This window comes from Cetorhinus maximus, chromosome 15 (genome assembly GCF_964194155.1).
Source record: "Cetorhinus maximus chromosome 15, sCetMax3.hap1.1, whole genome shotgun sequence".
Classification (NCBI taxonomy): Eukaryota; Metazoa; Chordata; class Chondrichthyes; order Lamniformes; family Cetorhinidae; genus Cetorhinus; species Cetorhinus maximus.
The window spans coordinates 27701289-27845467 of NC_135893.1; the positions used below are offsets into that span (position 1 = coordinate 27701289).

At 44.1% G+C, this 144179-nt stretch overlaps 2 protein-coding genes across 7 annotated transcripts; both read right to left on the bottom strand.

Annotated features, from left to right (window-relative positions):
* Positions 1-1825: 1825 nt before the first annotated feature.
* Positions 1826-11952, bottom strand: svbp (small vasohibin binding protein). Of its 5 annotated transcripts, none has more exons than XM_078558190.1 (3): positions 11850-11952; positions 5830-5946; positions 1826-4557 (listed from the first exon to the last, which is right to left on the bottom strand). In XM_078558190.1, exons 2-3 carry the CDS (start codon positions 5941-5943, stop codon positions 4459-4461), a joined length of 213 nt encoding a protein of 70 aa, XP_078414316.1. In that variant the 5' UTR covers positions 5944-5946; positions 11850-11952; the 3' UTR covers positions 1826-4458. The 5 variants fall into 5 exon arrangements, with proteins under 5 accessions (XP_078414316.1, XP_078414312.1, XP_078414315.1 ...); XM_078558186.1 differs by having other exon boundaries at positions 11816-11926; XM_078558189.1 differs by lacking the exon at positions 11850-11952 and adding an exon at positions 11734-11753.
* A 24024-nt stretch (positions 11953-35976) lies between these two features.
* On the bottom strand, positions 35977-81229 carry wnt4 (wingless-type MMTV integration site family, member 4). Of its 2 annotated transcripts, XM_078558192.1 has the most exons (6): positions 81148-81229; positions 63011-63107; positions 59903-60138; positions 44746-44877; positions 41362-41504; positions 35977-37519 (listed from the first exon to the last, which is right to left on the bottom strand). In XM_078558192.1, exons 2-6 carry the CDS (start codon positions 63085-63087, stop codon positions 37052-37054), a joined length of 1056 nt encoding a protein of 351 aa, XP_078414318.1. In that variant the 5' UTR covers positions 63088-63107; positions 81148-81229; the 3' UTR covers positions 35977-37051. The 2 variants fall into 2 exon arrangements, with proteins under 2 accessions (XP_078414318.1, XP_078414317.1); XM_078558191.1 differs by lacking the exon at positions 81148-81229 and having other exon boundaries at positions 63011-63614.
* Between the last annotated feature and the right edge of the window lie 62950 nt (positions 81230-144179).

Sequence of the window (144179 nt, forward strand, 5' to 3'; positions counted from 1 at the left end):
TAAGGGACACAATTGGTCCCCTTGAAGATCAGAGTGGTCATCTATGTGTGGAGCCTCACGAAATGGGGGAGATCTTAACCAGTTTTTTTGCATCAGTATTTACTCAGGAAACTGGCATAGGGTATAAGGAAGGAAGGGAAACAAGCAGTAGTGTCATGGAACATATAGTGATTAAAGAGGTGGAGGTGCTTGCTGCCTTACAGCGAATAAAGGTAGATAAATCCCCTGGGCCTGACATGATATTCTCTCGGACCTTGAGGGAGACTAGTGTAGAAATTGCAGGGGCCCTGGCAGAAATATTTAAAATGTCCTTAGCTACGGGTGAGGTGCCGGAGGATTGGAGGGTAGCTCATGTTGTTCCGTTGTTTAAAAAAGGCTCCAAAAATAAACCAGGTAATTACAGGCCAGTGAGCCTGACGTCAGTAGTAGGTAAATTATTGGAAGGTGTTCTGAGAGATCGGATATACAATTATTTGGACAGCCAAGGGCTGATTAAGGATAGTCAGCATGGCTTTGTGCGTGGTAGGTTGTGTTTAATGAACCTTGTAGAGTTTTTCGAGGAGGTTACCAAGAAAGTAGATGAAGGAAAGGCTGTGGATGTTGTCTACATGGACTTTAGTAAGGCCTTTGACAAGGTCCCACATGGGAGATTAGTTCAGAAGGTTCAGACACTCGGTATCCATGGAGAAGTTGTAAACTGGATTCAAACTTGGCTGTGTGGGAGAAGACAGAGTGGTAGTGGATGATTGCTTCTCAGACTGGAGGTCTGTGACTAGTGGTGTGCCTCAGGGATCTGTGCTGGGACCATTGTTGTTTGTTGTCTATATCAATGATTCGGATGATAATGCGATAAATTGGATCAGCAAGTTTGCTGATGACACTAAGATTGGAGGCGTTGTGGACAGTGAGGAAGGTTTTCAAAGCTTGCAGAGGGATCTGGACCAACTGGAAAAATGGGCCAGAAAATGGCAGATGGAATTTAATGCAGAAAAGTGTGAGGTGTTGCATTTTGGAAGGACAAACCAAGGTAGGACATACACAGTAAATGGTAGGGCAGAGGAGTGTGGAGGAACAAAGGGATCTGGGAGTTCAGATACATAATTCCCTGAAAGTGGCGTCACAGGTAGACAGGGTTGTAAAGAAAGCTTTTGACATACTGGCCTTCATAAATCAAAGTATTGAGTATAGGAGTTGGGATGTTATGGTGAGGTTGTGTAAGACACTGGTGAGGCCAACTTTGGAGTATTGTGTGCAGTTCTGGTCGCCTAACTACAGGAAGGATATCAGTAAGATTGAAAGAGTGCAGAGTAGATTTACTAGGATGTTGCTGGGTCTTAAGGAGTTGAGTTACAGGGAAAGATTAAACAGGTTAGGACTTTATTCCTTGGAGCGTAGAAGGATGAGGGGAGATTTGATAGAAGTTTACAAAATTATGAGGGGTATAGACAGAGTAAATGCGAGTAGGCTCTTTCCACTTTGATTAGGAGAGATAAACACGAGGGGACATGGCTTTAGGGTGAAAGGGGAAAGGTTTAGGGGGAAAATTAGGGGGAACTTCTTCACTCAGAGTGGTGAGAGTGTGGAACGAGTTGCCATCTGACGTGGTAAATGCGGGCTCACTCTTCAGTTTTAAGAATAAATTGGATAGATACATGGATGGGAGAGGTCTGGAGGGTTATGGACTGGGTGCAGGTCAATGGGATTAGCGGAATAATATTTCAGCACAGACTAGAAGGGCCGAATGGCCTGTTTTCTGTGCTGTAGTGTTCCATGGTTCTATTGGTTACACTGATTTCACACAAATTGGGTCAAAAAAGCAGAAAACTCTGGCCCAAAATATTTTCACAATATTTTATTTATACATTGACACTGGGCAGTACTTTGAGCTAAATATCATACCTAAGACTTTCATTTCCAGCTAAAATTCCATCTTTATGATCATTTACAGCGGCAGTCATTTTGCCTCCCTCAGTTTGCCACCAGTATTCCCCATGGAAACTGAAACAACACAATGTACAAATTACTGTATATAATGACAATAAATAATCAAGCATATAAATACAAGAACATAAATACACATTTTCTCTAAAGAGACACAATGGGAAAATCTTGTCATTTGAAGAATGAAGACCCTACAAAAAAGGCAATCTTGCTTTCATCATTCCTGTGCTCCATTTTACACTCCAAATCTGAGTAGTGCTCTCGGAGGCTTCCGATCTTTACAACTTATGTTTCTCCTGATCCATCCAGCAAAACAGGGCTTATCCCAAGCCCTCAATATTACAGATGGCCCTCCTGACTACATTGCTCCAACCCTCTGTTCAGAGTAACAGCGGAGGGTGGAATGAGGACATTTTTTGCCCTTTTCAATTGGAGGTTAAGCTAGAGTGAGTGGTACAACATCATCGCTGGAGACGTGCAAGGTACCAACATTTCAGGCCAGATAAAACTCCTCGGTTCAAGAGATTCACAGAAATGAAACAACCCAATAGTGATGCTTAGGAAAGTAGGAAGGTTGATCCAATGATTCTTTAAAACTTATTGACCCAAGGTGCCAATGAGCCAAAAGGTGCATTTATACTGCAACCCTATTGGCACTGTAAAGCTGGAGAGTGGAGTCTCACTCTGCTTGGCTCTGGAGTTTCCTAGCATTGGGTGCGAAGTGAGGCTTCTTAACTCTTCTGGCTGAAATCAAAGCAAAACAAGTCTATAGTGGTTTGAAAGAAAGGTCCGCTTGCTGAAAACAAGACTCGAGACAAGGTCAGAGAAAGCATTTTTTCCCCCCAACAAGACAGTGCATATTTGGAACAGATTCCTGGAGAATGGAGTAGATTCAAGTGCCAACTAAAAGAAAGCACGGGATAGATGGCTGTCGAGGAAGAGGGTGTTTGTGGGTTAGCACTGCTTGATATTTTTCAGGAGAGGGAGAAGGGATTTAGCGTTACTTATTGGAGGGGGATCAGCAAGAAACAGTGCTGGTGGTTTAGGGTGGGGTCCATGGTGCATAGATATACTAACAAATGGATACTGGGTGCTTCAAATGGCCTTCTCTCGCTCTAGACTTTTCTAAAGAAAAACACTTTTAAATAGGAATTGCTTGCGAGGGTTATTCTTCTCAGCTCATTTGATAAAAAATGGGAAATGATTGGCATCATTCACAGATCAAAAGCAGCTGGGACAGTATGAGGCTCTGTTTAAAATCTAGACTTGGGAGAGGACAGCAGTCCCTCAGTGCTTCACTCACTGACTAGTCTCCATTTAGCTTGAATAGTAAGCAATGGAAGGTTATTTCAGCATGCAGGGGGCATTACAGCTGAAGCCCAGTTGGTCTTTACCCAACATTGGCACATGCATACAGGAGCAGTGGGAGATGCTAGACAACAATCAGGGGCAGCAGCCTTGCTGTTTGCTATCCAGCTTCACATTAACCTGAAACATTTTAACTTGAGGGAAACAAAATAACTCAATGGCCCAGATCTTCCACAAAGCAGCAATTATCACCGGATTGCTGCTCTAATCGAACTTTTCAACACCCCGATGGTGTTCCACATTTCTGGCCAAGTCTTCTGTGTCCGGTTTCTTCAGAAATGCAGAATGTACAGTCCCATGAAAAACTCCATAGCAGCACTGTAGTGTCGGGGGGAAGGGGGGCGGTGGGAAGACAAACCATGCTTCCTTTTCATGGCACTAGCTGACATAAGGTAAGTTTAAATGTCCAATGTGAAAGTTAGTGAGTGGATGAATGAGTGAATGGATAGGGTGGCAGGTGGGTGAGGGGGCGGGTATGTGAGGTGGGTCAGGTCAGGGATGGGGTAGTCAGGCCGGAGGGTGGTGGACTGGGAGGCGGGGGTCAATGCGCATGATTAAGGGGGTCAGTTTTGCAGTTACCCAGCAGTCAGACTAGGGCTGGGATTCTCCAGCCTTGGTGTGGTGGAACCCGCTGTGGGGAATGCGGCGGATCAGCCGAAAGTCCATTGACTTTTGGCAGTGCTGGACGATCCTGGCAGCGAAGGGCCGGAAAATCCTACCCGAGGTTTTTTCTGCCTGACATTTCCTGGGTAACTATTCAGGCAAGTATTGCAGGACTGTTCAAAGTTTCCGACCCCAGCTTAGAGTCGGAGACTTTTGTGTAGGGTCCCGGGGAATCGCCCATCGGAAGTTAAAACTTCCTGGGCAATTCCCACAGGGGTCAGCTCGTTGGGGCTTCAGGGTCCCAACGTGCATCTTGGGTCGTACGTCTGGTCTCCGACGATCCAGAGACCAGAAGATCTGGGCCAATGTGGTCCTATCCTCCTGATAAAAAGTTGTGATCTGAGACAAGTTATTTATTTATTTGCCTAACTTTTGAGGACGACATATGAACAAAGAACAGGATTTTTTTTTTAAATGCATTGCTCTTCATAAGCATTTAGTGTTTATAAAAAAAGCTGCCTGTTCTGAGCTGAGTGTGTCAGGTAGTCAGTGCTGTCCACATTCATTCTGCGACTGCATTTGTTTGCAGAAAGCCTCAAACTGTTGTTGCTCCAGCTCTGTCATCACTTTGTTCAAAGCGTAGATCTGTTGAGGAGGTGGAAACAGCACAAAGTTTAACGCTGTACCAATGAAAACAATGTAAGAATAGGCAGATAAGAGTAAATTCAGAAATCCTGCATTCCAAGTGACTATCTTAGAGATAATGATGTTATAGCACCAATTCTCTGCCCTGCACACTTGTCACGTAAGGACGACTGACGGGAGCAAAGAATTGCTGAAGAAACAAATACTGTGTTGATTTATTTATGCAGAGATTTACAAACTGGGGTTCTTAGACACTAGGGAGAACTGAGTGGAGACTTTCTAAACTCATTTCACATCAAGACCCTTACAACCAGTCCATAGGAGTGGCTTTCATCTTAATAGCCTGAGCACTGATATATTTTAAGATCTCCCTATTAATTTAAACCTGTAGAGCTCCAATTACATTGGTAAAGCTAAAAACAAACATATCAAAAGGTAAGAAAATGCCATTTTCCAAAAATATAATTATAAATATATTATACTTCTCATTCTTAGTATTTCATTTTACATTGATACCAACACTTTATAATGTGAAGCAGTTTCCAAAGCATCACAAAATGAAATTGTAGCTATGATGTGACTCAGGAGTGCAGTGGGTCTGAGACACTCCCCCATGGAGAGGGTGTCTCACTCCATTTGGCTTTACATTGCATATGGATTCACTGTGATGTCAATTCGGGTTTAAAAGGTGTTTTATGAACCGCCTGGAAATTTTGCAATCAGACGGTCAATCTTTTTAATATTCTACACTGGTAGACCCAACAACATTTACCACTTGAGAGAAGAGCTCTCTTATGACTGAGAAAGAATGATTCCCAGTCAAACAGTATAAATTAGGGACTAAAAGCAGAAAATGCTGGAAATACTCAGCAGGTCTGACAACATTTGTGCAGAGAGAAACAGCGTTAACATTTCAACTTGATGGCCTTTACTTAGAACAGTTCTGATGTAAGGTCATCAACCTGAAACATTAACTCTGCTTTTTTTTTCCACCATTGCTGCCTTATCTGATGGGTAGTTCAAGCAGTTTCTATTAATTTAGATTTCAACAGCTGCATTATTTTGCTTTAGTGTAATTCAGATATTCTGTAGCTATTAGTTCAGGATAGCTACTGCCAATGACTGTAATTCAATCTTGTATTCAGATGACAATACCTAAACTGATTAATCTCTACTCTTCTAGTTTTGGATATCACCAGTTCCTCTTCAGTTGTGCTATGGCTTTGTATTTCACAGAGTGCTTAATTGGCCTATTAGCCTTGTATCATATACCTCAGCTCGCTGCCTCTGCTTGAGTTCTTGTAAAGCAGATTTCTGTTTGGCTTTGTCCCCTCGATAGGGCGGTTCCTTTGGCTTTGGCTTCTCCTTACGGCAGGATGGTTCCATCTCCTGCAAAAACAACAAATCGAAGGGAAAGGTAAAAACAAAAAACTGCGGATGCTGGAAATCCAAAACAAAAACAGAAATACCTGGAAAAACTCAGCAGGTCTGGCAGCATCTGCGGAGAAGAACAAAGTTTACGTTTCGAGTCCTCATGACTCTTCAACAGAACTAAGTAAAAATAGGAGAGGGGTGAAATATAAGCTGGTTTAAGGTGGGGGTGGTGGGTGAAGAGAAGTGGGGGGGGCAGTGGTTGTAGGGACAAGCAAGCAGTGATAGGAGCAGATAATCAAAAGATGTCACAGACAAAAGAACAAAGAGGTGTTGAAGATGGTGATATTATCTAAAGAATGTGCTAATTAAGAATGGGTGGCAGGACACGCAAGGTACAGCTCTACTGGGGGTGGGGTGAAATAAGGCTAAAAGGGCATAAAAGGTACAGATTTAAAAATAATGGAAATAGGTGGGAAAAGAAAAATCTATATAAATTATTGGAAAAAACAAAAGGGAGGGGGAAGAAACGGAAAGAGGGTGGGGATGGAGGAGGGAGTTCAAGATCTAAAGTTGTTGAACTCAATATTCAGTCCGGAAGGCTGTAAAGTGGCTAGTCGGAAGACGAGGTGCTGTTCCTGCAGTTTGCGTTGAGCTTCACTGGAACAATGCAGCAAGCCAAGGACAGACATGTGGACAAGAGAGCAGGGTGGAGTGTTAAAATGGCAAGCGACAGGGAGGTCTGGGTGATGCTTGCGGACAGACAGAAGGTGTTCTGCAAAGCGGTCACCCAGTCTGGGTTTGGTCTCTCCAATGTAGAGGAAACCGCATTGGGAGCAACGAATGCAGTAGACTAAGTTGGGGGAAATGCAAGTGAAATGCTGCTTCACTTGAAAGGAGTGTTTGGGCCCTTGGATGGTGAGGAGAGAGGAAGTGAAGGGGCAGGTGTTGCATATTTTGCGTTTGCATGGGGAGGTGCCGTAGGTGGGGGTTGAGGAGTAGGGGGTGATGGAGGAGTGGACCAGGGTGTCACGGAGGGAACGATCCCTATGGAATGCCACCGGGGGGGGTGAAGGGAAGATGTGTTTGGTGGTGGCATCATGCTGGAGTTGGCAGAAATGGCGGAGGATGATCCTTTGAATGTGGAGGCTGGTGGGGTGATAAGTGAGGACAAGGGGGGCCCTATCACGTTTCTGGGAGGGAGAAGGCGTGAGGGCGGATGCGCGGCAGATGGGCCGGACACGGTTGAGGTCCCTGTCAACTACCGTGGGTGGAAAACCTCGGTTAAGGAAGAAGAAGGACATGTCAGAGGAACTGTTTTTGAAGGTAGCATCATCAGAACAGATGCGACAGAGGCGAAGGAACTGAGAGAATGGGATGGAGTCCTTACAGGAAACGTTTGTGAGGAGCTGTAGTCGAGGTAGCTGTGGGAGTCAGTGGGCTTGTAATGGATATTGGTGGACAGTCTATCACCAGAAATTGACACAGAGAGATCAAGGAAGGGAAGAGAAGTGTCAGAGATGGACCATGTGAAAATGATGGAGGGGTGGAGATTGGAAGCAAAATTAATCAATTTTTCCAGGTCCCGACAAGAGCATGAAGCAGCACCGAAGTAATCATCAATGTACCAGAGAAAGAGTTGTGGGAGGGGGCCGGAGTAGGACTGGAACAAGGAATGTTCCACATACCCCATAAAGAGACAGGCATAGCTGGGGCCCATGCGGGTACCCATAGCCACACCTTTTATTTGGAGGAAGTGAGAGGAGTTAAAGGAGAAATTGTTCAGTGTGAGAACAAGTTCAGCCAGACGGAGGAGAGTAGTGGTGGATGGGATTGTTCGGGCCTCTGTTCGAGGAAGAAGCTGAGAGCCCTCAGACCATCCCGGTGGGGGATGGAGGTGTAGAGGGATTGGACGCCCATGGTGAAAAGGAGGCGGTTGTTGCCAGGGAACTGGAAATTGTTGCTGTGACGTAAGGTGTCAGAGGAATCACGGATGTAGGTGGGAAGGGACTGGACAAGGGGAGAGAGAAATGAGTTCCGTGGGGCAGGAACAGGCTGACACGATCGGTTTGCCGGGACAGTCCTGTTTGTGGATTTTGGGTAGGAGGTAGAAGCGGGATGTCCGAGGTTGGGCGACTATCAAGTTGGAAGCTGTGGAAGGAAGATCTCCAGAGGAGATGAGGTCAGTGACAGTCCTGGAAACAATGGCTTGATGTTCAGTGGTGGGGTCAGGTCCAGGGAGAGGTAGGAGGAAGTGTCTGCGAGTTGACGCTCAGCCTCCGCGAGGTAGAGGTCAGTGTGCCAGACAACAACAGCACCACCCTTGTCAGCGGGTTTGATGACAATGTTAGGGTTGGACCTGAGAGAACGGAGTGCAGTAAGTTCAGAGACAGACAGGTTAGAATGGGTGAGAGGAGCAGCGAAATTGAGACGACTAATGTCACGCCGACAGTTCTCAATGAAAAGATCAAGAGAAGGTAAGAATCCAGAGGGATGGGTCCAGGTGGAGGGAGAATATTGGATGTGGGTAAAAGGATCTGTTGAAAGGGGAGAGGACTCCTGCCCAAAGAAGTGAGCACGGAGACGAAGGCGGCGGAAGAAGAGTTCAGCATCATGCTGAGCCCGAAATTCATTGAGATGAGGGCGTAAGGGTATGAAACTAAGTCCTTTGCTGAGTACTGAACGTTCAGCGTCGGAGAGGGGAAGGTCAGGGGGTATAGTGAATACACGGCCGGGGCTGGGATTGGAAGATGGGGTGGGGACGGAGGGACAAGCAGGGGTGGAGGGGCCTGGATGTGTGTTGGTGTCGATGAGTTGTTGGAGCTTGTGTTCCTTAGCACTTGAAAGAGAAAAAGTTTCTTGTTGAGGCGTCGGATGAGTCGAAGAATAAAATGAAACTGGGGGCACGCGCAGCTTTGAAAAAGGGTGCGGCGGTGCTGCTGGAGGGAGAGGTCGAGTGTGTTCGTATGGCACTGAGCGTGGATCTCAGAATGCGACGGGAACAGAAGTCCGAGAAACGTTTTATGTCCCGGAGATACCTGTAATCCTGGGTGGGTTCGAAACATGAGGGATGGAATTTCAATTGAAATCCACGTGGGGTAAGCCAGAGACGGAGACAGTCACTGAGAAAGTCACTGTCACTGACCTCATCTCCTCTGGAGATCTTCCTTCCACAGCTTCCAACCTGATAGTCGCCCAACCTCGGACGGCCTGCTTCTACCTCCTACCCAAAATCCATAAACAGGACTGTCCCGGCAGACCGATCGTGTCAACCTGTTCCTGCCCCACGGAACTCATTTCTCGCTATCTTGACTCCCTTCTCTCTCTCCCCTTGTCCAGTCCCTTCCCACCTACATCCGTGATTCCTCTGACACCTTACGTCACATCAACAATTTCCAGTTCCCTGGTCCTAACCGCCTCCTCTTCACCATGGACGTCCAATCCCTCTACACCTCCATCCCCCATCGGGATGGTCTGAGGGCTCTCAGCTTCTTCCTCGAACAGAGGCCCGAACAATCTTCATCCACCACTACTCTCCTCCATCTGGCTGAACTTGTTCTCACACTGAACAATTTCTCCTTTAACTCCTCTCACTTCCTCCAAATAAAAGGTGTGGCTATGGGTACCCGCATGGGCCTCAGCTATGCCTGTCTCTTTATGGGGTATGTGGAACATTCCTTGTTCCAATCCTACTCTGACCCCCTCCCACAACTCTTTCTCCGGTACATCGATGATTATTTCAGTGCCGCTTCATGCTCTCGTCGGGACCTGGAAAAATTGATTAATTTTGCTTCCAATCTCCACCCCTCCATCATTTTCACATGGTCCATCTCTGACACTTCTCTTCCCTTCATTGACCTCTCTGTCTCAATTTCTGGTGATAGACTGTCCACCAATATTCATTACAAGCCCACCGACTCCCACAGCTACCTCGACTACAGCTCCTCACACCCCGCTTCCTGTAAGGACTCCATCCCATTCTCTCAGTTCCTTCGCCTCCGTCGCATCTGTTCTGATGATGCTACCTTCAAAAACAGTTCCTCTGACATGTCCTCCTTCTTCCTTAACCGAGGTTTTCCACCCACGGTAGTTGACAGGGCCCTCAACCGTGTCCGGCCCATATCCCGCGCATCCGCCCTCACGCCTTCTCCTCCCTCCCAGAAACATGATAGGGTGCCCCTTGTCCTCACTTACCACCCCACTAGCCTCCGCACTCAAAGGATCATCCTCTGCCATTTCTGCCAACTCCAGCATGATGCCACCACCAAACACATCTTCCCTTCACCCCCCCTGGCGGCATTCCGTAGGGATCGTTCCCTCCGCGACACCTTGGTCCACTCCTCCATCACCCCCTACTCCTCAACCCCCACCTACGGCACCTCCCCATGCAAACGCAAAATATGCAACACCTGCCCCTTCACTTCCTCTCTTCTCACCGTCCAAGGGCCCAAACACTCCTTTCAAGTGAAGCAGCATTTCACTTGCATTTCCCCCAACTTAGTCTACTGCATTCGTTGCTCCCAATGTGGTTTCCTCTACATTGGAGAGACCAAACCCAGACTGGGTGACCGCTTTGCAGAACACCTTCGGTCTGTCCGCAAGCATCACCCAGACCTCCCTGTCGCTTGCCATTTTAACACTCCACCCTGCTCTCTTGTCCACATGTCTGTCCTTGGCTTGCTGCATTGTTCCAGTGAAGCTCAACACAAACTGGAGGAACAGCACCTCGTCTTCCGACTAGCCACTTTACAGCCTTCCGGACTGAATATTGAGTTCAACAACTTTAGATCTTGAACTCCCTCCTCCATCCCCACCCTCTTTCCGTTTCTTCCCCCTCCCTTTTGTTTTTTCCAATAATTTATGTAGATTTTTCTTTTCCCACCTATTTCCATTATTTTTAAATGTATTCCACCCATCGTTTATTTCACCCCACCCCCACTAGAGCTACCTTGCTTGTCCTGCTCTCCACTCTTAATTAGCACATTCTTTTAGATAATATCACCACCTTTAACACCTCTTTGTTCTTTTGTCTGTGACATCTTTTGGTTATCTCCTCCTATCACTGCTTGCTTGTCCCAAACCACACCCCCCCCCCAAACCAGCTTATATTTCACCACTTTCCTATTTCTACTTCGTTCTGTTGAAGGGTCATGAGGATTCGAAACGTCAACTTTGCTCTTCTCCGCCGATGCTGCCAGACCTGCTGAGTTTTTCCAGGTATTTCTGTTTTTGAAGGGAAAGGTAAGACAGGTCTGAATGCAAATTTGAAATGGATTGGCAAAACCACACTCTATCTAAAGCAGAGGTACCACTGTACTTAGATTGTTTACTTATATTTAGATCCCAACGCACAGTAAAGACTGGGCATGAGATCCAAGTGGAAAACAATCCATTTACAAAATGCCAAATTGTTCTCCTCTCTTGACAGTGGTGGCTTCTCACAGGGGTACAATTCCACGGGTGACTGTCGCCCCATGTGAACATAGCTTTTAAGGAGCTACTTGGATGTGTGTGGCTAAGCAGAGGGTGTTGACAAGCTATTTGCCTGTTAACACTGCAGCCAGGCCTGCTTCAAAGACCCCACATTGGCAAATTCTAATGGGGAGCGATGAGGGGTGGGGAACCCTGGCTGATATTCCTCTCAGCCACCGAGGTCAATTGTGAGGCCACCCCTGGCTGAGAAACAGCTTAAACTGGTCGGGAATGATGGAGGCTGGGCCCCTTCCTCTCTCACCCAGACTAGGAGGTCACTTAGACATTCAATGGCCGGGTGGGGGGGGGGGGGGGGGGAGGTGAACATTTAACATTAACATGAGCTGCCGCTACAGTGAAAAAGCTGCGACCGAATTCAAAGAGCGGCTCCCGGGGGCGAAATCAAAACGCTCGCCTTCCTCACTCGAAGCGGGGAGGCCACGGCTCACCGGAGGCCGAAGTGAAAGCGCGGCGGTTAATCCAGCGGAACCCTTTGTGGCCGCTCCCTCCAGTCGGCGGCGGCGGCGGCCGGAGCTGGTTCCTGCACGGACACCGGGGGAGAGGGGGAGGGGCCAGGGTCCGTCCCTCAAAGCGCTCCGGGCGGGGCTGGTTTCCATGGAGACGGAGCCGCAGCATCAGGAGCGAGCGGGAGGAGGAGGAGGAGGAGGAGGGGCAGAGGGGGAGGGTCAGGGGTCAGGATAATGGGGCAAGTGATGGATGGGGCGGCTTCAGCAAAGCGCAGAGAGGGAAGGCCCAATCTTGTCAGAATTCACCAGAGGAGCGACAGACAGTTCGAAAAGCAGCTTCGTTTCGAATAAAATGTTAAACCGTGCGGAAAAATGTGAGAGAAAAAAATTATATTAAAAACGGTGCGAGTATAGGGACCAGGGAACCACAGGTTCAAAGCAAGGAATAATTGCATTTCTGTAGCGCCTTTCACAACCACCGGATGTCTCAAAGCCGCTTCACAAGCCCAATGAAGAACTTCTTTCTTTGACTTGCAGCCCAATTTGTTGCACAGCAAGATCCCACCAACAGCAACCTGGCAATGATCAGCTTGTCTGTTTTTTTTTGTGTGTGGTGTTGACTGAGGGATCGATGTTGGCCTCAGGGCACCAGGGAACATCGCCTGCTTTCCTTCGAAATTGTGCCAAGGGATCTTTTACGTCTGCCGGAGACGGGGCCTGGGGTTGACTTGGCATCCAAGAAGATGGCGCCTCTGGCAGTGCAAGCACTCCTTCGGTACTGCATTTCAGTGTCAGCCTTGATTTTTGTGCTCCCAAGTCTCTAACTCAGAGGCGAAAGTGCTACCAACTGAGCCACTGTTGACACACAAGGTGAATTTGTGTCTGAGGAGAAAATACTTTTTGTCCAGTGGTGGAGATGGTGGCATTTTGATAATGTCAGTGGGCTGATAATCTAAATCTGCAGGTTAATCCTCGGGGGGTATGGGTTCAAATCCCACTAATGTCCTTCAGGGAAGGTAATCTGCTACCCTTACTCAATCTGGCCTGCATGTGACCCTAGACCCCAGTAAGGTGGTTAACTTTGAAATGGCCTAGAAAGCCCCTCAGCTCAAAGGCAATTAGGGATGGGCAACAAATGCTGGCCTTGCCAGTGATGCTCACTTCCCATGAAAGAATTTTAAAAATCCCTCCCCTTGAAACTGCTAATTTATGTCAGGATACCATTCCATCCAGACTTTCCCCATCTTTTGCTTAGGGATATTGACATAATTTAACTTCCTTATGACCACTCAGACTGAGATCAGCTAAATTGTCACCTGGTAGGGTTTGCACACGAGACTCTCCTCTATCCAGCTCAGTTTTACATGTGATATTGGATTTATCAACTAAACCATTAAGGAAGCTGGGAAATTATTTTTAAATCATATTTAGGAACTAGAGCAACTTTTATTATGTTAAGATTTGTTTGGTTGGCTGTTTGAAAGTAAATATTTTACTGCAACAAATTAATAAGTTATAAGTTGCACTTGCTAGCGTTGCTGTACTTCACTGTAAAACTGTGATCCTTACAAAGCTATATGCATGCAGCATAGTTGCTACCTGCAGCATACTATGTAAGATCTGATGAAAGGTTGACCTGAAACATTAACTCTGTTTCCCACTCCATAAACACTGCCTGAGCTGCTGAGCGTTTGCCGCAATTTCTGTTCCTATTTCCAATTTCCAGCATCCACAATATTTTGGTTTTATTATAAACATACACGTTGGGAAAGATTGAGACAAAGCCTGAATTATCCATCCGCTTTAATTAATGTCTTGCGGGTGATATTTCTCCTGTTGGTACAATCTTATACTCATGAAGGCTTTTTAGTTAAATCTATTGATGGTGGAATTTCAACTTGCTATTTTTTTCAGCTGATGCATTTTGTTGCAGCAATGCTGCTTTACTACCAGCATGTGGCAGTATTGTACCATGTACCAATGGTGGAACAGTTTGACCCAGTTATGGGCCCCACTCTTGCACAGATTTAAAAGAAAATGAAAGTTTGCTTTGTTACCTCTGCCTTAATGCATATGGGGTACAAAATAAATTGGGGGTGAAAATCCTTGAGGCATAATCCTGGTTTTACATTGGGCAGCCAGTGCCCGCCAGTGCAGGCACTGCTGGGGTTTGTGGGGACAGTGACAGATCACAGCTAATTTGCATAGGGCAGGTGGGCACAAGTGCCACTTTGGGTGGCCATGTGCACCTGATTTGAAGAAAATCTGGTACCTGCCAATCAACTCTGGCTACCCCAGAAGGAAAAATCAGTAAAACTTGGGAAATGGCTGGTACTGGTCTTGTATACCTTAAAATGGCACTCCAGTTTGAACCAGTACCAGTGGCAATGGAACCTTCGAGAGGGGCTCAGGCCTGGAACCTGAAGATAGACCTGGTGTTTTTTCAAAAGAAGTGTGTAGATGGCCCCCTGACATAGGATTGAGGCCCCAAAAAGATAAAACAGAAAAATTTGGAAATGACTGGTACTGGTCTGAACTGGTCTTGTATACCTTAAAATGGAACTCCATTTCGAACCACCTGAGGGGTCCATTGCCACCCATCTGATGCTTAACACCCTAAAAATCCCTTGACATATCATTCTCCATGTCCCAACTGTGCAAGACTAATGGGAGCAGCAGCTGTAATGAGTCCCCTCCCCTGGGTCTTACTTTTGCCTTTTATGGAACGGAAGGAGTGCCTGCTGAGGCCCACTGCAGACTCTTGACAATTGATGCATTATCAGTGTAGCCAAGTCTCTGCTCTTTTCCAGGGGTTTGTGCCGGTCTCCGGTTGGAGTAATGGTGAGAAGCCGTGGGAAAGCCTGCAGACCTTTTGGAACAACGTTTTGCAAACCTTTGGAATAAAAAAATCTTTTTTTGGAATGGACATTTAACATTTTTGTTTTAGATCTGAAAGTCGATTGATTAAAAAAATGCTGAAGTACAAAAGGGGATGGCCGTGCATGTGAGTTGGACCCCTCTCTGCTTTGAACTGAGCAAAATGTAGAACAGTTAGGATAACTTCTTGCTACACCAGGACATAACCTATTAATAATAGTTCTCAAAAATCCATCTGGAAAGATGGCCTTTATGATTTCACCTTTGTAAAACATCTTGGAATGTTTCTGTATCTTAAAGGTGCTAGGTAAATGCTAGTTGTTGTTGTTTTAGAGGTCGCAAGAACTCCGGATGTCTTTACCATCTCCCTAGACACAGCTTCAAGCCTGGATTTCGACCTGACAGTAAGTAATTCCTTCTGCTCGAAGCTGGCACAGTATCTGCTTGTACACACGAGAAGGTGCTACCTGCTATTGCTGCACAATCCACTCCCCGTCATGGCAAACATGAGCTTCACAGCTGTGGGGTATGTGCGAGTCTGAATGAGTAAGGCATGGAATTGCACCTGAATCTGGAGAGGCTCCAAACCCTGTGAGCTCCACTGCCTCCCTCAAGTCCTCATCTGATAGGGCCATCAGAATAAAGAGAACACTGGGGCCCCAGTAACTCACTGCTTGCTTCAAGAACTTCATATACCAGGTTACTCTCAAACCCCACGAACATCCCTCTTCTCCATTCACTTAAGGCTTACCGTAACCTATGTGCAGTGCTATTCAAATACACACAATTGTTTAAAAACCCTCAAGTGAAAATGCACGATAGCTTTGTAAGCATCAGAAAAGACAGACAATTTGGATAGAGACCCCTTATCAGAGCTGAAAGATGAGAATGAATAAGTCCATTTAAGTTTATTTCAGACTTACAACATTTTTCCGTCTCATTTCCTCTAAGACCAAATGCTTTGCGATCTTTACAACACCATGTTCCCAACTAAAGTTGCACAACTCGGCAAAACCTTTTTTAAAGAAAAAATACGTTTTTTGTTGTTTTATTTTCAACACATCAGCTGGACCTGCTCTTTGTGAATTTACGAGTTTTGTAAGTAAGGAAATCATGCAACAAATCTCACAAATAACTACATTTACCACATGCTGTCTAAACACTGCAATGAAAGTGCCAGTTTCACTCGTAATCATAAGTCTTGGAAGTATCCTCAATAGCTAGCAGTAAAATACAATTGAATCAAGGAGCTCTCTCACAGTTTACAATGCCATCAAAACCCTTTAGTTTGGTTCCTAGCCAATATCTTTTTGCCAGAATTCATAATCTTCATATTATTATCCCACGGCTTAAACTTTCTGTTAATTCATTCATACCTTGTTATTTCACTATTTTGGAAATTAAAGAAATATCGATATTGAGACAATAAATCACAAGCTTAGCAGGTTGTAATTTGGCGCTGGTGAGATGTGGGACTACTCTAGTTGATAAAATATGAAAAAGCTCCCAATTAAATATAGTTTCCCCAATGGCCTAGTGGGCGAATGCACTGTGTCGTTTGGTACCAGGCTACACAGACCAGGAATAGTTTCTAGCTGTGCCGTGTTTGTTGATCTCAGCCAGGGCATTACAGATGTTCTCAGTTCCTGTTGGCTAGGGAGGGGAAATCTCAGTCAGAGTTCCTGCCCTTGATTGCAGTCAAATAGGGCCAGCCCGAAAGAGAGCACATGTGGATGATGCCCTTCCATAGATATTTCTTCTCGAATTAAGCATAAGATTTGAGTGAAGTACTGGAGGTCTGCTCACATTGCTGTAACAGTGTGTGACAACAACAGCAACTTGTATTTAGTGCTTTAAACATATAAAGATGGCTAAGGCATGTCACAAAGGACCAGGAATCAGCGGATCCAGGTATATTTAAGGGAGGACAACTGAGAGAACATGTAATACAAACATATGAACGTACAAACATATGAAATAGGAGCAGAAATAGGCCATTCAGCCCCTCGAGCCTGCTCCGCCATTTGTCAAGATCATGGCTGATCTGTTTGTGTTTCGAATTCCACATTCCCATCTACCCCCGATATCCTTTGATTCCCTTGGCTGATAAGAATCTATCCATCTCCGTCTCAAAAATATTCAATGACTCTCCCTCCACCGCCTTCTGAGGCAGAGAGTTCCAAAGTCAGACAACTCTCTGAGAGAAAGTATTTCTCCTAATCTCTGTCCTAAAAAGGCAACTCCCAATTTTAAACAGTGCCCCCTAGTTCAGGACTCACCCACAAGAGGAAACATCCTTTCTGCATCCACCTTGTCAATACCGTTCAGGATCATACATTCTTCAACCAAGTCACCCCTCGCCCTTCTAAACTCCAGTGGAAAAAAGCCCAGTCTGTCTAATCTTTCCTCATAAGACAACCCATTCATTCCAGATATCAATCTAGTAAACCTCCTCTGAACCGTCTCCAACACATTTACATCCTTCCTTAAATAAGGAGATTAAAACTGTGGACAGTATTTGAGATGTGGTCTCACCAATGCTCTGTATAATTGAAGCATAACATCCTTACTTTTATGTTCAATTCCTCTCGTAATAAGGAATAGCATTCCATTAGCCTCCTTAATTACTTGCTGTACCTGCACACTATCTTTTTATGACTCATGCTCTAGAATACCTAGATCCCTCTGCAGCTCTGAATTCTGCAGCCGTTCTCCATTTAATTAATACCCTGCTTTTTTATTCTTCCTGTTAAAGTGAATAACTTCACATTTTCCCATTGTACTACTTCTACCATTTTTTTGTCCACTTACTCAACATATCTATATCAGTTTGCAATCGCCTTATGTCCTCTTCCCAACATACTTTCTTACCTATCTTTATATTATCTGAAAATTTAGCTACCATGCCTTCACTCCCCTCATCTAAGTTATTTATATAAATTGTAAAATGTTGAGACCCCAGCACAGACCCCTGTTGGATTCCACTCGTCACATCCTGCCAATCAGAAAAAGGCCCATTTATGCATTATCTCTGTTTTCTGCCAGCCAGCCAATCTTCTATACATGCTAAAATGTTACCCCCTATGCCATTAGCTTTTATTTTCTGCAATAGCCTTATATATCTTCTGGAAATCCAATTACAGCACATCTACAGGCTCCCCTTTATCCACAGCATATGTTACTTCTTCAAAGAACTCCAATAAGTTGGTTAAACATGATTTCCCTTTCACAAAACCATGCTGACTGTTCCCGATTACCTTGAGTTTCTCTAAGTGCCCAGCCATAACCTCCTTAATGATTGATTCTAACATCTTCCCATGACAGATGTCAGGCTAACTGACCTATAGTTTCCTGTTTTCTGCCTCCCTCCTTTCTTGAATAGAGGGGTTATATTTGCTACTTTGCGGTCTGATGGAACCTTTCCAAAGCCTAGGGAGTTTTGGAAAATTAACACCAACACATTAACATACTAGCCACCTCTTTTAACATCCTAGGATGAAGTCAGTCAGGACCTGGAGACTTGTCAGCCTGCAGCTCCATCACTGTGCTCAGTACCGTTTCCCTAGCGATTGTAATTTCACCAAGTTCCCCTCTCCCTTCCACCTCCTGATTTACAGCTATCACTAGAATGTCTTTTGTATTAAGAAGGTATAGCTTTGATGCATTCCCTGGGTAGCTATTGCAATCACTGATGCAAGTGCAGTAGTACAGCATTTATTGAGCCCATCGAATGCAAGATAGATCCTTGATAAATGATGGTTTACTCCCACCCCCAAATTGCTCCTTCTGAAGGCACCAGGCCAGCTACAGTACAACTTCTCAAAACCAAGTGACCATTTCTCTTCTATGAATCAAAACAGAAGGCTGATCCTCTCCTGACCAAGTGTCCACAGACATGCATTGTCGATTAGGGGATGACCAGATCACAATCAGGATTGGAATATTGCCTGTCTTTTTTCATCACCTCCCCTCGTCCCTCATCCCTGGGTTGCTTACCCCAATTGTAACACCTCGATTTTCCCCCTCCATGAGACTGAAATCGGGTAACTGAGCACACACTGCAAATAGTACTCGAGGCAATCCTTGTATAGCTTATTTCTACATTTAGCAGTGCTTTAGCCGGTAGACCAAGTAAATTTGATTTACAGTTTGTAAGATACAGCGCAGCTCTGGCATCACCTTGTCAGTTTTGTGTCTAGTTGACTGGCGATTGTAGCAGAATACCTAACCCCCATGCAGATCCTGACATGCTGTATTATTCGTATCACTTGTCAACAAGTACTTGTAGTAAATAGCTGCTGAAAGCTGTTAATTCTACAAATTGTAAAATTGCTGAAATTCTTCCACCCACCTGGAAACCCAGGGTGTTCAGTACACACTGTCACAACAATGTCAAATAATACTAACATTTTCATACTTAATAGCCCTGAAGAATGCAAGCAACAGCAAGCACAGGGAATTAAAAAAAATACTTTTTTTCTGTTTCCATGATATCGGCACTCTTGCCAGATTGCCAGCTGGTCTTGAGGGAATCACAGCTTAAGCTCAGTCTTACAGGTCGTTCAAATTTCCTGGTGTAACTTCCATCTCAAACTTTAGTTTTCTTTAGTCTCTGAGGGCTATAGGCTGAGTGGTGATAACTATGCGGGTTGTAGGCTGTGCGGATGATAACTATCCGGGTTATAGACTGTGTGGTGATAACTCTGAGGGCCATAAGCTGTGCGGATGATAACTCAGGGCCATAGGCTGTGCGGATGATAACCCTGAGGGTTCTGGACTGTGTGGATGATAACTCTGAGGGCCATAGGCTGTGCAGATGATAACTCTGAGGGCCATAGGGTGTGCGGATGATAACTCTGAGGGCCATAGGCTGTGCGGATGATAACTCTGAGGGCCGTAGGCTGTGTGGTGATAAATCTGAGGGTTATGGGCTGTGTGGATGATAACATTGAGGGTTATAGGCTGTGCGAATGATAACTCTGAGGGCTATAGGCTGTGCGAATGATAACTCTGAGGGCTATAGGCTGTGCGAATGATAACATTGAGGGCTATAGGCTGTGCGAATGATAACATTGAGGGCTATAGGCTGTGCGAATGATAACTCTGAGGGCTATAGGCTGTGCAAATGATAACTCTGAGGGCTATAGGCTGTGCGAATGATAACTCTGAGGGCTATAGGTTGTGCAAATGATAACTGAGGGCTATAGGCTGTGTGAATGATAACTCAGGGCTATAGGCTGTGCGAATGATAACTCTGAGGGCCATAGGCTGTGCGAATGATAACTCTGAGGGCCATAGGCTGTGCGAATGATAACTCTGAGGGTTATGGGCTGTGTGGATGATAACTTTGAGGGCTATAGGCTGTCCGGATGATAAATTGACTTGCACCCTCATGAGGCCAAGTTCCAGATTTTGCTTTTGATCAAACCTGCTCACCTCTCGGTTAGGGTGAATTTTGGCAGCGGTTATCATGGAACTTCAGGATTAGAGGTGAGGTATGCCATCCAGCTTGGTTTCCCTCTTCTCCCGAAGTTGCTGACTGGTTCTGGCTTGGCATTCCACGGGCATTGGCAGCTATCTGGCACCTTTTTGAAAGTTTATTCATAGGACTTCGCTGGCTGAGCCAGAATTTATTGCCCATCCCTAATTGCCCTTGAGAAGGTGGTGATGAGCTGCCTTCTTCAACTGCTGCAGTCCATGTGGTGCAGGTATACCCCCACTGCTGTTAAGAAGGGAGTCACAGGATTTTGACCCAGCGACAGTGAAGGAACGACAGTGAAGGAATGGTGATATATTTCCAAGTCAGGATGGTGAGTGACTTGGAGGGGAACTTTCAGGTGCTGGTGTTCCCATCTATCTGCTGCCTTTGTTCTTCTAGATGGTAGTGGTCGTGGGTTTGGAAGGTGCTGTTGAAGGAGCCTTGGGGAATTCCTGAAGTGCATCTTGTAGATGGTAGACACTGCTGCTGCTGTGCGTGGCTTAGTGGTTGCCTACTTGACTAGTAATTTAGAGGCCTGGACTAATGTGACCCAGAGACAAATCCCACCACTGCTCCCCCAGGTATGTGGTTGGATTCTGGGCGACAAGGTCTACCCTCTAAGGAGGTTGCTACTGACATGCCTGTGAAATCCACAAACTGAGATTGATTAAATCAATCTGTAATAAAAAAAACTAGTATCAGTAATGGTGACCATGAAACTAACAGATTGTCATAAAAACTCAAACAAAAATACCTGGAAAAACTCAGCAGTTCTGGCAGCATCGGCGGAGAGGAGCACAGTTGACGTTTCGAGTCCTCATGACCCTTCAACAGAACTAAGTAAAAATAGAAAAGGGGTGAAATATAAGCTGGTTTAAGGGGTGGGGGGGGTGGGTGGGTGGTTGGGACAAGAAAGCTAGGTAGAGGGCCACTGATAGGTGGAGATAACCAAAAGATGTCACAGACAGAAGGACAAAGAGGTGTTGAAGGTGGTGATATTACCCAAAGGAATATGCTAATTAAGGGTTGAAAGCAGGACAAGCAAGGTACAGATAGCCCTAGTGGGGGTGGGGTGGGGTGAAGGAATCTAAAAAGGCTATGTCCTTTTGTCTGTGACATCTTTTGGTTATTTCCACCTATCAGTGGCCCTCTACCTAGCTTTCTTGTCCCAACCACCCACCCACCCCCCCACCCCTTAAACCAGCTTATATTTCACCCCTTTTCTATTTTTACTTAGTTCTGTTAAAGGGTCATGAGGACTCGAAACGTCAACTGTGCTCCTCTCCGCCGATGCTGCCAGAACTGCTGAGTTTTTCCAGGAATTTTTGTTTTTGTTTTTGTTTTGGATTTCCAGCATCCGCAGTTCTTTGCTTTTATGTCATAAAAACTCATCTGGTTCACTGATGCCCTTTATGGGAGGAAGTCTGTCATCCTTAGCTGGTCTGGCCTTTATGTGACTCCATACCCACAGCAACATGATTGACCCCTTCCTAGCTGCCCTCTGAAATGACCTAGCAATTCATTCAATTGTATGAGGATGGGCAAGAAATGCTGGCCTCGCCAGCAACACCCAGATCCCATGAATGAAAAAAGTCAGCATTTATGGAACTGCCTTCACCAACAAGTTAGCATTTTCAGCAGAGACAGTGCAAAATAGTAGACATGTTATTCAGTTCAGTGTTCTCATTAACAAATGTGTTATGGAACTATTATACAAAGAACCTGATCATAGCTACATTTTTCTTTACACAAATATTATCTTCACATACTAACAAATCACTATATCTCACAAATATTGCTTCATATCCTCTGAATAGGCCACCGAGCACTATCTGACTGTCCATCTGCTGCTCTGAAAGTGACTATCTTCCTATTTAAAGCCCTGTCATAACAAGGTCCTGATGGATTGTCCTGGTGACAGTCTCTGGGGTTTGGTGACAAGGTAACAAGAGATTCCTACTGTCAAACAGCCCCTATGTTGTCAGCAGGACCTGTGTTCTGCAGTGTGGCTGGCAGCCCTCCACATCTGTGTTTCCAGGCTCAGTACTTGAACTATCTTGTCTTGCTTGGCAAAGAAATTTCTATTTTTGGCTTACCATGTTATTGAATACATTTGAAATAATAGCCAAAGCAGCAGAAATATCTGACGAAAGGGTTAAAATCACTGATTTGTACCTTTATTATAAAGCTCTCCATTATATATCTCTTTTATGAGGCTATTAGATTTTGGCTTGCAACATTTACAGCTTTTATATTTTATATACAGAGTGCTAAATGGTAGTCAGTCATACACACTCAATGAAATTTGAAAAAATGTTTAGCTCAAGAGGCCCAGTTATAGGAACTCAATAGCTCTCATTTCCTTGTTATTACTTTTATTCTTGTATCCAAACAGCAAAAATAGTTATTTTGGAACATGTGTATATACATGCAAGACTTGCATTTATATAGTGTCTTATTACTTTTCTCAGAAATATCTCGGAGGACTTAACAAACAGGTAACTCTGCCAACTTTGGTTGTACGCATTTCTGAAGGTTTCATCACATCCCTCATTTGTGACATTGATCCTTAGGGCGCATGAATGCATCACAACACTCTGTTGCACTCTCCTGCGAATGGTCGCTGGACAATTCAATCCTCATGGCGACCTGACCCTCCCATGTAAATTGCAAAACAAACACTCTTCATTACCTGATTGGATTATTTTCGACTCTCAGCAAAACAGCCGTTTTTCCCATCTCCATTTTTATAACTAATGAGTTAAAGTCTTCAAAGAAAATGAAAAAAAAACCCACAATATTTTTTAATTCTCCTCTGATATTTCTTTTGGGTCATTTGTAGCACTGCCCTTGAGATTAACCTTTTATCTGGAAAATCCTATACGCAATGTGTTTCTTTGAAAGCTTTTGAAAGCCATGTAGGCAAACATGGCTGCCATTTGGTCCACAGCAACATTCCACAAACAGCAATGGTAGGAATGCATTTTTTTGGTGGCATTGGTTGAGAGAGAAATGTAGGCTATTCGACTGTGGAGGGCAACACAGCTGAGCCAGATTCTAATCTCACCTGAGGTCCATACATTAGTTCTTTGCATTAGGGCTAACGGGGCACTTATCAGAAGGTGTCCCTAGCCCACGAGTGAGGCCAATTGTAGAACTGCTATTTCCACTTCAGATTTGAAACCTGCACTAATGATGTGTCCAATCTGTGACTTTCTGTGTGGCTCAGCTACTACCTGCATGATCTTGTTGGAACATCAAGGTAGTCTTTGTGCAGGTTTCAAAGCTGAAGTGATATGGCTTTGGATCAAGAGTATTATCATTACATATTGAACCTTACGGTGCATTAATACAACCTTTTCTATTTGAGGGTGGGAAGGCAGTGTTAAAATCCCTTGGGTTATGTACATTATTGGTACACTCACTTTGAATGAGGAACTACAGAATCTAATTGTAATCCTAGTTCCTGTGGTGTAATTCTTGGTTTACAAGGTGCTCAAGAGGTCCTCTGGACTTTCTGGACACTTGTAAATGTATCCAGAGTTAATAGTGAAAGAATTGAAAACTCGGATCTTTCTGCCTACATTCTCAGTGCATTTAATATTTAATAGCTGGAAATGGAGCGTGTGCTATGTGTAAGCCACAAGCCACAAGCCTTTAGATGCGACAGTCCAAGTCACCAGCAGGCAGTAAAAACAAAGTACTGGTGGCTGCAGATGGATACTATAGTTACTGAACCAGAATATGACTGTACTCCTAACATTCTCAATATCACTCAACAGGCATTTGTGACATTTGGTCAGAAATTTAAAAACTACAATGAATTCTTGTTATATCAGAGTTGTTGCTTCAGTGTAATTTTGTGACTCACCTGCTCCTGCCCTCTTGATCTCTCCTGCTTATCTCCCGCTCCACCAGACTATTATGCACTCCGGTTAAAACTGGCCCATGTATGCCTGCTATCGATTGTGTATTAGTTCCGGTCTGCTGCCATCCTCTTTAGGCCCCCTCTCTCCAATTTCCGGTTATTCCAAGACCTTCAGTCCGAATAGTTAGCATTGTATTCCTATTTTTACTCTGGGATTGTCTGTTTGAATCTGGTGGGCCAAGGAGCATATGAAACATTTCAACTCATTGCTTCTTCAGAACTAAAAGAGAGGCGATTGTAATCTTTTTCCATTTTTCTTATCCTGTTTACTCAAGGCCCTGCCTCTAGATATGGTGTGTGCAGTTTTGGACAGCCTAATAGAGAAGATATTAAAGTTACAGATACCGTTAAGTGCTGATTCACCAGGATAACTGATGCCAGATGGAAAATTAGTTATGTGGAAAGAATTGAGATAGTGGGATTATTTCCATTGGAACAGAAAAGACTAAGGGAGATTTAATTGAGGTTTTTAAACTTTGAAGCGTTTTAATAGATTGCTTAAAGAAAAACTATGGGCAGAATCATTCCAGATTTGCACAAAGTGTGGTAGCGGGCGGGAAAAAGGACGTTTTACCCGCCTGCTGCAATGGCATGCTTTCGCGCTGTATCATCCCATTTCCAGCGTGTCCTGCCTCATTAATAATGCATTCCTGGAAAACACTCTGGATAGCAGGCAGGGCGGCATCTGATTCGCCTGCCCTGCAGTCATCTCCGGCCTCAGTAATGCAGGCGTCATATTTAAAGGGTGCCCCTGCACAGAACTAGCTCTCTCTAAAGGATTGGAAGCTCATGCAAAGTCATGGCTGCCAAAGGGAGGAAACATGATGCCCCCAAATTTAGCGACACCTCCCTAGGGCACCTACTGGTCGCAGTGGAGGCCCACTGTGAAGTCCTCTACCCTCGCTCAGGGCGAAGACCAAGCAAGCTGACAAATCCAACATGGGAGGCGATGGCAGCGGTGGTCAGCGCCAATGCCCTGCAAAAGAGAACAGCCACCCAGTGCCAAAAGAGGATGAATGATCTCCTCCGTTCCGCCAGGTTAAGCCACTCTTCTCATCACTCTCAACTCACACACTGTCCTGTGGATTGTGTCCTCATCCTGTCCATGGCATGACTCACCATCCACACATGCCAGGCATCCTTCTCACCTGGCCTGGCAGACGTCCTGCTTACACTCCCTCCATCTGTCTTCATGCAGGACAAGCTGGTACACAACAGAATGTCGCAGACTGGTGGAGGAATGCCTGACATCAAGGCCCTCACGGACTTTGAAAATAGAGTTATCCAGCTGTCTGGTGATGATCTGGACAGTTCCTGTGCTGATGGTGAGGTCGGAGCTCAACCAAGTGAGGATCCAGCAGTGCAACATCCATCAGACAACCATGCTGTGTGTGAGTACCCCTGTTCTGCAGTCTCCTGCCATCCGCTAATTATCTCTCCTTGCTTTTGCAGGCATATCTGGGAAGCAGCCAAGGAGGTCCATGAGCCAGGTCCTCAACTCAAGCCCCAAAGGCACCTCGGAAGAAGAATCTGATGACACCCTAATTGAAGAACCATCACAGCGCTCACCCACACCTTCCACCAGCACAGAAACACACACCTTGGTGGGACCTAGTTCTAGAGCAGCTTCAGGTCACAATCTGGTGAGCACATCGCATTGTCTGATCCACAGCAGGTGATGGCAGGGACTTCACAGGCTTCCGGCACTCGGAGGATTGCTAGAGGCCAAAAATCTGCTGAATCCGAGTCTGATGAGGAGCCCCTAGACTCAGTCACACCTCAGTTGCGGGAGCTGCAAAAGCAAGCTCGGAAACATCAGGAAGGGATGTTTGCTGCACTCCTCAGATTGCAAGACACGATACAGGAATCCGTCCTACTTCAGTCTGAGGTGATAATGCTGGCATGCTAACGCACCGAAGTCAACACTGTAGGATGGCAGCCGCCATGGAGACCTTGGTCCAAGACATCGGTCCTGCACTGCTGCGCGGTCTGAACTCCATCGCTGACATCATAGTTGGCCTCCAACAGTGTTAATGGATCAGCTCGATCTCACTCCAACTTCCTCTTCCCCTCAAAGAGTCAGCCAGGGGCCCTCAGGCACCCATAGGGAGGAGAAGATCAGCAGGTGCACACCCTGGGGCAATCCACCCAGGTGACTCCGGGAGTGTCCGGCCCAAATGAATCCCCTCTTTCTGTGACCCCAGCAGCTCCAGCTCCAGCTCCACAGGCTAAGAAGGGTGCCGCTGCCACATAGCAGGACCCCGAAAGCAGGGGCCCTCCAGGTCTCAGCCCTGCAGAGGATGCCTACCAGCGTCGTCAAAGATAGGGCGTAGCAGTCAGCAGGCTGCCTCCACCTCCACTGTGGATGTCAGGGGAGCACCAAGATGTAGCAGCAGGGTTAGGAAGGTTAAGAAGATGTAGTTGCAAAGCCTGGGCACAGGTGTTAATCACTTGCATTTAATGTTCACTATTGTGAATAAACTCCCAAGAATGTCTCCTTGCCTGTGGCTCCTTGTCATGATGAGCAGTGTTTGTGTCACTCAGATGTGAAACCTTGGTTCCTGCACAAGATAAAGGCAGGTGTCTCAGTCCAGGGCCTCTTCCCTGTGCAGTGTGTAACCTTCAGACCAAAGTGATGGTCCAGCTTCGTTGGATACTGGATACGTTGGTGATGCCTGCACCTCGATGTTGTTTGTCATTGCTGCCAGAATTCTTTCTGTATGATCTCAGCACTTTTAAGGTGGGGCTGCCCCCTCCCATCTCTTCGGCACCTGGGGCTGGTGTTGCTGTGCTCCTGAGGGGGTCAGGTGCTGAAGGCTGACAAAGGATCAGGTGCATTTCACGGCTGCGTCTCCATGATATGACCCTGATCACAGAGCGTAAACGAGCTCAGGAGCCAGACATTCCAAAGGCTATTTTCAGATCTATGGAGTGTCCTCACTGCATGTTGTCAGCATCCCCCTGCAATCTAATGACTATTAGGGCCTTTGCTGTATCTCCATGACATGAGCCTGAGCACGGAGTGTATGTGCGCTGCCATCAGCCGTACAGGAGTCAAACATTCACGGATGGAAGGTGAGGATGTCAGGACTGTCTTCATAGCATCTCGTCATCATCTTCTACAAACTTTGTGGCTATGAGGGCCTCCCAAGCACGCCTGCCTTGTCTAGCCAGTGCGATGGCCTCATCGCCAGCATCCTCGCCTTCGAGGATAATCATCGTTATCCCCTTCGATGCCCTCCTCATCGGAGGATACATGCAGCTCCTTCATCTCCCCCACAGCCAGCTCCTCACCTCGTTGCACTGCCAGGTTGTGAAGCATGCAGCAAGTGACGATGACATGTGACACCCTCTGGACTGTATTGCAATGCTCCACCAGACCTGTCGAGGCACCGGAACCTCATCTTCAAAATGCCTATCGTTTGCTCCATCAAAGTCCGGGTCACGGCATGAGCCTCGTTGCTGCAGTGTGAGGCCGCTGCACGGGCGTCACCAGTCACGTCCTCTGCAGGTAGCCCTTGTTCCTGAAAAGCCAACCCTTCAACCTCTGTGGGCCTTGGAAGACGTCAGGGATCTGAGACCTGCTAAGGATGTAGGAGTTGTGGACAGCCCCTGGGAATTGTGCGCAGGCCTGTAGGATGCATTTGTGGTGGTCGTGGACCAGCTGAACATTCAGCGAGTGTGGTTAATGTAGTTGACCACTTTTTGCCACGGAGATCTAAGCACCATGTGATTGCACCCTGCACCTGTGGGAAACCTGAGATCTGCGCAATTCCCAGCGCTCTTGCTTCCTGGCTTTCCTGATCCTGGGCGAAATGCACAAAGCTATGTGCCTTCGTGAAGATGGCATCTGTGACCTCCCGGATATGCTTGTGCATGGACGCTTGCGAGATCCCACACAGGTCATCTGTGGAGCCCTGGAAGGAACCACAGACATAAAAATTGAGCACCGCAGTCACTTTCACGGCAGCTGGCAGTGGATGCTCTCCATGTCCCTGTGGCGCCAAATCCTTCAGCAGGTGGCATATGACCAGCCAGTTCCCTAGACATGCACAGTCTTCGGCGACACTGGTTCTCGGTCATCTGTGGGAGTGACAGGCATCGTCTATAGACTCTGGGTCTAGCAAGATGCCTGTGAGCGGCGGCTCTCTGAGGATCTTCAGCTGCGTGCGCAGCAGGCCCTGCCGCCCCTTCATCTTGAGGGAGGTGCTCCTCCCTTCGCTGAGCCAGCTGCCTCGACCACTCTTCTTCTTTTCTGGTCTCTGTAAGCCATGGGGTATACTGCTAAATCATCAGGCTCCATGATCCTGATGTTCTCCTCTTATAGAGAGACGCGTGGGTTAGCATCAGCATGCTAAGAGCCTCTCTTGATTAAGTCTGAAGGCCCCTTCACGCATGCAGCAGTGCTGGCCACCACTTGGATGGCCAGCGTGTAGTGCAATCATTGGTTGTCTGAAAGCCCACCCACCTCCACCACACTCCACTTGACCAATTGGAGGCAGCTTCGGCTATTGGACTGCATGCTGTGCTCTCAGCTCAGGCACAGGCATCTTGTGCAAGGCTGCGCTGTTAGCTTGAACCATGGGGGATACTGGTCCAAACCTTAATAAAGACATTGCAAGGGGCTGTGAGCGTCTCCACCAGTGACTGCGCCATGGCCACTTTTCACAAGGGGACTGTACAACTTGCCCTGTCAGCCAATTGCTCTGCTGCTCCCTAAAATGCACATTAGTTTGCAGTCTGCGCCTGAGGGTGAAAAGTCCTGGAGCATTTGGTGGCACATTCATGCTTTTGCTTGAGGGGCAGGAAAGCTTCAGAGACTGGACTCCAAGCACGTAAATGGAGCTGCAGCTGAATGGTCTAAGCTGCGGAAGAATGCTGACTTTTGAAAAGCTTTTCCAAGTGTGTGGCTGCTTCCCTCACCTCCGCTCCCCCACCAGCCCCTCCCTACCCACCCCAGCATGTGCTTGAGTATTTCCTTCAGTCTGCCGGTGCTGCCTTGCCCATACTCACAACCCTCTTGGCCTGACCCACATTGGAGCCCTTGCCCCGGCACTGCACTGAAAGCCAGCTGGGAAAAAGTGACTTGCCTGTGCCCCCAGCGGATGCCCAGCACCTCTTCCTTGATGTCCTGGGGTGACGCTCACAAATTCTGCGCAAGGTTGTGTGCAGTCACCTCTGAGTTCCCCTCGAAGTTCAGGTCGCCAGGTGCATGCCTTTTAAAGGCAGTCATCAAGCACGCAGTTCTGAAATCACGCTGATGTGGGTGGGAAATTTGATGTGGGGTGATGAACCAAGTGTGCAAGTCTTATAATTAAATGCAAATGTATTAAAATGTTCCCGATGTGCGGCATCAGGAAACGTGGCCCGTCATTGACGGATGGAATGGATGATTGCAAAGTGGTTTCACGATGGTGTAAAACCGAGTTTTCGCCTTCTTGCCATATTGTTCCCCCCTCCTCCGCCCGCCATGACACCCAACACCAACGGGGCTGGAAAATTCCTACCTATGCTCAGATCTTCAGATCTCTGTTCTATTGGAGACCGGACCACTACCCAAGAGCCCCACCAGGACACTGTGGAAGTCCTGATGCGCTGACCTCCATGTGAATTGCCTAGGAAGTTTCAACTTCCGATGGGCAGTTCTCTTGCTCCCCCAGATCCTCCGTGAATGTCTCTGACGCTGATATAGATTCGGAGTCTTTGGACAGTTCTGCGGTACTTACCCGAATAGTTAGTCAGGAAATATTATACAGATTAAAACCTAATCTAACATCTGGGTAACTACACAACTGACCCCCCCAATCACTCATACTTACCCCCAACTATCCCCTGACCCAACTACCCCAACCTGCTGAACCCCCAACTACCCCCTACCACCCCACAGCTATCCCCCTGACCTAGCTTGACCTGACTAACCCCACCACCTGACTACCCCACTGACTCCTGACTACCTCCCAACCAGACCCAGGTACCCCTCCCGACAACTGTAACCCCCCCAAGCACCCAACTACCCCCTGACCTTTTGACTACCTCGCGACTTCCCTTGGCCACCCTACACACCCTCACTGACCCCTGATCTGACCTGACTACCCTTCCCATACGTACCTGACTAGCCCCCAATCTGACTAGCCCTCCCGACCCGACCCAACTATCCCCCTGACCCAGCTACCCACTCATCCACTTACTCACCTACCACCTTACTCATCTGCTACTTTGCCCACCTACCTCTTCACCCACCTAGCACCTCATCCTCCCTACCACCCTACCCATTCACTTATTCATCCATTCTTTCATTCACCCATTCACACCGAACCTTTAAACTTATCATATGGCAGCTAGTGCCATCAAAAGTGTCCTATTTTCCCCCAGACTCTACAGAGCTGTGACGCAGTGTCCCGATGGAGGCCTCGCTCTGCATTTCTGATAAAGCTGGGCTTGGAAGACCTAGTAAGAAACATGGAGCAGTGACGAGGCGGGCATAGTTCAAGCAGATGATGATTGCTACTGTTCGGAAGATCTAGGCCTATTTCCTCTAGTTGGGGGTGGGGTCATAATCGGGGAGGGAGTCATTACTTTAAAAAACTGAGGCAGAGCTGAGGAAAAATTGCTTTAGTTAGAAGATTTTTGGGAGCAGGCAGAAACCTTTGCTGAAACATGGCCTCCTTCAACATCCATACACGTATTATCCATCAGGGGTCTCTGTATGATCAGAAGCAGTAATCCTGTCTCCTAGCACAGGTAGTGTTCAGGCCATTTCTAGCACTCTTCCCACTTCAGCAAATTACAACTGTTCCCCTGCATTATCTTGACCTGAATCCCGATTCTTGATGATCCTGAAGCACAGTTACTTGTGCTGTGACTATCAGTGGAGAAGGAGGAAGAGAGTACACAGAGTGCATAGCTGTGACAGGCAGTTATTAGATATGCTTTCTGATTTTTAGCCACTTTTGCAAAGTCAAAAATAAAAGTTACTACGAATTATTTCAAAGATAAACCCCAGAAATGCAGAATTCCAAATAATATTATTTAGTATTGCTGAAAAAAGAGACATGTCTAAGCGTTATAAGATTGTTCTCATCGGCAACCTTGTAAATAGGGCCCGAGACATTTGCTCGCTATGCAAGCTTAATGCTGAAATAGGGGCATCAAAAGCATCCTGCAGGATAATGGCTACCCTGATCAGATCATTTCATGCTGTATAACATCTCACCAAGCAAACTCAGCAACGGGCCTAAGGCTGTCACTTTAGGCCCTGAAAAATGCCGAGTCTTCCTCAGGTTACCCTGGAAGGGCAAGGTATCTCATAAATTTGAACAACAGGTGAAGCTAGCTGTTTCACGCTGCTACTATGCAGTAGCAACCCGAGTGGTGTTCACCCCTAACAAGATGCTGCTGTCAAGCTAAAAAAATATTCTGCCTATCACACAAGTGAGTAATGTGGTATATGAATTTTGGTGCCAGTGTGATGCTTGGTATGTAGGTCGTACATCCCAAAGACTAGCGGATTGTATCAAACAGCATGTCCCAGCCCCTGTTTGCAATAGGCAGGGTACATACTGTACCCAGCTAGCCCATGCTTGCAAAACTCAAAACACAGTGTCCAACATTAGATGTGATTCCGCAATTGGACAACCTTTGCTAAATAACCCTCACTGTGCTAAGAATTACACTGACAACCAATTTAAGATTGTTAGATGGGCTTGTAATGTGGCGCATTTGCATGTACTGGAAGCTACATATATTAATACACAGGGTCCTGTTCTTTGCAGACAGAAAGAACATGTATATACATTGTGCCCGTTTCAGCTAAACAAAATAACTGGCAGCCATTCGATGACTCATTCCTCAGGGCAATGCCTTGACCAGTCAGTCAGTCACCATCAGTGGTACATTCTCCATGGCAATGCCGCTTGCCAACCAATCAGCACTCTCTTCATATACAGTATAAATTGTTGTTTTCCCCTTATATTGGTTTTCTTGCGAGTGTCCTGATGAGTGCAAGACGAAAAGCTTAGACATGTCACTTTTTCAGCATTACTCAAGTTCTGAAATGCCAAACAACTATTAATATTATTTAAGAGTGTATTAACAGCCAATAGCACATCCAGGTGCATTTGGCTTCATGACTTGAACCCTAAGATGTGTTGCTAAGTTGAAAGATGCCCATATGTATACGTTACTCTTGTTGGGGTGGAATATTTCTTCTCTGATGATCAAATTGTGTTTTGCTTAACTTAATGTCTACTATGCACAAAAACCCATCACCACCTTTATCAAAGCTGAGAAGTTTATACAGATAATCTTTTTGTTTGCTTGATATGGATTGCATGCTCTCTCACCATTGGGATGTGCCCTGCTTCCTTAAGCATAGCGAGCATAGCCACTGGTTGGCAGATGGAAGGCATTGGGAACTTGAAGTGCGGCCTTGCAGGCTCTCAGCACAGAGCTCCTGCTGCCTGTCCAGCTAGGACATTGGTTTGCAGTCTGGAACTGAATGGGGGATAATTCTCCAGTCTCCAAAGCTATGCTCACCCTTAGTGAGCCGGCTGGGGTACTGTGAACTTTGTTGTTTATCAGTTGGATTAATGAGCCCGCTATGTTGTGTGTCTGAGTTCTGATCTTCCATTGCCAGCCATACAGCTACTTCAAACCCAAAGCGATTTAACTCGCTCTGTACAGTGATAGGCGAGAGGGATAAATTCCACTCGTGTTCTTATGACTTCACTAACTAGGTTTGGTAGTGTATAGGTTGTGGGTTAAATCATTGGACATCCTTGTTTCAGATGATGAAATGCCCTTTTGAATGTACCGTGTAACTCAAAATGAATTGAGAACATAACTTGTAAACTGTACTGCAACAACCATATACCAGGTGACTCCAATCCACTTGGCTGTGGGACTTATTATCTCCTTGTTGGAAAACAAGAGACTGATTTGGAGGCAGGGCTACCTCACCATCCTCTGCAAAACAGAAATCCCTCTCTTAAACTGAAGGGACCCAGTTTTAATAGAGCACCAGCAGATTCAAGAGGGGGCTTTCACTAAAGCTATAGGTACAGGCACAGGGATAGATCTAGCTCCACTTCATAATCTTGCTTTCTCTTGGCTGTAGTAATATTGCACCACATGACTCAAAGTGCACTTATACTAACTTTATTTGAATGATACAAGGAAGTACATACCTGATAATGAAATATTGCTCGTTAAACATAAACGTATTTAGTGCTTTGTGTCTGTTCGGCACTGGGACCTCATAATACCAGGAGCTGGTAATACCTTATATTCACTGTGTACAACATAGGTGCATCTGAATAAGGCTGATTTCATCTGGGAGTGCAAACATCACATTTATTAATTCTGTATTAAGAATGTTGTAGACTGAAAATCACATAGAATCTGTCTAAACAAATATATTACGATTTGTACATTATTTAGATTACACTGGCATTCCTATACAAATCTATTTTACAACTTTTTCCAGTGTTTGATTGTTCTATTCTTATTAGAACAGAACTGTTACTACTACTTTTTCCCCTCAGATGCTCTCTAGTCACCTAATGAGAGTTTCTCTCTTTAAAGCTCCCTCTTTTAGTCAGGAAATTGGCATGGTTTTAGACTGTGTCCCTGTTCAAACACTATTGCTGTTGGGGGATGATCGGCCAACTGAAGGCAGGGTTGTTGTTGGATGAGGAGTCTGTGATAGTTACCACCTTCATCTAGCTCAGTGGGTCATTCTCGTTCTGTCCATCCCGCCCTACCTCCCTCCACCACCCCGCTGTCAAATAATTGAGCTTGGATGACAATCACAGCTCGGGGTGAGAACATTTTTTGTCAATCTCCTTCCCATCTCTCGTGAGATGCTGACTCATGTTGCAATGCAGCTACATGGGTACTAGCTGCCCTCTGGTACCTGACCTTGGTCGACTTTTTCTGTTTATAAGCCTGGACAGCAATGTTTGTGGGGGTTCGCTAATGGAGGACATCACAGCTGAGTCTGATCCTGTCTGCACCCTGCTGCTACACACATACAGTCTACTGGATAGTAACCTGGAGCAGGGGAAGTTCAGGGTGATTTTGACCTCTCTTTTCTCCACTGCATTGAGGCCAATTTTAGTGCCCAGCTGAGATCAACTAGCATTTCTTAGTATAGATTTCTTTTCTTTCTTAATTTTGCAACTTGTCACAGTTTGAACTATATTGTTCATGAGCTTTGAATAGGAGAAGGTTAAGAAGGAGAAAAATGAAGAGGCTTAGTATGCTATGAAAAATGTCAGCAAATGCTTTCTATAAAATGAGGTGGCACCACGCAACATCCTATGCAATATCGCGTCTCATAAGACCACTATAACCCATAGCAACCCGCCATAGAAACAGCACAACTATAGGGTCCAAAATACATTTGGAGCTGTTACATGTGAAGGCTGCACACAAATGTATCTGATATACGAACACTTAGGCAAGGAACCTGTCAGAATTGAGCTTGTTAAAGTCTCAGTGCAGTAAGGAGAGAGGGAAAGCAGAAGAGAAAATTGATAGAGTGGGGAGGATATGGTAAATAATGTTTTTAGGAACAGGGAAAATGCTATTAGGTTCAACAAACCACAAGTGCACCTGGTTGCCTCTTAAACCTATTTATGCTGCCTGTACCAATGGCCTTTCCTGGTCATTTATTCTATAACCTTATTATCCTTTTAGTAAAAAGATTTCAGTTTGACTTTCCTTCTTACCAACAACTTCCTGATTTTAATTTGTATTCCCCTGGTTTGAGATTTCCACTATAGGGAACAATCTGCAGGATCATCTTGTTGGCCACTGTATGAATTGTGAACCATGAAAACTGTAAGGCATCTTAAAGTTTGCTCCTTCACAGGGAGAACCAGCCCAGCTCCTTTAGAAGAGGCAGGAGTTATCCAACTCACAAAATGTTTGCCACATTGGTACCCATGTCCTAATTCCAATCACTCAAGGTGCTGCCATTAAATTTAAATCCAACTACTGCTTGTATTAAACTGCTGTTGGTGAAAAGAATCCATTTTTTTATTACAATGCTTAGCATTTTATATTTGCCTGTAACATCCCATTCTTGTTCAATGTTGTTAAATAAAAGATGCCTGTTCATTTGTAGTACACACACAAAATTACACCTAACTCTGAGGAACAATTCTTTTGTTGTTGCAAAAAAACATTGGAAATATAAGACGAGCTAATATACGATTAACATTAAAGAGCAGCCTATATTTTACGAAATAACATACTGGAATCTTGAAAAAAATACCACAGTTCAAGATAGCAGCATTGGAATCAGCACATTGATGATTTTACTAGCCTGACCCATCCACTGGGCAGTCGTCAAGGTTAGGGATGTTATAAATAGGGAATAGTACACTTTTCCATTTGAAGTATTGAGTGTCAGTTTTAAGCTCTTTCAGGAAACATAGCCATTAGATGCAGAGTGAAGTTCCCAACTCTGCCCCGTAATCAGGCTGAGGAACTACCTCAGGGGGGTTTTCTATTTCCTCATCAGCCAACCTATGGTCTTTGAGAAATAGTGCCAATTTGTTGCAAGCTTGTGCCAACTGGGGGAGTTTTGTGCTGTAGGTCCATGCTCACTAGTAACTTGGTTGACAGTGCCCAAATTCATCTGTTACAATTCCAGTCAGCAGTTAACCCGGACTGAATTTAGACCCAGCTCAATGTCTAATTCCTGGCAGCACGCAGTCCCTATGGGTGTTAGTTTTCACTTGGTCTGAAGTGATGCGCATGTATATAAAAAAGAAAGAAGAATTTAACTCCAGCACAAGAACAACTGCAAAAGATCAGAGTTAGGATTCTAGATCTTTAACATTTGTAGCACAAATTTCTGTCCAGATAACATGGTCAACAATACATGAACACTAGGATCATTTGTACAGGCTAAACTGTACTGTGCATTACATCGTACTAGAAGCATTATTTGAGATAGAATCTTCTAGGATTCATTTCACCTTGACATAGTCTCTTTGTAACTGAAATATTCAGAATACTGTTATAATACATTCTGTTAGTCTGTCCAGCGTGCATATTCAGCCCATAAAGGGTTTTTCTCTGTATTTGGTCTTTTTCTGTTTCACCGACTCTATACATTATGTTACAATTGGTACCATCTAAATTATTTATTGACGGTATAGTGCTGTGTTCTCTGTTACAAAATAAATCACGCACACGCGCACTCGTATTGTGGGGGAAGTCATAAAATGCCAGTCACTGCAAGCTGTCGGGGAGCTGTGTGAAAGCTTGTAATGACAAGTTTGGAATGTACGCAATTTGGAGGTATTGATATATTGAGTTATCCAGAGACCACTGGAGCACTGTGAGAGGCGTCTTTATGTAATGGCAGACAATCACAAGGCTGTTGAATGGATGGAGATGTTTCAGTACAAGCCAGATTGCCTGGACTGGATGATCATCGGAAAGGGCTGCTGGCAGCTGGAGGTAAGGGTAACTTTTGTATGATCAGAGAACAGCAGGAATTAATGTAGAATTGGAGAGATACTGATGTGAGTTCTAAACCAGATATGTCTGTAAGAGAGCAGTGTACAACTGAAGAGGTATCAATACCAGAAAAGGCCTGCGCAACAATACCAGTGTCAAACCAGACCATCTTTCGCCCCCTTGTTCCACTTAAGCAGCATCAGTAACAGAGAGGTAAGTTCAACCGGAGCAGTAGCAGTCCATGGAGTAGTACCTCCAGATCTTTGTTAGTCAGCAATAAATAAAAATAATAAAACAAGGATCCTTTGGGACATTTTAAATAATGTTTTCTCTCTATCTGTCTTCTTGGAATTGCTGGAGTGTTCTAGTTCCCCGTAGTGACGGGCATTGACCTGGGTTTGCCTGGGCTGACCTGGACAGGCCTCATCACCGACATGTGTGCATCTCCACCACTTTGCGGCACTGCTTGCACTTGACGAAGCAGCACCAGTGGAATTTACAACTGCACCTCTCCACGATCTCCACCTCCTCAGTGTTGAAGCTGCGACCGCAACACATGAGCTCGCAACCATCAATCGCCTTGGACGTCTTATTGCACTGCCGCCCAGAGGTTCCGAGGACCCCATTTCTAATGTCATGATCACAGAAATCTGGGCTTGAGTCGAGGTATACGAGGTCCTCGTCCGTGTGGGGTTTGAACTGTGAATTCTTGGGCACCAAGACTTTTGTGGAACCGACTTTCCTTTGTTCGACTTCTGTGGCTCCATCAAATTTCTCCTTCAGCACATTGCCTACTTTCCTGAATGGAGGCATGGCTTTCCAGCAAGTCTTCACTTCGCACGATCCAGAAACCCCATGACATTTACATTCCACCCTCATGTTGTTCAAAATGGCCTGGAAAAAAAAATACACAGTTAGATGTTGTGGAAAATAACCAACACTGAGCTGTTTTAATACTTGATGTGATGCAGTGCACAATATTGTTCATCTGTTACAGTTATATTTGAGGAGGTAAGGGTCACGTTTTGAACTGTGTTTGTTTTAATAGTGCAACTGTGACTGACTCTGGAAACAGCTGCATCCTTGAAGGGGTGGTGCTGCTTTGATGGAGAGCTTATGGTGCTTCTTAGTTCCTGGAACATCCTGCTGTCGCGGAACATTTACGCGATAGCAGACACCTTGTCTGCTGCTGCTTACAATGTGTTTTCAATCTTAATTTTTTTAACATTGAAATTAAGATAACAAATAATTTTGTAACAGTAATTGCAAAATGTCAGAACGTGCCTCATTACATAACCATGTTTAACTGAACCAGGAAGAGACTTGGAAACTAGAGACAGCTTTGGGAGAGACCAGAGGAGTGAGGAGGATTTGTGGAGGTAGCTGGAAGAGAAAATTTAGAGTCGCATTGAGAGGGTAGCAGGCATGATGGTGACCATGAGAGAGCAGTGAAGTTATCTTGGTGCAAATAGTTGTGGCAGAGCTATGGGAAAAGTAAAATAGGCCAGGGAGGGGTGGGGGGTATAATTGAGAAGGAAAAGGGTAAGAGTTAAAGAAGCTTGGGTAAAGGAGCAAATGTAATGGATGAGTAAGAGTAGAACAAGGTTAGGGAAAATAGCATATGTAGTTGAGAAAGGAGGAAGAGTTGAAGAGACTTAGGGGGAGCAGTGACATGTATTGGGGAACATGAGCAAAAGAGAAGCCTTGGCACGTACTGAATGGTATGTTGGAAGATAATACTGTGTAGTCTATGTAGGATTTACTGTCTTAGATACGTTAATCACCCTGAAACTTCCAGAAGGCCTTTAAGTAAAGGTGTTAGGCTGCAGCATTGCAAGAGAAGTGATTTCAATGTATGACATTCTAATTGAAAGTCAACCACTCAGCTGTTTGAACTACCAGAGCTAGAATAAAAGATGGTTTTAGCAAGCTTCTACAAACTCCACAGGTTGGTCCATTAAAAACAGTCCATTAAGATAATTGGTTGATACAATGTTAATACATTGAAACTCACTTTTCTTTGGGGTAAACATAATTGATATATGCTACTCTTGTACACAATGCAGTTTCATGAAAGGCCAGTCGCATTTCCAGTCGGCTGGAGACAAACCAGGGGGTAGAAATTTATCTTGGGTGGCGGCACAAAATGGGCAGTACTGGATCAGCCTCCCATTCTACGTAACTCTTTACATGCAGTTCCAGTGTAGTAAATGGAATTAAATACCAGCACTGCATATACCAGGCAGCTGATCCGTGATTCCCCATTTTGTGCCACCATTGGAAACAAATTTTTACCCCTCGGAATAATGCTATGATTGAATAGTACTGACTCCTATATTTCATTGGTTTGGTTGTGAGGTACACCATGACTAATGCTTGACAACACCTTCCTATGTAGATTGAAGATGCTCAATGACACGTGATGCCAGAAAAAGATGGGGGCCTTTCGAAGAAAAGAGTTGCTTGAAAAGTAATCAATAATTTAGCTGAACAAATTTGCTAATAGGCAAATTTCTTATTCTGTTTCCACATTATTGCAAACTAGTTACCAAACTAATCCACAGATTTTCATTTTGATAAAGTCTGTTCTTGATAATTAAGTTTGTTTTTGCACAAAAAATTGAATTATTAAACAATTTTAACAAAGCAATATAAATAACCCAGCAAAGTGGAAATATAGCACTAAAATCATTAGACAATTTGAGTTATGTGACATGGAAGTAAGAGAATTAGATGACATAACATAGGAACTTTTATGGCGTGTATGTAGATTGGATGACAAGATTCCAAAATCAATTTCTATTCAGAATTCAGTGCCCCAAATCTTCCAATTGGGATTGTGATCATAACTTCAGGATTGTAACTTAAGATCTGTGAACATTGGAATTCTACTTCTCTTGCTTGAGAGAAAAAGAACACAGGAGGATGTAATGTAGGTGATTTTCCAACACTCGTATCTAAAGTGAAAGCTCAGCATTAAAACAGAGTGCCCCATTAACTCAGCAAGTTTATCTGGCAAGAAATGTCCCAAGTTCAGCCCCAGTCTGCTGAATTAGCTGGGGCAGTGGTACAGCTGCTACAGTTGGCCTATGTGTCCTTGGATTAGAAGGGCATAAATCAGGCATGGTCGTTACTTCTGATTTTAATTCAGCACTGAAAGCACATATGCAAGGAAATTGAGCTCTGTTGTGACACCACCCTGCACTCAAGTAGTGTGCTGGAACTTTTAGCTCAAAGCTCACTGCCGAATAATAACAGAGTGGATAAGCTATGATAAGTTGCTCAGTGCCTATGAAACCATATACCCTCATAGAGTCAACTTCAAGAGAGAGGAAGAGAAGAACATTGTTATGAAAAGGATATATTGAAAAAGTAAAATTACAGCCAGTAGAATGTGACACACAGAGAAGGTAACAAAAATAAAGGAGAGAAGATAACTAAATAAATGCCACTTGACTATCCCTTGCAGACCTCAGAAAACCTGTGGCTTATGTTTCTCCACAAATTAACACTTCAAGTATATGATATGAAGATTGTACATCTACATTTTACCTAATGTCTGGGTCTGGGAAAATGCAGAGTGGTGTGCCTCAGCAATCAGTATTGAGATCTTACCATTTCTAGTTTACATCAATGACTTTGATTCAGAAACTAGGAGGGCCTGAATAAACAATTCAAGAAATAGACACAGCACTCAACATGTCCAACCAATGTAGAGCACCAATCAACAAGGCACACTAAATGCTGAGCTATTTGCCAAAACAGTAGGATACAAGTCATGTGCAAACTGTAAAGTGCCATGGCCAAACAACACTTGAGTGACATGTTCAGTTAATGAGGCATTAGCGAGACCTTCAAACACTAACATCAGTTCGTAGAAGAGCTGCAAGACCGATCAATGGAGATGTTGAGGCCTTGAGATCCACTACTTGGCTGAATGGGGAGAAGATAGGAGGAAGCCACTACTGGAGACTTGTGAGAAAAGAACTGGGAGAACGGTCCCTGGCAATCAGGCAAGTGGATGGGAGTAGGAGTGCAGGGAATGATTGCGATCGATGGCGTTCAGGAGAAACCCAGGGATTGGGCGCCCAAAGTTTTGTTTTGGCCTGGAGGAAAACTGAATTATGAGGAAAGACTGGCGAAACATGGACTTTTTAGCTTGGAACAGATGAGATTGACAAGTGAACTTATAGAAATATAGCAGACATGGAAAAAAGTAGATGCAAAAAACGACTTCGAATTAAATTATGAAATTGAGGACAAGGACACAGGCTTACATGAGTAATAGGTAAATTTAGTACAAATGTTAGGAAGTTCTTCACACTAGGGGTAATCACTTGGAGTTGACTTCCAAGTAGAGTACCAGAAGCAAAAACCTGAAATAGTTGAATTTTGCACTGGTGGGGTGAACTTTAAGATCTTCCTGGATGGATGAACTAATGTGAATGGTCTTCTACATCCATATTCATTTTGTGATCTTGTAATACATGTGTTCACACATATTGATAATATTTGCCAACTTTATTGCCAACACAATACCAATCAGCAGGAATCAGCTATGAGTAAACACATTTGATTTAACCTATTTTTGCCTAGAATTAAACTGTTGAACAAAGAAAATCATTGATGCAATAAAGAGCTGGAGAAACTTTTTAACACTTGAATTGAAGTTGTAAAGTTTAAGATTGGAAACAGTTTAGAACAGAGTTGGAGTTTTAGGATTATAAACCACCTACCTTCCTTCCTGCCTCATTGTTATGCAGATTCATTAATGGCCTGCTAGAGGAAGCGCCTTTGCTTCTTTCCCTTACGTCCACAAAAGATTGGGAAAAGGCAACGCCATATGCAATATTATCTGAACAGCCTGACCACTGGAACCCTAAATCCAACAGAAATAAAGAAATATTAATGATCAGAACAAAAAGCCTGTTTAATTCAGAAGAGAACAATCCAGATATTTCCAAGGTCGTCAAGCCTAAACCAAACCAGGAACAAAATCAAGTTCAAAATCTAGGAATGACAGCGTACCCTTTCTCATAAATGTAACTTGACAGGTTAATTAATAGCTGTGTGTTAAGTCTTTTGATCAATATTTCCCAATTTCTGCTCCTGAAGGTATTGATCATTTTCTGAAGTATTAGTGAACATATAAAAAGAAAGCTGAGAAAACACCTTCAACCCATCAAGTTCACCTGATCCAGTAGACTTTACATGCTGTCCTCTCAACTCCTAGTAGTGTTGTCTCTTGGAGTGTAAAACAAATAGAAAAAGACAGCTAATTAAGAAAACATGCTGGCAAATTCCTCTCAGACTCCCTAAGGCAAACAAGCAAGCTTCAGAAAGTTGCCCATTTTGTATCATGATCTAAACTAACTAACCATGTATCCCCTGTCACTGGGAGTGTCCTCTTCTTTCAGAAGCCTGTCAAGTTCCCATTTAAAGGGCTGCAATGATCTCATACCTGAAATTGTGAAAGCCCTTTCCAGAGGCTGATGACTCTCTGCAAGAGATTATCCCTACCATCTAACCTTATTTTATATAAGGACCATTTAGGCAACAACTTTCTGGCACCACATATGTTTGTACGTTCCTATAAACCTCTGTGGAAACTTCAGCCTGAGACCCAGGCCATTTTAACCTCTGGTCCTAAATTAAATTAAGTAACACTGTCTCCCTACTGTGAAAGGTGGATGTGACATCAACAGACATGAACAGAAATTGGTTCATCACCCCAAAGATGCCCAAACTCAAGAGAACAGTTCCCGGGAAGAAGTTAGATCCCGGTGCTGGGAGGCAGAGGTCAGGTCGGGGCTGCTAAGTTGCGAGGACTCCTTGCAGAATCCAGGTGAGTACTTCTGTTCCACAAGGATGCCACAGAAAAGTAAAATTAACTCTGCCATTGGGCTTGGTCCTATGCGAGTTTCTAAATCTGTAAGCAAAATATTGCCACACCAACGACAACATATGGCCATGACATTTGCTTGTCAAGTAGGTTCCTGTCTGCGTGGGTTGGGCAACCCTCCCGTGCCTGATCTGAGTCAGGTAAGATGGTGGCTGGCAGGAACGTGGCGCGACATGGCGCCAATATCCCTCCCCATCCCGGCCATCTTAAACCCCCACCATACAGTTCCCATTGGGCGGAGGAAGGTTAAAATTGATCTCAAAATTCCTGAGTGTTCCAATATTTGCTGAGGGACCTTCCACACGAATGGTAGAACACTGGATTCCCAACAATACATAATTTCAAGTTGCCATAATCATGTTAATTGTTAATTTAAAAAATTGTTAATAAAAACAGAAAATGTCGGAAATACTCAGCAGGTCAGGCAGCATATCTGTGGAAAGAGAAATAGAATTAACATTTAAAGTCGATGATTTGCAGTGTTAATTGTGTTTCTCTCCACAGATGCTGCCTGACATGCTGAATATTTCCAGCGTTATCTGTTTATATTTCAGGTTTCCATCATTTGCAGTACTTTGCTTTTGTATTAATTGCTTAATTGTTTTTGGGGTACATTTGCACTGTACACAGTGAACTGAAATGGAGTTTTCTGTTGATATGGAGATCACACTTTCACTGTGTGTTGGGGTTTGCAGTTTAATTTCCAAACCCCCACATAGTTTTACTTTCCAGTTTCTAATGCGATGTCAGTCAGATCACTGATCAAAATCTGTGTTACATCAACTCCAGCACTGTCGCAAAGCAGAAACCATTGCTCCATGTTGTTGGTTTCTTTAGTTTTCTTTACTCTAGGTGACTTATTTCCTAGAAAGAATGTTTTTACTTCCCCAGATAGCTAGGTAAATTTGTAGACTGCCAGAAATGAACAGTTTATTTCAGCTAGAGGTTCTATCACATGATCTCATGTGATATTTCTTATTTTGGAAGGTGGACATTGATTTAGGCCTTGACTGACAAAGAGGTTAGTTTAACATTAAAACAACAAATATTAGTGGTAACAACATTTCTTATAGTATCTATTAAATACAGGTCACTCCTCAAATAATAGAAAATAAGTTTATCACTATTAGGGTAAACTATTATGTTGTGAATCCTTTTTTCTCACTTTCTATGGAAGCTATCTGGACTGACTGTCTTTAAAGTCATCAGGCAGATTTGAACAAGACAGTTTGTTTAAATTCCTTTAAAAAAAACTTGACCAGGACTGTATAGATTTAATTTACGGTCAGAAGAGTTGCCAATCAAACACACATTTTCACAAACTTCACAAGATGTTTGTATTTAAATTAAATCACTTGTTTACTCCCCCCCTCCCGCCCCCCCCCCCCACAACAGTCACAGAAAACGTGACTTAAATCTGTCACAATTGTTTGTTGGTCTATGTTTTAGTGTGGGAGGCTGGTTTTTACCTCTTAATGTACAGTGGCTGGAGACCGGTTCCAGCAAGCCAGGAATTAAGAAGAGAAGTAAAGGAAAAGGCAATACTGTTTCTGCCCTTAAACGTGCCCTAAATGTAACTTAAATACACAGGCTGCTAGATGGAGATCCATAATGGAAGAAAGGCTTCATCTTAGAGAACATAGGGGTTAGAAAGGGTGAGAACAGGGCCTTTGAAGACTACTACTGGCCATTATGAAATTCTTTCATTACCTAAACTGGTCTCCATCTATTTTAAGGTCTAATATGTGCATGATGACAAAGAATATTAAATGTGATTTTTTTTTTGTGTATTCATCTATGGTAAATGTTATTACTAGAGGATAGAACACTTTCCCTCTGAGGCACCTGGTATCAGGGTCAAGCACTCCTAGATAGTATAGTTAGATGCATGTGTGCTTGACCTCAACAGTGAGCTCCACTCCAAACTCAAGAAGGGACCCACTACGTTTGTGACTTTTTTTCACTTTTCATACCAGCCATGCTGTGGTCTCTCTCAGTCTGATTGCCAGTTAACGTCAGATTATAGGCAAATTGCACTGCACGCTATCAACTAGACTGAAATTGCCGAAACTCTTTTCACATAGGACCTATACAGGTAAAAACGACTTTCAGGCCATTGTTCCGGGCTAATTTTGAGCATATATTTCAGAGGAGAAAGAACAATGGTTAACTCACTGCAACATCAAGCCCCCAGATGGAGTAACATTTTTAGACTTACCATCAGGGCTTACTCCATGGACTGTGCGATCACAACCACACTTTTCCAGCTCTCCACTGCTGCAGGCGCGAGTAACTGCAAAGGCCACTCCAGCAGATGAGATTGCGTAAACAAAAGCTGCTTCTCGGGTTCCTGCATTCAAAGAAATGAGAATGGTTACTCAATCACATCAAGGTCACACCAACATGTAACAATGGAGCAGAACAGGATAGGCAGACCCAAGTTACACTGCCAGTTTCTATGTTGTCTACCCAACTCTGAAATAATTCTGTGCTTGTGCATGTCAGCCAGTTAGATTTCAATGTTAGGAGTAAGCGGATGACTGCGTGGAAAGTGACATTTAAACAGGAACACCTGAGAGCTAGGTTTGTAATGGTTATGTTGTAAATCATTTCTGATTTCTCTTCCACACCAATGGGCTTTTGTTATGTTGTAGCAAAGTGGTGATGGTTACATATTGGCACAAAACTTGTGAGTCAGAGTGGTGATCAGTTTGTAGACTGCACTAAAGTCAAATGTAAGACTACCACCAGAAAACAGTGTAAAACCACTTAAACTTTACAAATGGTGTGGAATAATTTCAGTCCTGTTTTAATAGCTTCCAGGCAGCCCTCTCGGAGCATCAGTTTCTACACAGTCTTTGACTCACTACCAGCATTAAAATCTAATTGGCAGGTGCACGCATGCACAAAATTGTATTGATATGGGACAGAAAGTACACTGCAGGGGCTGGCAGCCGCTCAGATCAGCTGAATGCCTCCCCAGCTCCTCCCAACTGTTCTGAGACCATTACCTGTAGCATAACTAACCCCTAAAATAAAGCCAACTACTCTCTCTGACTTAGCATTAACTGATGGGCCAATAAAGATTATTAGCGTTTTAGATCATGTTACTTTAATGGCCGGTGGGTAGGAATGTGAAGCTGATTAAGCCATGAGATGATAGCCGAGAATGAGGCAGTTCCCTGCTGGTATAGAGAACAGTAATCTTATTAAAGCAGAATTGAGGTTTCTTATTACCAAATTTAAGACTGTGTGTTTCTGCTCTCAGCATTGCAAATAGATTTATTTTAATCCTCATATTTCCTTCCCTTCTCTCTGAAAGGCACTAAGGTTTTCTGGGGTATAGCTCAAAGAGCATCTTTTGCTCTGTGGCACCTGATAAGCATTCTTCATATATGAGGCTAGAAAGTGACAGATGATAGAGCATTATATCATGTGGGCATCAGAGCTAAGACCAGCCCTGTCTGTGCCTGGTATCTACCCACATATATATATTTCTCACTAGGAACCACTGAAAAGTAACAAGAGTGTGAATACTGGTTGATTTTCCTCTGTCAACTGCAGCAGTTGCACCATCATCAGAGTTAAGATCAGCTTACTCATTGCAGACTGGGATCAGTAGGGTTGAGTTTTTAACCTCTAAGCTTTATGTAGGTGTCTTAGTCTTTCATAATGTGGGGCCCCTTTAACAGTGTTTTATATTAAAATTGTGTTCTATGAATTGAGACTTTCTAACAGGAATTAGCGCCAATTGGCAGTACCAATTGGATTGCTCCATTTTAATTAAGTATCTGCTAACACACAATAGTATTATTTGTTGCAAGAGGGAATTTCTCTGTTATTAAAAGTGGTCCCCAGCCTCACTCAGTCAATGCTCGAGTGAATTTTTACCATGCTAAAAATGCATTTACAAATAAAACTATTTCCTGTTAATAAGCTTTTTACTGGACAGCTGACACATATATGTACCAATGCTATTAATAATTGTAATACATTATAGGAATATGATGCAATTTTCCCTTACATTGATGGAGTGTACCCCTCTTGAATGTGCAATTCATCCCTTCTCCACAAACATTTTTCTCCAGTTTCCTCCTCTTGTTTCCCTTCCTCTCCTGAAGTTACAGACTGTGGGAATACTGTTTCATAGACTCTGACAGCTCTTTATTACCTTGCTTGAGTGGTCATTCTTCAATCATGAGTGTAACCATTTAGTATCAGCTGGTCATTTAACAGTGGGATGGGACATATTCACATGCCAACTCTGTGTCCACTTTTCAACCTGAACCACTGGTTAATGATCAGGAACAGGTACTCTGGCGAGTTCTTTCCTTTCTCTAGGCCCAGGACAGTGAGGCCAATTGCAGGGTCACAACTGCTGCACTAGATAGTGCCTTTGGGAGAAATTCCCCACAATGTCTGTACAAAGGGCTGAAAAGCTGCATTCACTTGGACTGCACTTGGTCCTTTGTGTACTGCTGCAGCTGTTCCCTGCTGTGCTAACTTGAGCTATATTTACTTCACTGCGATGCCACTGACAGCAGGCCCAACTCCAACAGAAAAGCAGTCACGTGAAGAAGATATCTCTGCTGCCTCTGAAAGTTCTGAGCCCCACCAAACCAAGTAGTACCGATGGGCACCTCTGGAGGTAATACTGCCCCGGTGACAACACAGACTTTGCTATGAGAGGTGGAAGCAATGATGTTTTCTGGCCACTCACTAGCTGAACACCCTAGCTTACCTGTAAAGGCCAGCAAAATGGCTTGCCCACTCTTGCCTGTGTAAACCTTCCCTGGTCCCCGGAGAAGGTACAGCAGCCAGAAAGGAAATTAATAACTGCAGTTTTTCAGCTCTTCTGGCTGTGTGAAATCTATGCCACACTCTAAATATATGGATTTCTATAACAGAGGGACTGTGTGACACGAATGTAGGAAGATCAGAAACTCAGCTCTACACCAAAGACACATATTAGTTCTTTTTTCTTAGAGTTTTTGTTTAATAACACCAAGTAAAATGCTACATAATCCATTTTTATTTATAAGCTACACTAACTGAGTTTTAGTTAACATTTTCTTAATGACCTTTTTATTTGTGAATTTTTGTCCTTGTTTAAGAAAGAGTCATTAATGCTTGGTAGTGGAACACTTCCCCATTTCCGGCACTCATGTCAACATCAAGAATCTGAAGTCAGTTAGATGCAGGACAAAATTGCCTCAACTCTGCCCCTAAAATATACCTTAATCCCAAACTCAAAGGAGCAAACCAATGAGATATTTTACCATGTCCAACACTCACTCTAACACTGCTTTGAGTTAAATTATAACATCAGACCCAAGCAGTGGCGTACTGGGCAGCTTTGCACTGTGGGTCTGTGCCCACTAGGAACTGAAAGTGAAAATGCACAAACTCATTTTACATAGACCATGACAGTCAGCAGAGAGGGCAAACATTCATCCATTTTTTCTGGGCTAGATTCAAACCCACAGGGGTGAAAACCAGTGAATCTACTGTGCCACCTAATCCCCTGTGATTTAAACATATTGCATTTAAACATATTTTTCCAACAATGGGTATACATTTTAAGTGCAAATGTATAAAATGTACTGTAGTACACAAAAGTTGTTGTATTTTTAAGAATGACATTACCTTTTTGTCTTTACAATTATAGATTTCAGAGCACCATGTACAGTGGCTGGATTGCGATAATGAATTATGAAGTGTTAAATTGAGCCACTTACACAAGTAATTAACAGATCAGCATTTGGAAATATGAGACAGGAGGCCAGGAATCTACTGTTTAAGTGTATACTGTGAATGTGGGTTACAGCACAGATTGCTTCTATAATCATTATGGTTCAGTTAGATATAAGGCCCTAGCTGATAAATGCATCACCAACTGAAGAATAGACTGGGTATCACATATTTGATACCCAGTCTGCACTGAGTTGGTTGAACTGAGCCAGGATAACTATAGAGGTGCTGCAAATGGCCTCAACACCTCAAGCTACAGAAGGAGAAAGATCAGCTAGTGTTCCCATAGTTGCTATAATGAGTCTGGTAAAAATCACTGGAGTTTGGGCAAAGAGGTGAGGCTCAGCAGTGATACCCCCTACCCCCCATTCATCAACAGCTTGCTGACACTCACTAGTACCATGGATCCAGAATAAGAAAAAAAATCTCACCCTGAGTCAGACACCTAAGATGAGGAGAAAAAAGAATTGAAGGGAGTAAAGAAAGGAGTCAAGCAGGCCAATGAAAAATCTTCCACCAGAGTAACAGTTCATGAATGTATGCATTTAATTAAGTTTCTCATCTTGGCAAAGATGCAATAGGAGCTACATGAACGGAAGTAAGGATCTACCACACAAGTGGGGAGGAGGCGCTATCCAGATTGAATCAATCTAGATTGTGTCCAAATGCAGCAAGACCTGGGCAAAATCCAAGCTTGGGCTGACATGTGGCAAGAAACATTTGTGCCACACAAGTGCCAGGCAATGACCATCTCCAACAAGAGAGAATCTAACCATCGCCCCATGACATTCAATGGCATAACCATTGCTGAATCCACCACTATCAACATCCTGGGGGTTACCATGGACCAGGAACTGAACTGGACCAGCCATAAAAATAATTGGCTAGAAGAGCAGGTCAGAGGCGAGGAATCCTGCAGCGAGTAACTCATCTCCTGACTCCCCAAAGTCTGTCCACCATCTACATGGTACAAGTCAGGAGTGTGATGGAATACTCTCCACTTGCCTGCATGAGTGCAACACCAACAACACTCAAGAAGCTTGACACCATCCAGGACAAAGCAGCCCGCTTGATTGGCACCCCTTCCACAAATATTCACTCCCTCCACCACCGACAAACAGAAGCAGTAGTGTTTACCATCTACAAGATGCACTGCAGGAACTCACCAAGGCTCCTTAGGCAGCACCTTCCAAACCCACAGATACACGGAAACCCCATCACTTGGAAGTTCCACTCCAAGCCACTCACTATCCTCACTTGGAAATATATTGCCATTCCTTCACTGTCGCTGGGTCAAAATCCTGGAACTCCCTCCCTAACAGCACTGTGGGTGTACCTAGATACAGAGACTGCAGCGGTTAAAGAAGGCAGCTCACCACCACCTTCTCAAGGGCAATTCGGGATGGGCAATAAACGCTGGCCTAGCCAGCGGCGCCCACATCCCATAAAAATTAATTTAAAAAAAACTTACAATGCGTTGTGGATGGCTACGTGAAAGCTAAGTTGCAAAAAGCAAACATTTCATTTTATATCTCTTGCAGTTGCTACAAAGGTGCATTCCTGACCTTTCCATTTTGACTGCACACCATCCCTGATCAGGAGGGAAAATCCATTAAAAACTGCATTACTATCCTATATCGAAGGGTTTAGAGTTGACCCCCACCTCCAGCGAAAATAAATCGATTGACCCAATATCAAGCAGGGCTATCAGCAGCCATTTACAATTGCTCATGTGTGGCATTTGTTCCTGGGGGCAGAGAGTGAAACCATTTCTTGAGGTGTTGATGCCTAACTTATTTATGCCTGGGTTTGATGGAATTTTTTACGCAGATATGGAATGTTCTACAGTGGTGAAATTGGAATCTGTAACAGCTTTTAAAAGGAAAATAGATCATTATTTGATGAAGAAAATATTTTAATGAGGAAAGAGCAATGGGACTAAATGGAACACTCTCAGAGACCTGGCACAGACACGATGGGCCGAATGTCCACTTTGGTGTGTGAAATTCTAAGAGCGGCTTAGAAAATGTGTGTGAAACTGGTTGCTTTTGTCAGTGGATTGTGAGATTCGGGTAACATGACATAGGACCTGATGGCTTTATTGCTGATTTTTTGATCAGGGGCCTGAACAGATACAATATTACAAAAGTTCTACGATTGTACACAAAAAAAAACACTGTGAGAGAGAGCAGCTTGTTATTTTTATTGTATCATGCAAAATATAAATTCAATGATAGGTAGTTTTAATGGAGGATTCTGATTGGTGAGAGCCCAGAATAAACATAGTTTAATTAAGCATTGGAATCACCCAATATCCCACGTCTGAGTCAATGTTGTAATGAGAGAACAGCAATGGAAAATGAATATGAACACTTTGTCAAAAGAAATCTGCACATTCCAATTGAATGGTAATAATGAACTCAAAAGGTGCATACTTATCTTGGTCTGGCATACCAAGGTCTGGGTGCTGCCAAAATGGCCCATGCTGTGCTGAAACACAGGATAAACACACCCCTTCCCCTTCATTGTTGCTTTAGTATTGGACAGCAGTGTTGTCACTAGGATTTCAGAAATCTGTAATAGTGGTGTGTGAAACTGTTGTGTTATGTCCACTTGAACTGTGAAAAAACAGAGATTTCACCTGTCCAGTCTTGGTGAGTTGCCTCAGAGAGTGAACCACTAGGGCTGGCAGTAATAGTGGATGTGGTGATTTAATGAAGAGTATAGTGGATTAAAGTGGATTGCCTGGAGTGCAAGTTTTGGTACCCATAACTAAATAAACTGCAAGTTGTTATGTTCTGGAATGGATTCCCCAAATGGGTGGTGAAAGCAAAATCAGTAGTGACTTTCAAAATGGAGCTGGATATATACTTTAAAAGAAACAGTTTGCAGGGCAATGGGGAATGAGCAGGAGAGTGGGACTAATTGGATAGCTCGTTCAAAGAACTGGCACAGGTACAATAGATTGAATGGCCTTCTTTGTTATATGATTCATTGATGTATGACCTGATGCCATGGCTTAATGGGCAAATGAACCACCTAGTTTGTTACTGACCCACACAGGCCAGGAAGGTCCCAGGAAACAACCAGTGTTCAGTTTAGGAACAGGGACTAAATTTGATTTTAGTATACCCTAGAGGGGGTGAAAAATCTGTTTCTGGTGGCTGTCATTAGATTATCATTATTAAGGCTATCAAGGAATATGGAACTAAGGCAGGCAAATTAAGGTAAGTTACAGATCAGTTATGATGTAGATGAATGTGGTAACAGGCTCAGGGGGGCTAAAACGTCTTCTGTTCCTACGTTCCTAGTGACCCCTGCTGGAAAATGCTTTGTGTCCATGTTCGATAGTGATACATTTGAATATTATCTCTGGCCAAAAACAGCCTGTTTTGACATCTGTCAACATTGATATAGAGTCCAACATGCAGGAGGGAGCGGAAGACATCTCTCACTATGGAACTACACCCTAGTAACTGGTAGAGCGTTCAGAGGAGAGGAGAATATTGGGGAGAAGTGGCACATTTTAAAAATGAATGAACAGAAAACCATTTTCCCAAACGTACAGGCATCACGTACAAAACATTAATAACTATCCAAATTACATCTGGTATGGTTAGTGAAAATATGTGATTAATGTTCAGTATTGGTAGATTTTGTACAATTCTCAAGTGAGAAGTGAGAAGTCCCTGAGTACAACGGCTAAGAGCGGCTCCTCCCTTATATTTGTGTCGAAAAAGTTTAAAAAAAAATGTCTGTGACTGTCTGACCTGTATTCGCATTTTAAAATAAAGTTAAGCTATTCAATCTCCTCGGGAAAATGACGGTGATGGGAGAAGCTCCCAAAAGCATGCTATGATGGTTTTGTGAGCTACGGTATATCTTTTCCTGACTGCCTCGTCCGTCAAACCTTATCTTGCAGGGTTAAGTAATGACAGTGGAGGTCGCTCTAATCCACAGAAACCCCATTTCCTACTTCCAACATCTGCTTCTATCACCAGCGAACAGGAAAAAAAAAGCACCGTCACACTGCCTGTTAGGTCCTTTACAGTGGTTCTAATTTAACTGATCAAAATTGAGATAGAAAAGAGGTAAAGGGGCTGTCCCAGGTCATCTGAGGTGAAAATGGTTAAAGAATGTCGAGCCCTGTGCACCCAATGAATTACTGTTTGGGTCATATCTGGGCTTGTTTTCCCCGTTCTGGTGCCAGACTTTATCCGGTTGTGATTTGCAAGAATGGTCATTTAAGGCACCCCCACCCCTTAGTTAAATTAAATTAGGCGTTAGGTCTGGGTTGCGCTCTAATTACAGCTCACTTATATCTCCCACATGTTGGGTAAAGGTTTCAGTTTAAGTGCTGTAGTTTTCCAGGGATTTGAAATCTGAACTACGGTATTTGATTATTCTGTGTCCAACGTATAAGGCTTAAATAAAATGTGTTATTACTAAAAAAAAATAGAAGTGCTCCGGCTGCCCTCTCCTTATAACTTCTTCCCCGCCCAAAAGTCTCAGACTCTTGTTAGTTTCACCAGCATGTCTGCTGCCTGGCACCTCAACCCAACCCCATCCTGCAGGTGAGATAAGACCTCCGTGAAGCCCAGATTTCCCACTGCGGTTATTTTAACATCAGCCTGTATTAAAATAACTCCAATGGGAACATTAAAAAAAACAGACAATGCTGAAAATACTCAGCATGTCAGGCAGCATCTGAAGAGAGGAACCGAGTTCACGTTTCAGGTGGATGACCTTTCGTCAGAGGTTTGGAAAAATCTCGATTTGAGTGTGGACAGCAGGCCATCTGATTATTGGGACCTCAAGGCTGAACCCAATACACGTTCACACCCATACAGCAACGACGGGATAATGATCTGTGATGAGCTTTTTTTCTTCTTGACCATTTATGTCAAAGTCAAATGTAACGCCTCCAGGCTGGATTTAAATAGTTCCTTTTATATCAATGCAAAGTGGTTTGGGGTTCACTGCGCTGCAAGCAGTCATCTCACATGAATTTGAATCCCCAAAGTAAAAATCTTGCCCCGCTTATGCCGCAGTAGAGGCTATGGATAGAATCTGTAACCATCTTGGTCTTTATGGTTCAGTCCTACACTGATCAGTGTTTTTAATGTATTATTGAGTGAAGGAATCGTGAACTATTTCATAGCATCTTTTAGCTGGGCTGGATGCCAGCTGAGCTGTAAGAACAGACAGTACACGATGGGCCAAAATTGGCTCCTTCTGCACCATACAAGTTTTGTGATTCTGTGATGTAGTTCAATTTAACTTAGGTTTGAAGTCCCAGTTTCAGTGTAATCTTAATTTTGACACACAGTGTGAGGCCATCTTGAGGAGACAGTGTCACATCACTTGGATTTCGTTTGACCTGCAGTATAACTACAAGTGGTGTAAACCCATTTAGAGTTTAAAATAATCCAGGTAATCCCCCGAAACTTCTTTACATTTTTAATACCAGTGCAGTTTATGTTAGGACAGTACGGTTTTACCAAGGCAGAACATTTCATCAGCTTCACAAGAGCAGACAGTACTGGCAGTTTGGTACATGCACAGTTAAAAGATGTGCAGAGTTCCATCACCAGGATGTGAAGCTGATGAAATGTTCTGCCTTGGTAAAACCGTACTGTCCTAACATAAATTGCACTAGTATTAAAAATGTAAAGAAGTTTCAGGGGACTACCTGGATTATTTTAAACTCTAAATGGGTTTACACCACTTGTAGTTATACTGCAGGTCAAACGAAGTCCAAGTGATGTGACACTGTCTCCTCAAGATGGCCTCACACTGTGTGTCAAAATTAAGATTACACTGAAATTGGGACTTCAAACCTAAGTTAAATTGAACTACATCACAGAATCACAAAACTTGTATGGTGCAGAAGGAGCCAATTTTGGCCCATCGTGTCTGCACCAGCTCCCCAAATGAGCAACTCACCTAGTTCCATTCTCTTGCCTTCTCCCCATAACCCTGCACATTCTTCCTTTTCAGATAATAGCCTAATTCCCTTTGAATGCTTCAATTGAACCTGTCTCCACCACACTCTCAGGTAGAGCATTCCAGATCCTAATCACTCACTACATGAAAAGCTTTTCCTCATATCACTATTGCTTCTTATACTAACTACTTTAAATTTGTGTCCTCCCATGCTTGATCCTTTCATGAGTGGGAAGTTTCTCCCTATCTACTCTGTCCAGACCCCTCACGATTTTGACATAATATATATATTTATATAATATAATATATAATATATTGACATAAATCACTGTTGCATCAATGCATAAACTGAGATCTAACTTGACTATAAAATATATCAATAAAAATTTGAATAAAAGTGACAAATACAAATTACTGCCAGTGAAATTTGAATTTACATATTTAAACTTGTTGCGTGGTGTGTATGTTTGTGTTGCGTGGCATAGGTAGCATTATCCCTGGGGCTAATTCTGCACATTTCTGCTCAAGCTGAGTCCTGTACTGGCCTTGAATTTAATGTAAAGTAACATATACCTCATTGCAGTCCTGAGAGTTCTCTCTCTCTCTCTATGTAGTGTCCTCATTATTTGAGGGTTGCTAACCATGGCTTATGCCATGATATCATTATGGGCAAGGCGAGAAGGCAGGCGCCAAGAACTACCTCAGCTGGCACAGGGATTGAAACCACGCTATTGGTGTAATTCTGCACCACACTCTAGCCATCTAGCCAAACAAGTTAACCAACCTTTCCGATTTCACTGTTAAGTTTCCTAAACATGTTCCACATGTTGTTTATTTATGTATATTATATGTTAATTACATCTATCTGCTGATCTGGTTAGCCTACTCAAAACCCAGGATTCTCTTGCAAATCAGATTATAGTATTACTCCAATATACCATACTTCCCTATGCATCTCTTTTGATTTCTACAATTCCCTCCAGATTCCAAGTCCTCACAATCATGTTTATCTTTGTAGTGTTTTATGGTCTAACTTATTTGGGATGCTTTAACTGGTTCTTATTTCAGCAGTTCCAAAAGGGGTGGCTAACCACCGCCTTTTGAAGGGCAATAATTGCTAGTATTGCCTGTGACACCCACACCGTGTGAATGCATAATTTAGTATCAATTTAACTCTGAATGTAATCTTTTATTTAGAACTGATCTTGATTTCCTGTCCTGTCCTTGACTTGCCTATACTAGTTTGGTAAGTCTATGAAGTACAGGTAGAGTACCTGTAGATCAGCCAATAGATCAGCCATGATCTTATTGAATGGCACAGCAGGCTCGAGGGGCCGAATGGTCTACTCCTGTTCCTATTTCTTATATTCTTAGTACCTCAAATCCGGCTACCTGAAAACTGGTGGTGTCCAAAAACTGGACATTTTTGTAGTAGAGGACTCAACTGTTTGAGCTATTGCGCACAGGTTTTTGTCTGCTTGAGAAAAGATGAATGCCCGCAAAGAAAACAATAAATCAATTTGAGTAACTGGACATTTTTGAAAGGGCGCCGCTGGTCAAGCACAGTACAGGTTTAGCCACATTCTGGATTGGTTCTAGCTTAAAGCACAAGGAGCTTATCATTGCTTACTTGCTCTGATTCTGTTGGCAACACACCCTCAAAATGTAAAAAGCCAGAATGACTGCTAAACGAAGATCGATATTTCATGAGAACTAGATGTAAACCTGATATGTTGAACCCTGCGACTGAACCTATTACGTGGTAACAAAACAGGTTAGTTTGAACCCAGGTTGCCAGGCTGGATGTCCAAAATCTGAGAAAACTGAAATCGGGCACGGTCTTGGTCCCGAGAGTGCCAGATTTGGGGTACTGCACCTGTATTTCCTTTGATCATCGAGTAAGGTAGCTTTGTGGTTATGCTACCTGACTAGTAATACAAATATTTGGACTAATAATTGTGAAACATGAGTTCAAATTCGCCTGGTAACTCAAGAACTTAAATTCTGTTAACTATTTAAATCTGGAGTAAAAATTGTGACCATGGAACTGCTGCATTGTCATTCAACACATGATTGGTTTACTAATGTCCTTTTGGAAAGGAAATCTGTTGTCCTTACCTGGTCTGGCCTTGAAACTATAGGATTGTTGTAATTCCGAGTGATCATGAAACAACTGGATTGTCATAAAAGTCCAACTGGTTTACTAATGCCTTTGTGAAGGAAACCTGTCATTCTGACCCAGCCTGGCCTATACGTGCCTTGAGATTCACAGCAATGTGGTTGACTCTTAACTGCCCTCTGAAATAGCCTTGTAAACCACTCAGTTATATTCAAATTGCTCATTGGACTTCAGCAGTTCAAAAGAGTGGCTCACCACCAGGGCAATAATTATTGGTTTTGTCAGTGACACCCACATCCTGTAATTGAGTAAATTTATATCAATTTAATTCTGAATGTAATCCTTATTTATTTAGAACTGATCTTATGCCAATGGTTCCAGTGGTATTATCTCATACAGTCAATATTTGACCTATATTATGCAATTATGCAGTCCTGTCTCAAAATGACTATGTGCAACTGTCTCCACATTGCTCTCACAGCTCTGTGCATGTTTGTCCTTGGATTATTGTCACCATTCTGTGACTGCCCTGTGAGTGACAACAGCTTGCATTTATATGGTGCCTCTACTGTAGGGAAACTTCCCAAAGCACTCTACAGGTACATAATAAGAACTGACAGAGTCAAAGAAAGAGCCATTAAGACAGCTGAATAAACAAGTGACTAAAATCTTAGTCATGTTTATGGAGGAAAAAGAGGTGGAGAGACAGAGGGTTTAGGAAAGGAGTTCCAGAGCTTAAGGCCTGGACAGTTGACAGCACAACTGTCGATGGTAGGGCAAAATATGGGGATGCATGAGTCTAGAGTTGGAGGAATATGGTGTTATTGGAGGTCTATAGGACTGCACAAGGTTACAGAAATAGGGAAAAGTGAGGCCAGCGCGGGATTTGAACTGGGGAATGGGAACTTTAAAATTGAAACATTGATGGATTGGGAGCCATTGTGGATTAGTGAGCACAGGGGTGATGGATGAACAGGATTTGGTGCAAGTTAGAATACAGGCAGCAGATCTTTGGATGAGCTGAAGTTTATGGAGGATGAAAAACGAGGGTTTCAGCAGCAGGTAAGCTGTGGCAAAGGTAGAGACAGGTGATGTTGCAGAGGTTAAAGTAGCTGTCTTTGTGAGGGGGATGTCTTTTTGTGACATTCTCAATACTGTCACTGCTGTGTGTGAATGTCCTTGGATTACTATCATTGCTCTGTGTATGATTGTCCTGGAATTTCTGTTCCTACCCTGTATGTGACTGATTTGGGATTACCATAGCTGTCTAGATATCACCATCACTGGTCCATTTGTGGCACCATTGGGACTATTGTTTGCCTTGTATGTGTGTTATTCCGAGTACTACTTTCTCTATTTGTACATCTCAATTGCATTAATTCTATGCATTTTATTTGTCAATGCGTGAATTACGAGAGATAAAAATAAACACTGAGAAATGTGAAATAAAAACAGAAAATACTGGAAACACATAAGAGATGGATCAGGATTTGAAATAGAAAGACGGAGGTGGAAATGTCATGTTCAGTTGGGGCAGGGGCGGGTAAACCAATGAGTAGCAGATTGGCCATCTGTTATACACCCCAAGAATACCCCTTTCATTAGCTTCTGTAGCAATGAAAACCATGCAGGCTGTATAACAGATGCCAGTCCGCTTTGACCTGTTCTACAACCCCATGGAAGTTGAATGTTCTGCTCAGGTTTTCTATCGTATTTCTTGAATTACTGATATGTGACATTTTTATGTCATTATATTCTAGTGTTAGAAGCTGTGTCATTATCAGTTCTCTTAACTATTTTTCTTCTCTCCCACTCTCCTGAATTTGTTGACTCTTAGGGCCTGAAAGCCCTTTGATATTTGCATGTTGGTCATTGTTGATGTGTGAGCTCTAACGATCAGCAACCCATTTAACCACACAGGGAACCATTTCTGTGCCCAACCTTGCCCTTGCCTAAAGTTCACAGTCCACAGTGAAGGTTGCTGGATAGCCATGAGCGGTGAACCCTGGCCAGTGGATTCCTACTTAAGTGATGAATGTTGACCATGAACTGGGATCAAATCTTAAGTCTTCCTCATCTGTAAGGCTCAACTGTTCACTGGATAAACTCACTGAGCCATTAGAGAAGATGTATAATTGGTGTTATCCTAGATTATGATCGAGGGTAACACCAGTATTATTGTCATTAGATCAATCATTGGACTTATCAGCTATTTCAGAACCCATTGAACCGCAATGGAAGCAAGTCATCCTTGATCCTGAGGGACTACCTAAGAAGAAGACTGTTATTTCTAATCCACCTGTGCATCATACACCTCTGGATCACAGTCCATACATGACCTTGCTATTCCAGATTCACATTTTGCCTCCTGGTTGCTATCACTGATCTACACTTCTTTGTTCAGGATTATTAAAACAATACATCCTCTTTGGGTTTCACTATTGGTTATCTAGGTCTTTCAGTGATATATTTATAGTTTGTCTCAGAAGTTGTTTTGTATTCTATTTCAGATGAAGGGCAGAAGCCCAGTTGCAAAATACCCCTAAAGGGTGAAAAGAGGAGGGGAGAAGACAAGTTACCCCATGGAGCAGTAATTCCAAGCCTATTGTGGCAGTGAGTGCAGACTAAGGGAGATAAAAAGTTTGATCATTTTGAAGTCTTGGGAAAGAATGGGTTAGAGTGAGAGATAGTGTAATGAATCATGACTTCAACACAGTGAACAGGACAATATATTTGCAGTTTAGGAGCAACAAGAGAAGTAGTGTTGATAAATTAGAAAGAGGCAAGAGACCTATCATTGTAGTTTAACCTTTATTGACTTTCCAATAATTAATTCCTCTTCCGGGCACAGAGAATCCAGATCCTCCCACCTATCATTGTAGTTCATCCATTATTGACCTTCCAATAATTAATTCCTCTTTTTGGGCACAGAGAATCCTGATCTTCCCAGTATTCTATCTTGAGATTGTTGTCACAAATGTATATGTGCAACCATCCTCTCAGCCTTTGTATCAATGTATTTAATTTATGAGTAATCATTGCTCCTGCTCTCAATATCTTGTGTTGAATTATTATTCCTGATCTATGTATATTAAATCCCAAGATTACAATGATAGATGTATGCCTTCTCTAGGAATTACTCATTCTTATAAATGCAAGTTCTTTTCTTACCTTTAACTTGTGTGCCTTTGGCTTGTGATAACTATCCTTCAATTCTCCTATCATATTCCTGGAGTATATGACAATATAAGAATTTCTAGAAGCAGGAAAAGATCATGAAGGACTGCAAGTCTTTTCCCTTTTCATAGATCAATTATCTCTAATCCCTTCACCATTCTCAAAACATTTCTCAGTCTCTCTCGTTCCAGATTTTCAATTGTTTTTTTGAACCCAAAACTATCAACTTCTGCTTTTTAATTTAACCACCTCTGTCGCTGTTTTAATTGTGCATTGCCACTGATTCTTGCACCATTCGTGATTCATGTCCTGCGTTTGTAATCTCTGATCTATGTACCTGGTGTGCAATAACCCGGAATTATTGGTCTCGCTCTCTGTGTACCTTGTGTGACCACTTTGCCGAATACAGGCAGTGTGTCGACAGTGGAGCAGTTCCAGCGGCGGTTTCTAAACTGATGCTGACACTCTTCTATCGCCAGCTCCGCTCCTCTCCGCACCGAGTCCATCACCTCCACATTGCGCTTGCAGATCTGGATCTGTCGGTTTATCAAGCCCTTCAACCTCTCGCACGTCTCCTCATCCTGAATGCTGGCGATCGACGACAGCTTGGCCAGATACCTGTTAGAGCAGCCAGAAGGCACCAGGTTAGCAGGAGCAGGGATCCGTCAGTGCAAAACAAAAGGGGCTGTGGCAGTTTCAAAATAACCGGAGGTCTCACCACAGTGTGACCAGGCAGATCTGCCACAGTTCAAAACAGGAGATTTACCAGTATGATATAGGGGGTCGACCTCAGTGTCTAACAGAAGATCTATTGCAATACAGCCCAGGTATCATAGCTTCAGAACCCGAAAGACATTCCCTGGGCCAGTGCCAAAAAAATGTCTTAACTATCTGTTTTGTTTTGTCTGGAGACTTCCTTAATATTTAACGTTCTCCACTCAAATGTTTGTAATCATAAGAGGTCAACACACGACGGAGGTTCTAACAAAAAAAAAGCACGAAAAAACGAAAGTTGTTTGTAAATTCCAACTTGCCCAATTCGCTCCTTATTTCAGTAAAATTGGAGTTAAAGAATCTGAGTGAGCTTTACATCAACTCATGACAACTGTTCAACGAGGAGGACCGGGGAATGAAGGCTCATCAAACCAAGTATTGGACAACCAGTTACACTGCAAACTCTGGTCTTTTCTACAGCGTCTTGTAATAATGTTTGTAATATTTTATTAATTAATTGCAATATTTTATGCGGATTTTTTTGACAAGAGGAGCATTTTATCTCGGTAACGAGCAGTTTTTGAAAAATCCCTTCAGTGTATTTGAAACGGATGTGTACAAAATTGTGCGTATGTTTCGGGGAGGGGTGTAGGAACAATTATGTTTTAATTTTGGAGGCAGAATTATTACTGAAAACGATCAGAACATGGATTGTGGGAATAGTGTAGGTCACACATTGTGTATATATTTCGCACAGTTCTAAAAGATGAAATGTTATTTGTTTGGGGACGGTTTTTTTTGCATTAAAGTATATTAATGAGCAAATCCCAAGATTTCACTTGCTCCGCCACTAAATATCTAGATTTGAAAACAAATTCTTAAAACAATCTTCAGAAGAGTCATTATTCAGCCTGATAATTTAAAAAAAGGATAAACTATTTAATCAAAAAAGTTGTAAATTCATCTGATCCTCGCTGTGTGTATTGTAGTTTATGGGGAATTGCCCACTAAATTTCACATTAGAAAAAGGACCTGCGGTTTATTACGGACACCCACCACTTGCCTTGCGGCTAATGAGTTCTCTCTCCATATACCAGCGTGAAGCCTGTCAGGTCAGTCAGTATAGTCCTGGCCATGGTAACAATGCAGATTCCTGTAAACCAGAACACTCCGGCTTTCACAGATTTCCCAAATTCTAAACGTTATTGGAAACGAACGCATTTCCTTATCTGAGGAGTTCAAAGTTGCAACAATAATAAAAAAAAAATCACTTTTTGTAATTAAAGGGTTAAGAGTATTTGAATCTTCCTTTCTGTAGTATGGTGCACCTTCATTTAACCTTATAAAACCCCCACCCCTCGAATAACTTGATCGGTTGTAGGCCGCCCTGCCTCCTCTCTGTTGGTTAGGGTCGTCCACAGTAAGCACAATCAGGCTGGCGAGGTATCTGTTGTTTGGGCGGTTCACAGCACTAATGACAGTGTACGAGACTGTTGTTGTGCAAAGCTGACCTTCAGCTCCCCCCCAAACAGCTCCCCCTCCTCCGATTTGCCCAGTATCGTTTGGAAAACAAATACTTTCTTTAATCAGACATGGGAAAAAGACAGGTCTTCCTCTCTCACACTCCTATCTCTGTTTCTTGCGGATTTTAGGACAATATATATATATATGTTCCAACCGCAGAGGACAGAACAATTGTATTTAATTCCGTGGGCTCTATAAATCACATGAAATGCTAATTGTGTAGGACCAGCATCGCACTCCCGTAGAATTACTTTAAAAAAAAAATCACCACATGCTAGTAATTTAAATTCGCGGCAATTCTTGATGCAAGCAATTTTTAAAAAACAGTTCTAAATTCACCCCTTACCTCTGTTTATACATGGGTCTGATTATAAACTTTTATTTTGTTGAAAAGGGTCAATATTGGAGAATCACTGGCGATCCAGACAGACTGGACATCTTTGCAGTACAAGGAGAGGCTATATTCCAGGTACCACCCAGCTGTTATTCCTCGGTTATATCAACATTTTCTACACGAATGACATATTTTGACTCGTTTCTTTCTTAAAAATAAAATCATTGGAATAAAGCAGCCTGGGGGAATCCCACAATTTAAATAACACGCCTGTCATCTGCCGGTACCTTCGCTCACAGTATGAATGAAAAATGAGGATTAATTGAAAGCACGTATCTGCTGAAGTGTAGAACAGGTCTGTACAAGTCTACTTTTTCTCTCTCTCCCACTCTCTCTCAGATCACCCCACCTAACTAATGAAAATTAATGAATTGAAATAAATAAATAAGATTGGCATCCCACAGCCCGAGGGGCATTGATTATTGGCAAAGAGATGTGTACCAGTTAAAAAAAAAACTTTCAAATGTTATAAATATAAATGTAACTCCACTATATTATCAGTCAAATTATATAACAAGGATCAGTTTAAATTGCCCAATACTTAATGCTTTAAAAGGGTGGCATTGTTTTACTGAGAAACCTTTCAGAGCCTGAATGACAACAGGATGGGAGTCAAGGGTCGGAAAACACTGATCTAGATAGATCTGAAGGTCTTATTTTTTTTTTAAAAAAGTCACCAAAACACAAGGAAAAAAAGGTGACTTTTTTGGAAGAGAACGAAACTTGAACGTGTTTAACCCCCCCCACTCACCTCATGCATTCTGCCTGTTGCACCAGCTCACCCTCAGATGAGGGGATTAGAACTTTTTCTTTGCAATAATATTACAAATGTAATAAGTCATAATTATCAACACTTACAGCCAGTTACTAGCATTTGCCGTAAACAGAGCCAAGATCAGGACGAGAAGCGAACGCAGGAAGCAGACCGGAGTCATCCCGAAGAAAGTCCAGCAACCTAAAATCCAGGCAAAAATATTTGATCCCTTAATTGCAGATGGTTTTTTCAAAATAAGTGTTTCAGAATTTTTCCCTCATAAAGATCACATAAAGTGCAACAAGTCTTTTTTAGTTTTCCAGGTTGTTTGTTACAGGTTAAAAAAATCTTCGCCCCAAGAAAGATCCACTCAATTTCTTTAAAAAAGTTATAATCAAGGATGTCGCCAATATATATAAATGTATACGGACGGAGAGAACGTCTTTAAGTGCTGTTTGAGTGTGGTTATAAGTGATTTCTGGTGAAATAGTACAAGCCTTCTACGGTCGAGGGATGTGATGTGAGTTTAGCGGAGGTTCGGTGGAGCTCCAGCCGGGTCCAGGCGAGCTCTGGTTGGGTTGCAGAGGCAGGAGGTAGCGCTGCGAGTCCCGGTGCGGTGTCGAAGGCTTGTGTCCGTGGGATGTTGCGCCGAGGCTGGGTGAGCAGGAGAATGTGAGGAGGCGAGCCGAGCCCCGCTCGGATCCCCGATCGGGCACAGAGCCCCCCCGGGGGCGGGGTAGGCAGCACAGGGTTGGACCGGCCACCGTGTCAATCAGCCCCACAGGCTGCTTCCATTCGCCGCTGTGTGTGGTGTATAGAGGCGCTGATGAGTCACTGATACACTGACAGGAGCACCATCTGACAGCGAATACATAGGAGAGCTGGACAGAAAAGAACTGAAACAACCGGTAGAGGGAGAGAAGTGAAGTAGAATGACAGTCCCTACATTTCTCACCCCTCAGAGAAAGCGTTTCTCCTTTAAACACTCCTTTTAAACTGACCAGAACTTAGTCTTATCAAAACGAAATGCCCTTTCCCCCTACCCGCCCCCCACCTTTACATTTTCTCTGTGGCAGGTGATTGCTCGTATTGTTTTATAGTCACACTGGCACCAGCATCCCTTGAGTACATCAACCAATTAGCCACACTTCATGTGCAAGATTAGAAAGTTGAACGTGGGCAGCCTGTTTACAGTGTATCAGAGCCAAGCCCGAACCTGTTCTCAACCAATGTTCACACTTTCCAACATGGATCATAAAATAGCGACCGGGGCAGGAACAATGCCTCATTTTCTTGCTCCCAAGCTCGGGAACACTGAGGCCATTTGTAACACTTCAGTTGCCTCCCTGGCTGAGATCAGCTCACACAGGATAGCCTGGAACAAGAAAACACACTCAACTTCTCAAACTGAAACTGTAAGGTATTTTCCCTTCAGCTAGCAGGGGCGGCAGATAATAATCCTTAGCCTTTGTATTGAAGCTTTTTTCCCCTTTAAAAGACAATCACATGAGTAGCATTGTGAGGGAAATGTCCTCATGTGTCCCATGTGTAACAAAATCATGTTCTTTATAAATAGGTTTATGATTTAATTACACATGGCACAAAGAAGGAATCTTCTCCCAAGGTTAATACCGATGGCAACAATGAGTGTGAGGATGAGGAGGGAATCATATGACATGGTGATACATCAAAATCCCTACAGTGGATAACTGAAGTTTTTAGACAGATTCTGGCCACATGCAACACTCAATAAACTCATGTGGTCATCTAAATTAGGCTCAACCGAGGGTCCAGGTTGGGGTGTTCACTAGGGTGACCAACTGTCCAGTATTTTAAGGAATTGTCCCTTATTTTGACTGTTTGTCCCGTGTCCCTTATGGGATGCCTTTGTACCGTATTTCTATGACAGCCGGTGAGAGACTGAGCCTGGGAGTCTCCAGGGTGAGTTTGCCTGTTTCGACAGGGACTGCAAGTGAGTGAATCGGCCAGCAGAGAGATGATAATGCTGTGATTGAACAAGGCAGGTTGTAAATTTTAGCTGATTTTAACACCTCCCCCCTTCCCAATGCTATTATGGTCTTAAACATCCCCCCTCCCTCCCCACCCCCTCTCAAGCTTACCAAACACCCACCCCCCTCATGGTCACCAGAACGCCTGCCCGTCCCACAGTCGAAGTGTCCCTTATTTTATTTCATAAGAGTTGGTCACCCTTGTGTTCATAGGGGTCGATAAAAATTGCCTCATCTGACAGGAAAGGATCAATCATGTAGGAATACAACAGAAATTGACCCCCAATACTTTGAAAGGCAGTTCATGGGGGAAGGGAGACAAAGAGCTATTCCAGTCTGCAAGACAATTTGCTTTTCACTCTGTTTATAAGCACCATGGTGACAAATAAATTACATGGCGATGCCATGTCATCACAATCAGTGTGCCAGATCCATTCGCACTTTTTAACATTTAAGCTATTAAAGGAACTCGGCTAGAGGACTGTAGTTTCACCTCTGGAACTGTGTTCCAATCCAACACAGACATAGAGATGAACAAGTCTCCATCCTCTAACAACTCTTAAGAATTTGGGGTGAAAGGAGTTCTATGCTTTGGAAGTCCCAAGGAGGTGTAAGGTGCTATATCAATCCAAGTTCCTTTTTAAACTTGTGTGCACAGTACCCATAATTCAGCATACATTACCATTAAATTAATCATAAAGATACCAAAAGAATTGTTGGCATGGGGAATGGAAATGTCACACTGATTCAGCAGCAGATGCTATCCTGAAGTTGCATTTAAGGTGCATAGGTTTTGTGAAATAGAGGGAGTTTTACAGTAAATCTAACACATGCTATACCTGACCTGAGTAGACTCCTGAAAGTTGAAAATTGGCAAAACTGGGCAAATATTCCATTCTTTCTCTTTAATGCCACAAATTGCTCTTGTATTAAAAGATAAATTACCCGCAAAAGACCTTTGAAATTTTTTTTTACTGTTTATAGATAGACCTGGAACCTCTCACCTTGCACTGATTATTTTACGTGCAGCCTATTGCTGGAATTGAGCTCTGCTTGCAAAACTCCTGAAAATGAATGATGGGACTCCTTTATGAGACAGCTCCTATTTGGCCTTACATGTATGATCCAGTAAAAGGTGGTGTAACATTTGCACAAATAGTAAAAGTACACAAAATGTAGAAAGACCACAAGAATGGGTTGTATGGAAATAGGCTGGTTTAATATGGGAAAGATTTTGAGATAGCCAGATGAGATATTGGGAGTGAAATACCTCCTGCTGATATTAGTTCAGCTACTTTAGCATTTTTTTGTGAACGTATGAAGGTTTCAAGATGAAAACACTTTATAGGATGCAGCATTACTGTTGTGTTAATTGATCATTTGGCAATATTGGGCTTATGTTATCAGACTGTATTGGACCGGATTCAAACACTGATACCTGAGAAAAATTGAAAGAATGTGATTTCAAGAAGCATAATATTCAATAGATTGGCGTTTGTGTCTTATTGAAAGCTGGGGATATTTATTATATTCATTGAAAACAAAAATGGGCCCAGATTCAAGTCCAGCCCAAGCTGGATTCCTTTGTTTCCTTTGTCTGTTAGCTGTAAAGGTCCTATGTGAAATGAGTTTGAGTAGGCTTAATTCACATTGCAGTGGGTCCACCAACCCAACGTGTTATGCCTTAGGGTAGGTCCTAATTCAAGTCTCACGCATAAGCTTCTTGAGCCAGTTACTGGGGAAGAGTAGCAGAGGAGATTTCCTGCTGCTTTCCCATGGTTTTTAGATTCAGAGTAAATTCTCCTTGGTAGTCTGCAACCAAGACATTTTACTATTGGGAGTGGGACAGCTGCACTCATCAGATACAAGTACCCCTTCTGGACCTCAACCAAGTATTGAGAGCTGCTGCACCTGTTTCTGCTTGCCTGGCCTGTTGGGAGTGGGGTTTAAACCCAACCCTTCTGCCTCAGAATACTACTGCTCATTCCTCATAGTGGCAATGGGCCCCCTTAGGTACGCATTTGGAAAACTCACTAAGAGAAGTGATAGGATGGCTAGTTTGGGAAAAGGGAAATTTCCATAATAGGACTGTAGCACACACTCCTCTGGTGTTTGGGCTGAGAAGCGTTGCTGGGCAAGAGTGACGGGAGTTTTAATCTGCAACTAACCATGCCATAACAGCAACAACTCATCTTTAATGTAGTAAAATGTCCCAAGGAGCTTTACAGGTGCATTATCAATTTACCTTACCACATATAACTGACCACCCTCTTTCTAAAGTAAAAACAAAAAGTGCTGGAAATACTCAGCAGGTCAGGCAGCACCTGTGGAGAGAGAAACAGAGTTAAATTTCAGTTCGAGGACTTTTTTGTCAGAACTTGAAAAAGATAGAGATGTAACAGTTTTTAATCAAATACAGAGGCAGGGGAAGAGGGGGAAAGAACAAAAGGGAAAGTCTGTAATAGGGTGGAAAGCAGCAGCGATTAAATGACAAAAGGGATGATGGTGCAAGGCAAAAGTGGTTGGTAATGGAACAAGTAAAGAAACATCGTGCTATAACTGATCATGCTATATTTAACTTAGGAGTGCTTGAAATTAGAATGTGTTCCATTCTCAGCTGCAACATTCCTCACCTTTGTGGAATGAAAAGTTTCATAAAAACTAATTTTATAGTGAGATGAGTCTCAAACATGAGTCTTGAATCATCAAGGCTTGATGAATAGTGGGCATTAAACACAGCAGATGGTCGGAACAATTGGGACTAGTGTGGGAGAACGTATGATCCAGTAAAAGATGGTGTAACGTTTGCAAAAATAGTAAAAATGCACAAAATGTAGAAAGGCCACAAGAATGGGTTGTATGGGAAATGAAAACCGTAGGCTGGTTTAACATGAGAAAGATTTTGAAATAGCCGGGTGAGATATACTGGTGGTGAAATACCTCCTGCTGATATAAGTTTAGCTACTTTAGCAGTAATTTAAGCCTGCTTATTTTCAATGGGTTAAGAATTGCATTAAAATAGTATAGACAGAAATTTCGCACAAATCCATTAATCATCAGGCTTAAAATAAATAGCATGCAGGAAATTAAGCTTACCATCATATTTTTGATATTGGTCTAATGACATTGCTGACATTGATCTGCTTTAGGGCAGCATTTTGCAATGAGGACATGGCTATTTAGAATTGAATTTTCTTGCTTCTTTTGTCATGGTGGAACTGAATGCAGTGCTTTGTAAATAGAATTTTTGATAATTTTATCTCTGTTTACATCACTTGGTGAGAACACTCATACAATTTGTCCAAATTAAATTATGAAAGGTTACTCCTAGGCACAACTTTTCTCTTTCAGAAGCTCATTGACCTGCCTTGCATTTCCAGCATTTGCTGGAAGGGTTACTTTTTAACCCTTGTAAGCTGAGTTTGCCATTTGTTGCTTGTTAACCCTCACTGCATCATCTTTACCCATCAATCATCTAAATAGCTTACAAACAGAAAACAAAATAGTTAAGAAAAGATGGGAAATATCAATGCTATATTGTTGGCAAAGAATTACAGCACAGGCATTGCCTTGTCTGTTATTATACAATGACTAGTTATTAAATTCCTTTGTTTGCTTTTTTAACTGTGATGTTAACCTACTATGCAGCAAGCTATTTTCTATCTACCATTCTAATGGAGACACTAATCTAGCAAAAATAAATTAATCTCTCCATTAAAACAGTGGACGGATAATGCAATACAGCATAATTTGCAAGCTAATACATTGGATTTGCTCTCTCCTTTGCGAGATGCCTTTGGGCTCAATACAAATAGGTGTTACTGAAAGACCAAGAGTTTGAGCAGAAGCCTGATTTAAAAAAAATCTGGGTACTTGTACAAATGATAACGCTACATATTTCATGGCTAACTTTACCCTTGTTCTTACCTCCCAGGCTCAAGGTGGGAGTATAGATGAGTGATGACCTTTTGGTCAGCTGTAAAACATGACACATTTCTTAGGAGAAACCAATCGGCTCTTTACTAGAGACCACTTTCCAAGTTTCATTTGTCTTAATCTTTTGTGCTGTCCTTTCCCACTCCCCAATCTGAGGAAGTGCAGGGCTCCTGTTATCACTTTATAAAGAACTGACTTGGCACCCATATTAATCAAATCCACAGACACTGAAAAGCAACTGATTTACTAGTGAGTACTGGGCCACATGCCAAACGCCGTATGGTAAAGAGGGGAAAGATTAAACAGTTAAATTAACAATAAAGCTCCATTTCACAAAGTTCTATTTAACGCTGCATTTCTGAGCAATTTAGCAATTAGAATTGTTCCAACGGGAAGGTTTCATGTTTAACTTTACATAAGTTAATGACAGGAAAAGGGATATTTGTCTCATAATTGATTGTACTTCTGATAGATAGGGCTTGAGCATATTACAGTGAAATCTTATTAAATACAATACTTAACACTGAAAAACCTTGTCTGTGACACTCCAGATAACTCTGCTTTATGGCTAAGATAGTGAGTAACTGAGTTATAAGGACCAAGACATTTCCAAATTCACGTTGGCTGATTTCAGGCAGGACAGTGCAAAGGAAGATCTGCCTCAGTTGTGCCCAGTGCTCCTTGTTAGATATGTGAAACTAGACCAAGATTTCTGCTGCTGACTGCTATCCAGCAGTGCCTACTGGAGTGTGCATATATATACAATGGATAAAACAGGATCAAAATTTGCTGCGATGCCTCTCATGCTGGTCAAAATCACCAACAGAAGTAGTATTCAACTTCTTCCTCCTCCCAGGCATTTCCTCAGGATCAAGGACGACTTGCTTCCACTCTGATTCAACGGGTTCTGATCAGTGGCTTATCAGTGTAATGCGTGATCTGCAGACTCTGCCACATGCTGGTGATTGAAGGATTGGGTAGTTGGGTAGATCAAGGCAATTCAACCACTATGCTACCGGCTGCTTTCGGGTGGAATCGTGGGATATTTGAAACATCAGCCAACGTATTGTTTGTGTGCGCTGTCCAGTTTTATTGTTTCCTTGGGACCTAGCACATCATTATGATAGTGCTGTCACTTCTTGTCTCAGCCTACCCATGAAGGATGCTTCTTCAGCAAGGTACCGAACGTCATTTGGCACTCCTGAAATCATACGTAGGGAGGACTATCACCTTCAGGAGAGATGAGCTGGATGGGATAAGAAAGTCTATGTGTCTTACCAGATTACCATTTAGCAGGGAAAGCTATATCAGTTTAGGAAGTGATGATGAATTATTTTTAATTGATGGGGGAAAGACAGATAATGCAGTGGAGTTAAAAATAATGAAGTAAAGCTAGTAGAAGCTATTGGTTGGGTTTCAAAAGCGCATTTTCAAGAGGAAGAGAAGACAAAGGAAAGTTTCATTGTAGGTCTTGGGGTAGAATAAGGCAAAGTAGGAAATGGTTTGGCTTTCAACGCAATAAGGATTAAGAGGAGTAATAACATATAGGCTGGAATAGTTAGAGCTTAGTAAGAGCAAATGAGGAAAGATCAGAAGGACAATAACCTATGATTATTGATAAAGTTGAGAGACCAGAAAGGCACTGATGGAGACCACAGGTCAAGGAGTATATGATGGAAGTATACTCTGGGTTAATTTTGAAAATAAAATTGATGGTTTGACATGTTTTAAATCAATTTGTTATCTACTAATTCTTCCCTTGTTTTTTTCTTCCTTCCCTCTTTTCCCAGGCCTCTTGCCAAGTTGCTCCAAAGCTTGCCACTAGATGTTGCGTAAGAATGCCTGTTGAGATCTCTTCCTCTGACTTCTTTCCCTCCCTCAATGGCATTTGCTCATCACTTCCTTCACAAAGGTATAGCTGTGTACAGCAACCCAGAAAAGTGTGACATCAAACTTGCAGCCCACTACTCTATGGTGCAACTTGCTGGCTCTCTGATGCATAGTGCCACAGTTTAAAGTTAAGAATGTGAAATTAAAATAAGAAACAAAGGCAACATTTTTAACTGAGAGTGTACTAGAAATATAGAACAAATTACCAGCAGAGATGGTGAAATGGTAAACCATGGCAGGTTGAAGAAAATGGACTCCTATTAGCAAAGACGATTCAAGACTCGATTCACAGTAAGCAGCCTGATATAAGGTTTAGGAATAGAAGACTAGGTAGACCAGTGGTTTTCTCTTGCTCAATACTTGGATGTATTTTTTCAATGTATTAAAACCTTATATCAGTAAATATGTTATTTTTGAAGTAGTGGTGAATTATTTAAAATGTTTGGGAAAGGGAATAGGAAAGCATTCATTCCATAAATGTACAATGTAAATATGTAGATTTCGTACTGGTTATAAAGCTGACCCTTAGTGTTAATACCCATATGCTGAATTCTACAATACTTCAAAAACTGTTTGTCAAATATCCTAGCTCACTTTTATCCTTGGTGCAGGAAACTTCATTCCACATTTCAGTGGCTCACCTTAAACTCTGGCGACAAGACAGAACAGCTTACCGAATTCATGTTTGAGCTTGATGAATTTTCATTTGAACTAACATAACTCAAGATGTCTGCACCAACTAAGTTCACGTATAAATATAAATCCTTGACTAATGACTTCAAACAGGATGCCCAAAGAAATGTGAGAAATTAATGCAGATAAGTAATTTTTAACTTTCTTCAGGCTTCCTGGTTGGGTTTTTTTCATGTTTATTGCCTGTTTTCGGGTGGATTCAGGGTGGCTTGCAGAGTTAACTGGGTTTGGGTGTACTAATGTTGAATCCCTTCCCTTAAATATGCTTTGAAGTTTTGTTTTGAAGGTTGAGAGAAGATTTCACAGAGGTGTTCAAAATCAAGAAGGATCTGGACAGAGTAGATGGGGAGAAACAGTTCCCTTTGACGGAAGGGTTGAGAACCAGAAGACACTGATTTAAGATGATTGACAAAAGAACCAACAGTGACATGAGGAAAAACTTTTCTTTTTGCAGCGAGTGGTTAAGACCTAGGATGCACTGCATGAGAATGTGGTTGAGGCACATTCAATTGAGGTCTTCAAAAAAGAATTGGATAATTATTTGAAGAGAAAAAAAAAAGTAGGGCAATGAGGAAAAGGTGGGGGAGTGGGACTATGTGAGTTGCTCTTGCAGAGAGCTGGCATAGACACAATGGCCTGAATTTTACCCTTGGTGGGCGTGTGTGATCGGTGGGCCTGGGACCTGGGAACAGGCCCCCAACCATGATCGGCCCATGACCGCGATTTCACACTGGCTGGCCAATTAAGGCCCGCCCAGTGTGAAACACATCTCCCCAATGGCTGGGAAGGGCTTGGCTGGGGCCTGTCGGGCGCCGGGTCCATTGGCGGCCTGGCGGGTGGTTTAAAAATGACATAGACAGCTCCTTGAAGGCTGCCAGGAAAGAACATATCTTCCGTGTTCTGGAGAGTGAAGCTATGGCCTCAACAGCAGCTGGAGATGCCAGGCGGGAGGGCAGGTCGGGTGGGCACTCGGCACCCCCCCCAAGGTTTTCGGATGAGTGCCTCACAGTGCCCTTGGAGGAGGAGGCTGCCAGGAGGGACACCATCACTCTCAGATATGGAAGGAGGAGGCCACTGCGCCTGAGAAAAAAGCCTGGGAGGAGGTGGCAGCCCAGGTCAGCAGCCATGATGTTGTGTAGTGCATCTGGGTGCAGTCTTGCAAAAGGTTCAATGACCTGCTGTGTTCGGGAAGGGTGAGCACCGTGTTGGCATGGATCAGTGTGGAGAAGTGTTAAGGGCTGGCCATCTGCCCGTGGAACTCAGGGGTGTTAGAGTCTTAGTGCCAACTGTCAATGACTCCGGAACTGGCCAAGGGGTTGAGTCCTGGCTGCTTGGGCTGAGTGCCTTGCAGCTCGAGCGCCACGACTCAGATGTGCCCTGAAACGTGTTCCTCAGCTGGGGTTGGCCAGGCTGCAAGGGCACTGCAGGCAGAGAATGGATTGATCAATTCTCCTCTGTCCTTTCAAGAGAAGATGAGCAATAACAACATTGAGAGGTCACGGACAGGCGGAGGCCCCCCAAACCTCCTAATGTTGACCAGATTTGAGCAGGATGCCTTAGAGCTGAAGAGCCGCCATGCACCTCGTTCAGCCGGTTGTGGAGATGCTGGGATATCAGACGAAGGTAAGAGTGTAGTGCACAGAGGTGAGAGTTTTGGATGGTGCAAACATTCTTGTGTAGTCTCTTCATTGATGGTAGCCTCAAAACTAGAGTTCCCATTGATCACTGAAAGACAATGGCACCATGATGCAGAACTCCATTGTCTCACCAGGGTGCCTGGCATGCACAGTGACAGTGTGATGACTTAAGCTAATGACATGTCATTGTTCTTCCTTAGATTCACCAGCAAGCACTCAATCACAGGAGCCTGAAGAGCCACCTCTGATGCCAGAGGACCACCAGGCTTCAGCTGCACCTGTGTCACACCCGCTCTTTGAACCAAGCACCAGCGCAGATACCAGCACCTCGGTGGCCGTTATATCCTTGGCTAGAATGTCAGAGAACGGTGGTGGGGATGCTTCACACTCGCTTGAGGTTCAGGCAGAGGCAGAGAGTCTCCAGGGTGCCGGCAGTCGGAGGACTGCTGGAGACCAGGATGATGCTGAGTCGAAGGCAGATGATGAGCCTCTGGAGTCGTCCATTAGGTGGCAGATGCTGGATGTCCAGTGGAACATGTGGGAGTATCTGGCAGAGATCCACGAGGGTATGTATGCCTTGGCCTCTGTTGTCGAGGGGTCCATGCGAAGCATAAGCACTGTGTTGACCCTCATGGCCGAGCGTACTGCCTCCTCCATTGAGAGAGTGGCGACTTTCATGGAGATGCAGCTCCACGGACAGAATCAGGTGTTCCTGGGGTTGTGCTCGGACCTGCAAGCCCTCACACAAGCAATGACCTCAGGTGGTCAGTGCCAGTGTGGGAGATGGATGAGGCACCCAATATCCCAGCTAGGTGCCAGTCCATCAATGGTGAGCAGGGAGGTCCAGAGTGACCTCACATTGGCACACAAGCTGCTTGTCATCTCTGCGGGCTCCTCTCAGGGCGCTCTGGCTGCAGCTCCTCCACCCCTCTGCCAGTGACCATGGCATCTGATGAGGCTGCGATAATTAGGGAGATGCCAGCCATGGCACTGGCTGCTCCATCCCAGGCGGGTCCAGTACAGGCTCCACTGACCAGAGGGCGACCGCCAAGGTCGTCAAGGCCAACAAGACAGCAGAATCAGCAGACTGTCTCCAATGCTGCTGTCAGCGGGCACCAAGACGTAGCACTCGTAAACCTAAGTTTAAGGCACCATGGGCACAAGAGTTCACGGGCGATCTTCTGTTCTACAATGTTTTGTTTATGTTTACTGGTGTGAAAATGAACACCAGAGATGGTAATGTTTATTTGTTTTGAGTGTGAAAATTACATAAATTTTGTTTTAGTTGTAATGGCCTGAGTATGCTTCACCTTTTTTTTTGGTGCAGGGTACGCCAATATGTAATGCTGGACGTGAGTGGCTCTAAACTTTATTGCCCAGGCACTGAGTGGACTTTGGGTTCAAATGAACAGGTCATTCTAGACATCCTGGATGGAGGCTGCAGCCCTGGTATGAGATGGAAGCAGATATTTGGCAGCCTAGCTGAAGGAGCATTAGATCAAGGTGCCCCTGGTGTCCCTGCCTCCCTGAAGGATACAGAGGTCTGCCTCCATGTCCTCAGCATTCTCCTGACTGTGCTCCTCTTCTGACTCACTACTGGATTCATCCTCTGTGGCCTGTGGAGCTGCTTCAAGATCCTCTTCTTCCAGTGGGTTCCCCCTTGTCAGTGCCAGACTGTGGAGAGTGCAGCATGAAACAACTTCAGTGACACCCGCTCTGGGAGTTATTGTAGTGCTCCCCCTGAACGGTCCAGGCATTAGAAGTGCATCTTCAGAAGACCTGTGGTCCTCTCCATCACTGCCCTTGTGGAGGCAAGACTCCTATTATAATTCTGCTCTGCCTCTGTTCTTGGGTGGCTGAGAGGTGTCATAAGCCACCTTTTCAACGGATAGCCCTTGTCACCCAGCAGCCGTCCATCCAGCTGGGCTGGAGCACTGAATAGCCTCAGCATCTAGGAGTGTCTGAGGATATAAGCGTCATGGGAGCTGCTAGGGTACCTTGCACAGACTTGTAGACTCAGCATCCTGTGGTCATACACTATCTGGACGTTCATCAAGCAGAATCCTTCCTGTTGACGAAGGCACCCGGCTGACCCGCTGGCGCCTTGATAGCCATATGTGTGCAGTCGATTGCACCCTGGCTGCGGGGGAACCCAGCAAAAGCTGCAAACCCTCTGACTTGCTCAGCTTGGCTGGTCTCGTCTATTCGGAAATGAATAAATGTCATTACCGCCTGAACAGAGCTTCTGTCACCAGCTTGACACAACTATGTACAGCTGATTGGGAGACTCCACACAGGTCCCTAACTGAACCCTGGAAAGAGGCAGAGGCATAGAAGTTGAGGGCCACTGTGACCTTCAGAGCCACTGGCATGGGGTGTCCACCCACACAGTTGGAGCTGATCTCAGGCCCAATCATCTCACAAATAGTGGTAACAGTCTCCCTGGAGAAGCAGAGCCTCCTTCGGCATTGCACCTTGGACATGTTGAGGTAGCTGCATTGCTACCCTGTAAACCCTGGCAGCAGGATAGCAGCATCTTCTGCGGCCCCTTCCGACTTGGACTACCTTCTGGCCCTGCTCCCCTTGTGCCTGTGCCTCTCCTCCCACAGGTTGCTCGCCTGAAAGCTGCATTGGGACACCTGGCCTCCTCTGTCTCTGCCCCTCTCTTCCTCCTCAGATGAGGTGCCACCAGCGGAGAGCACCATCCCCTTACCAGGGTTACAGTAGGCTTTCTGATACCTGGAAGGGTCCACATGGTCAAAATTCTCCTGGAGCCTTGGAAACACCAAAGGGTCATGAAATGGAGCCTGGAAATGCTAAGTATGAAGCTCAGAACAGAGATGAAATTGTCAAGTTCAAATAAGCAACCAGCAACAAACAATCTCCTAAACTCCTCACTACTCATACTGGCAATGCTGCTGACCCTTTTTATCCCGCCCTTGGATGAGGTTTTGCAAAACGTGGGCTGCCTGCTGCCAATTTTACCTGTGCGATGAGCGTGAAATCGCATAGGCAATTTAAAATCTGAATCAACTGGGTTTTTAATGGCCTCAAGTGGTCTTTTAATTGACGGTGGGCGCAGCCCTGACACCATGCGCACCCGCTGACCTGGAGATTACACGCGTGCGGGATGACGTCGGGACGCTCGTCCGATGTCTTCTTGCACGATTTTACGCCTGATCGCGTCGAGCGCACGCCCTCCCGATGTGCTGAATAGCCTCCTTCTGTACTGCAAACGTTCTATGATTCTGTTCAATAAGTATTCCTGGGACTGCAATACGAATGGTTGTCACATACAAATCAGACTTAAATGTAGCTTCAGTGTCCCATTTAAAATTTCCTTCCCTCACTTTGTGTGGCTTACTTCCTGAAATGAACACTGGCACAGAGGCATTTGGTGTTGTAAAAAAGCTGCAGACTTGCAAAAACGGAGTTAATGGTCCCCTTCTGAGGATGGGTAGTTTGTTGTTGATAGGTTTTATTTTGGTACTGTTTTGCAATCTCACCTTTGTTGATTGTTTCAGCATTGCTCTAGCTACTGTGGTCTTTATTTTTTTCCAACTTAATCCATTCACCACATGAAGCAATGTTCCTTCCCATATATTTCCATCTGATATGATGAGGTATAAGAGAAGGTTCATAAAGATCTGCACAGGGAACAAGGCTAATCGGGCACGATAGGTAGAGTCTAGCACCCAAAGGCCTCTGTGTATACAGACCAAAGTGGCCAAATCTCAACCTCCCCATTGCTTGAGAAGACTGCACTTCCATCCTGTGGTAATACCAAAGTTGTGCCGGCCTGGAAGCATCTGTGGAGAGAGAAACAAAGTTAACGTTTCGAGCCCGTATGACCCTTCTTTAGAACTGAAGAGAAGTGGAAATCTGATGAAATTTATACTGTTCACTTGTTCCATGTTGTTCTTTCACACAATGCTAACCTTGTTCTGCTATAATCACATTCTGCTTTCTTACCTTTATGCCATTATTAGCATCTTTTTTGGCACTCACCACTACCATTAACACTCCCTTTGTCCTTTAGTTCATGACATCTTTGTCAATCCCTGCTTTGCCCCCACCTATCACTGGCTTTCTATCCAGCTTCACCTGCTCCACCCCCATTAAACAGTATAAATTTCATAAGTAATGTTAAGTCTGTTTCTCTCTCCACAGATGCTGTCAGAACTGCTGAGTTTTTCCAGCATTTTCTATTTTTGTTTCAGATTTCCAGCATTCACAGTATTTTGCTTTTACCAAAGTTGTGCCACTTGTTTGGCCCAAACTTGGAGCCTATCTCTATCAGAGGCACAGCAGTGCCAGTGCCCATAAAAGTCACCATGGCACTCAAACTTAGCACCAGTGGCTGCTTTCAGCTTGAATCAGGGGCATTTGTAACATCAGCCCACTGGCAGTCCACCGCAAGCAATTAAGTAACTAAGTGAGCTGGCTGGTTTATATTGTTTCCTTTGGGCCTAGCATGTCAGTGTGGTTGTGCTGTTAACATTTATGGGGTGGCTCAATCTCTATAGCTGCAAGGTGCAATCAAATGTGCCCACACCGTCATACTTGCCCTTTCTGAGAACACAAACAGTTTTGTCAGCTGGAAAGGATTTCAATTAATCATCGTGAAGCTGGTGTGCAATCAGAATCATCTCACTCTGCAACTTAACACTCATTAAAAGGTTAGCTACCATAAATCATTATGTGAGGACAGCACTTTTCATAGATGACAGGTAGGATAGCTGACTGGGGATAGGAGGTCCTCTTTGTGCATGCCCTTGTTTGGATCCTATGGACTCCTGCTCAGCAGTGAAGCTCACAGTGCTTTAAGGATTGTCATTAAACAAGATCATAAATCTTCTAAAGGCATGCTTCAGGTGCCTTAAAAGATCAGGGGGGAGTACTCCAGTACAGTCCTGCCGGGGTGTTTCACACTGTTGTTTGCTACATGCTGCACAGTTTTGCCATTCACAAAGGACTCCTGATGTCCTGGATGTGGTAAAGGAAACTCTTTCGAGTTATCAACAGTCACAGATTGCAACTCTTTCGAGTACAATCACAGTTCTTGGTTTCCAGGAGTGGGACACGAACCCACAACCCTCTGATTCAAAGGCGAGGGTGCTATGAACTGAGCCACAGCTGACACCTCATGTGGTAGAGGAAGGTGAACAAAGCCGACAGGGTGGTCAGGCAGACTAGACCCTGCTGGAAAAAAATCTCCTTGCCATCTGCAAGACATCTAGGAATAGCTGGTAACAGACACCATCAATTGTGTCTTCTGCAAAATCTCTTCTGCCATTGTCCTCTACCTTCTGCAAACACTTCTAAAATCATTCATTTGTGGACATTTCCCGCTCCTGAACAACCACCAATGCCCCCAGTTTGGATCTTCCTGCAGCTCAATTATCCATTGTCTTCACTTCCTATGAATCAACCTGTGCATTACATCAGTAGAATTATTGAATGCTCCAAAATATGCTTGCCGTTTCTCTCCTTCATGCTACGTGCTTGGGTTATGTTAATCTAACCTGCCTGACAGGCTTTGGTCAGGTACACAATTTACACTCTGCCTGATTTTATTTTCCATTGAAAGAAAGATCAGTCTGTGTGTAAAACAGGCAGCCGATCTGATTCTATGAAGTGGGATAGAATAAAATTACCCGCTCTGAAGCATTTCAAACCCTGCCTCCTAACTCACTCAGGAGAATGTGATGATTCAAAGAGGGTCACACCCACCATTTGAAGTGCTGCCCTGACACCTTTTCAATGGCAAACCTGGCACAGGGCAATGTTCAGGCCTTCTTATTAAGCACAGTGCCTTCCTCAGTTGCTTACCAACCATCTGAAATGGCATCAGACTTTGTTCTCATTTGAACCAGTCCACAGTGAACAATTATATCCTTCTTAGCATAATAGACATCTCAACTTTCATCTTCACTTTTCCTATATCTGGGGGTAATTATCTATGCGAAGAGGCACCTGAGAAAATCGAATATTGTGACTGATTTCCCTCCATATTGTAATAAAAACAAAAAATGCTGGAAGTACTCAGCAGGTCAGGCAGCATCTGGGGAGAGAGAAACAGCTTTAACATTTCAGGATGATGACCTTTTTTCAGGACAGACCTCCATGTTGTACTTTGTTTTCCACACTTTCTTCAGACACTTCTCTTAACATGCATGGAAGCACCAGATGTCCACCTCAGTTTCTGCAGGTAAGGAATTATTTATTATGAATTTTAAAATATAGCCACAATTTAATTCAGATGCATTGATGCTTTTTAAATGGTGAAATATTGATGAAGATCTATAGTGCAGAATCTAAGGTTGTCTAGAATAGGAGAGTAGACAAAGAACTGAAGTAGTGATTCAGTTATGCCATGCTTCAGTGTTAAAACTCTGTAAATTGTTAGAAGAGAAGATTAAGGGAGATGAAAACGCCAATTTTGAGGTCTTGAAATCACTGGAGATCATAGTTCACACTTTAGAGCTGCTGGAAGTTAATGTTTGGCAGTTTGCTGGTACTTTAAAGGTCTGAATATCTCGTCACTCCTCTGTCCATGAGTCAGAGGTAAACTCTCAGGACTTCAGTGTAAGATTTATTCGCACACAGTTCACATCTCTACTTCAGACCATGCTAACAAATTGATCCATTTCTTTTCAGCACATTGAGTGTCGTGCACTTGATAGTGCACTTGCATATTTGATCTCAATGGTAACTTTCTCTAGTTCCCCATCACATGATCTTCACCGTGAACCAGAATTTCAAGCTGTTTAACTGTCCATCTTCCTTTGACCTGCCAACAATGAATTTTCATATAGTAGAATTGTAACTGGAAGGCAATAGCTTTATAGAATATATTTTGAGAGGTCAGTTGAACTTAGAAATTAAAATCTGAGACTAATGTTGGAGGTCTGGAACTTCTGCAATGGCTCTACTGGACTCCTGTTGTAATACTGGAGGGCACTCATTATCGAACAATGCATCACTAGCTAATGAGTCTGTGAACTTCTTCTCCTATGTTATACTCTGCAGATACACAGACTGTGGAGCATCAGTGATGTGGACCAAATCTCAAAACATGTTGTTTGAGCACATCAGATATCTGCTGGAACATGCTTCTGTCTCTTGAATATGCCCTGTCATATGCCTTCTCTATAGCGGATGCTATTGAAGCCAACTTTAGCATCCCTAACACCACCCTGGGAAAACTCACCGGGAAGTAAAATGTACATATGTTCTGATGCATTGGGGCATTCTGAAAGACAATTATAAGATGCTACATAAATGCCTCTTTTTTTTTATAATAGCCTGTGAAGCCCATTTGGTGTTTTATGATTTTAAAGGTGTTAATTTAAATGCAAGTTGTTGTTCAAGCTTTTTCTTCTAAACAATTTCGAAACAAATGCAGTGAATTATTTCAAAGACACAAAAGGAACCTTAATGTATCTATGTTGTCAGAAGGATTGTACGTAGTTTATTAATGTGTCGGACTTTTCTCCCTGATGCAAATTCAACCTTCACAAACAGATAAAATGAACAGATTGACAAGAGACTTCTTCTGTTCTGACTTTATAAACTGAAACACCAAATGTGAACAATACAAGTCCGCAACAGTGCGTAACTTGTAGAAAAATTGTAAATTGTTAAATGGTCCATACCGGTAATGACAAGAATCCATCAACACTTTATCTGTAGCACTAAGGAGCAGAAAACAGCTTCCAGGAGAAGCTCAGTATTCAACAAAAATGGCATGCAGCACACAGGAGCACGAACATTTTTGGAATGTTGGATAGAGAGAAGCTTATTGCAAAGATTTTTAGACAAATGGCATCTCAGTCTCCAACATATTACATTTAATATCCTTATTTTTGTCATTACATCTCTCCTCAACCTTGTTCCACCATACTGTTTGCAAATTCCTCCAGCCTTAAAAACTCTTTGAGATACTGTGCTCCTTTAGCTCTGACCATCTAATTACTTCCCCTCTCTTCTTAAACCCTGCTTTCAGTGGTAGAACCTTCAGTTGCATTATCCCTGCTCTCTGGAATTTTTACCTTGGACCTCTCCACCACTTACCTCCCAACCTTTACAAAGTTACCTCTTCAGCCAAGCTTTCTGTGACATCTCTTAACAATGTTCTTCCTAGCTCACCATTCATTTTCACTGTCCATCTCTCTGCTGCAGCTTTTTTAGGTCCAGCCTGGGGGTACAGAATCAGCTCCATGATAGACAAAAACCTTTCTAACTGAATGAATATATTATTTTTTGGATTCTTTAAGTCTATAGAGATTTTAGTAAGATTGATTAAATAGTTTCAATAAAAAAAATCAGAGCAAGAAAAAAAATGAGGCCAAAGTAATTGTTTGGATTTGTTTGCTAGTATTTTTAGACACTGTTTAGACTTATGGAGCTTGAAATCATATTGTAGTTGCAAATGTGTTAACATGTTTCTCTGCTATTTACAAAAAGGCACTAGCCTAATTGTCTTAAATCTTTAGTAAAATAGTGGGATAAAGCAATTTCATACAAATATACTAACATGTGTTACTAATATTGCACAGCATGATTCAACTCCATTACACTTGAATCTCTTGGAAACTGTTAGAGAGGAAGAGAAAGTAAACATTTTTCTGATTTCTTTGGGTAAGAACAGTGTTTCCATGACCTGCCTCTGGGGGAATTGTGATTTTTTTTATCCTTTAAAATTACGTGACAGAAAATGTCAAGTTGATGCCTGTGACATTCCTACACGCACTCTGTGCAAAGTTATCAACTCTAAATTATGGAATCGCTCCTTTAAATCTAATTTCCAAATTTGTAAGAAAAGCACCACACGTAATCAGGCCCCGCCATAATTTAATTTTGAAATGATTGCCTTGCGTGCAGGCAAATGCTCAGAGGTTAAAGAAGTGTGTGCAATAAAAAGCTGTAAACTTTCTAGTGCTGCTGTCCCTAACCTCAGTATAAAAGCATAGTCCTTAATAAAAACAGAAAATGTTGGAAATACTCCGCAGGTCCAGCAGCATCTGTGAAGAGAGAAACAAAGGTAAGTGAGTTTCCATCATGGTTCTTTACTTGTTTGTCACTATTTTCACAATGCTGCCACTCACAACATCACCAGAAACAGGCTGTTTGGTCATTAACTCACTGATGTTGTTGGACTTAGCAGTGCACAAATTGGCTGTAGCATTTCCTACATTACAATCGTGACTACACTTTAAAAATGCTTCATTGGCTGTAAAAGAATATTTAATGAGGTCATGCTGAACCCATGAAAGGAGTTATATAAATACAAGTTCTTTTTGGTGATATGGCAGTACTACATTTTATGGGGGGGGTGAGGGCATGGTCCCCGCACCAGCCCTCCCTACCCGGCTAAAGAGTCGGGGGGGCGGGGGGGGGGGTGCCCGCCCACAATTCCAATGGCTGCCCCTCAGCAATTTAATGCTGGAAGCAGCATTAATGCTTTAAGGCCAGACCTCTGCCCCTGTCTTGGGAGGAATTCCCACCTTAGAGAGTTGCTGGCCAATCCTGGAACTGAGATAATTGACCTCCAACAACCACAACCACCTTCCTTTGTGCTAGGTATGATTCCCATTGATTTCAGTTTTTAAAGGGCTCCTTGATGCCACACTCAGTCAAATGTGGCCTTGATGACAAGGGCAGTCACTGTCACCTCAGCTCTTGAGTTAGCTCTGTTGTCCATGTTTGGACCAAGTCTGTAATGAGGTCAGGAGCTGAGTGGCCCTGGCAGAATACAAACAGAGTATCAGCGAGCATGTTAATGCTGTGTAAGTGCCGCTTGATAGCACTGTCAATGACACCTTCCATCAATTTACTGTTGATTGAGAGTAGACTGATGGGGTGGTATTTGGCTGGGTTGGATTTGTCCTGTTTTTTAGGTACAGGACACATCAGGAAAATTTTCCACATCACGGGGTAGATGCCAGTATTGGAGCTATACTGGAACATTTTGGTTAGGGGAGCAGAGGGTTCTGGAGCACAAGTCTTCAGTGCTATTGCCAGAATGTTGTCATGGCCAATAGCCTTTGCAGTATCCAGTACCTTCAGCCATTTCTTGATATCACGTGGGATGAATTAAATTAGCTGAAGACTGCTCAGGAAGAGGCTGAGATGGATCATCCACCTGGCACTTCTGGCTGAAGATGGTTGCAAATGCTTCAGCCTTGTCTTTTGTACTGATGTGCTGAGCTTCTCCATCATTGAGGATGGCGTTATTTATGGAGCCTCTTCCCCCTGTTAATTGTTTAATTGTCCACCACCGCCCATGACTGGATGTGGCAGGGCTGCAGAGCTTAGATCTGATCTGATTCATTGCTTGTGGGATTGCTTAGCTCTGTTTATCACATGCTGTTTCTGCTGTTTGGCACGCAAGTATTCCTGTGTTTAAGCTTCACCAGGTTGACATCTCATTTCTACGTATGCCTGGTGCTGCTCCTGGCATGCCCTCCTGCACTCTTCATTGAACCAGGGTTGATCCCCTGGCTTGATGATAATGGTAGAGTGGGGGATACGCCGGGCCATGAGGTTATATAGATTGTGGTTGAATACAGTTCAGCTGCTGCTGATGGCCCATAGTGCCTCAGGGATGCCCAGTTTGAGCTGCAAGATCTGTTCAAAATCTATCCCATCTAGCATGGTGGTAGTGCCATCAACACAATGGAGGGTATCCTCAATGTGAAGAGAGGACTTTGTGACAAAATTGGGAGACCTGTCTCACAGACTTTGTCTCCACAAGGACTGTGCAGTGGTCACTCCTACCAATACTGTCATGCAACAGGTAGATCGGTAAGGATGAGGTTAAGTACGTGTTTCCCTCTTGTTGGTTCCCTCACCACCTGTCACAGACCCAGTCTAGCAGCTATGTCATTTAGAACCCAGCCAGCACGTTCAGCTTTGGTGCTACCCAGACACTCTTATGAGGAAAGATTGGACAGGTTAGGCTTGTAACCACTGGAATCTGGACGAGTAAGAGGCAACTTGATTGAAACCTGTAAGATCCTGAGGGGTCTTGACAGGGTGGATGTGGTGAGGATGTTTCCTATTGTGGGAGAACCTAGAACTAGGGGTCACTGTTTAAAATTAAGGGATCACTCATTTAAGACAGAGATGAGGAGAATTTTTTTCTCTCAGAGGGTTGTGAGTCTTTGGAACTCTCTTCCTGAAAAGGTGGTGAAAGCAGAGTTTTTGTATATTTTTAAGGCAGAGCTAGAAAGATTCATGATTAACAAGGGGGTGAAAGGTTATCAGGGTTAGGCAGAAATGTGGGGTTGAGGTTACATTCAGATCAGCATGACGTTATTGAATGGTGGAGCAGGCTCGAGGGCCGAGTGGCCTCCTCCTGCTCCTAATTCGTATGTTTGCATGAACCCGCCCACTCTTGGTGATTGAGATTGAGGTTCCCCATCCAGAGACCATTCTGTGTCCTTGCCGCCCTCAGTGCTTCTTCCAAATAGTATTGAACATGGAGGAATGCTGATTCATCAGCTGAGGGTGAGGGGCTGGTTGGGGGGGCGCAGAATGTGATAAATCTCAGCAGATGATTTCCTTGCCCATCTTTGACCTGATGCCATGAAACGTCGTGGGGTCTGGAGTCGATGTTGAGGACTCCCAGGGCAACTCCTTCCCAACTGTATACCACCATGCTGCCACCCCTGGTGGGTCTGTCCTGTTGGTGGGACAGGACATACCCAGGGATGGTGATGATGGTGTCCAGATAATTGCTTGTTAGGTATGATTCGGTGAATATGACCATGTCAGGCTGTGGCTTGACTAGTCTGTGAGTCAGGTCTCCCAATTTTGTCACAATCCCCCAGATGTTAGGAGGGAGGACTTTGCAGGGTTGACACGGCTGAGTTTGCCATTGGCGTTTCCGGTGCCTAGATCAGTGCCGGGTGGTTCGTCCAGTTATATTCCTTTTGTACTCTGTAGCAGCTTGACATAACTGAGTTGCTTGCTAGACCATTTCAGAGGACAGTTAAAGTCAACCACATTGCTGTGGGTCTGGAGTCACATGTAGGCCAAACCAGGTAAGGACAGCAGATTTCCTTCCCTTAAGGACAAAATCCTGCTGGACTGTCCTGCATTGAAATTCTATTCAGCTTCTCAATAGCTATGTCTACAGTCTTGGTCTCCCAGGCCTTTCCCTTGCATGCAGAATACCTATAGTAGATTCTGTGCCAAATTAAATTGTCATTAGACACCTGGTAGAAGGACTTAATGACACAGCCTGCACTCAACAAAAATGACACATTTATGTCAGATAAGATTTTCAGTAGAACCTTCCATGTTAAACTCACAATGGTGATCAGACTTCCAGATCTCAATTTACCACTTTTTGCTTCACCTCAGTGCAAGGACCTTGAAGGCAGACTGAAGAAATGTTTATGTCCAAAACTGGCAGCTTTGAGCTGTGGCACTGGCCGCCTTGCGCCACCACCGCTCTCTTACCCGGCAATGCCCAACTGCCACCTGTTGCCATCAAAACCGACAAGACACGCAGAGCCGGGATAAGAAAAGATAGATAGAGCCAGGTTTAAATCACAAAATGGCCCAAGAGTTGGTTCCAGTGCATTGAGGGTTTGAAATAGAGAAGTTGAGCCCGGGGAGGGGCCCACATGCCTGCACTTTACAAGGGAAAGAGGCAGGGGATTCGGAGTGTGGGGTGCGGAGCGAGGGAAACCTGCTTAGAAACAACTGTCACAAACCTACTTGTACTCCAGCAGCCTCCAGCCAGGTCTGAAGAAAGAATAGTGAAGATTGAGGAAGCAGAATTCCACGATGACAAGACTGAAACAAAAGTCCATGAGATAATTAAGAAAAGAATCTGGTGCATCCTACTACTTGACCAATGATTCCTGTTGTTCAGACCAACAGCAACCATTGGCCAATTAGCCTGTCAGTCAATTGATGCCTGGAAGCACATTTTCATGCAAAGAGCAATCAAAACTAGGAAAGTTTCTTTGGGCATGTTACTGCTGGCAAAATCCCTGTGATTATACAAGAGGTTATTAGATGATATGATGGGATGACATAAACTTCTGATGGAAGGATAAGCAAGATGTGCTGAATGTCCTCCCTCATGCGATCTTTGTAACACGCACATGTGTTAAGTGTCTTAGAATATAAATAATGTACATCTCTTTATTAATTGTGAAACACAGGTGAAAAGCCAACATCCAGAGTGCAGAATACCACCATGATTGCAAAAGGAAGTTGGGATTTTTATGTTTTATACCTTGGAGATGTGCAGAGATGATACACTAGTTTCTATGTGTATAACAGGAGTTTTATCCAATGCCTTAAAATGTCTGCTCTCTCATGCTGAAGGCAGCTTGCCTTGGTCTAGCTTTTTTTCCCTAAGTGACCACACCCAGGCTTAATTAATCATGCATAGTGAACAGTCAACAGTCATTAGACATGCATAATCAAATTCTGAACAATTGAATAATGCAGGGATAAGTCAAAATTGGATTTTAAAAGCCTGTATATTTTAAAAAAAGGAGAAAATGAGATAATAAAGGAAATGTGGGCTCAAATCCTTGGGGGTAATTTTGGCTGAGCAATAGTTTAAAATGAGCAATATTGATTTAGCCACCAGTTTTACAACTCTTCTAAATTTCATTTGGAAGCAAAAATCAGAAGAGTTGTGAAATGGGCAGCTGAATTGATATTATCTATTTTATACTGTTGCCCAAGGTTAACATTTCCCCTTCGAGCTCCTATGTCAGTTTAAAACTAAATTATATATTGCTGAAATTTCAGAGGATTGCCCTTTCACCCCCGGGTCTGATTGGGATCTAGCCCAAATTGAATGTGGGTCTGCTCAAGGTTGATTGGAAATTCTTTCGAGAAACTATTTTCAATTCATTTTGCAGCAGGCATAAAAATGCAGCAAAAAGCTACCCATAGTTCAGGACTTATTGGCGATCTCACTCCCAAAGGTATCAAAATGGGTGATGCAGGAGTTAGAAAAGGTACACTGAGTGCTTTTCTGCGGCTTAGGATAATATTAAACAAAGTGGGTTGAACTTTATCCTCATCGAACACGTGATGACCTGGGAATGCTTAATGTAAAAAGACATCAAAAAATCAATTTAGTCTCAATAAAGTCCCTGCAACTGACTGCTGTTATCTTGATAAACACAAGGTGTGAGGGATAAGCTGCTTCTTCAGATTATTTTAATATCTCAGTTTTTGACCCTCCTTTCCTGAAGGCGCGAGCTCATGCTTGAGTACAGTTCCATGCTATATCCCCCCTCAGTACCTCATCCAACTGGCTATTTTTCCTTATGGGCCTAGACATTGAGTGTTGGCTGTGAAGTGTTTTGAGACACCTTTAGGTTGTGTAAGGTGCTGCATAAATACAAATCTTTCTTTCTGTTGTATTCAGGGAGATGTCACAGTGGAGCTAACTCCTGCTCACACCCAACATTCCCATATGCACACTTCAGCAGGAGCCACTGCAACAGCAGTAATCATCTTGACTGATTTCCCCCTTCCCCACCTCCAATCCGAGCCCAGGGTAAATGAGGCCAACTTACCTATGCCTTGGCTGAGACCAGCTAATTTATCACAGCAGAAATTGTACATGGGACATCTTGATTTGAAAGGCTCAGTCATGCATCATGCCCATTATCCATTATCAGTGTTGATTTTTTCAGTGGTGATGGTTAACATGCATTAACTGTACATTTTATCTGGACAATTACTATTTCAGTGTTAGTATATAGATACCTTAATAACTTTGAGTAACTGGATTGTTTCTCTAGGTACACCGTGCAGTTCTATGTTGTGACAGTGTTTGCACGGAATGCACATTGTTCGAAGTGAAAGATGTTCTATGCATTTTAAAACAGCTTTTGGGTTTTTATCTGTCTCAATTGAAAGAGTAGCAAAAGCAGAGGGAAACTGCAGGGTGCAGTGATAAATTGTGGGTTATACACTTGACAAAGGAGCATGTTTCTTAGCTTAAAAAAAACCCTGACGTATGGTACTGTGTACAAAGCCACATTCAGTCCTTCAGTGGTCTACAATTCTGGGCCATGGCAACATAGACTAATAAATTAATCTTGCAACAATGGAAATCTTACTGGCTTAGGAACTTAACTAGCTCTTTTATTTGTCTATGGTAGGAAATAGCAACTCTGCAAAGCTATAGTAAATGCTCAGTCTGTGAACCATTCAACCAAAGGACATCTAAATGTCCACTTATACATCTTGCCTTTAACCGTCTAGGTACTAGATCTCAGACTTTATGTCTTGTGTAGCCTCTTCTCTGCCTCTCTCTCTTCCTTTAAGACTCTTCCTAACACCTACATCTGTGACCAGGCTTTTAGTCACCTGCCCTCTCTTTATGTGGCTCAGTGTCAGTTTTTGCCTGTAATGCTCCTCTGAAGCCACATGATCAATTTATTGCTTTAAAAGGTGCTATATAAATGCGTGTCTTTTTTAAATTGTAGCTGAACCATATGTAGCAGGAAATTCCATGGTGTGATCTCCAATATCTCACCTTGGGTCTTGGTTCTTGTCTAGCCCAGACTGGTAGGGTATAAAGAGCCTGTTAGTAAGGGCCATTTCCAAAATTAGCTTAGATGGACTCAATGCATTTCTTAAAGATCATCAGCTCATATCACAAAATTGGCAATAAATTTATACACAGACAATAACACCAGGACATTAGTGGATGCTCTTCTGAGTTTGAAGCTGAGGCATGTTTTTGGAGAAGAGTAGTTTAAGCTTTATTCTACATCTAACCTGTATTATACCTGACCTGGGAACACATTTTGCTGACACCATAAAATATCCCATTCCTCAACTCTAACATCTCTCACCTAATAAGTATGAAAATTCTGACAGAAAGATAATTTTAAATGCATTGCATGTGCTTTGCTTGGAATATTATTTGCAATGGAATCACAACATTAGTGTGTATGCATGCATCAGCGCCAAATGAAGTCATCTAATTCCTTTAAATACCGAGCAGGAAACCCTTACATAGCACAGCACAGGCGGCTAGGGAATTGTAGAGTTTATTTTCTTTTATTAGTTTTTCCATTACTTGGTTGCTGTCCAGAAATTACTGTACAAATATTGATTTCTGGTAAGGTGAAAATGAGGTGAAACTGTGACTATATCGTTTCAGCTGCTAAATGTTGCTTTCCTATATTTGCTGTATTGATTTTCTCGATTTCTTTTGCAAGTGCTTCAGCTGAGACATTGTTCCACTCTTACTGGTAACATCTCAACTGACCATTCTGCATGTCTGAGCCTGGGCTTAATGAATGTTAACAGGTTATTCGATCAAACAGGGCATCACAGCCAAACCCTGACTTGTCCTCACCTGATTTTAAGTGCTAATTTCCAATGTGGGTGCAGGGGTTCATGACCTGGTAATCAGCAATGAGGGCATGCTGATTGCCCTTCTCCTGCCGCAGTCCAATTGTAATGCCCTTATTAAAATTTGTTTCCAGTCATACAGATGTCACCACCAGTGCTGTAATTACCCTATACTCAAACTACTCGCAATTGCTAAATCTGTAGGCAGCAGCACGGTAGAGTAAAGGAGGCAGTACTAATCTTTCCAAAGGCTTGGAATATCACCTCAAGAGGAGCGCTTTTCCCCGCGGCACTGCCCTACCACTGTGAAACATTTAATTTGCTGGATGCCATGAGCCACTCCATTATCTGGCTGTGAGTTTTACCTTGCTGGCCTGTGTGGACATTTCACGGCCAGTGGGGAAGGTCCTCATCCAGAAAACAAAAGTCACAATCTGACAGAGATCAAGGAAACTTTAGAGATAAATTGAGGCTGAAATTACACCATGTAGAATTCAGTATACAGGCCCTAATTTATTCCAATCAAACTCCATACGCACAATTATCATTTAACATTGGCAAAAATAAATGGGATAATGCCTCAGCAGCCATAGGGTATTTAGTGCAAATATATTAAATTGTTTGTTCATTGTTTCACAGCATAATCTTAAGGTCTGAAAGTTTTGAAAAAGATTACAAAATATAGACAGTCAAGAACGTGCATTTGTATGGTAGCTTTTCACTTCCTAGGGATGCTCCTAAGTGCTTTTTGCCCAATGGAAATGCCCCTTCTGAAGTGTATTCATTGTTATATAGAGAAAAATACCAGTCAATTTGCACCCAGAAAATGAATGAATGACTACAAGACCTCTTTTTGACGTTGGTTGGGGTAAGAATGATGGTTAGGATACTAGGAAAATTCTTGGTCAAGTACCACTATAGGATTTTTACATATGCACTATACAACACCTGGCTTTAGCATTTTATCTGAAAGGTGGCATCTCTGACAATGAAACACTCTCTCGATCTGCAACTGAAGTGTTGGCTTAAATTATGTGTGCAAAGAGCGCTTAATCCTTCAATCTACTAAATTGGAGGTGAGAATGCTACCAACTGAACCAAGCTGACAATTACCCCAATTTTAAGTCTAAATGAGTGAGTTTTGGCTGAGTCAAAATTGGGCCAATACATATTGGGCAGAATTTTCTGGCTGGTGGGGGGGTGGAGCGGGAGTGGGCGTGGGCATGTGCGGACTCGATCGCTGTCCGCGATTGGGTCTGCGCCACCATTTTACGCGGGCGGGCCAATTAAGACCTGCTCGCATGAATCGCGCTTCGAAGGACAGCGGGAGTGGGCAGGCGGCGGCGGGACTGCAATAACCGCCGGGCCCAATGTCGACCTGGTGCCCTGTTTTAAAAAGTTGCTGCAGCCTTTCAAAGGCTGCAAATCATGGCCAGTGGAAGGGCTCCCCAGAGCGCTGCCAGGCCAGGGAGGAGTGTAGGGCAGGGGGGCACTGTGCCCCTCGTTTTCCATTGATTGCCTTGCTGCCCTCCTCGAGGAAGTGGCAGCACGGCAGGATGTCCTGGTACCCCAGAACGGGAGGAGAAGCCCACCCCACATGACCAAACATGCCTGGGAGGAGGTGGTGGAGGTGGTGAGCTCCAGCGATGTGGTGCGGCGCACCTGGATCCACTGTCGCAAGCGCTTCAATGACCTGTTGCACTCAGGAAGGTTGAGTACCATGTTGGCATTGGTCACTTAACCCAGCAGGTAGGCTTTCCCCCCCGGTACACCCACCCCCCCAAAGTCTGAGTGTAGAGACTGCATTGAATCATTGACGGCATGTGTCCTTCGCTGGGTGGGCCAGCAGATATTGCCCATGCTGAGGTCACCCTGAGAGGGTGGTGAAGAGATGGGTTCTGCACCCGCAGCATGTGGTACGCTGAGACCCACATTACTGTTTTGGGGGCAACTTGGAGGAGCTGCACCTAGGCCCAGTGCTGGAACTCCAGGACATGTCAAAGTCAGGCTGGTGACATGCTGGGAGGGGAGCTTCAAGGTGGTGTGTCACCAATCGATCTGCTGCCCTCTGCGCTCCACGTGCTTGCGCCTTCTTGCTATGGAAGGTTAGACCGTGTGGTGCCTAATGTGATGTAGGCAGCATTTGGCCAAGGGGGTGGGGATAGTGGTGGGGACAGGCCTAGCATCTTTGTGTGAGTGTTCGGCAGCAGCGGGGTGAGAAGACACTGGAGCCCTACAATGTCCCAATCTGATTGGGGTGGGCCATCCGCGGAGAGAGTCCAGGTACAATTAGCATTAATCAATGTTCTTCTCTCCTTTTCAGGAGAAGAATGCACATAATGCAGCCGAACGGGTGAGGACTGGCGGAGGGCCGGCCCAGTTAGCGATTCGCAGCCGCTTCGAGCAGGAGGCCTAGATCTGAGAGGGCGCCATGCACTCAGGTCCACCGGTGTCGGTGAGGCTGGGGTGCCATGGGCAGGTATGTTTGCCCAGCAGTGAGGTCACCACTGTTCTCCCAATAGCCATGGCACTGCTGAATGTTCAGTGATTGAAGTTTGCAACATGGCTTGACCATTGCGTATGGAAGGATGAGCGCATAATGATCCGGGGGACAGGGATGCACATTAACATTGTCTCCACCTTAACTGATCCAATGTACTTGTTCTTCCTTTCAGCATCAATGGAGCAGGGCCGGAAGGAGGAGCAGCAGAGGCCCCCTCTCACACCTGAGGGCCCTGAAGTCTCACCAGCGTCACACCATCTCTGCCAGGCAGGAACCAGCGCAGATATTAGCACCTCAGTGGGAATTAGAACATGGGCTAATGTCCCGGGGCACAGCGGTGCGGACACTTCACAGTTGCTGGAGGAGCTGGCAGAGACAGAGAGTGCCCATGGTGCAAGCAGTTGGAGGACTGCAGGGGACCAGGCACATGCTCAGTCGGTGCCTGATGATGTGCCTCTGGAATCATCTGTGAAGCAGCAGCTGCAGGAAATGGGGCCGGGTGTACGGGAGCATCCGGGGGAGATACATGAGGCTATACTTGGCTTGGTGTCTGAGGTGGAGGAGTCTACACGGACTATCGCCGAAGCAATGAGCCTCATGTCCGAGTGCCATGCGTCTTCCATGGAGAAAATGGCGACTCTCGTGGAGAAGCTCCTCCAAGAGACCCATCAGGGCTTCCTGGGGATGCGCTTGGACCAGCAAGCCCTCACATCGGCATTCACCCTAGCTGGTCAGTGCCAGTTTGGGAGATGGTCTGGGCACCAAGTTTCCCAGCTCAGTGCCCATCCATCCACGGTGAGCAGGGAGGTCCGAAACGACCTCACTTCGGCACAGCAGCTGCCTGTCATCTCTTCGGGCTCCTCTCAGGGCGCTCCGGATGAGGGCAACAGCCCCTCTGTCCCTCTGCCAGTGACTGTTGCATCCGGTGAGGCTACGACAACTGGGGAGATGCCAGCTATGGAACTGGCAGCTCCCTCCCGGGCAAGGCCAGCACAGGCTCCACGGACCAGAGGATGGCCACCAAGGTCATCAAGGCCAACAGGGCAGCAGAGTCAGCAGGCTGTCTCAGATACCACTTCCAGCGATGGGGCAGCGCCAAGACGTAGCACACGGAATGAAAACATAAGGCACCTTAGGCACACCACGGGTTTATCACTGATGCTTTTGTGTTGGCCTGAGATGAGGTCCTTATGATTTGTTTTGATTTGTAACATTTTGTCTTCTTTTTTTTGGAATAGGTTGGTTTGCTTGACATATTAAATTCAGATATGTCACCATGGCTGGGGGTACCTCTTTTCTTCTACATGTGTATAGTTTCCAAAACTGTAATGAGTGCTTTGTTGGGCAGCCAGCTTTATTAACAAGGTCCTTAGTTAATGTTCCTAACCAGGCAGATTTTGCACTTAGGTATTGAGTATGGAGCCCACAGCCCAGGCTTGTCCTGGAGGTCCATATGTGGTGTGCTAGCTGAAGGTTCATTGGATTAAAGCCTCCCGGTTGTCCCTGCCTCCCTGGAGTATGCCCGGGTCAGCGTGTACCTCCTCAGCATTTCCGTGTGCGTGCTCATCCTCGGACTCACTGCTGGATTCATCATGTGCAGCCACAGCCACTGTGTCTATGTCTTCATCATTCACAGCATTCCCCCCTTTCCAGCGCAAGATTGTGGAGAGCGCAGCATGCAACCACTATCAGCGACACGCGATCTGGAGGGTACTGGAGTGCACCCCCTGAGGGGTCCAGGCATCGGAAGTGCATCTCGAGAAGACCAATGGTTCTCTCCACCACAGCCCTTGTGGAGGCATGGCTCCTATTGTACCACTGCTCAGCTTTTGTTCTTGGATGGTGGAGAGGCATCATGAGCCACCTTCTGAGGGAATAGTCCTTGTCAACCAGAAGCCATCCATTAAGCCGGGCTGGAGCACTGAAGAGTCCTGGCACCTGGGAGTGTCTGAGGATGTAGGTGTCGTGGGAGCTGCCTGGGTACCTTGCACAGACTTGTAGAATCAGCATCCTGTGATCACACACTATCTGCACGTTCCTGGAGTGGAAGCCCTTCCTGTTGGTGAAAGCACCGGGCTCACCTGCTGGTGCCTTGAAGGCTACATGTGTGCAGTCTATTGCATCCTGGACGCGAGGGAAGCCAGCAATGGCCGCGAAGCCTCTGGCTCGCTGTGTCTGGCTTGCCTAGTCCCAACGGTAGTGGATGAATGTCAATGCACGCCTGAACAGTGTATCTGTACCTGCTTGACACAAGTGTGTACAGCTGATAGGGCGACACCACAGAGATCACCCACCGACCCGTGGAAGGAGCCAGAGGCACAGAAGTTGAGGGCAGCTGTGACCTTTAGAGCCACTGGCATGGGGTGTCCACCCACACATTTAGGGGAGATCTCAGGGCCAATCATCTGACAGATATAGTTGACTGTCTCCCTTGAGAGACGGAGACTCCTTCGGCACTGCATCTCAGACATATTGAGGTAGATGCTTCGCCACCTGTATACCCTTGCAGCAGGATAGTGGCGTCTTCTGTGGCCCCTTCTGCCTTGGACTTCCTGTTGGCCCTGCACCTCCTGTACCTGCGCCTGACCTCCCAAAGGTGACTCCCCTGGAGGCTGAATGTGCACTCCTGGCCTCCTCCCTCTTCTAGCCCTCCCTTCCTCCTCAGGGGAGGTGCCTTCAGTGGAGAGTTCAGCTCTCATTCCCAGGCTAAGGGAAGGCTTCCTGAAACCTGCAGACCCAAAAAAGATTCCTGACTGCAGATTGTTGACCTGAAGGTTGTGAATCCAGTCAAAGCAGCTGGTATGCGTTTTGAAGTTGTGCAGATCACACAGGCAAGTATCAGTAACTTTGAAACATCAATATTTGACTGTGCACACTCGCGACCCCAGTGAGCCCTCTTAACCCGCCCATGGATGAGGTTTATACAAATGTGTCCTACCCACCTGCCTGTTGCGCCTGTGTGCCGACCCAAAGATTGCACGGGCACTGAAAAATTGCTGTCGATTGCCGCCTCAAGGGCCTTATGTGGCCGGTTAATTAATGGCGGGTGTGCATCGGATATCATTGCGCCCCGCCCAACGAAATATCGTGATGGTGTGCGGTGACGCTAGGACGCTCGCCTGCGTCATCGCACATTATTTTACGCGTGTGCTTGCCCCTGCATGCCAACGGGAAAATCCTGCCCATTAAAATAATAATCAACTCACAATAATGATCTTGTGCACAGACATATTTAATAAGTGATATTGAGATTTTTGAACATCGTTCACGATCTATGTATCAGAACCTGACTGATAATTATGGGCGGAAGTTTCTATTCCCATTGGCGTTGGGCGTCATGATGGGTGTGAGCGGACAATATGGTGGGACGGCCAAAAATCGGCTTCACACTGTCGTGAAACCAGTTTGTTACTGTCTGACCTGCCCGTCGCCGCATTTCAGGGACATCATTTTAATACATCCGCATATCATTATAAGCCCTGCTCACTGGAATCATCCCCCCGCGTCAAATTTACTGCCCACGTCGGCGGGAAAACACGCTGGCACAGAACACGCCTTGACCAGTGTGACACGCAGAAGTCGGGACTTATCGCCAAGGCCTTGCTCACATCGCGGACATCCCAGGAGCAGAAGATGCTGGAGCCCTACAGCAACCGAACCCTGGAGGAATGTGCATTGCATGCTGGGTGGATTCTCATGGACATGGCTCTGCCACAAAGCAGTTCACAGGAGGTGGAAGGTCACCGTTGAGGGTCAGCTTCGGGGCATCAGTGTCTTGGCCATGGTCTGTTACGGATGATCATCGATGGGGTGGAGAGAAAGGTCCAGCTGTGAGTGGGGGAGGAAGGTCTAGGTTTGACTTGGAAAGGAAGATGTACGGGGGGTGGTGTGGGGGTTGAGATTGCGAGGTCGGGGGATCGATGGTGTCAGAGGAATGTGAGATTGGGAGGGGGAGGGAGGGGGAGGGAGCACGGGGGCAGAGGATGTAATGGGGGAGAATGCAGTACCTGAGGAAGTAGGTGTAGGGGGGAGGAAGGTGTAAGGGAAGGAGTTCGGAGGGGGTAAGTACATCAGGGAGGGGAGGGAGTCCAGGAGGATGAAGGAGTCTGGGAGGAGAAAGGAGTTTGGAGTGGGGAAAGGAGTCCAGGGGAAGGAAGGAGTTCGAACGGGGGAAGGAGTAAGACGGGAGAAAGGACTAAGTGGGGGGATGTCCAGGTGAACTGAGGGTGGCCGTGGTAGGAGGGAATGGTGAGAATGAAGGAGGGCAGAGCGAACCAGTAGGGTGGGAGGGTGAGGGTGCGACGGTAGCCATAGAAGGGACAGTGAGGGTGGTTGGTGGGGAGTTGGGGGCAGACACGGACCCTGGGGTATGAAGGAGAAGGTCAGGGAGGTCAATGTGGATGGGGGTGGGATTCTCGGGAAGATACGGAACGTGCACATTCACCTGGACATCCTGAAAGAAAAGGATTCTGGCTGGTAGGCGGGGAGGTGGAAGATGTGCTGGTGTGGCTGGTCGGCACCTAACGACACCCAGGTTCTATAGATGCTGCCTGTCATTCCTGCAGATGACTGAGAACCAGTGTCACCGACGACTGCGCATGTCTAGGGACCTGGTCACTCACATCTGCCACTTACTGCAGGGCTTGGCGCCAAGGGGCCATGGAGGGCATCCACTGCCAGTTATTGTGAAAGTGACCACAACGCTCAATTTTTACCCCCCACATCGTTTCCCCCCCTCGCAATCTCAACCCCCGTACACCTTCCTTTCCAAGTCAAACCTAGACCTTCCTCTCCCACTCACAGCTGGACCTTTCCACCCAATTGACGATCATTCATAGCAGACCATGGGGGAATGGACATGGGTGACTGGGGCAGGGGAAAGGAAGGGGAAGCTGAAGATATGCTTCACTGCAACCATTCTGCAAAATTGAAAGTGAAAGGAGTCTTGTGTTGGTTGGGATGCTGCATGGGAGTGCGATCAGTGGGTGGGCGGAGATGCAGGTCAGATCAGATGGACAACTGAAAGAGTACCCCAGTAGGCAGCATTGAGATGAGTGTGAAGGAGGAAAGATCCACGTGTGTGGGAGAGTGCTTGCATGAGGATCCAAAAGGCCCTGCCACACACTTCTCCCCCCAGAATCACTTGTGGGCTGAACTGCTAGTGGTGGGGTTGGGGGGCTGCAGGGGAAGGTTTCACGAAGCCTGTCAATGAAGCTAAAAGACACCATTACACATTATTCAGTGAAAGTGAATATATTTTCTGATTATAAAGTGACAAAATGTGTTCACCCGTGCAACGACTGGCCACCAGAAATTCTTAACTTTTCTAGGCCTATCATTTCTTCCAGGTGCTGTCCTGACATCCACAGCAGGAGTGGTGACAGCCTGTGCAATGGCTGACCCTGTTGCCTCTGATGACTTTGGCATGGGTCCTATGGAGAGCCGAGGCCTTCGGGGCTGTCCTCCTGTGGGCCAGCTGCTCCTTCTGCAGTGACAGAGGACGAGGCTGAGGAGGTTACAGGCAAGGGGACTCAGAGGGAGAGGAGGGGAAGGGGCACCTGGAAGGATGTTGAGATGCCCTGTTTCAATCTTGCGTTGACACTGCAGGAACGCTTCCATGGCTAATGCGAAGGAGTGCAGGTCTGTGTGCATCTCCGCGTTCTGCTGGACCAGGGTCTCTATGGCATCCGCCTTCCTTCCTATGGAGACCTCCAAACGTGCAAATGTGGGCACCACTTCATCAGAGAGCAGGTGGACGCAATCCTCCGACTCGCATGCCACTCTGTTGAGGGCTTCCAACAGCTCTGCGTGAAGTTCCCCGCCTTCTGCTGACTCTCCATGATGAGTTGGAAGCCTGAATCCAGAGGCTTGTCACCTGACTCAGACCTCACAGATGCCTCTTCCCCAGCAATTCTCTGAGTGCCTGGGAGCTTAGCTGAGCCTGCCTCCTCCTGCTGCAGACACGTGTCCATGCGGTGACCACCAGATTGTAAACCCGAGCCTGCTCTAGATCTAGGTCCCACCAAGGTATGCGTCTCTGTGCTGGTGGAGGGTGTGGGTAAGCACTGTGATGGGTCTTCTAGGCTGCTTATTTCCAGCTCTTCAATGGAGGAGGTGTCCTCTTGGTTGGAGGAGAGGACGTGGATGGAGCTGAGGGACTGGCTGGCTGAGGTTGTTGGTTGCTTGGCAGAGCTCCCTGTGAACCAAAGTAGAGATGATTAATGCATGGCAGCAGAGTCAAAAACAGGAGAGAGAGCACTCACAGTTGCACTGAGAGAGGGATGACGTGGTACTGGATCCTCACGTGGGTGTTCACCGCCAACCTCACTGTCGCCACAGGCACGGTCCCCATCCTCATCAGTCAGCATGATGGCACACTCCTCAGAATGAAGGGCCTAACGTGGGCCACTCCAGCCCTGGTCTGGGACCTCTCCCTGCTGAAAACAGATGGTAAGAGTGTAAGCAGGACGCATGGCACTGCATGGAATGTTTCTGTGGTGAGTGGAGCCATGGACGGGATGAGGACGTGAGCTCCAGAGGGTATGAGCCTGATGGAGATGTGAGGGTGTATGTGAGAGTTAGTGGTGTTGTCCCTTGAGGTGTGAGATCCCTGTGGATGTGTGATGGGTTTGTGAGCGTGTGAGCTGAGAGTGATAAGAAAAGTGACTTACGCTGGCGAAACGGATGAGACCATTCATCCTCTTCCTGCACTGGGTGGCTGTCCTCTTTTGCAGGGTGTTGACGCTGACCACCGCTGCCACTGCCTCCCATGCTGGATTGGTGACCTTGCTTGCTGGCCTTCGCCTAGAGCAGCAATAGAGGACATCGCAGCAGGTCTCCACTGTGTCCAGAGGCACTCGAGGGAGGTATTGCTAAATCTGGGGGCAGCATGTTTCCTCCATTTAGCAGCCATCAGTTTGCAGCAGCTTCCTATTCCTTGAAGAGTACTTGCCTTTAAATATGGTGCCTGGTTTACTGAAGGACTGAGGTGATGGTGGGGCAGCGAATCAGAGAAAGCCATTGCAGCCAGCGAGTAAAACGTCTTTTTTCCCTCCCACTACCGCACTTAGTGCAAATCTGGGATGATTCCACCTTATGTTTCTGACAAGATGTTTCCCAAGGAAATTGATGTTAATGGAGCGATCCTGCACTTTGAGAACAGTTAGAAGGGCACTGCAAGGAGGTTCCACTAGGAGGTGTTAGTTATATCTGATATTCAGTAAAGTTAAATAGCGCAATCATAAAATGAATTTAAAGGACCATTGACTTCACAGTAAAAGTTTTTGGCCAAATATTTTTGCAAAGCAGTGATGAAAATTTAATTGAAATACTTCTTCAATTGTGAAAAGGTAAATGAGGTACTGAAGCAGGGCATGGCAGTGAAAATGGCATAGAGCTAATCTACTCTCCTCCTAGCCTCATGGGTGCAAAGATGGTGCTGATATGAGTACCTATAGCAGTTAACTTCTGTGATAGTAGGGTATGGACAGACAGATAAAACGATTAGAAATATGTTTCTTTTCTATGAGAAAACTGTAATGAGACATTTCGAATGGAATAGGTTAGTACATAAATGATGAGTTTTGTTGAAAACCCTCTTCATTATATAAAAGACAACTTAAAAGAACCATTTTCCCCTCTTTCCTCTTCCTTTCACTTCCTTTTTTCCTAGATCATCCCCTGTTCCTTGTTTACAGTTTATCACTTATTCTCTCTCTCTTGACTCTTTGTTTCCATCCATTTTTTCTATCTTATTGTTTTCTCTTCCTTGTTCTTTCTGTATTCACTATTTTTCTCTCTGCTGCTTCTGTCTTTCCTCTTTCCTTTCAATCTTTATCTTTCTGTTCTTCAAGTACTTTCTCTTTTTTCTCTCATGGCCATTTGACTGTCTACAACATACAGCAGCTTTTTCCATAATATAACTAGAAGGTACAAATGCCTCCAATTAATCATGCTTGATATTCTGCCTCACACTCCCTTCTAGCGCCAGTTACTCAGTAACTCATAGTGATGGTCACACTATATAACTTGACTTCCAATTCTGACCCTGAGATGCCCTCTTGGGATGCAAGCAGACTGATTTCCTAAATATGTGCAGTAAAATGATTTGTATTGACTCTGGTTTTGGTATGTGTGTGTTGGGGAGAGCGTTTTCAAACCATGAATACTTAAGCTCCAGCAATTATACATTACTCTGAGACTGAACTCAACATCTGTGCACTGTAGCTATTATGGCATTCTGAACCATGCTGGAAAGTACATGTAATTTCAATTATTTTTATTTTATAAGTTCTCCCGTCATCTTCTCATCTCTCCCAAAGGTGCTGACTTGTGGCAGGGAACTGATCTTGGGTGCGGTCCAGGGCATTGCCCTAGTAGCCATTCCTCATGGTTTGACTGGACACTGGATGTTGGCAAGCAATTTGACAGTGAAGGGCACCAGGGCCAAATTTGAGATCCTGTTCTCAGCCAGGATAGCAGTTGGAATAAGACAACCAGCCTTGGCTCCACTGAGCTGGGTATGGGATGAAAAAAAAAGATCATTATACTTTGAGCTCTTCTGTAAAACGTGGTGAGAACAGGAGTAATTGCCCCTGACTTTGAAACCCTCCAGAATCAATTGGCCTGCCAATACTTATTGTTATGGTGAGAGAAAATGAGAACGTAGTTCACTATATCTATTTTCCTTTAATGACTTTTAACATATATCTTCAGAATGCTTTCATAGAAAATTAATATATATGCACACAAGTGTTGTATATCCCTTATAATGTAGTTCTTTGACAGGAAATGTTGCATGCATACTTACATTCTGAATCACATCCTCCATAGCATTGCATGGTCTTTTGACCATAAAAAATTAAATTGTGAGGTTGTTAAGACATGTGAGGCTTTATTGGTCTCCTGATTAATGGCCATGCTCATCGTGCAGTGGGAGAAAAAGCATAATTTGAAAATTCTCCAACAAACTCTATTTATTTCAGTCTGAGACTCTGAAATGTGCCTGCAGCCATTACTTTAGTCATACTTCATAATCCCAGTCATTAACAATAATCATTTTGGCTGTGACTTTTTTTCTAAAATTACCCTTTAACTATTTGATCTGAATACATCAATCTTTTCTGTAAGGACCATTCAAGTTTATCAACATTTTTCAATGAATAGGAAGGCAAGTTGGGGAGGATGGAAATTTTAAGAATAAATATCAGAAAGATGGATCAATAGTGCAGTATTTTGACTGGCACAAGAAGTTTAGGAACTGGTAAAGACCTTTTAAGAACCTACAGGCTAACCCTATTTTCTGAATCAATCCTGTCTGCCTACATTCTACATCTTTCATATATTCCCTCTGCAGAAATGCATGCAATTGTCTTTTGAACCCAATTATACTGTCTACTTCAATGGCTTTTTCCAGGAAATTATTTCACAATTTCCTTTGACCTTAAATTCCTTTTTTTTTTAACTTGAGTGGACAAAGATTTAAACTATTCTGTCATATAGAAATTAAAGAATTTGCTTTTATATATCACCTTTTCAAGTGTATAAAATGCTTCACATTTAATGGATTATTTTTCACATGTCATTGTTCTGGAGGCAATCAGCAGTCAAATATGCACACAGGCAATTCCCACAGACAGCAAATAGGAAGAATGACCAGAATATGTTTTTGGTTAAGGGAGGACTAATGTCCAGGACACCAGGAGAAATTCCTATTCTTCTTCAAATACTGCCATGGAATACTTCTGTTTAACCTCTCATCCAAAACACAGCATCTCCTACAATATCGGACCCTTGGTGCATTACAGTGTCTTGGATTCACAACCTTCGGACTTACAGGCAAATGTGTTACCAACTGAGTCAAGCTGACACTTAACATGTACAATTCACCTGGATCAGTTTCATCATTCCCCATAATAATTTTGAAAAATTCAATTTGATCACTTCAAAGACCTTTTTCTAAAGGAACATAGCAACATTAGGAACAAAAGCAGGCTATTCAACCCCTCAAGACTGCTCTGTCATTTGTTTAGATCATGATTGATCTCTACCTTAACTCTTCCATTTTTCCACCTTTCCTTCATTCTTTTGACAACCTCACCAAACAAAAGATCTATCGATCTCAGACCTGAAAGCTCCAGTTGTCCCTCGTACCCTTTCTGTGAAAAAATACTTCTTGATTTTGCTCTTGAATGACCAAGCTCTAATTTTAAGAGTATGTTCCCTTCTCCCTGATTGCCCCATCAGAGAAAATAGTACCTTATTGAATCCATTTAACGCGTTAATGAGATCACCCCTCAATCTTCTACATTCAACATGGCATGTTTATGCAAAATGTCCTCATAATTTAACCCTTAAGCACTGGTATTCTGGTGAATCTGCACTGTGTACCCTTTCCAAAGCCAGTGTACCCTTTCTGAGACACAGTGCCCAAACTGAATGCAGTACTCCAGATGAGGGCTGACCAAGAAGCCAACTGAACTCCCTTAATCTTTCCTTGTCACATTAGTTCTTAACACAGGAATAAACTTTCTTGCTTATCTCTGTCCTCTCATCATAAGACCAGTAATAAACTTCCTCCTGTTAGGAACTGTACTGGGCATGAACTTAACATACATATCAAGCTCTCCAAATCAACTGAAACAACATGAGGAGTTACAGGATGAAAGGTGTGAACTTCCTCAAAGGGAGGGCGGAAGGATTAATGTTTCAACAGAGGACATTGTTGTGAAATTTCCTAACTGTCAGCTAGAAAGCACATTGTCAGAGACTTTGGAATTGGCAAGATAAAAATAATTCTTACTCTTCTACTGAGGGTCTTTGAATGGCATAAGGCACTGTCGCTATGCTTTGAAATTCAATATAAATGGGATATTGACATTAGTATCATACCTGTGATATTGATCCTGTAACACACACCCTAGTTCAGTCCCTGTTAGATATAGACCCTATTGTGCTAACTATATAGCTGGCAGCAGTCCAGATCCTGTCATATAGATTGCAGCATGGTACCATCTACTGACCCCTTTGTGGTACCTTAATGCTGATCCGTGTGCGGTCCCTGTACTATTTGTTAAAGAGGTGTATTCTCCGAGTACTGATACGGTGCCTGTATTAGCGGTACCTGTGATATCTGTACAATATCTAAAACAGCAAATTATCTATATCATCCATATGCTATTCATGTTCACAATCTCATTTGCTTGTGTAGTAACAGCACTCTCATTGCAATCTAGGCTACCTATAATGCAAAATATGTTGCAAGTAGCTGTGAAAGCAAGACTAGGATACTTTTGCAATCATGAATATACTTGAAATATAGATGCTGATGTTCTCTAAGTGACATTAACGCATACCATATTGGCCATTATCAATGCTTTCATTTCTGATGTCAGAACTTGAATCCAGTTTTGAAAGAAGGGATGAAAGGGAAAATTAGTCTTCCTTAGCCAATTACTGTAGCTCAGTGACCTAAAATGTGGAATCTTATTGTTGACCTTCTCTGAACTCTGTCCACTCACCCTTCCAGCCTTGAAAACACTGTGGATGAACTTTTAACATGTTTGTATGGCATTTTTGTCATCATTATTTTAATGCAGATGTTAAACCCAGGTATTCTAATAGGTCAAGGCCTCCACTAAATAAGCAGACAAATGAATGCCAATGGCACACATTAAAGCTTTTATGCTAATGTTGCCAATAGTCATTTTTAGGTTTATACTTTTCTGTAATCACAGTGGATCCAGCTGTGCTCAATACTCCATAAAGCCAATTCCATAATCCAATGTACCCAGAAGGGAACAAACTTTTGGGATTTGCAGGCATATAGCCCATCATTTTCTGTCCATCATTTAGACAGAAAAATCATGGCCTGCGTGCGTGTGATTGCACAATAAACACTCTCTGCTGGAAGAATCGATTGGTGAAATCACCCCTTATTTGTGTGCTTAGTAATAGTTTATAGAATGTCAATGTCCTTTCCTTGGATTAACATTAAGAGGTTTGTTCATGTGTCCCAACATTCAGATTGCCTTTGAAAGTGCTGTCATAAGCTGTGACAAATTTCAAACATTGGTCAAATTTTACACCCAGCACTTCATACATATTACTGATCAATGCATGATCTATTTGCTCAGCTGCTACCCTTCTTAACTATCTGAAATTAGCTCTTTCCCTGCAAACCTTCTGCTTTCTCACACAGTTGAATGCATTCTACTTTTATATATAATGGGCACAGGAGTTCCAGTACTCAGCCCTATGTACTCATTGCAAACACGATCACTGATCACTGTCACTTTAGGGGAGACGGTGGTGTAGTGGGAATGTCACTGGACTAGTAACCCAAAGACCCAGGCTAATGCTTTGGGGACATGGGTTTGAATCCCAGCATGGCAGTTGGTAGAATTTGAATTCAGTTAATAAATCTGGAATATAAAGCTAGTCTTGGTGATAGTGACCACAGGACTATCATCAATTATCACAAAAACCCATTTGGTTTGCTAATATCCTTTAGAGAAGGAAATCTGCCATCCTTACCTGGTCTGGCCTACATGTGACTCCAGACCACAGCAATGTGGTTGACTCTTAACTGCCATCTGAAATGACCTGGCAAGGTTAGTTCAAGGGAAACTAAGGATGAGCAACAAATGCTGGCTAATCATTATTCAATTTAAAACTTCCTCCTTTACCCAAGAGCTTTTTGCCACATATCTCATTGAACAGTTTATCAAATAGCATCTGAAAGTCCGGATATGAGAGAATTTAACTAATTTTCACTCCAATTGCAAAGCTTTACCCATTGGCGGTACATATCAGGAATATGGGCATGGATACCAGAGGATCTCTCAGGGTTTTCCAATAGCTGGAAAACCAGTGGGCCCCACTGACTTGCGCATCTGCATTCTAGAAATGTGTTTCTGGTGGGCAAAGCTCTGTGTCGAAAGTTCAAACTTGTAACGACCTTCATATTATTGCCCCTCATATTACTGTCAAACTTAGGCCCAGCCTCTCAGAATTCTTCTTTAGTTGCACTATCCTTCAATTCTGGCCCCTCCTCTGGAGGTACTGCCTGGTTTGATTCCAAAGGTGCTGGACATCATTCTCCAGGAGTGAGCCTGGCTAATGTGTGAATATAGTGGACTACAGAGTGAAGCCAGATCTTGTTCTCCACATTGTGTCAACCCATGCAGTTTCCAACAGGATAGGGATCAAGAACCTTGGTTTATTTCCCCTTTCTGGTCAGTTGTAACACTCCTGCCAGCACCCTGGTGAAGGTTGGCTAGATGATCACAGATGAAACCTAGAAGCTTTCAGCCTGTGTGGAATTGCTCCCTATTTAATGGGTTCCCTGTTTTTCCTATAATAGGAGTCAAAATAATAGCTCTATAATTTCTAGAATCACAGTTCTGACTTTAGGGGAAAAAAAATTCCAATCTCTTGACATTATCCCGATGACCTGTGAAACTTTCTACAGCAGCCCTTTGCTTCTACCCTCATTTACTTAAGTATTTTTGGACTCAGTCCATTGTGTGATGCTTTATGAATATTCAGGATTCAGATTTTTACTGACAGATTCATTAGTAACCATTTTTCGTCACTTGGTTATTTTCTCTGTTCGCTTAAAGGCAGTAACACCACCAATGTTTATGTAGTGAAAACTGTTAGAAAGAAATTACTTTAAACTCTTGCTCTATTTCTATTTCAGCTAACTCACCTACTCATCTACCTTAAGGGGGCTCAATTATTCTTTAATAACTTGCCTGCTATGAACATATTACTGATACATTTATTTTATTTCCCCATCAAATTATATTTCCTGCTACCCTTTGAATAATGTTCAGTCTTTTTCACTTCCACATTTCCTTAAATCTTTAACATCTGTGTTTCCTCTCTACATCAGAAAATAGTCTAAAACATCCCACTACGAAAGAACTTGATTCACAAAGTGCCATTCATGTCTTTGGGACATCTCAGAGTGCTCCACAATCAACTAAATAAATTTGAGTGTAGTCACTGATGTTTCATAGGCAAAGGTAGCAGCCAGTTGGTTGTCTATGTTACCGGCATATTACCTTTAACAACACATTACCTATGATACCAGCATAATAAATGTAATTGATGTCTGTACATTACTTGTATTGTCAACACGTCACCTGTGATGCCAACACATTACCTATAGTACCAACATATTACTGACGTTATTAGCACATTGTCTGTTATACAACACATTACCTATAGTACCAACATATTACTGACATTATTAGCACATTGTCTGTTATACAACACATTACCTATAGTACCAACATATTACTGACGTTATTAGCACATTGTCTGTTATACCACACATTACCTATAGTACCAACATATTACTGACGTTATTAGCACATTGTCTGTTATACCACACATTACCTATAGTACCAACATATTACTGACGTTATTAGCACATTGTCTGTTATACCACACATTACCTATAGTACCAACATATTACTGACGTTATTAGCACGTTGTCTGTTATACCACACATTACCTATAGTACCAACATATTACTGACGTTATTAGCACATTGTCTGTTGTACCACACATTACCTATAGTACCAACATATTACTGACGTTATTAGCACATTGTCTGTTATACCACACATTACCTGATGAAAGAGATGAATAAATCCGAACAACTTGACACTAATCATTACCAACCAGTATACAGCAGCAGCCAACTAATAGAATATTGAACTACATAGCCACAAATCTAAAGTGTAAGTCTGGGGAAGGTATGCCCAAGATGTATAGTGTGCTGGTTGAAGCTGTAGAAGGAGGCCATTCTGCCCATTGTGTCTGCACTGGCCTGAGCATTTTAATTTAGTGCCGATCTCTTGCCTTTTCCCTGTAACCCTGCACGTTGTTTCTATTTAAATAATCATCCAATGCCCTCTTGAATGCCTCAATTGAACCTGCCTCCACCACACTTCCAGGCAATGCATTCCAAACCCCAATTACTCGCTGTGTGAAAAAGTTTTTTCTCACCTCGCATTTGCTTGTTTTGCAAAATAGTTTAAAACTGTGTCCTCTGGTTCTCGATCCATTTACAAGCGGGAACAGTTTCTCCCTATCTATCCTGTCCAGACCGCTCCTGATTTTGAAAACTTCTTTCAAGTCTCCTCTCAGCCTTCTCCTCTCCAAGGAAAACAGTCCCAACTTCTCCAATCTTTCCTCATAACTGATGTGTCTCATCCCTGGAACATTCTTTTCGGCACTCTCTCCAATGGGTTCACATCCTTCCTATAGTGTGGCACCCAGAAGTGCACACAATACTCTGGCTGAGGTCTAACCAGTGTCCTATATAAGTTCATCATAACCTCCCTGCTCATGTGCTCTATGCCCCTATTAATGAAGCCTAGAATACTTTATGCTTTAGAAACAGCTCTCTCTACATGTCCTGCCACCATTAATGACTTATGTACATATACACCCAGGTCTCTCTGCTCCTGCACACCCTCTAGAATAGCATCCTTTATTTTATACTGTCTCTCCATGTTCTTTGTACCAAAGTGTATCACCTCACACTTCTCTGCATTGAACTTCATCTGCCACCTATCTGTCCACTCCACCAATGCGTCAATGTCCTTTTGAAGTTCTACACTGTCCTCCTCACAGTTTATAATTCTCCCAGATTTTGTGTCTCTGCAAACTTTGAAATTGTCCCCATGCACATCAAGATTTAGATTATTTATATATATCAGGAAAAGCAAGGGTCCCAATACTGACCCCTGGGCAACTCGACTACAAACCTTCCAGTCTGAAAAATACCCATTAACCATTACTCTGTTTCCTATCCCTCAGCCAATTTTGTATCCATGTTGCTACTGTCCCTTTTTTTTCATGATCTATAACTTTGCTCACAAGTCTGTTGTGTGGCACTGTATCGAATGCCTTTTGGAAGTCCATGTACACCACATCAATGGCCTTGCCCTCATCAGCCATCTCTGTTACCTCTTCAAAAAACTCCAGCAAGTTAGTTGGACACAATTTTCCTTTAACAAATCTATGCTGACTCTTCTGAATCAATCCACATTTTTCCATGTGACTATTAATTCTATCCCGAATAATTATTTCTAGAAGCTTCTCCACCACCGAAGTTAAACTGACTGGCCTGTAATTGCAGAGCAAATCTTTACAATCTTTTTTGAACAAGGGCATAATGTTTGCAATTTTCCAGTCCTCCAGCACCCCCGAATCCAAGGAACATTGAAAGATTATTGCCAGCACCTCTGCAATTTCAACTCTCACTTCCTTCAATATTCTTGGATGCATCTTATCAGGTACCGATGCCTTATCAACTTTAAGTATCGACAACTTATCCAATACCTCCTCTTTATCAATTTTAAATCTTTATAGTGACTGAGTTTCCTCCACTGTAACCCTGGCCTGGGCAGCATCTACCTCGTAGGTAAAGACAGATGCAAAATATTCATTTAACACCTCAGCCATGCTTCTTGCCTCTATGTGTAAATCCCCTTGTTGGTCCCTTATCAGCCCTACTTCTCCTTTTACCACCTCTTTACTATTGATATGCTTATAGAATACTTTGGGATTTCCTTTTGTGTTAGCTGCCAGTCTTTTCTCATAATCTTTCTTTGCTTCCCGTATTTGCTTTTTCACACCCCTTCTGAACCTTCTGTATTCAGCTTGATTCTCAATTGTATTTGCTACCTGACACCTGTCATAACCACACATTTTCTTCTTTAACTTAATTTCTATCTCCTTTGTCATCCAGGGAGCTCTGGATTTGTTTGTCCTACCCTTCCCTTGTGAGGGAACATACCTTGACTGTCTCCAAACCATCTCCTCTTTGAAGGTTGCCCATTATTCAGCTACTGTTTTTCCCACCAACCTTTGGTTCCAGTCTATCTGCCCCAGCTCCTTTCTTGCCCTGTTGAAGTCCACTCTTCGCCAGTTGATTATTCTTACTCTGGATTGACCAATATCATTTTCCACCGTCATCCTAAACCTTATGGTACAATGATCACTGTCCCCTAAATGTTCCCTCACAGTCACTTGATCTACTTGGCCCACCTCATTCCCAAGAACCAGGTCTAGCAGCGCCTCCATTCTTGTTGGATATACTGCTGCAGGAAATTCTCCTGAACCCAATCTAGGAATGCTTGTCCCTCACTGCCCCTTACACCACCACTATCCCAGGTAATTAAAGTCTCCAATTATAACTACTCCATGATGTTTACACCTCTCTGTAATTTCCTTGCAGATTGGTTCCTCTATATCCTTCCCACTAGCTGGTGGTTTATATATTACACCGAGCAATGTAATTGCATTCTTCTTATTCCTTAGCTCCAGCCAAATCGATCTTGTCCTTGAATCGTCTGACTCATCCTCTTTCTCCAGTACTGCAATACTTTCCTTAACCAAAAACACCACCTCTCCTCCTTCTTTCCCTATCCTATCTTTTTTGAAAACCTTGCAACCAGGAATATTTAACACCCAGATCTGCCCTTCCATAAACCAGGTCTCCGTTATTATCACAACATCATAATCCCACCTGTGCATGTAACTCCACAATTTTCAATTTTATTAACTATACTCTGTGCATTCACATACATGCTGTGTAACCCTGATTTAGATTTCATTACTTGCTCCCTTACTCCGACTCCATCTATTAACTTCCTGTTCTCTATTTTAGTGCTACCTGCCTCTCCCAGCATTCCGTGCACCCTGATATTACTTTCTAACATTCTCTCCTGGTTCCCACACCCCTGACCCCTGCTGAGTTAGTTTAAACCCTCCGCAACAGCACTAACAAAACGCCACGCAAGGAACTCAGTCCTGGCTCTGTTCAGATGCAACCCGTCTGGCTTGTACAGGTGCCATCTCCCCCAGAGCCAGTACCAATGTCCCAGGAATCTAAAGCCCTCGCTCCTGCACCATCTTTCCAGCCATGCATTCATCTGTCTTATCTTCCTATTTCTGTACTCACTTGCATATGGCACTGGGAGCAAACCGGAGATTACTACTTTAGAGGTCCTGCTTGCTAATTTTCTCACCTAGTTCCCTAAATTCTGATTGCAGGACCACATCCCCCTTCCTACCTATGTCAGTACCAATGTGGACCACGACCTCTGGCTGTTTGCCCTCTCTCACAAGAATGTCCTGCAGCAGTTCTGTGACATCCTTGACCCTAGCACCAGGAAGGCAACAAACCATCCTGAAGTCATGTTGTTGGCTGCAGAAACGCCTGTCTGTTCCCCTAACTAAAGAATCCCCTATCAGCACTTCCCTTCCACTCTTCTTCCTCCCCTCCTGTACAGCTGAGCCACCCATGGTGCCAAGGGCTTGGCTCTTGCTGCACTCCTCCAAGAATCCATCTCCCTCGCCAATATCCAGAATGGAAAACCAGTTGGCTATTGTGTCCAGTTGTGGTCACCGGACCTAAGGGTCCAAGTGCCATAGTCTGTGCAGAGAAGAGCCACAAAGTCAATACTTACATTATCACAGTTATTATATTTCAGAAGTGTTTAATTGTAAAGTGCTTTGGGACATCTTGAGCTTATGAAAGCTGATTTATAAATGCTAGTCTACCTTTCTTCTAATAAGGAAAGGTTGGAAGAATTTGAGTTTAGCACCCTGGAAAGAATGTGTCTGAGGTGTTATTTTACAGAGGTTTATGAAATAGGTAAGGGAATAAAAAAGGTAAACCTACTTTATGTTAAATAACAAGAGTAGTAAACCTAAATGTAGGACTTATGTCAGGAAATCTGTCTTCATACAAAGAGTGATCAATGTATGGAGTAGACTTTCAGGAGTGGGTAGAGATGAGAAAACCACAAATCTTTTAAAGAAACAACTGAATGCTGAAATGGGGGAGCTTTAGTATCTTTCTGAGTGGGTGGACAAAGGTGGGCTAAATGGTCTTCCTCATCTGTGATTATTTTGCTGTGATCTTATAATACAGTAAATTACATGTTATACCAGTTCATAATACACATATTTTATTAATACTCTATATTACCTTTAAAACCTGTGCATTATTTATGATACCTGTATATTTCTTCTAATACCAGTACATTGTGATACCAACATATTAAATCTAACATGTATACAATAATATGCATTTTATTCAACCATATAGTGATAGTGAACTCATGTATTTTGATGGTGTATTTGCCCCTTGTGTCATGGTTGTGCATGTACCAAATACTAAGGTTGGCCAGGACAATTCAATAAGAGAACATAAATCCAAATAAAAGAAGCACCATTTTAAAATTATTGTGGATGAAATATCTTTACTCACGATGTCTGTGATAGCCCAGCCATATGTTCATTGGATGGATGGTGGCTGTATATCCAAAGATCTTCTGTATGGTAAATTGGCCACTGGGTCGCAGTCTTGTGGACAGCCATACCTCTGCTACAAGGGCACCTGCAAGCAAGACATGAAGATGGTGGACATCAGCAAAGACAACTGGAAGGCAGCCGCCAATCATCATGATGACTGGATGCTGACTGGAGGGGAATCAGAAGAAGTGAGGAGAAATTGATACCTCAGCTGGCTGAGAGAGGGTCCAGAGAAATCAGAAGGCAGTGAATCCTGCACCTTCTCAATCTCCTGTCTTCCTCTGCAGCAAATGCAGCAGAGACTGCCATGCCAGAATGGGCCTCCTGAGCCGCACCAGGCAATGTTGAACACTGAGTTGACCACCACCATCTCACAAAATGGAAGGCTACCAGGAGACAGAGTTAGGAATAATTAATCAGACATGCTACTCGAATCAAAGGCATTAGGGAAGTACAGGATATATTTGTATACATGGCTGGGTGAGATGGGTGCTGGGCTGGTTAGATGGATGCGAAAGGGATGAATCATATGGGTCAAAAGGCCTTTTCTCACCCTTGGCTTTTTCTGACATTCTTGTGAAAACAATATGCAGAAATTTAATAAATATTTTAACAATATAAACGCTGAAGAGAAAATGATAAATGCTTTCTGACACTTGGAAAGGCTAAGGGATACATTGAATTCGAGAACAAAATGGAGCTGAGTAATAAAATTGCCATGAAAGAACTGGAGCACATGAATATTCATAAGACAACAGGAACAGATGGAATGCATCCAAAAATGCTTGTAGAGGTAGAGGAGTTGTGACTGAAATTTTTTACAGCTCATTAAGTTACGGGGTAGAACCAAAAGAATAGAAAATGTCCAATGTTGTTCTAATTTAATTGAAAGGGTCAAAAGCATGATCCTGACTTTAATGTGTTTTCGTGGAGAAACTTAGGTGAGAGGACAAGGACTATAGTGCAGGACACCATCAAGGTTGAAAAGGGTTGGAAATAAGATGTGGTAAATCAAGTATTGGTTAGGGGATGACAAGATTGGCTTTAAAAGACTGTAGATTATAGAACGAAGGGAACATTTGATGATTAACATAACATTAAAACAGTGTGAACAGCATACTATAGACAGAGCTAAGTGATCCTACAACCAAGCAAATCAGCTTCAAGCTCTGCAGTCCGGCCACATCCAGTCATGAATGATGGTGGACAATTAAACAGCTAACAACAGGGGGAGGAGGCTCTGCAAACATCCCCATCCTCAACAGTGGCCTGAGCCCAGCATGTCAGGATATAAAAAAAAACAAGGCGGAAGCATTTATAATCATCTCCTGAGGACCCTACCATCACAGATGCCGGACTTCAACCAGTTTGATTCACTCCAAGTGATACCAAGAAACAACTGAGATCTCTGGATACAGCAAAGGCTATGGGGATCCAATAACACCCTAGTTGGAATGCTGCAGATTTGTGCTCTATAAATGGTCGCATAACTAATTGAGCTGTTTCAGTACAATTGCAACAATTATCTGTCATAGTGGAAAAGAAGCCCAGTTATTTCCTGTGCATAAAAAAGCAGGACAAATTCAATGTGCATAGACATCATGTAATTAACCTGCTTTTATTCATCAGCAAAGTGATGCAAGGTGTCATTGACAGTGCAATCTAGTGGCACTTACACAACAATAAACTAGTCACCGATGCTCAGTTTTGGTGCTGCCTTATATGGACAAAAGAGCTGAACTCCAGGGGTGAGGTGAGAGTGACTACCTTTGACACCAAGGCAGCATTTGACTGATGTGGCATCAAGGAGCCAAACTGCAGTCAATGGGAATCTGGAGGAAAACTTGCTAATAACTGGATACTGAACACAAAGGAAGATAGTTTTGGTTGTTAGCCAATCATCTTAGCTCCAGGACATCCCTGCAAGAGTTCCTCAGGGTAGTGTCCTAGGCTCAACCAGCTTCAGCTGTTTCATCAATGACCTTCCGTCCATCATAAGGTCAGAATTAGGAATGTGTGCTGATGATTGCACAGTGTTCTGCACCATTCACAACTCCTCAGATACTGAAGCACTCTGTGTCTGCATGCAGCAAGATCTGGACACCGTTCAGGCTTAGGCTGTTAAGTGGCAAGTAACCTTTGCGTTGCACAAGTGCCAGGCAATGACCATTTCTAACAAGAGAGAATCAAACCATCCCACCTTGACGTTCAACAGTATTACCGTTGCTGAATCCACCACCTTCAACATCCTGGGGGTTAGTGTTGACCAGAAATTTAACTGCACCAGCCATACAAATATTATAGCAACATAAACAGGTGAGTGGCTTGGAATTCTGTGGCGAGTAACTCACCTTTTGACTCCCCAAACCCTGCCCACCATTTACAAGGCACGAGTCAGAAGTGCATTGGAATATTCTCTACTTGCCCAGATAAGTGCAGCTCTAACAACATGCATGAAGTTCAATGCCATCCAAGAGAAAACAACCCACTTAATTGACACCCCATCCATCAACTTAAATATTCACTCCCTCCATCATTGGCACACAATGGCAGCAATGTGTCCCATCTACAAGATGCACCGCAGCAATTCACCAAGGCTCCTTTGACAGCTTCTTCCTAACCCACAACCTCTACCACCTAGAAGAAAAAGATAGCTGGGACATGGGAATACTGCTACCTGTAAGGTCCCTTCTAAGCCATACACCATCCTGACTTAGATCAATATTACCATTACTTCATTGTCAATGGTCATATTCTGGAACTTTCTTTCTAACAGCACCAACATGTACTGCAGTGGTTCAAGAAGGTGGCTTACAACTGTAGAGTAAGGGGTTAACTTGAGCATATGCCGAAGGATCTATATCTTAGTGATGTCACTTACTGAGAGAGGATGAGTGAGAAGCACCTTCAGGAGGAGCTATAGCTATGCCCTGATGTTCTATAACCTTGTAAATAGTTTGCGATGTAAATAAAGATATTTTAAACAAAAGACTATTGCATCCAGCAAGACCACTTCTAGAGTAAGAAACCAAGGGATCCCGAGACAAGCCAACAATATAGATGATGACAGCAGTGACTATACCCACAGAGAAACAGTGTAGAAAGGGGGAAGAAGGCTGAAGAGAAACCCAGCATTGCAGTGCAGCAGCTGAAGGACTTCGAGACCAACCCAGCAATTACACTGGAGAGAAAAAACACAGGGACAGCCCAGCGACTAGCAAGACAAGCAGCGTGTGAAAAGGAAACCTCGACCCAGGACGAGAAATGTCTAATGCCTTACCTCTCCCAGAAATTGTTCCAAAACACAGAGGACCTCAGACCAGCTAAGCAATGGCAATATTGGTGAAGGTGTTTCACTCAGCACCGCAATGCTTAAAAATAACAAAGACCAAGCTAGCACTGTGTTATATGCTGTCAGGAACACAGCAGACAATGTGTTGGCCACACAGGGGGTGTGTATGAGGATGTCATCAGAGCCTTTGGCTCATACTTCTGTCTCCGTAGAAATATTATGGGCAGAATTTTGACCTCGGCATGCAGGCGTGTGCCCGACATGCTCGAACGTGAAATAGCGCGTGATATTTCGGTTGGTGGGTGGCATGAGAGTCAGCAGTGCGCCCACCGACAAGTAAGAGGCCTATTAAGGCCATTAAGGCAGCAATTGACGCTGATTTTTTGCTGCCCTTCCGTTACGGTTGGCGGGCGGACGAATCGGCCAGGTGGCGTTTGCATTTTTGAGGAAACCTCATCCCAAGGCCGGGATGAGGTTTCCGTGATTAATTTTTTAAAAATTAAAATGTTTTGAAAAAAATTCCATCATCTGTATGTTGAGGTGTCTCATTCTGAATCGTGGACATTTTTTCCCAATGTTAAATTCTGCTTTTATTGATTCTAAATTTGTCAGCTCCCTGCGGCAGCTCCCTGCCTTCAGGGAGCTTCCCTTCCATGTTCCCCCTGTGCCTGTGCTGACTTCAGCGCTCACTCTCCTCCCACCCCCCCAACCTGGCAGCGCTGGGCCTTTCAGCGCACCTTTCACGCTGGCTGGCTGTTAATTGGCCAGCCAGCATGAAATTGTGGTCGGGGGCCAATCGCGGTCGGCGGTCCGTTGCATGGCGCTCCCGGGTCTGCCAATCACGGCCACCCGCCGACCCGAAATTTCTGCCCTATGATAGAGAGGGCAAAATTTAATTGACACAGTCAAAAACAGGGTGAAGGAATCGACTCATTCAGCAATGAACTGTACCATCTAGCCAACAGTTGTGAGTACGAAACATTAAAAGATGATCTGATCAGAGATAGAATAGTCCGAGGTGTTTTAAATGAAAATCTCTCTGACTTTTTACAATCTTGGGAAACTTTAACTTTAAGCAAAGCTGTACAACTGGCCAGACAGGCCGACGAGTGAAGGCAGAATAGAGTCTTTGTGTGGGGTGTGAGGAAATCCCTCAGGAACAGCCTGATGAAGCTGTTCAGTTTGTGGTTTGTAAAACTGCAAGTATAGCAAGGCAGCAACTAGGTAAGCGCTCTGAAAAGGCGGCAGTCCCCATTTTCTAAAGCTCCCGCTTTGGTGGGAAGAAGGTCCATAGGTGTGAAGAATGCCCCGCCCAAATTGCACAGTGCTGTGGGTGTGGCAAGATAGGCTATTTTAAAGCAGCCTGTTGTTCTAGGAAATCTGTGTTTACAAGACAGAAGGAGAAATCTGTTAAAGGAACTTCCATTCAAGAAATTCAAGACTCTGACAACCAGGAAACCACCTTCCTAGGAGAAATAAAGGAAAATAAAAGCCAATATTGGAGTGCTAACATTGAAGTCAATGAATATTCTACTGAATTCCAATTGAATACAGGAGCTGGAGTCTCAGTTTTATCTGACATAGTTTCATGGTTGAACAAATTAACTCTGAAACCTTCTTCTATTCAACTCCAAGGAGGAGGAATCAACCTAAATATTAAACGTCAGCTTGATGCAACACCAAAATACAGAGATAGGAACATTTCTGAAACATTATACATTATTCAGAATCAAGGATGCTCTTTGTTGAGCAGAAAAGCCTGTATAGCTTTGAACCTGCTCATTAAAGTTGGTGAAGTCAATGAACAAACACAAGATAATGAATTTAGAAGGGAATTTCCCGCACTTTCTAAAGTCTTGGATAAATTGAAGACTGTGTCCCTTTACACCCAGGAATGTCCCACAACCACTTTTGCAAAGAGTCAGGAGTGAGATAGAGGTGATGCTTCAACAAGGGGTCATTTCACTAATCACTAAACCAACCAGGTATGTTACCAGTCCCAAAACCTATTAGCTTCATCCGAATCTGTGTTGATCTGACACACCTGAACAAGGCGCTAGAAAGAGAAATACATCCAATGGCATCGGTAGATGAGAACTTGGCCAAACTCCCGAAAAGTACAATCTTCACCAAACTGGACACCAACAGCAGATTCTGGCAGTTACCACTGGATCAGGAATCAAAACTCCTAACGCCCTTTGGATAGTACTGTTTCAACCATCTGCCATTTGACATCACCTCTATCCTGGAAATTTTACAAAGGACAATGTCCAGCATCCTAGAGGACATGGAAGGCATCATATGCCACATGGACAATATCTTGATCCATGGATCAGCAAGGGAAGAACATGACAAATGGGTCAGAGAAGTCTTACTAACACTGCTAGACAATCAATGACAAATCTGAGTTTTTTAGGCCCACAATAAGGGAACGAGGCCATATTATACAGGCAACTGGAATCACTACAGATTCACAGAAGACAAAAACTATAAAGGAATTCCTGCCACTCAGGAATATCACTGAACTACAAAGGTTCGTGGGTATGGTCAATCAACTAGGTAAATTCCTACCTCACTTAGCCAAGATAAATGAAACCCTTAGACAATTCTTGTGACAAGACCAGGCATGGTGCTGGACTGAGCGTCAGGAGCAATCATTTGAACAAATCAAAATGATGTTAAAGTCCTCAGAGGTCCTAGCCCACTACAATCCTGAACTTCCAAGGTTGTAGCGACAGTTGCATCTGCAACAGGACTGGTAGCAGTGCTATTCCTAGTCAAAAATAATAGGACAAGAAGACGTGTCTATTATGCATCCAGGTCCTTAATTGAGACTGAACAGTGCTGTGCTGTCATGGAAAAAGAAGCCCTCGCAGTGACTTGGCCATGTGAGAAATTCTCTGGTTACGTCCTGGGCCTACAATGTAAGATTGAAACTGACCATAAGCTGCTAGTAACCTTGTTGAACAGAAAAGAAATCTCATAGATGCTGCCCAGGATCCAGAGGTTCAGATTGAAACTCATGCAATATGATGCTACTACAGAGTGCATACAGGGTGAATACCAGACCACGGCCGACACTCTGTCACAGATACCCACCACTTACCCAGTACAGGAAGATAAAATCTTCATTGAGGAAGTTGAAGCCTTCACAAGCTTAACTATCCTTATTTGCCAGCAACAGAGCAGAAGTTGCAAGAATTTTGACAGGCTCAAAAGCAAGATGAAGAGCGGATCCCGATTCGCACATATTGCCTGGATGGATGGCCACCGTCCATTCCAAGGAACCCCCATCTTGAGCCAATACTTTGAACAACATCACCACATTAGTGTCATAGATGGCCTCTTGGTATATGACGAAGAATTGATGGTACCACGAGCTCTCCACCTGAAAGTCCTCCAGAAGATTTACCAAGGTTTACCATCTTAGTATTACCAAATATCGAGCCAGGGCACAACAGTCTGTATGATGGCCAGGTATTTCATGCTGTATTGAAGAGATGGTCTCCAACTGCGTCACCTGTGAACAAGGCAGGAACAGAAAGAACCACTTCATGCAGTCCAGACCAATCTGTGGACTGATGACATTTGGAGAAAATTAAAAAGTGATGTCACAGGGGAAACAGATAAGTTATTAGTTGTTGAGTATTTTGCTCATTTATCTCTCAAAACTAGTGTAATTTATTATTAACTGTAGGTCTTTTTTAGCATTAATAAAGTTTACTAATGGTAATAAAGCTTATTGGGAGTAGTAGAGTTTATTAATTACAAATTAATTAAGAAATATAAATTAATAAAGATGGTAGGGTAGGTGATGTGTTGCGAGTGCAGAATATGTCAGCTCCTGGATGCATGGCTCAAAGATTGGTGTGGGGAAAAATGAGTTTCAATTCATAGGGCATTGGCACCAGTACTGGCAAAAGTGGGAGCTGTACCGTTGGGACTATCTTCACCTGAACCATGCTGAGACCAGTGCTTTGGTGACTTGTATAACTAGGGCAGTAGAGAGGGCTTTAAACTAAATAGTGGAGAAGAGGGATCAAATTTTGGAAGGTGCAATAAAGAAGCCAAGATGAGAAAGCAAGGTAGCAATAAGAGAAGTAATGATCAGAGCTTGGCAGGAAGGGACAGAGCATACAAACCTAAGTGTGCACCAGCAGATAAGGCTAGATGTTAGAAAAATATAAAAAGACAGAACTAAAGGCATCTGAATACATGTAGCATTCGTAACAAAACAAATGAATTGACAGCGCAAATAGAAATACATTTGTATTATCTGATAGCCATTGCAGAGACATGGCTGCAAGATGACAGGATCTGGATATTGAAGGGTACATGACATTTGGGAAGGACAGGAAGCTAGGAAAAGGTGGAGGGGTCTGTTAATTAAAGATGACATTTTGTACAATAGAGAGATGACCTTAGTTCTGGAGATCAAGATGTAGAATCTTTTGGGTAGAGATGAGAAATAGTAAAGGTAACAAGTCACTTGTGGGAGTGGTTGGTAGGTCCCTAACAGTAACTATACCGTAGGATGGGGTATACATGAAGAAATAATGGGAGCTTGTGAGAAAGGTACAGCGATAATCATGGATGATTTCAATCTACATGTAGGTTGGACAAATCAGATTGGCAAAAGTTGCCTGGAAGATGAGTTCATAGAGTGTGTTTGGGACAGTTTCTTAGAGGAGCATGTTCTCGAGCCAACCAGAGAGCAGGCTATACTAGATCTGGTAATGTGCAATAAGACAGGATTAATTAATAGCCTCATAGTGAAGACACCCCTAAGAAACAGTGATCATAATATGAATGAATTTCACCTTCAGTTCGTGGAAGAGAAGAATGGATCTAAGACTAGTGTTTTAAACTTAAATAAGTGCAATTATGAGGGCATGAACTGGCTGAAGTGAACTGAGAAGTTTGGTTAAGGGATTGGTCAGTAGAGATGTAGTACCTGACATTTAAGGAGATATTTCAGAATGCTCAGAAAAGATACTTTCCAGTGAGAAGGAAGGACTCTAAGGGAAGGACACACCATCCATGGCTAACTATGAAAGTTAAAGATCGTAGCAAATTTTTTAAAAAGTGCATAATATCACAAAGATGAGTGGCAGGTCAGAAGATTGAAGAGAACATAAAATATAGCAAAAGAAAATGACTAAAAGATTAATGAGGAGGTAGAAATTAGAGGATGAGAGAAAGCTAGCTAGAAATATAAAAACAGATAGGAAGAGTTTCTACAGGTATTTAAAAAGGAAAAGAGTAAGTAAAGTGAGCATTGGTCCATTAGAGAGTGAGCCTGAGGAATTAACCATGGAAAATAAGGAAATGGCATATGAATTGAACAGATATTTTGCACCTGTCTTCACTGTAGAGGACACAAATAACATCCCAGAAATAAGTGTGAATCAGGAGGTGAAAGAGAGAGGGGAACTTAAAACAATTGGAATCACCAGGGAGAGGGAACTGAGAAAATTATTAGAACTAAAAACTGACACGTCCCCAGGTCCTGATAGACTTCATCTTAGGGTCTTAAAAGAATTGGCTGCTGAAATAGTAGATACATTGGTTTTAATTTTCCAAAATTCCCTAGCTTCTGGGAAGGTCCCATCAGATCGGAAAATAACAAATGTGACTCTTCCATCCAAGAAAGGAAGGAGACAGAAAACAGGAAACTACAGACCAGTTAGCTTAACATGTGTCATAGGGAAAATACTGGAACCTATTATTAAGGAGGTTATAGCAGGGCACTTCGAAAATCTCAACGCAATCAGGCAGAGTCAATATAGTTTTGTGAAAAGGAAATCACGTTTGACTAACTTACTGGAGTTCTTTGAGGAAGTAACACGTGACATGGATAAAGGGGAACCTGTGGATGTGCTATACTTAGATTTCCAGAAAGCATTTGATAAGATGCCACATCAAAGTTTAATATGCAAACTAAGAGCTCATGGTGTAGGGCTAACATATTGGCATGGATGGAGGATTGGTTAGGTAACAGGAAATGGAGAGTAGGCATAAATGGATCATTTTTGGGTTGGCAAGATGTGAAGAGTGGAGTGCCACAGGGATCAGTGCTGGGGCTTCAACTATTTACAATTTATATCAATACCTGGATGAAGGGACCAAATGTATGGTTACTAAATTTGCTGATGACACAAAGATAGGTAGGAAAGTAAATAGTGAAGAGGACATAAGGTGCCTGCAAAGGGATACAGATAGGTTATGTAAGTGGGCAAAAATTTAGCAGATGAACTTGTCCTCTTTGGCAGGAAGCAGAGAAAAAATAAATACATAGAGAGATTGCAGAACTTTAAGGTACAGAAGGATCTGGGTGTCCTGGTTCATGAATCACAATATGTTAGTATGCAGATACAACAAGTGAGAGGAAGGCAAATGGAATATTGTTGTTTATTGCAAGAGGAATGGATATAAAAGTAAGAATGTTTTGCTACAGTTGTGCAGTTGCGCTTAGAAAAGCTTAGTATTATGGCACAGCCAAAGGTAAATGCTAAGCTGCTCAAATCCCAAAGGGAAATTTGAAACAACTGCCACAACTGTTTTGCAATTTGTATAAATTTTGAAATGCATGTCTTGAATTCAGTAGTAATAAGACCACCAAGTCTTGCAGGTTTCTTACAAAACTAAATTACACCTTTATTAATAGAAAAAATGATTTTAAATGCATGCATAGATCTACAAATTACTACTATGATAACTCCTAAATCCCCTAGTTAATCTAACTCCCAGTTACACTTTCATTAAGGCAACATTAAGACACATAGATCTTAAAAGACCCAGGCAAAGAAACACAATACCCTGAACAGTCCAATTCAAAGTGAGTTTGCTTAACTTCAGTTCTTTGTAGACAGCAGCTTGAGGCTTAGATGCTGAAAGCTTTTCACACTTGTTTAGATCTTAGAATGCCTGCCCTTACATACAGCCTTCGCTCCTTTATACATATTTTCCCCTTTGAATGCAAATTCCCATTGTTTCACTATGTCTTTGGACTTTACCTCTCTGATAGTAAAAATCTCTCATAGTACTAATTTTACCAGGAACCTTTGGGAAAAATAAACACAATGGGCAGGATTTTTCTTGCATTGGGCAGGCTCAGCAGGAGCGGGCGGGGCGGTCGGGAATCCGACTACCGCCTGTGATCGGGTGCTCACTGCCATTTTACGCGGGTGGGCAAATTAAGGCCCGCCCAGCGTGATGCGCGTCTCTGGGATCAAGGTGAAGGGGTGGGCGGGGTGGAAGCTCAATGCCCGCCGGGTCCAATGGCGACCCAGCGGCCTGTTCAAAAATGGCGCAGGCAGCCATGTGAAGGCTGCCATTGACTTTGCAGTACCATAGCAATGCAGAACATTGTTGCAGAACAGGGTAGGCTGCCACCAATGTCGGTGCCAGTGAGGGAGGAGAACGTAACACCTGTAAATGCAAATCTAAATCACCTTAGGCAGAACACGGACTTATCACTAGTGTTATTTTTTTGCCCCGCTTTCAAGTTATTTTTAAGTTGTTGATGTTGAACACCTTTCCATTTAATTTGATTTATGTATGCCAGGCTCCACACCAGTAAATGTGTTTGTTTTCAACAAGCCTCTGGGTGCTTCATTAGTTCTGCAGGTGCAGGGTAACCCATGATGTTATGAGTGACTAGTTTGTTATTGAACTTTATTGAATGGCACATAGTGCATGTTGTTCACCAAGCAAATGTTGCTGTCAGGTATCGAGTATGAAGCCTGCAGCCCTGGCATGTGGTTCATCTTTGGTAGGCCAGCTGAAGGAGCGTTGGATCAAAGCCTCCTGGGTGTCCCTGCCTCCCTGGAAGTTGCCCAGGTCTGCATCTATCCCCTCAGTGTTCTCCTGTGTGTGCTCATCCTCAGACTCACTACTGGACTCATTGCCTACTGCCAGAGCAGCTGTGTCCTCCACTGTATCCCCCCCTTTCCAGCGCCAGATTGTGGAGAGCGCAGCATGCAACCACTATCAGTGACACACGATCTGGGGGAGTATTGCAGTGCGCCCCTTGAATGGTCCAGGCATCAGAAGTGCATCTTGAGAAGACCAATGGTTCTCTCTACCACAGCCCTTGTGGAGGCGTGGCTCCTATTGTACCGCTGCTCAGCTTCTGTTCTTGGATGGCGGAGAGGCATCATGAGCCACCTTCTGAGGGGTTAGCCCTTGTCACCCAGCAGCTATTCATCCAGCCAGGCTGGAGCACTGAAGAGCCCTGGCACTTGGGAGTGTCTGAGGATGTAGGTGTCGTGGGAGCTGCCTGGGTACCTTGCACAGATTTGCAGAATCTGCATCCTATGGTCACACACTATCTGCATGTTCATGGAGCGGAATCCCTCCCAGTTGATGAAGGATCCTGGCAGACCCACTGGCGCCTTGATGGCTACATGTGTGCAGTCGATTGCACCCTGGACACGAGGGAACCCAGCAATCACTGCGAAGCCTCTGGCTCGCTCAGCCTGGCTGGCCTCATCCCAGCGGTAGTGAATGTCAATGCACACCTGAACAGAGCTTCTGTCACCAGCTTGACACAACTGTGGACAGCTGATTGGGAGACTCCACAAATATCATCCACCGACCCCCGGAAAGAGCCGGAGGCATAGAAGTTGAGGGCCACTGTGACCTTCAGTGCCACTGGCATAGGGTGTCCACCCACACAATCAGAGCTGATCTCAGGGCCGATCATCTGACAGATGGAGGTCACGCTCTCCCTTGAGAGGTGGAGCCTCCTTTGGCATTGCACCTCGGACATATTGAGGTAGCTGCATCACAGCCTGTAAACCATGGCAGCAGGATTGTGGCGTCTTCTGCAGCCCCTTCCGGCTTGGACTATCTGCTGGTCCTGCGCCTGTCCTCCCACAGGTTGCTCCCCTGGAAGACGAATAGGGGCACCTGGCCTCCTCCCCCTTCTGGCCCTCTCTTTCTCCTCAGAGGAGGTGCCTCCAGCAGAGACCACAATCCCCATTCCCAGGTAAGGGAAGGCTGTCTGATACCTGGAAGGCCCCAAGAGTTATGACTCTTCTGGAGTCCTGAACTGAAGCCTGTTCTTTCTGTAAAAGCAGCTCTGAAGCGAAATGAACTGGTCCTGTTCACACAAGCAAGTAGCAGTAAGTTATAATCTAAAGTACTAACAACTTGCATTAACAAGCCCACTCACCTCTCTTATCCCGCCTGTGGATGAGGTTTTTGAAAATGTGGCCTACCTGCCTGCCTGTGTGAAGCCCTGAAAATCGCACGGGCAAAATCAATTTCAGTTGGTGCATCAAGGGCCTTAACTGGCCCGTTAATTAATGGCGGGCGAACCTCTGTCCTCATAGTGCGCCCGCCTTCCAAGATATTGTGATGGTGCGCGGTGACATCGGGCCCGCCTCCGCACAATGACAGAAAAATTCTTCCCACTGTTTCTGAACTTCACCTGGCTAGGTAACACATTTCACTCCTTCTTTGAAAATAATCTAAACTGATTTATTTAAAAATGCAAAATGTTCCCTTTACCCCTATGTCTACCTACTTAACATTTCAAACCTAGCTTATCTTAAAATACATCAAAGCTTTCAGACCAGCTGCCTTTAATTCAATTAAATCATAGACCCACAGACATAGACACAGACCCTGCTATTACACTACTTAACAATAAATTCCAATAACATTATGACAAATATTATATCTTCCTATCTTCCTGACACTTAGTATGTTTAAAACAAGCCAACATGGTTTTACTGAGGGGAAATCCTATTTGACAAATTTGTTAGTGTTTTGAGTGTGAACTAGTAGGGTACTTAAAAGGGAACCAGTAGATGTAGTATACCTGGATTTCCAAAAGGCATTTGATAAGATGCCACACAAAAAGTTAATAGGCAAGATAAGGGCACATGGAGTTGGGGGTAATATTTTAGCATGGATAGATGATTGGAAAATGGATAGGAAACAGAGAGTGAGCATAAATGGGGCTTTTTCAAGTTGGCAGGCAGTGAATAGTATGGTGCCACAAGGATCAGTGCTGGGGCCTCAGCTATTTACAATCCATATTAATAACTTAGATGAAGAGACAAAGAGTAATGTGTCAAAGTTTGTTGATGATACCAAGATACATGGGAAGGTTGCAAAAAGATTTAAACAGGTTAAGTAAATGGGCAACAAGATAGCAGATGTAGTATAATGTAGGGATATGTGAAGTTTTTCATTTCGGTCATAATGTGAAACTTGGAAGTATTGTGTATTGGAAGTAAGTGTGGTCATACAAGGAACTCAGAAAGTTAGCAAGCAGGTAAAGCAGCAATTAGGAAGACAAATGGCATGTTAGCCTTTTTTGCAAAGGGATTGAAGTACGAGAATTGAGAAGTATTGCTACCGTTGTGCAGGGTTTTAGTGAAATGGCACCTGCAGTGCTGTGTGCAGTTTTCGTCTCCACATTTAAGAAATGATATACCTGCATTGGAGGCGATACAGTGAAGGTTCACCAAATTGGTCCTTGGGATGATGGGGTTGTCCTATGATGAGAGACTAAGTAAATTGGGCTTATTTTCTCTTGACTTTTGAAGAATGAGAGTGATCTCATTGAAACCTAAAAAATTCTGAAGGGGCCTGATAGGGTAGATGCTGAGAGATTCTTTCCGCTAGTCAGTGAGTCTAAAATATGGGGGCACAGTCTCAGGATAAGGGGCTGATTATTTAGGACAGAGATGAGGAGAAATTACTTCACTCAAAGGGTTGTGAATCTTTGGAATTCTCCACCCCAGAGGGTTGTGGATGCTCCATCGTTGAATACATTAAAGGCTGCGTCTCTCAAAGAATTAAGGGATATTGGGAGTGGACGAGAAAATGGAGTTGAAGCCCATGATCAGCCATGATTGTACTGAATGGCAGAGCAGGCTTGATGGATCATATGGTCTACTCCTGCTCCTATTTCTTGTGTTCTTGTACAGGACGTCAGTGAGACCACATTTGGAGTATTGTGTACAGTTTTGGTCTCCTTATTTAAATGCATTAGAGGCAGCCCTGAGAAGGTTCACTCAGCTGATACCAGCGATGGGGGTGGATTATCATATGAGCAAAGGTTGGGCCTGTATCCATTGGAGTTTAGAAGAATGAGAGGTGACTTTATTAAAACACGTAAGATCCTAAAAGGATTTGACAAGGTGGATGCTGAAAGGGTGTTTCCACTTGTGGGAGGGACTAGAACAAGGGGACACGGTAAAAAAATAAGTGGTCTTCCATTTAAGACGGAGATAAGGAGAAATTTTTCTCTCAGAGCGTCGTGTGTCTTTGGAACTCTCTTTCCAGAAAGCAATGGAGGCAGGGTCATTAAATGTTTTTAAGGCAGATGTAGATAGATTCTTGGCTAACAAGGGAGTCAAAAGATATTGGGGGTCCGCAGAATGTGCAGTTGAGGCCACAATCAGATCAGCCATGATCTGACTAAATGGCGGAGCAGACTCAAGAGGTCAAATGGCCTTCTCCTTCTCCTAATTCATATATTCATATGTATGCTGGAATGTATGTATGTTTGTAAGTTTAACCAAAGACACAGGGCTCATGACCTTCCTACTCTTGTAAGGGTATGTATGGATTAGAGACCAGCAATGAGAAGCTACATCAACTGAGGTATCTGGTCCAGACGCAGTCAGGCATCATTTGAAGGAACAGACCTGCCCTGATTTGAATGGACAGAAAACCATTAGCAGGATGGGCTGCATACCCTGATCCTCAGTAGAAAGCCACATTTACAGAGCCACAATTGAGGGAAACCAGGCTTGACAACCCCCAGGGACTGACTTCAGAGCAAATAGATTCCCAGCTGCCTCAGAAAGAACTCCACACTGGTTCAGGAAGACTGGTGAAACCACCAAGGAGACTATCCCTTTAAAAGCAGAGACTTTGAGGGGTACGTGTAGGAGGACGTGTAACAATAGTATGGAGATAAAGACTTGGGGGATATGTAGAGTAAAAGGTTAATGAATAATAGCTACTGAGCATGCACATAAGGAGATATGTCAGAGTGATATCACTCACTGAGAGAAGATGAGTGAGAAGCACCTTAGAGAGGAGCTTTAGCTACTCTCTGATTTTCTATAACTTTGTAAATAGTTAGTGATGTAAATAAAGGTATTTTGAACGAAAGACCATTGCCTCCAGCAAGATCTCTCACTTCTAGAGCAAGAAACCAAGGAATCCTGAGACAAACACACAATAATAGAACTGCCACAGTCTCAAGGGGATGGGCAATAAATGCCAGCCTTGCAAATGATGCCCACATATTTTTGCCATGCTTTAAGAGAAGTACATGACAGGATTCAGATTTGGAGGTTAGCATACTTCACATGGCTTTCTATCCACTAAAAATCATTGATGAAAATATGTATGGGGTATCCTGACCTCCATGTCTGATTTCTTGAAACATACTCTTGTCTGCTGAAACTAATCCATAAAATCTACTTCAACGGCCCGCTACCTGAGGCACAAATAAATTACCTGTGAAGCAGCTTATTACCTGTGATTGGAATGTAATACCTATAATGCAAATCCATTACCTGTAATGTAAGTCCATTATCAATGATACAGATCCATTACTGGTGATGTTAACACATTACCCCTTGTTAGTGGCTTACTGTCAGCATTACCTATTCGTTATTAGACAAAATTCCAACACTTGTTATGAGCCTATTGTCTGTGTCACTAATCCATTATCTGTGACACAAACTAGCTCCTTAGCTGTGCTATAAGTTCATCGCCTGTGATCCCGCTCTTTTTTCTATGGTACCAGCTCACTCCCTTTAATACTACGTGGGCATACAAATACAATTCCTACAATATAATTTTCTGAAATTTCTGTCCCTCTGCTTATTGCAGGGTTTTATACAAAATGATTTTGGGTAGTCTCAAACCAGTTCTCTGGTTAAGGCAGCTTCTAATCAGGCATTTGTTGCAGCTATGTTTGACAATTTTCCTCTTAGTGGGCACAGGATGGCTGGTATGTGACACAAACATGTCATAATGGAACATTAGGGGATGCACTTCTGAGATTGGACTTGGGCACGTTGTTGAGACAGAACAGAGGGAGACTTACTTCTTGTTAGATTCTACCTCAGTTGACTGTGAGTGCTTGATAAAGCAACACTGGATGCCTATAATGGTAAGTGTTCCATTCCACAACATTCCTCAGTTTGATGACCATAAAAAAATTGATGTATAAAAAAGCTATCGTAATGATTTATATATATAACCTGTGTTACCATTTCAATACCTGCACTACCAGTCCATTACTTGTGACGCCAATAAGCCACTGGTTTAGTACTGTATATTTCATAACTTATGCTCCATTACCTTGTATTATCAATATAAGGACTCTGATGGCTGTGGAGTACCTGTGATAGCTTTATCTCAGAAACTCACCGCATTTTACCAAAAATCTACACTTAGATCCATCTCCAGATCCAATCTGCACCCTTCTGCAACAGAAGTTTATCAAGTTCTCTTTTGAAAGAATCCAGAGTCCGTGCTCACTGCACTAGGTGGCAGCTTATTCCACAAGTTAACAAACCCTGGAGAAGTTTCTCCTAAACTCTCAGCTAACTAATGATAAGTTCAAGAGTAAGCTCAGGTCCTGATTCAATTCGAAAACTTTTATCAGCTTCCATTTTTCCCATTTCTCTCATTTTTAAAAAAGCCTGACCCACATTTCCAGTCCTTTGCATTTTGCTAAAATGAACAATTCCCTTTTTTGCGGTAGCACAATGATCTAAAGGCTTCTCCCACTATACTGCTGCTGCTGCTGCTGAGAGCAGCCCTGGCTTCAGCAGCTGTGATACAAATGAGGTGGTGCCGCTCCTGCTGCTGCCAGAGGAACAGTCAAGGAGAACTCCAAGAGGATGTTTTCGAAGAGCCTCCCGAGGCAACAGTGCTGGTGGTGGCAATTCAAACACTGCTTCTGCCAGGTGCAGCGCCAGGCGCGTTTCCCGGAAGCGTAGGTGGGGCTGAGTGATTGGCCTGTCAGTACCAGGCCAGCAATTTGACTTCCCAGCTGCTAAACTGTATGGAATTTCCACAGACGTCAGCCAGATATTAAAGTTAGGATTAACCAGATGCAGTGGTGTAGTGCTTGATGGTACATACAACCCTGAAATAAGACAATCATAGCAAGTTGTGGAGCTGAATTTAAATAAGTCTGGCCATTTGTGAACCGGCACCAGAAAACAGATGGCCGTGCAAACCGTCAGAATGCCATAAAAACTCAATTGGCTCACGAGTATCCTTCAGAGAAGGAACCTGCTACCTCCTGCCTGACCTGGCTCTCGTCCACACTATGTAGTTGGCCCTAGAGGCTGTCTAGAAAGTCACTTTGTTGTACAAACAATTGCACAGGAGAAGGCCAACAAACAACTTCTCAGGGGAACGGACAATGGGCAATAAATGCAGCCTTTGCCAGTGCCACCTACATTTCGAAAACCAATGGAAATATGTGCATTGGTGGTTTTATTTGGCAGCTGGTGTTGTGCAATTCACTCCATAGGGTGAATGACGCACACTTCTTGGTACCGTGGGTTCTAACATGTTTCTGATCATACAGTGATACATTGGATTTGTTATCATGTGTTGTCATGAAGTAGGGGTAGTGTGCATTTAATGGTTGAAGAAAGTTGCTCTTGATATCAGTGCTTCAACTGGGCTGCTTTTCAGAAGGAATTCTGTCTATTTTAGCTCGTGGTTGCACTTGGTTGCAGTTTATTTCCCCAGCTGGCTTTACAGTGAGTTGGTGCTGTTAGTTCATTCCATCCTCTGTATTTGCTTTTTGTCTCCTGGGAGGTATTTTTAAATATTGAAGATGGGACTATGTTGAATGAGGCTTCGTGAACAGGCTCAAATCTGCCTGGAAGTTTCCCAGTTCCCGGTAGAGGGCAAACATCACTTTTTCTGATTGAACTATCTGCTGTAGGTGGTTGATATTAATTGTATATTAATTGTATGCAGGTGGTGGGTATTAACTGTGATTCATTTGTGCCCTTTTAAAAAGTAACATATGAAACTGTGGTTGTTGGTTAGGAGGTGCATGGTTGTAATGTATATCCTGTAAATAAATGTATGGGAGTATGTAAAGATTGGTAAATAGTTGGGATTCATGGCCAAGTCAGAGAACTTTTCAAGGAGTTGCAAGATAAAGAGTGATACTCATTAATTTCTTCTAGTTGTCTTCCCTTTGTTCGTGGAAGCACTAACTTATAATGGAGTGTTAATGTCTTGTCAGTTACATTCTTAAGGTTTGTTAATGTCTTGTCAATTACATTGTTAAGGTTAAGAAAAGCAGGTGATGTGTATTAATTGTCTTTGAGCACATACAAATAGGGGATAGCTGGGTCACTGGGTTGAGTGGGTGGAGAGCTGTGAGACTGCACAAGTCAATAAGCTCTCTCAATAAAGAAAAGCACTGTGTCTTGGTTTCTTCTTCATCAACTGGTTTGGATTCTATTAACATGGAGTTTCATCCATGGAATCAGCAACATTTACATTCTGTACTCAAGCCAGGCCTAGACAGTGTATGTGAGATGCTATTTAATTATGGAAGGTACCACAGCCAAGCTCATTCTTGTGCATGTAAAACAGAGGTCACAATAACCTTTGGGAACAGAAACTTTGACTGACTTTCCTTTTCCAGGCTAGGCACTCTGAGCCCAATTGTAATACCTTAAGCACCAACTCTAGTTGAGATCAGCTGATGCAGCAGAGACTAGCCACATGCCTATATAGAATGGAAGTATTCTGAATTGAACTTAGCTTTGCACAAGACAGAATTTATGTGGAAGGTATAAAGCCAGAGTCACAGACTGAATGATCAAATACTGTAAGTAATGTTGAGCCTGTGCACAAGACGTTAGCAGCTATTTTCTTATCATAGAAATAGGGATAGGCTATCTTATCAGTTGAGCTGTAGGTTCCAAACTGTCCGACTCTCAGCATTTACAAGTACAGTGGCCGGGCAATGCCCACTATCAGCCCTGTCAATCTAATGAATGACAACCTCTAATTTCCTATGGGAGGCCATAAAAATAGATTGCTGATGGCAAGAAAGATGGAGATAACCAGCAGATGATCCTAAAAAGGATAGAGATAATGGAGCCTCGACAAAGCAGTTCATGTATCCCAAAGCACCATGAGGATGATTCAGTTTATATAGCGAGCTTGGAGTCGAGGGTGATTTCCCCTTCCCCCTTCCCCCCTTTCTCTCTTGAAGACCCTAATATTTCCTTGGGTGCAGTGTCACTAGCTCTCTGGTACTTAACCTAAGTGACCAATGTTTATTTCTCAGCCTAGTGAACATCAACAAATGTGAACATGTACCAGTAGGGAGTCAGTGGATAACGATCAGGAGGCATGTTTGTATTTTTTTAAATCTGCTTAGGGGAACTGAGGCCAATTGTTGCAACAACCACTACAGATTTTGGCAGCTTAGTACAATGCAATGTGGTACATTGTTCTCATTGTACTATTCAGGGAGTTTGGTGGGATTGGATTCTTTTTTATTCATTCATGGGATGTGGATGTCGCTGGCTAGAGTAATATTTATTGCCCATCTCTAACTGCCCTTGAGAAAGTGGTGGTGAGCTGCCTTCTTGAATCGCTGCAGCCCATGTGGTGTAGGTACATCCACAGTGCAGTTAGGGAGGGAGTTCTAGGATTTTGACCCAGCGACAGTGAAGGAACGGCGATATATTTCCAAATTAGGATGGTGAGTGGCTTGGACGGGAATTTCCAGGAGGTGGTGTTCCCATCTGTCTGCTGCCCTTGTCGTTCTAGATGGTAGTGATCATGGGTTTGGAAGGTGCTATCAAAGGAGGCTTGGTGAGTTCCAGCAGTGCATCTTGTAGATGGTACACACTGCTGCCACTGTACGTTGGTGGTGGAGGGAGTAAATGTTTGTGGATCGGGTGCCAATCAAGTGGACTGCTTTGTCCTGATGTGTTAAGCAATGACCTGCAATGACCAATAGACAGACAATAAGATGAAGAACCTCATATCTGTAATGAAAATAGGCGAGTTTAGGAAAAGGCATTGCAATTAGTTCCAAACAAGTAAGACAGTAATTGCCTTCGTATTTGGGAAATGTTTTGTATGACCCCGACATAACTTGTGTTTAAAGAGTCCTCCTCAGGTGCAGGAAGACATCTCAGAGCTTTACAATAATAGGAAAGGAATAAAGTGGAGCACAGGGGAATGGGAGAAAAATTGAGTGGCAAGAATAGAGAATTAACAATACTGTCAAAGCGGAAGGCTTTGAGAAAGTTCTTTAAATGGGGTGCGGCGGGAGTAATGAAGTGTAGGACACTGGATAGAGAATTCCAGAAGAGTGCAAGACTGAGCAAGTGATGATCAATGATGGAGTGAAGGGGGGATCGGTGAAAAGTCTGGCATTAGAGGAGAGGAAAGGATGTAAGACAGAAGACGATCACAAAGGTGGACTGGGATGGGGGAACTTGACAATCAAAGCAGAGGGAGCCACTGGAGTTTGGCGAGAATGGGAGTGAACTCAATATAGGGGAGAACATAGGCAGTGAGATTTTGAATGGGTTCAGGAGACTGTCTAGCAGGGCATTGGAAGAGTCAAGTCTTGAGGTGTCGAGGGAATGGATTGGAGTTTGGTGACAGGAATGGAAAGGACCGTAGGCAATTGAGTCATATGCCAAGGTTTTTCACTTCCTGACAACACAAGATAGTTGCTGGAAGATTGATGAACTTGAGATCAGAGCCTCAGGGGTTCTGAAAAGAGTGGCCTCAATTTTGTTGACTTTCATCTATTGGCTTTTCCAGCTCCTGATGTCAGATGACCAGCAACAACCTTCAAACCAATGGAGGGGGAACCAGGTAGAGCTGGGCATTATTGGTCTATCTGTAGAAACTGACTTTTTATTTCAGGAGTAGCCTACAGATGGTGAAGAGGAGGGGGTCAAAGAACAACTTGAAGGGAAGGACGCAAATGAAAAGTGACAAGATAGAAAGGAACACAGTTACGAGGCAACAACATGTTTGAGGACTTTGAAGGGGAAGAGAAGATTTGAGTTTTGATGCCAAACATCAATTTTTCTGAATCTTTGGGGAATAAGACTGACATTTACTTACTGGTCAAGTCTTCCAACATATAAGTCTAATTTCGAAGCCACCTTACCTTTCTTCCGGCTTCCAATTCAGCTCTTTCAAACAGCTGCCGAATAGTTTTGGGCCTGAGTTGCTGAAATTCAGTGCTTGTGAGGTGGTATTGCGTTTAGTTTGTTTTTTTTTTCTTTTACAGGCCAGCCACAATAGTATCTAGAACATTTATACATTGATGCTTTTCCAGGAAATGCATGGGCAGAATACTGGGAGAACTAAGAGCAACTGATTGTTAGGCCTCTCTGCACAAACTTTAAAAAAAAAATCATGGGATGTGGGTGTCACTGGCAAGGCCAGCAATTGTTGTCCATCCCTAATTGCCCTTGAACTGATTGGCTTGTGAGGCTACATCAGAGGGTAGGCAATTTCACATGGCAGGTAGGAGTCAACCAAATTGCTGTGGGTCTGGAGTCACATAGGCCAGACCAGGTAAGGCTGGCAGATTTCCTTTTGGAAAGGTCATTCGTGAACCAGGTGGGTTTTTACAACAATTGATAATAGTTTGACGGTCACCATTACTGAGACTAGCTTTCAATTCCAGATTTTATTAACTGGATTTAAATTCCACCAGTTGCCATGGTGAGATTTGAACTGATGTCTTCAGAGCATGAACTCGGACTTCTGGATTACTACTCCAGTGACATTCCTACTACCACGCCATCTCCCTTCAAAGTGCTGTGGAGGAACTCTGTCCTTCCTGATGCTGTCTCTTCAGTGTGTCTGCTTTTAAATTTTGATTCTGTAGCAAACTAATAAGCTAGAAAAACTCAAATGGTCCCCAGAATATTTTGCTGGGTGCAAGATGTGCACTGACTTAAAAGAAGAAAAACCAAATTGAGGTTCTGAATGGTTTCTATGTGATTTTTAATCATTTCAGAGCTGAGGGACAGTTTGCCATCAAGGAGGGGACATGGACTCGTGGATTAACGTTTGATATGAGCCTCTTCTGATCTATAGGACAATCATTAGCATTGGAGGTACAGGTTTCCCTTTTGCTCTCCTTACATAAGGATCTATTTATACACACATAGGAACAGGAGAAAGCCACTCAGTCCTTAGAGCCTGTTCCGCCATTCAATTAGATCATGGCTGATTTGTATCTTAACTGCATTCACCCATTTTGGCTCCATAACCTTTAATACTCTTGCCTAACAATAATCTACCAATCTCAATTTTGAAATTTTCAATTGACCACCACCACCCACCCCCTCCTCCCCCGCCTACCTCAACAACTTATTTGGGGGAGAGAGTTCCAGATTTCCACTACTCTTTGTGTAAAGAAGTACTCCATGACAGCACCCCTGAATAGATTGGTTACAATTTCAAGGTTATGTCCCCTTGTTCTGAACTCTTCTCTACAGGGGAAATAGTTTCTCTCTATCCACCTTATCAATTCCTTTAATTATGCTAAATATCTTAATTAAATCACCACTTAAACTTAAACTTCAAGGGAATACAAGCTGCGTTTATGCAAACTGGCCTCATTTTAACCCTTTTAGCTCCAATGTCATTCTGGGGAATCTGCACTGCATCCTCTCCATTCTTCCTGTGGTGCTGTGCTCAGAACTGGATGCAGTACTCTAAATGGGGTCTAAACAGAGTTCATATAACGGTAGTATAACTTAAATACTAGCCCACTTGAGATAAAAGCAGCATTTGTTTTTTTAAATTATTATTTCTAGCTTTTAGTGATTTCTATATTTGGACCCCTAAATTGCAATTCTACTCTATAGTTCTTAGCTTTAGAAAATACTTTGGCTGAATTTTTAGCGGGAGCCTGAAATGACTGAGTGTGAAATAATGTGCGTTGACGTCAGTCAAGCGTGCCGGCGTCAACACACAGCCGCGTGATAGTTTGGTCAACGGGTGCACTGCCGGAGTCAGCAGCGCACCCGCTGACAATTAAAAGGTCTATTAAAGCCATTAAGTTATCAATTGTGCTGAATTTTTCACTGCCTGTTCAACCTAATGGTTGATGGACAGGTGAAAAGGCCAAGTAGCTTTAGCATTTTTTTTTGAAAGCTCATCCACGGGCAGGATGAGGTTTCTGAAATCAAATACAAATGAAATAAAAACTTTAATTTTTAATTAAAAACATGTCCCTGCTCATGTGACAGAGTCACATGAGGGGACATGTTTCATTAAATTTTTCTGCTGTTTAATAATCTTTTCAATATATTCTTCATCTCCCTGAGGCACGGAGCCAACATGAACTTGGCCGACCACACCTCACCTTTAGAACAGGAAGCCTAGTTGTTTGTCTGCACATTGACACCCTGGACCCTCTCCCACAAGCAGAATTGCAGATGGCGCCACCGGTGGGAACTTATTACAGGTACACTTTGTATTATTTAGTGATACATCTTACTTTTCTAGCCATTTTATTTACTTTAGACTCTGGCTAGCCTAGGCTATTGTAATATAAGTAGGCCTAGTCCTATATGCGGTATCCAAAAACCGAAATTATCTGAAGTCCAAAACACGATTGGCCCGGAGGATTTTGGATAATGGATACTCGACCTAACTATATGAGTAGAGACTGATGACCTTTTGAAAAAAAGACATGAATTTACCAGTGACCAATACAAAGAATCACATGACAAGATTTCATGTTTTTAAAACTTTTACTGTAACAACAAACTAAAATTAACCTCAACTAAACATTACTTAGTAGGCAGCTAACATGCTAAACTACAGAAAAGGTATTCCCCATTAACTTCCTTACACAAGCAAAAACCCTACACCACGCTGAAACATTACACTGCGCTTTTAGCAGAAATATAGGCCGGGATTTTCTGGCCCCATCACGGGCGGGACCTGCTGCAGGCGAGGCGGCACCCCAGCCAGAAGCCCGTTGACTTGAGGCGGGACCGGAAGGTCACAGCGGCGGGCGGGTGCGGAAAATCCCGCCGACAATCTTGTGTATAAAGTCTCAAGCTCCTCCTGACCAACAGGATCTCTTCTCCCTGTCCCACCAGGGTGAATATTCCAATGTCCTTTTAAACAAAGCCGCTTCACTCAATCTTCTGAGTATAACCAAATAGATTTCCAGTAGCAAGGCTTTCCACAAGCATTGTTTCTTCAAACAGGGGATCCATCCTCACAAGCACTGAAGAGTGCAGGAGGGCATGCCAGGAGCAGCATCAGGCATTCCAAAAATTGGGGTGTCACCCTGGTGAAGTGACAGCACAGGAGTATTTGCATGCCAAACAGCAGAAGCTGTTAAATCTAGTACTCATATGTTGAGGAAAGAATGAGTCTGAAGCCAGCCTGTACTTAAGACAGATTTAATTCCAAGCCTGCCAAGTAAAGACACAGACTCTTCCAATTCCGCCCAACACCCAGTGTGAACACCTTTTTATACTCCTGTAATGAAGCCCTAATGCTTCCCCAATTGAGCAAAGCTGCTCTTGATTACCAATTTAAAGCACGTGCTCGATTACAGCACAATTCCAACATTAACAGAAACAGCATGCGATAGACAGAGTTCGGTGTTCCCACAACCAATGATCAGATCAAAGCTTTCCAGTCCTGCCACATCCAATCGTGAATGGTGGTGGACAATTAAACAACTAACCGGAGGTGGAGGCTCCATAAATATCCCCATCCTGAATGATGGGGGAGCCCAGTACATCAGTGCAAAATACAAGGCTAAATCGTTTGTAACCAGCTTTAGCCAGAAGCACCGAGTGGATGATCTATCTTGGCCTCCTCCTGAGGACCCCAGCATCACAGATGCCAGGCTTCAGCCAATTCGATTCACTCCACATTATATCAAGAAATGGCTGAAGACATAGGATACTCCAAAAGCTGCGGACCTTGACAACATCCTGACAGTAGTACTAAAGACTTGTGCTCCAGAACTAGCTGCTCTTCTAGCCAAGCTGTTCCAGTACAGCTATGACTCTGGCATCTAGCCAACAATATGGAAAATTGCCCAGATATGTCCTGTCCACAAAAAGCAGGACAAATCCAACCCAGCCAATTACTGGTCTATCTGTCTGCTCTCAATCATCGACAGAGTGATAGAAGATGTCCACGACAGTACTATCAAGCAGCACTTACACAGCAATAATCTGCTCACTGACACTCAGTTTGGGTTCCATCAGGGCCACTCGGCTCCTGACCTCATTACAGCCTTGGTCCAAATATGGACAAAAGAGCTGAACTCAGGAAGTAATGTGAGAGTGACTGCCCTTGACATCAAGGCAGCATTTGACCGAGTGTGGCATCAATGAGCCCTAGCAAAACTGGAGTCAATGGGAATCAGGGGGAAAACTCTCTGCTGGTTGGAGTCATACCTAGCACAAAGGAAAATGGTTGTGCTTGTTGGAGGCTAATTATCTCAGTCCCAGAACATTGCTGTCAGAGCTCCTCAGGATAGTCCCCTAGGCCCAACCATCTGCTTCATCAATGAACTTTTCTTCATCATAAGGTCAGAAGTAGGGGTGTTTCCTGATGATTGCACAATATTTAGCAATATTTGGAACTCCTCACATACTGAAGCAGTCCATGTACATATGCAGAAAGACCGAGACAACATTCAGGCCTGGGCTGATAAGTGACAAGTAACATTCACGCCACACAAGTGCCAGGCAATGACCGCTTCCAACAAGAGAGAATCCAACCACCTCCCCTTGATATTCAATGGTATTACCATCACTGAATCCCCCACTATCAACATCCTGGGGGTTACCATTGACGAGAAGCTGAACTGGATCAGCCCATATAAATACTGTGGCTAAAAGAGCAGGTCAGAGGCTAGGAATCCTGCAGTGAGTAACTCACATCCTGACTTCCCAAAGCCTGTCCACCATCTGCAGGGCACAAGTCCGGAGTGTGATGGAATACTCCCCACTTGACTGGATGAGTGCAGCTCCAACAACACTCAAGAAGCTTGACACCATCCAGGACAAAGCAGCCCACTTGATTGGCATCCCATCCATCACCTTAGACATTAACTTCCTACACCACCAATGCGCAGTGGCAGCAGTGTGTACCATCTACAAGATGCACTGCAGCAACCCCCCAAGGCTCATTCAACACCACACCCTTCAAACCTGAGACCTCTACCACCTAGAACAACAGTATTCACTATGGGGCCCTCAGGCACTTGTTTTTCTTGTGGCCTGCTCCCTGACTCTTCTGCTCACCGACCCTCCTGTCTCCCAACCCTCCCCCTGGCTGACCCTCCCATTCCCCAACCCTCCTGCTCACAGAAACCTCCTGCCCCCAATCCCCCCATTCCCCGACTCTCTTGTTCACAGACCCCTCTATTTCCCAACCCTCCCTCTCCCTGACCCTCCCACTCACAAACACTCTCACTCCCCGACCCTCGTTGACCCTCCTACTCACCGACCCGCCAACCATCCTGCTCCCTGAACCTCCACTCACCAACCCTCCCACTCCCTGACCCTCCCGCTCGCCGACCCTTCTGTTCACTGACCCTCCTGTTCACTGACCCTCCTACTCACCAACCCACCCGCTCCTTGACCCTCCCACTCACCAATCATCCCGCTCCCCGATCCTCCCGCTTGCCGACCCTCCTGCTCACTGACCTTCCTACTCGCGAACCTTCCCGCTCCCCGACACTCCCGTACCACCGCAACCCTCCCAATACCCACTATCTCACTCGCTGACCCTCCTATTCGCCAACCCTCCCACTTGCCAACCCTCTCGCTCCCCGACCCTCTCACTCACCAACCCTCCCGATCCCTGAACCTCCCGTACCCCCGCAACCCTCCCAATACTCACTGTCTCACTCGCTGACCCTCCTACTTGCCAAACCTCGCACTCACCAACCCTCCCCCTCCCTGACCCTCCCGTACCCCCGCAACCCTCCCAATACCCACTATCTCACTCGCTGGCCCTCCTACTCGCCAACCTTCCCACTTGCCAACCCTCCCGCTCCCTGACACTCCTGTACCCCCCCAAGCCTCCCAATACCCACTATCTCACTAGCTGACCCTCCCAGTCGCTGACCCTCCCACTTGCCAACCCTCCCGATCCCTAAACCTCCCGTACCCCTGCAACCCTCCCAATACTCACTGTCTCACTTGCTGACCCTCCTACTCGCCAACCCTCGCACTCACCAACCCTCCCCCGCCCTGACCCACCTGCTTCCCAACCCTCCCACTCGCTGCTTCCCCCGCTTGCCAACCCTCGTGCTTGCAGCCTCTCCCACATGCTGTCTCTCCAGGTCCCCAACCCTCCCTCTCACCGCCTCTCCTGCTCACTGCTTTATCCGCTCGCTGACCCTCCCGCTCACTGACTCTCCTGCTTGACGACCTTCTATGGCCTCCCTGCTTGCCGTCTCTCCGGCCTCCCGAGCCTCCCACTTGCAGCTCCTCTCACTCCATCGCTTGCTTCCTCTGCCTCGCTGCCCCTTCCCAGCGCCCTTGCTCACAGCGCGGTTTCAGGAGAGGGAAGTTTGGAGAGCGGGAGGGCCAGGGAGCAGGACGGTTGGGGAGGGAATCGGTAAGCAGGAGGGTGAGTGAGTGGGAGGATTGGGGGAACAGGAAAGGCAGCAAGCTGGAGGGTTTAGGAGGGTCAGTAAGTTGGATAGTCGATGAATAAAAGAGACGGCGAGCAGGAGGGTTGGGGAGTAGGGGGGAAGCAGTGAGTGGGAGGGTTGGGGAGTAGGGGGGAAGCAGTGAGTGGGAGGGTTGGGGAGTAGGGGGGAAGCAGTGAGCGGGAGGGTTGGGGAGTAGGGGGGAAGCAGTGAGCGGGAGGGTTGGGGAGTAGGGGGGAAGCAGTGAGCGGGAGGGTTGGGGAGTAGGGGGGAAGCAGTGAGCGGGAGGGTTGGGGAGTAGGGGGGAAGCAGTGAGCGGGAGGGTTGGGGAGTGGGGGGGAAGCAGTGAGCGGGAGGGTTGGGGAGTGGGGGGGAAGCAGTGAGTGGGAGGGTTGGGGAGTAGGGGGGAAGCAGTGAGTGGGAGGGTTGGGGAGTAGGGGGGAAGCAGTGAGCGGGAGGGTTGGGGAGTGGGGGGGGAAGCAGTGAGCGGGAGAGTTGGGGAGTAGGGGGAAAGCAGTGAGTATGAGGGTTGGGGAGTAGGGGGGAAGCAGTGAGTGGGAGGGTTGGGGAGTTGGGGGGAAGCAGTGAGTGGGAGGGTTGGGGAGTAGGGGGGAAGCAGTGAGTGGGAGGGTTGGGGAGTAGGGGGGAAGCAGTGAGTGGGAGGGTTGGGGAGTAGGGAGGAAGCAGTGAGTGGGAGGGTTGGGGAGTAGGGGGGAAGCAGTGAGTGGGAGGGTTGGGGAGTAGGGGGGAAGCAGTGAGTGGGAGGGTTGGGGAGTGGGGGGGAAGCAGTGAGCGGGAGGGTTGGGGAGTAGGGGGGAAGCAGTGAGTGGGAGGGTTGGGGAGTAGGGGGAAAGCAGTGAGTGGGAGGGTTGGGGAGTAGGGGGGAAGCAGTGAGTGGGAGGGTTGGGGAGTAGGGGGAAAGCAGTGAGTGGGAGGGTTGGGGAGTAGGGGGAAAGCAGTGAGTGGGAGGGTTGGGGAGTAGGGGGTAAGCAGTGAGCGGGAGGGTTGGGGGGTAGGGGGGAAGCAGTGAGCTGGAGGGTTGGGGAGTGGGGGGGAAGCAGTGAGTGGGAGGGTTGGGGAGTGGGGGGAAGCAGTGCCTCTGGGCAATGGCCCTGCACTGGAAACCATGCTGAAAATGTGATTTTAATCGCAAACTTCGGATGGTTCCTACAGGATTACACCAATAGTTACTCAAAAAGAATTAGAAGAATTAAAACCTCTTCTAACTTCTGGGTAACTATAGTAAAGACCCAGACTGACCCCACCGCACCCCCCACCCCCCACCATGGGACTCTCCCACATCTCCGACTCCTCACGGGAATCCCCCCACACCCTTGATCCCCAGGGGACGCCTCTCACCACCCCGACTAACCACCCCTCCACGGTATTACCCACCCTCCTAAACCCCATGGGATTTCTCCCGCCTGCACAGGACTCGTCCCCCCCAACCCCCCTGACCTACCCTTGCTGCTGCAGGGCTGACCTGACCTGACCCCCCCTGCCGGGTCGATCCCCGCACCCCACAACCTCCAGCCATCTGCACCTCACCCGAGGTCTGGCCACGCTTCCCAACGTGACCTGACCACCCCCTTCCCCCCACCCCCGAGGTCCAAGGATGTGCCGTAAAAATGGGGTATGTCTTCCTTCACTTCGATGGAGCTGGACTGCGGCGCTGGGCCTTGAGGGCAGCTGCGCTGCCTGGATCTCTCCCAGCCTGAGTTGGAAGGTCGGGCGAGAGACAGGCACGGAAGAAAATCCACACAGGTAATTGGGCACGGATTGCCGCTCCGAGTATGTTATGGCCCAATTGTTTTTAGGTCTTATATACCAAGGTACATTTTCGAAGAACCAAATCACAATAAATCTATAAGCATTTTTAAAATTCTATTTACATCCAATTACAATTTTCCAATATCCCAGTTCGCCCTCACTATTTTATTAATGAATATCACTGACCTGGAAGGACAAGGATGCTACCACCTGCAAGTTCCCTTCGGAGCTACTCACCATCCTGACTTGGAACTATATCATTGTCCCTTCACTCTCACTGGATGAAAATCCTGGAACTCCCTTCCTACCAGCACTGTGGGTGTATCTGAACCACATGAGTTTCAGTGGTTTAAGAAGACAGCTTCTCAAGGTCAATTAGGAATTGGCAACGAATGCTGGCCTAGCCAGTGTCACCCACATCCCATGAAAGAATAGATAAAAAGAAACTCTGCTTAATGATTAAACCAAGAACAATTCTCTTCTGCTCAGGATAGCAGCACCTATTGTGAGTCTTCTTCCTCAAGTCTGTCTGTGTGACTGACTCTGAGAGTCTGTGAATCTGTACACAAGGTGTTAAAACTTGCACTTTACTTTCAAGAAGTTCTTACCTTGGCCCCATGTCCCCATGACAACCAGATCACATGGGCTTGTCTCCAGGCAGATTCCATAAGAAGTCATATCCCCTCTTAAACTATTCCATTTTACCTTGAATTAAAGGAAACAGTTTAAAACATAACCATTTTTTCCTTATTCTTTCTTTGATGTGGACATTACTGTACCAGTATGTGTTGCCCATCCCTAATTGCCCTTGAACTAAACAGCTTGCTGCCCATTTCAGAAGGCAGTCAAGAGACAACCACATTGCTGTGGGCCTGGACTCAGATGTAGGCTAGGCCAGGTAAGGATGGAAGATTTTCTTCCCTAAAGGACATTAGTGAATCAGATGGGTTTTTAACAATAATTAATGACAGTTTTATGGGTCTGTATTACTGAGACTAGCTTTCAGTTCCAGATTTATTATTTGAAGTTAAATTCCACGAGCTACTTGGATGGGACTTAACCCATGTCCTCAGAACATTAGCCTGAGCCTCTGGATTACTAGTCCACAAACATTGCCACTACACAGTATCTCCCCCAACACGTATCTGTGTATATAGACACTTTGAGCCTAATACAATAATATAGAACATTAACAGTTGAGCTGCCACTTATATCAAGGTAAAACTGAGTTGGACTGCTGATGATGTAATCAACTATGAATGCAAAGTTTGAGTAGTTTTTGAAAAGAGCAACATTTTTTTTTCCACTGCTGACTAATTCCCACATACCCACTTTAAACTATTTTCTGAACGTTGTTAGGAAATGGATGTCACTGTTTGGTGTTTACCGCAAAAGCCACGGAACCCAGCATCTGAAACCAACTGACCTTGTGGTGAGTTGCCTTGTTTTGTTTAAGGCATTGCATTGAGAGATCTATTGTTTAATATTTGATAGCAGTAGGTATTCAGAAGCTCGATACTTGGAAGGAAATGAACCCCTGTAAAAGTGAAAGCTCTTTAGTCTCATAATAGCACAGGCAATTGGACCTAGTATGAAGTTTCATATACTTTACAAAGTGTTTAAATTCTAACCAGCAGTGTCCTGGACTAATAATCCAGAGACCCAGGGTAATGCCCTGTGGACCGGGGTTCGAATCCCACCACGGCAGATGGTGGAATTTGAGTTCAATAAAAATCTGGAATTAAAAGTCTAATGATGACCATGAAACTGTTGTCGATTGTCATAAAAACTCATCTGGTTCACTAATGTCTTTTCGGGAAGGAAATCTACCATTCTCACCCAGTCTGGCCTACATGTGACTCCAGATCATCAGTAATGTGGTTGACTCTTAAATGCCCTCTGAAATGGCCTAGCAAGCCACTCAGTTGTTTCAATCTGAAACAAAGTCAATAAAAAGAAATGAAACCGGACAGACCACCTGGCATCGAAATGACAACGCCAAACCCAGCCCTGTCAGCCCTGCAAAGTCCTCCTTACCAACATCTAGGGCTAGTACCAAAATTGGGAGAGCTGACCCACAGACTAGCCAAGCAACAGCCTGACATAGTCATACTCACTGAATCATACCTTACAGATAATGTCCCAGACTCCACCATCACCATCCCTGGGTATGTTCTGTCCCACCAGCAGGACAGACCCAGAAGAGGTGGCGGCACAGTGGTGTACAGTTGGGAGGGAGTTGCTCTGGGAGTCCTCAACATTGAATCCGACCTCCATGAAGTCTCATGGCATCAGGACAAACATGGGCAAGGAAACCTCCTGCTGATTACCACGTATTGCCCCCACCACCCCCACCCTCAGCTGGTGAATCAGTGCTCCTCCATATTGAACACCACTTGGCGGAAGCACTGAGGGTGACAAGGGCGCAGAATGTACTCTGGGTGGGGGACTTCAATGCCATCACCAAGAGTGGCTTGGTAGCACCACTACTGACCGAGCTGGCCAAGTCCTAAATGATGTCTGTTAGAGTGACTCTGTGGCAGGTGGTGAGGGAACCAAGAGGGAAAAACATACTTGACCTCATCCTCACCAACCTGCCTGCCGCAGATGCATTTGTCCATGACAATATCGGTGGGAGTGGCCACCGCACAGTCCTTGTGGAGACAAAGTACCGTCTTCACATTGAGGATACCCTCCATCGTGTTGTGTGGCACTACCAACATGCTAAATGGGATAGATTTTGAAAAGATCTAGCAACTCAAAACTGGGCATCCATGAGGTGCTGTGGGCCATGAGCAGCAGCAGATTGTACTCAACCAAAATCTGTAACCTCATGGCCCAGCATATCTCCCACTCTATCATTACCACCAAGCCAGGGGATCAACTCTGGTTCAACAAAGAGTGCAGGAGGGCATGCCAGGAGCAACACCAGGCATACCTAAAAATGAGGTGTCGACCTGGTGAAGCTACAACACAGTACTACTTGTGTGCCAAACACTATACGCAGCAAGTGATAGACAGTGCTAAGTGATCCCACAACCAATGGATCAGATCTAAGCTTTGCAGTCCTGCCACATTCAGTTGTGAATGGCGGTGGACAATTAAACAACTCATGAGAGGAGGAGGCTCCACAAATATCCCCACCCTCAATAATGGAGGAGCCCAGCACA

Bases quoted from the DNA above. Each gene is read 5' to 3' on its own strand.
- wnt4 (XM_078558192.1), bottom strand. From the start codon at position 63,087: ATGACTCCGGTCTGCTTCCTGCGTTCGCTTCTCGTCCTGATCTTGGCT. The intron at 60,139-63,010 runs GTAAGTGTTGAT...CTGCTCTAACAG, and splicing joins GCAAATGCTAGTAACTGGCT to GTATCTGGCCAAGCTGTCGT. The intron at 41,505-44,745 runs GTAAGTCTAAAA...TGTTGGATTTAG, and splicing joins CCATGGAGTAAGCCCTGATG to GGTTCCAGTGGTCAGGCTGT.
- svbp (XM_078558190.1), bottom strand. From the start codon at position 5,943: ATGGAACCATCCTGCCGTAAGGAGAAGCCAAAGCCAAAGGAACCGCCC. The intron at 4,558-5,829 runs GTATATGATACA...CCTCCTCAACAG, and splicing joins AGCAGAGGCAGCGAGCTGAG to ATCTACGCTTTGAACAAAGT.